This window comes from Phoxinus phoxinus (assembly GCF_949152265.1).
Source record: "Phoxinus phoxinus genome assembly, chromosome: 7".
NCBI classification, from domain to species: Eukaryota; Metazoa; Chordata; class Actinopteri; order Cypriniformes; family Leuciscidae; genus Phoxinus; species Phoxinus phoxinus.
The window spans coordinates 36405198-36530032 of NC_136882.1; the positions used below are offsets into that span (position 1 = coordinate 36405198).

At 37.9% G+C, this 124835-nt stretch overlaps 2 protein-coding genes across 3 annotated transcripts in view; one reads left to right on the forward strand and one right to left on the reverse strand.

Moving 5' to 3' along the window:
• xirp2b (xin actin binding repeat containing 2b) overlaps positions 1-10645 on the reverse strand; it is a 43469-nt gene extending 32824 nt beyond the window's left edge. Inside the window, exon 1 of the mRNA XM_079618358.1 lies at positions 10419-10645. The gene's annotated coding sequence lies outside the window, so the exon portion shown is untranslated. The remainder of the gene's footprint in view (positions 1-10418) is intronic.
• Positions 10646-68971: 58326 nt separating this feature from the next.
• csrnp3 (cysteine-serine-rich nuclear protein 3) lies at positions 68972-121595 on the forward strand. 2 transcript variants are annotated; one of them, XM_079618365.1, is made up of 6 exons: positions 68972-69154; positions 70433-70464; positions 107190-107407; positions 117376-117635; positions 117717-118013; positions 119342-121595. In XM_079618365.1, exons 1-6 carry the CDS (start codon positions 69152-69154, stop codon positions 120452-120454), a joined length of 1923 nt encoding a protein of 640 aa, XP_079474491.1. In that variant the 5' UTR covers positions 68972-69151; the 3' UTR covers positions 120455-121595. The 2 variants fall into 2 exon arrangements, with proteins under 2 accessions (XP_079474491.1, XP_079474492.1); XM_079618366.1 differs by lacking the exons at positions 68972-69154; positions 70433-70464 and adding an exon at positions 97230-97355.
• Positions 121596-124835: the final 3240 nt, after the last annotated feature.

Consider the following 124835-nt stretch of genomic DNA (forward strand, 5'->3'; position numbering starts at 1 on the left):
ATACATCTTATTCATAATAACCCCATTCATTACAATAATTAATACATTTAGAAATAACACTATTGTCCAGAGACACAAAATTAGACCAATTAACCTCAAAACGGCTTTGGTTGATTAAATCTCACAAAAGTTGATAAAATTCTGAATTCTGATAAAAGCGTAGCCATTCATCAAAAAAAAAGTGCTGAGATGAGATTTTGTGCCATCTATGGTCAGAGAAATAATTAAGGTGGGGGGGATCATCTTACCTCAAATTACCCTAATAAAAGCCAAACGACGAGAATCATATTAAAAAAAATTTGCACGGCCATTCAAAACCCAAGGGTTAACCATGTCACATTGTAATGCAATCGGCAAAAGAATAATTTTGGAAAGGGAATTAATATAAACACAGATATCCAGTACCAAGCGGATATGGTCAAAAGATCCGATCTGTGCATTAAGACTCGCAGTGACAACGGGGTTGACTAGGATGCTCTGGGTTATTGGCCCAGGACAAAAGCTGGCACAGAAACAGCTCTCAGACTGATTATAGAAATCATTCATGTCTGTAGCACAAAGTGTGAAGGATGAGCTACATGCAAAAGTCCAATACTTAGTGTTAGGTGTTTGTTCAAACCTGTAAATTTCAACAATACTAAAAGCGGTGCTTGACTTGGCAAACACTAGCAAATTAAACCAGGTCATTAATTCATAAAAGCAAGATTAACTGCAGGGCATATTGAAACAGAGATTGTTATACGATTTAATCCTTGATGAATATATAAATCTCCAGAGTTGTATTACTATTTGACATTTTAACCACAGATTTGTAGATCCACACTTTGTAAAAACAACCCTTAAATTAATTAATGCACCAGTTTTTTTAAGTCGAACGTGATTCTAAAAACTTCAATAAAGACTGATTACAGCAATCTGGGAGTCATACAGTGGCTTCATTAAGACTTTAATTGAGTTGCTCATTAAAAAAAAGGAGATGAATTGCTTTATCCACAACAAATGACAGTTCACTAATGACTCGACAATAAAATGACAACATTCTGCACTCGGCGAGCGGGCTAAATTGAATAATCAGGAATCCTGTTCAGTATTCAGCCAAGCGCCTTACAAGGAGTTCATATTCTCGGATGCAGAGCAGATACGTGCCTAATATCACATGTGCCCAGAGGTCATATTTGCAAAAGGTCAAATAGATGGTCCTACATTTAACTGCAAGAGTTTGCATATCTACACAGGACGCAATTCCAGCTAAGACAACAGACTATCCGTCATCGCTGTCTCAAAGGCCAGACACCTCCGAGTCGTTCTAGGATGAAGTCACGCTGTATTTCTAACAAGCCTAAACATAGCCGGAGGAGAGACCTTAATGGGAGACGTTGCGAGGTGGTGGAGAAACTTTCATAACCTAAGGCTGTCTCGCTTCCATCCAGGAGCATCACAGAGATCAATTACACCGCCAGCCCATCACCAACACAACTAAACGCTGTCGAATATGAAAATGTGGCTGCTGTAAAATCTCATTAAGGTAATGAGCTGTTGGCTTCTCGAACAGTTTACGCATCAGAACCGAGCTTCTAATCCCACCCTCTGTGTTAGCACATTTATATTGATGTATAGGCAAAGCAACATGCGCAAATGTGGGTGTACAACTACCCAATTCCTCTGAAGGACTCAAATTCGAACTGACTAAGGGGTGTATAATAGCCTGACACATGTGATTGAACTTGTTTCTGACATACAGCCCAGCTGATGCAGTTCTGCATTCGCTCTATCAGCTCTGTACCAACAAATATTCAGCATTTCTTTCTTTCTTATACAAATTCAGCCAGCATCATGTATCCTTACAGAAGATTATAATGCAGTGTGATGAGCTCGGGGAACAAAACAAGCAAAAAAAATCCACCAAAAATGTTGAGAGAACTGTCAATAATTAAAGGAACCGTATGTAAGAAATGTATTTCAATTAATCATAAAATGGCCCTGATGTGTCAGTAGATATTAAGAAATCATGTTAATTTCAGATACTTATCACTGACAACAGTAGTCAAGATATTGTCATTTAAAAGTGAAGTTGCAGCCCTCAACTGATGTTGATGTTGTCATGTTGTGTTTTGGCCTGATGCGCCACCCTCCACCTATCTACCAATCACGAAGTCAGTAGTGTTTCGGCATCCGGGTTGCCAGCTCTACTCTAGTCTTGCCATTAGAAGCTCCTTGTAGCAGTCTACGTTCCTGCTGGATCCTGCAGCCTATCTGGCAACCTCGAGTCGGGGGGGATACACCGCTCTACAGTCATTTGAAAGTGATTGCAGTACCAGTTTTGGCCACAATCTTACATATGGTTCCTTTAAATTAGTACAAAATTAATTGCCACATAGTAATTATTTAATTATTTTAGCAAATATTATTATCTATTTGGAAAATTGAAATACTCAGTATTTGTGTGTGCATTTTTGTGTGGCAGTTTTGGAACAGAGCCTATATTAGTTTAAAGGGCTTTGGTGTTTGGCACACTCTCAAATAGAACACTTAAAAAGAAGAAAGATATTTTTTCTGAAGATAGCAATTAAAATGAATGCGCTCTGGATGTGTTAGCAAATGCATGAATATGAGATGCGATGCGGTATGACTTTTATTTGTGTTTCGTTATTAGGAAAACTATTCACAGCACTGACAGCAGCATTGTGGGAAATGCTTTGGTGTCTTCATTAGAGTGACAGTCTAAGCTGGGAATCTGATGACATGCCAGTGAATGAAATATGTTCAGGATGAGGATGAGTGCAAGAATCTGTAGCTTGTTTATGCTGGTGAACTATTCATATCAAACACAACACACACAATATATATATATATATATATATATATATATATGATAGATAGATAGATAGATAGATAGATAGATAGATAGATAGATAGATAGATAGATAGATAGATAGATAGATAGATAGATAGATAGATAGATAGATAGATAGATAGATAGATAGATAGATAGATATAGATATAGATATAGATATATTAAGTGAACACACCCATGCTAAAGTTGACTAAAAAGAGGAATAAGAAATCATCTTTTGGAAATTGATCTTAATTCCTTAATTTAAAAAATGAGGAAAACTCTAACCTTTAAGGACACCAATTTTCTTCGTGAATTAATAATGTATCGTAAATAAATAAATGTTCTTCCTTAAAATACAGGGTCCATAAGTCAGGACAGCCCATGTTAAATTCCCATAGAGACAGGCAGATTTTTATTTTTAAAGGCCAGTTATTTAATGGATCCAGGAGACTATGCATTCTGATAAAGTTCCCTTGGCCTCTGGAATTAAAATAGCCGTACATCCTTACACTGATTCTTCACCATACCTAGAGATTGCCATGGTTTTATTTCAGTTCGCCTAATAGTTGGTTTGATTTGCATTGAGAGATGATCTTATGGAAAGTACCCCATGCCAAGTATGGTGATAAGGCTGATGGGTCCTTAACGCAACTAATATTATTTGCATTGTTGACTACATGGCACAAGCTGATTGGTTCATGTTCATTGGTAATTTTATTTGTGCTGAAGTAGTATGTCTTACATGCTCACAGCAGTGTATCTGTGTATTTATTGAGTAATTGGCGACAATCAACAGCGTCAACGTGGCGGATCTATTCCGCCAAGACCAAACACATTAACATGGTCATATCCATCACCGTGCTAAACTCTCAAAGAGTTGTCATGAAATAAATATATATTGCAATAGTTCTTTTGCATGACTGTTAAGAGACCTGGGGAATAAAATATGCTAAATAATAAATCTTATTTTATCCTACTTAAAACTAAGCTTCAATTTCTTTCTGCAAAACATAATGTCTCATTTTATTTCTTTTGATTTTGGACTGAAAAATAACCAAGTTATTTTCTTGACAGGTTTTGTGAGATTCCCCCAGTTATAATCTTACAACATCCATTATAGAGAGCACTAATGGCCGGGACTGTCTGCAGTTGCAGTAAAAGCAGCGGGGCCGATCATACCATAAAATGCTGTACTGCCGCACGATCAGCAAAACGGACTCTTCATTAACTTTTAACGATTTCGTTCCATTTAAAGACTTATTTATGGCACTGAAGCATTTATTAAATAGGTACATGGAGATGAATAAAACGCTTGTGTCAGGTGGCGTGTTTTGGGTTCACTTCTGTATAAACGTGCTGGCAGCCCAGCTTTTTTAATGGTCTAAAAATGAAATATACGCTTTAATGGCTCTGAATACTGAGATACAGTATTTGGTCAGGCATACGTGTTCCTATAAGTTATTCCAGTGTCACATTTAGTCATTTCATTTACTTACTTAATTATTTGTCATGCTGCAGAAGCTTTTATCTAAAGCTTAAAGCACACTTATTATCTCCCAAGAGCAACCTGGGGTTAAGTCCTTTGCTCAAGGGCACTGAGGAGATTCATGCATCATCTCGTGTGGGTTTTGAGTCTACAACCTAGCAGTTTCCAGCCTGATTCTTTGGTATAATGCTATACACAACCTCTTTTTGCTTCAGTTTTGTGGTATATTTCTATGAAACAGGATTTTCAACAAGTAAAAATGGAAGGTACTTGATCTTATCTTTCGGGAATTTATGGGATAATGAAAAGTGGGCATTACATACCAGAATGGAGTCACGTGGTTAGAGGAGAAGCTGACAGTGATTAAATCTCTGGAGAACTCCAATATCTGCACTCGTCCCACAGTCACCGCATCCTTCTGCTGCTTATTTGATTACTACGAAGATAATCTGCAGGGCTCAACGCTAAGAATTTTTTCTTCTGGCCTGGTCGGGCCAGTGGTTCAAATTTGTACTTGCCCCACCACTAAAAAAGTAATAAATAAATAAATAAAAAATAGGCCTAGTTATTGTTTTAGTTGTTTTTGATCCATGTAACCTCCAAAAATAAGGTTATGACACCAAAAACTACTAGCCAAATGTCAAATATTGTAATAAAATAAGAAGAAATAATCAAATTACGAGCAAGTACAAATAAATACAGCAGAACATACAAATACAAATGAAATAAACAGTTTTTTTATGTAGGTCTAAACTAGATTTTCAGGTACAGAAAGAGGAATCAAATGTAAAATATGACTGCATTGTCTTCACTATGTAAATTTAGATTAGCCATTATTACAGTCAAGAGCAGTGAGCGATTTTTTTCTCGTTTATTTATTAACAAAAACAGACAGCAGGAATATTAGGCTGCTGTCACTTTAAGAGCTGCACAGATCTAATATACTGATACACGTGCATTTTAGCTCTCACGTGTTTACGTTTATTTAAGACATAACCAACTATGTTTAAGATGATACTCGACAAGATGGGCATTTGACATAATAATATCTCCGTTCAAGCTCAGGAAGACATGAAAGAGTATTCGCACGCTGTGAGACGCAGTGTTCTGTCCAGCGCTTTGGATGTGTGTTGCTGCGCACACAAAACTTTTCAGTCTGGTTTGGTTTCTGTTCTGTGTCGGGGTTCGGACGTTCATGTTCTGCATGTTTGTCTTCTGTTGTGAGCGGGCGGTTTGGAGTCTCCTTTGGAGTGTTTGGAGACACTCCTCTGTATATATATATATATATATATATATATATATATATATATTCCATTTTATTATATAAATGCCTAAATATTGTACTGATTCAAGAACTGAAAACATAAATAAATAAATAAAAATTAGCTATATCACCCAGTCCTATATATAAAATATCCCCAAAAAGGTAAAACGTTTCAAAGTATCAAAATAGCAGTAATCGTCCAGCCCTGAAGCCAGAAGACATTTCTAAAATGCACGGCAGTCACATGATGCATGATCATGGGTGGTGGTACATAACATCACCGGGTTAAGAGTAGTCTATTTTAGCTGTGCTGGCGTGGGGGGTATGTTGGTGTAAACCCATCAACCTGTCAAGAAGGATGAGCAACCACAGACATCCACCACCCAAAATAAGCCTGGTTACAGCTACTCTTGCTCTTCAAAGCATTTCAAATGCGGCTCTGTGTTAGAGAAGATGATGGAACATCCTTGTTCTTCATATTTAGGACAGCGCTCTATATGGCACGCTTAGCTTACTATCAAGCTTGTGCTGGTTGAAAGCTTTCACCCCGAGATCGCACGGATCCGCACGCTTTAAAAGTGTCAACAATCCGGGGCTATCTTGTAATGAGTTATGTACAGTCCACAGCTCACATGACAGGAAAGTGAAGTAATCTAGGCGCCAAGTAGCCGCAAAAATAAATCTAACTTATTTTAAACCAGGGTGACTGGGGTCGGGTTTCTGAGGGAGAGCTGAAGATCCACAATGTGATGTACTGAGCGTTGATTTAACTCAAATGGAAGGGTTTTATGAAAGTGCAACAATACAGTGTTTATATACTAATGAACCAGTGCTGAAGATACTACCCTGCTTAAACTTAAAAAGTAAGTAAACTGCAATCAAGCTAAATGTTTGGGGGAAAAAAATCACTACACTATATTTATCTGCCACAAAACCAACAAGGATCTCAGTTAAGGTGACAACATTAAACAGTATTTGAACATAAAGAATGAACATTTAAAAACTGAAACGTTTTTCCTTTCATGGATCTGTGAAAATGACTAAAAACGCTGTATTATTCAAGCCAGGCCAGTAGTTGAGTTGGCGATGTCACTTTGTAAAGAAAAACTACAAGCCTATAGACTGAACACGTGATACGCATTACATCACTGTTTTTTTGTTTTTGTTTTAAAAATGTGCGTTTTTTTTTTTTTACATGAATACAATAAAGGTATGCTTTACAAAAACTTGTAATTTGAAACCCGTTTTCAAGTTTGCGTTTTCAGGCCCTCAAAATGCTGCTGTCGTGTAAATGAACAGCCAAAGCACATAAAAAGTTTTCATAAACGGCCCCTTGAATTAAATACAACTAATAAAACCAACAAAAAATGTAACCGAGCCAAAAACACAGATTTAACTACTGTAAATGTTTTGCTATGAAAAACTGTAAAATTCAGTTTCAACAACTAAATGAGTGAATCTTCTGTTGTTCTTCTATTGTTGATTTCTTAAACGTTTAATTTATAGTAGATGAGCTCTCTAAATAAACCAATTCACCAAAATGAATCATACATCTCAATGCATCTTATGAGAGACAGGACATTTTAAGAGAGCGCATTTTATTATTATCTCGGTTATAAAAATGAATATGCAATGCTGACAAATAACAGCTATTCAGCGTTTAGTGCTACACTAGTACAAAAAAAGAAGAAGAAAAAAGTAGCATTAAATCAAAATTAACCAAATAAACTTATATAACCACATATTTTTCTTATAGGTTGAATTGGTGCACCTTTTTTAGTTAAATAAAAAGTCTTTGCAATCCTCCTACATTTCTGAAACAACTTTCCTTCATGGTTGACGTCACAAATCCCGTATACTTTCAAATCTGGCCCTTAATGTGTACAGTAACATCACAAAGTGTTACTGTGATATGTTAATGCCTCTAAGTATAAAGAACATCACTCATTGAACAACTCAAAATGCCTTCTCATAAAAAAGCAATCCCTATTTCAATGTTTGTCACGTTGAAAAAACTTTTGAGAGTGAGTGAAATTAAATCTGTAAAGTCAATTTTGTTATTTGTTGCAGAAAGAGTGAGGTTAAAAGAGAGAGAAAACAAATTTACAGGCAATTTCAAGACAGTGACAGAATTGATCAGGTGAAAAAGAGACAAACAACTTCTTAATGAGAACCTTGTGTTTTCGGTCATTAAGACAGAGCCTAGAGTCTGACATCAGTCTGGAGGAAGATTGCTGGCGGTTCAAGCAAAGCGGGTTTATGACCAATTCAATAAACAGCTCAATATGGAATTTCACAGCAAAATGAAAAAGCTTTTATTCCCAAACACTGTAGAAACTGCATCTGCCCGAGCAAAACTGACTGCCACGGTGCTACTGCGTGGTCGTCAGGGTGTTGCCAAGGGGTGTTTACTCTCAAGGCTATGGGGCCAGTGTCATCAACATATAGGGCCCTATCTTGCACACAATTGACTTTGTACACAGTATCATGTATCATTGATGTACTATGTATCATTCCTATTTTGCACCCGCGCACAGCGGACTTTTCCCTCCACAGACGCACGTCGGTAAATTAGGGAATGAACTTGCGCTCGCGCGGGCGGTTCAGCGAAAAGAGGAGACGTATTCCGGCGCAAACGTTCCCTGCTGCTATTTTCCAGTTTCAGAAAACAATTCCGCCACTGACCAGGAAAAACCTAGTCTAAAGTCACTGGTGAGTTGCGCGTTAGTCATATGGTATTTTAAGGGCGCGTGCTTGGCCATTATGTAGCGTGTGAACAACGCGCATACACTTTGATTCTCTAATCTAAACAGACGCAGCAGTTTTCATTTTTGCAAATCATACATTATTACAAGGAAACATATTAACACACGAGGGAAATCATTGTTGTGTCCGTGAAGATGTGAAAAAAATCGGCATAAATCTAGATTACACATTTACCCAAATTATTATACGCCTGTTTAACCGAAGCTAATTTGAGTGGGTTTCTCTCATCCCCAATGTCACTTCTCTGTGTTTTACGGCGCTGACGAGAGCGTCGGTCTCCTCGGCTGTGAATCGCTCCTGGCGTGCGCTGGCAAATCTGCCGTTATAATAGCAATCCGCCATCGAACAAGCGCGCCTGCTCTTAAAGGGAATGTGAGAGGACGCTCTGATTGGTTTATTTCACGTTACGCCCAAACCACACCTATGAATAATGAATCTACTTCAGACCAACCCCTTTTAGATTTGCGTCGCCGTCGTGCACAAGAGTCATTTATCCCGCCGGTATAATAGCGCCGGGATCCGCCCACAAAGTTACTTGCGTTTCGCGTTTGATACTTGCGTTTCAGATCGTTAAAATAGGGCCTGTAGCGTTTATGTTAAGACTGTGTCTTAAAGGGACAGTTCACAGAAAAAGTATTTTCTCTCTCAATATTATGGAAGTCAATGGGGTCCCTCAACTGTTTGGTTACCCACATTCTTCAAAATATCTTCTTTACTGTTCAGCAGAAGAAAGAAATTCATACAGCTTTGGAACAACTTGATGGTTGTTGATAAATGGACTGCATTTATATAGCATTATGTTGATGATTGTTATTTTTGGGTCAACTATCCCTTTAAGAACTAGTATGATCAACTACAGTAGCAGTTAGCCAAGGGGCAAACAGTATTACTTTTCAGAATATCAACTTAAGACGCATCTAAGTTTTTATGTAACTGGCTCAAAGGTATGAGCAGTCTTAAAGGAAAATTGATGACTAACTTGTAAGACTAGGCTAAGCAGTTTATGGCCGCTGCGGGTCAGTAGTTATGGCTCAATGCAAGTCTGTGGGGCTTTGTCATCTATTTTATCATCCACTAGGTGAAAATCAGATTATTGTAAAAGAAACAGCTCAGCTCTCCTCAACAAACCACACGATTACAATGCCCAGGACACACACAAGCTAGAAGACAAATCCGTCTAAATGTAATATTTATGCTTAGGGGGTTAATTAGCAAATACCACTAATGACTTCAAACAAACTTATTTGAATATATGCAATAAAAAAAAAAACCTGCTGTTTATTAGCAAAAAGCAGAAAAACAACTTTTTCCTTTAATAGTTCATCAATGTCTGACAACTGGTATAACAATACTATTAATAATAGAAATTAAAATGATATAAAAAATATGCATTAAAATATAATAATAATAATAATAATAATATTACATATAAATTATAATATATAAAAAGTAGATATGAATACTATAACGATAATAAATAATATTAAATAAATAGTAACACTAGCAGTAATAATGATAACAATAATAATCATGATGATAATGAATAATATATAAAAATAAATAAGAATAGTAATAATAGCAATAATGATGATCATATTAATTATTAAATTACATACACATACAATATAAATTAATTACAATATATACAAAAAACACAACCAAAAATTATATAATTAGGACCAATTACTCAGAGGAGGCTCTTTTTCAAGTTCTTAAACAATCATGCACAGAATCTCTCTATCTCATCTCCGTACAGCGAACACCTGCAAATCTTCTACTTCTAATCACAAAGCAAGCACTATTTACCAGAGTAATGTCTCTTCCAATCACTAACAATGACTACAAAACTCCTTGTAAAGTCATTATTTCAACCATATTTCCTTTAAAATGCCATTAGAAGTCAAGTCACCTTTATTTATGGCACTTTCTACACTACAGATTGTTTCAAAGCTAGCTTTACAGTGATAACAGGAAAACTAATGCATTGCTGTACAGCAGCTGTAACAAGCTGAACCTTATTATCCATTTCACACAAACCAAGCAGAACCGAGCAGCGTCACACTCACCAGCTGTGTGTGGGTCAGGAGGGTTAGAGATCCACAGATTGGGCCTGTAGTTTCTTGCCTGTCCTGCAGGTCGACAGACTCGCCAGCAGTCTGGCTTTGCTTAGTTCTCCTGAGGCTGGTGGAGACCAGCTCCAGCGGCACCCATAAATGTAACGTGTATCCAGTGAGCCTTCAGGAACAGCTGCTTTTATTTCAGACCATCTTCTTCTCTCCCCTCCCCTCGGTTCAATCCTGCGCACTCCCACCAGGGCTTTTTTTGGAGGCCTTCATGCCTTTCGTGTCATGCTGGGAAGCAACAGTCTGTGTTTCTTTCTCGACCGACCTATAGGTTAAATGTGACTCTGGTCAACAAAACCAGTCACATGGGTTCATTTAGTCACAGTGACGTCATCCAAAAGCTGAATAAATACGCTTTCCATTGATGTATGTTTTGTTAGGATAGGACAATATTTGGCCGAGATACAACTATTGAAAAATCGAAACATTGAGACAATCTCCTTTAAAGTTGTCCATTTATGTTCACGATTGTGCTGCATTCACTTTTATTTATTTATATATTTACGGTAGGAAATTTACAAAATATCTTCATGGAACATGATCTTTACTTAATATCCTAATGATTATTGGCATAAAAGAAAAATCAATAATTTTGACCCATACAATGTATTGTTGGCTATTGACACAAATATACCCGTGCGACTCGTGACTGGTTTTATGATCCAGGGTCACATATAATTATTTTTGTGTTTTGTCATTCAAATCAACAACCTGCATTATGAGATTATTACATCTGCATGTGATCTGATGCTGTTTTCCATTGGTTCCTTTGGCTCACGTAAAGCTGGCGTCCACTGACTGTCCTCTGTCTGCCACACTCACGATTAAATATGGAACGGAGGCGAGAGACTAAACGACCATTGACACCGACACTCACGAAGACTAACAGCCTACATTCCTCAGAACTGAGCAAGTTCCCAAGATCAAGATTTCATAACCTTCTATGACTTTTCCAGGCCTGAAAATAATTTTGAAATCCCTGTTATTTACAGGATGTTGTTGTTTTTACAGGATAATGGGAACCTATTTGGGCAGGACATCAATGGGAAGCTCATCTAAATCTCAGGAGGACCACATAACCGTAAACATTTGCAATATAATGGATTCACTTCAATAATACCCTCAATAATTACAAACAGTTCTGCCTCCACTTTCTTGTTCCATTAGTCACTTAAGTGCAGGTGGGAAAATGCTTATGCATAACAATTAGTGTGTGTGATACGTGGCTTTGTGCTTGCTGAGGAAAATTGGTTTGGATCAGATTCGAGCAGGACTGCCGCTTGCCAGTTCTTCAGAGAAAAATCTCATTGGTCACTGCCAAAGCAAAGAGAATCCACTGCACCAATATCACTGAATACACTTGATGTTGTTGAGATTTGGTAGGGCCAACATTTTCAAATTTGGCAGACGATTTTATCCTAGGCGACTGGAAATCAAACCTATGACCTTGGCGTTGCTAGCACCATGCTCCACCATCTGAGCTATAGGAACTCAATGAACTGCCAGGCTTTCCTCTGAACCCTCAGATTAAAAGTCTGAAGCTCTAGTCTAGTTCAAAAATGGGAAAAGGCATATTTTGTGTATCTTGACTGTGACTCAAATATTAAAGATCTTAATATCCTTTAAAATTCTGGTTCTTAAACTTTCCTTTTGATATCTTTATTTGTAAAGCCCTATATTTCAATCCCAGAAAATTGGGGAACTTAAAGTCCATGATATCGAAATTGGAGTTTATTGCCTTTTAGTATGAATACGTTCAAAACAATGACAAAATTCATATTTAGAAGATATAAGCATTCAAAACTTACAGTCTCTCACTTCCACCAATATGGATCAATGTTTTTGATGCCATCACTCTCCACTTCCGCTTCTCATCACATTTTCTGTCCAATCAAATGCTCTGTAGAATCTAAAGTGTCCCGCCCCCTACATTATAAATAGACGCTGTAGTTGCTCACACATTGACTATTTTCTGCCTGGTGAGTGGCACATAGTGCACTATATAGGGGATAGGGAATGATTTAGACAAATACTGTATGCTTTCCATCGGGGCGAATGAAGTCTGGTTTCACGTTAGTGTCACGCGAACCTCCACAGAGCGCACACAGTCTACTCCAGTCCAGAGACACGATAGCACACAGCGGATCATATGCGCGAGTCAACCCATACCCATCGAACCAATTTGAATTCACCTTTGGCTAAGCCCCGCCCCCTTAGTTACTGTTGCTACGTCCGACAACTTCATCTGGGCTCTGGTTTGGTATCAACATGGCTTATAATGTGACAACAATATCAAGGAGCAACACTGTTCATGCAAAGCTGGGTAGGTCTCTATTCACACTTCTATAATCATTATTACAAAGCAAACGGACTACGCGAGTATAACGTTGTATTTATTAGCAGCGTGTGCTAGCGTATCAACAATTAGGGTAGAGAACCGAAATCATAACCTAAAACTGTCTAACTAGTATAACTTCACAGTAAGGTTAAAAGCAAAATGTATCTTAGAGCACACAAAAGTGTGTTGTTGATCTTGAGGGGTTTCGCTGACTGAGGACGTCCACACAGTTTAATCCAAAAACGACACTTGGCAGGATTTGACTTCGGTTTTGGGAAGGGAAAAAAAACGGACACCGCCCTCCAACCTCTCTGGGAAACGCGTATCTGTGTTACAAATGCCCCAGGCACAACGTTTAACCATATTTTTGATAAAACTACGACGGTAATAGCCTGCCGAGACCAAAAATATGAGACGCCTGTGTCAATGGAGCGCTGTGAAAAAGTGTCGGACCTCTGTGGGAGCTCGTTCTTGGCTGCGCTGTTATTGGTCAATCTACATTCTAGGGTGTGGCTTAGCCAAAGGCGAATTCTGCACAGAATGTTATATTTAAAGTGACATGGAGGAGATTAGGAGGAAACTTCGGTGGCTTTACCGAGCTCAATGGCTCTGGCCGAGCTGTGATATAAATGAAACGCTATTGGCTGTTTAAAAAATATGGAGGGGCTGTTCGATATGCCCCGCCCCGTTTTCCAGTTTCAGTGGAAATTATGTCAACACATTGAATAATGCTGCAGGTTTCACAGCACTTTACAGTGGGCCATGTGTACTGTAAATCTTCTAAACTTTGGTTGACATGGATTTGACATGGAATGACATGCTTGATGTTGTTGAGATTTGGTGGAGCCAAAGTTATCGAATTCGGCAGACAAATTTATCCTAAGTGACTGGAAATCAAACCTATGGCCCTGTCATAGCTAGCGCCATGCTCCACCATCTGAGCTATAAGAACTCAATGAACTGCCAGGCTTTCATCTGAACCCTCAGATTAAATAATGCCCTACCGACTGAGATGAGAGATGCACTAAACCCTGGCTAAAAAAAAATTTGAGAATGAGATGCTCTCCTACAAGTCAATAATATGAAACAAAGACTAGGTAAAAGCAGCCCAAAGGATCGTGCACACAGTGAAGTGTCCAGCATGAAACAGGGCTCTGCGGGTCAAGGTTCTGAAGGGGCTGCAGATGAGGGGTGAGATTTCTCCAAACCAGGTCAGTGATGTAATAGAGAGGCTCCAGGAGACACCGGAGACACACAGAGACAGATGTGGGGGCAGATATATGAGAGACCCTGTCTCTCCGCTCCCAGCAGGGCGCCAGGTCTCCTGAACCGCCCTCCCAAGCCAAAAGAAACGAGAATGATCCAGTGCTGGGGAGAAACTAATTAAAATTAGCGATGCAACTAACTTCAGTATGATTTCCAGAAGTGTGACAGTGTTTCCAGGAACACGCTACCCCACAAGTAATATACAAATGAGTTAAATTTAACGTTGAAATAACAGTCCAGTGTCGTCTTCTTTTTTTCAACTCAACTGGCAAAAACATAAAGAAAAGCATTTGGCAAAAAGACAAAAAAAAAAAAAAAAGTATATGGGTCATTCCGTGTCAACTTAATCAGAGGTCAACAGCTACAATATTCTGGCCAAAAACCCTTTGAAACATTGGTTGTTCTGACATGGAATGACCCAATGTGCAAATGCTTTATAAAATGTTATTTTAATTCTGCATTTTAAATTTAATTATTTATTTTTCTGATTAACAGTTTTTATTGATTCTCAGTAACTTTTCAGAATACAACACAACACATCTGCACAGAGAATCAACATGTTTACCCCGATAGCAACCCCCCACAACATTTATGTCAATGAAATCGTTGATAATTATTTTAATTTTAATTTTTAGGAGACATTCCTAGTCCTCTATACTCCAGAGCTTCTATTCTTCTGTGAGCAAAAGGCAAAAGGTGTATGTTCAATATAAAATAAATACTGACGTCCTCCAAGGCCATTTAACTACAGGTAATAGCTTTGAGTTGCAAGATGGTACCTATTTAATAATTCGTGGTATAAAAATATAGAGCATGCAGAGTGATAGGAGAGACAAGAAAGTAGCATTGGCATATTCCTATAGCCACGTCTGATCAATCAGATTCAGAGAGCATTGTGATAAAATCTGATGAATATATTTAAATATTTAATTAAATATTTTTTTATATATATTGAAGCAATTTTTAGAACAAACTTGTATTTTAATATTTTTTTAAGTAGTTGCTTGACTCCTAGTTACATTAACATTATCAGTAGCTTGTAGTTTGGGCAACTATAGTTTCTTCACCAGCACTGGACAATAAATCTCCTGAATCTACACAAATCTGTCAGCAGTGTGACTGGGTTGTCCGGTTCACCATCAGGGGGAAATGACACCTCAGCCTCCTGTCACCTGTCTGCAGGAATGTGTTGGCGATATCCCCTCTCCACATCTACAGACATACCAAGAAGTCCACGGAGAAAGACGATCCCAGAGCCTCAGAATACCATCATACGCCACTCCGTCATGCCCAGCGCAGTCACAGCAGGATGGAGAGACATGGAGGTTGACAGCAGACAGACCATGAGAGACAGTGGAAAACCACAGCACACTGGTTACAGCCGTGAAGAATTCAATAGCTTTAAATAAGGTCCCCACGGAACGCCAATGATCAAGTGTCACAACAACAATAACGTCATTCAGGGAGATTGACAGAAAGATTCAACCATTTCAAACATGGCGGGTATATATAGGCTTGACCGTATGGAAACAAATTATATTTTGGGGTGATAATGAATTGTCAACTTATTAGGATGAGCTGGTTGTCAACACTAAACTTATTCATGTAAACAAGTTCAGTTATTGTGCTTCTATCTATCTATCTATCTATCTATCTATCTATCTATCTATCTATCTATCTATCTATCTATCTCTATCTATCTATCTATCTATCTATCTATCTATCTATCTATCTATCTATTTATCTATCTATCTATCTATCTATCTTTCTGTCTGTCTGTCTGTCTGTCCGTCCATTTCTGGCTTTCTGTCCTTCCATTCATTCATCCATCCATCCATCCATCCATCCATCCATCCATCCATCCATCCATCCATCCATGAAACATTTCTTATTATTATCAATGTTGAAAAAAAGTTGTGCTGATTAATATTTCTGTGGAAACTCTTGATCATTTTTTTTTCAGGATTCTCAAAATTTAAAATAGAAATCTTTTGTAACAATATATAGTCTTTACTGTCACATTTGGTCAATTTAATGTGTAGCAGAACAAAAGCATTACTTCCTTTTTTTTAATATTCAAAATCTTATTGACAAACTTTTGAACAGTAGTACTCTATCAATCCATCGAACCCTATATTCCTCTAATAATCCATCTGTGAATGTGATTGGTCAAGCGTCATTGGCTCTGTTAAAGTGACACACACATTGTTGTACAACAGTTTTAAATCTGCTATGGTCAAGGCAGACTGATCAGTAATCATATCTCCTCCTGCGGGGGAATGTTTTGCTGGCTTTTTAATTATTTTAATCGGTTTAACATTTATTTTCCCACACTCCCTTCCTCTGCATTACAACACCGCTCACTCTCTCTCACTCTTTCTTACTTTCCCTCGACACTGACAGCAGATAATCACATTTGAAACAATCTTTTCAATCTGATACATCTCACTGCACACATGACAAAACAGAAGAGAAACGGAAAGGACTAATCCTCTGATGACTAAACTGGAATTGCCCGAAACTTTTCATTAGTAATGTCAAGTCGAAGATGAGTAAACTTCTATAGTGGTGAATAGAAAGTACAAAAAATATTATTTTTGCGTTCCCATTAGCTCTAATAGTAAAAGAAAAAAATCCATGATAGCCAATGACTATATTAATATTAAGAGCTTGATTACATTGGTTAGAAGAGAGAAATATATCAAATTTGCCATAACTCCCTGAGCCGTTGTAGAAACAGGTATAGTGTTATAAATGAACACAATAAAATATATATATATATATAAAACACACTGTAAAAAAAAATATATTGTTGGTTTAACTTAAAAAAGAAAGTTACCTGGTTGCCTTGAAAATTTGAGTTCATTGAAATTAAACAATTGAGTTAATGCAATGAAGGAGATTGGTTTAATCAATAGAAACTCAAAATATTATGTTATCTGAACTACATTAATCATCTAAGTTGATTTGACAAAAGATAAAAAGTTGTGATTACAAATACTGAAAAAAAAAATTCACATTGCACGTAATGGAGAACTATAGAAACTATAGTTATATTCACATGTAACTATATTCACATGTATATTCACATGTACTTATAGAAAAACTATAGTGTTAGTAACTAACACTAAACCAAACCCTAACCGTAACTCTATAGTAAGTACTCTACATGTAGTTAATTAATATTACTCAGTATTTATTTGAGTAAGTACACAATGTAACTACGTCACCTTAAAATCAAGTGTGACCAAAAAACTTTGCTAGGTGTACAATGTTAAAAAGTGTGGAAAGTACAGTCTGTAAAAAGGCTCCGTAGAGACGTTAGGAACAGTTCTGTTCACTTACACTAAAGTGATTTGCTGTAATCGCTTTCAAATGAGGTGTCTCTCTTTTCAGCGACAGTGAGAAGCACTTGATTTGATTCTGATTTACAGTCTCTGCAGGTTTCAATCACGCTACAGAGCAATTTAACTATTTCTTTAAAGAAAAATGACTGATAGAGATGCTTTGCAATATCTCAATTCACTGTAGCTAACATTAAAATAATATGCAATCGATTTTACCTCTTTATAAGCATATTGAAAATACGAAGTACTGAAAATCATGCTGTTAAAAGAAATTGCCAGTTCATTCTTATATCATTAACCCAAAGAAATTGACAGAGAGAGAAGTGAAAGCAAAAAGCCAGCACATAATATGTTTACTGTTCTTTAAAACCTTGCAGTTAGCAAAGAAGACAACGGTATACACACACACACGCACTACATTCAGAGTGTGTCCTCTGAGTCAAAGCACTTGAACCCATCACAGCGAATGAACACGGGACACTTTGCTATCACTGCTGTTGTGTAGTGCGTAATTCACTCTCACAGCATTATGATACATATATGCAAACATGCTGCGTCCGAGGCAGAGTGATTGATGGGAGGTGTCACCAACATAATATCTCGTCTTATTTTAAGCACCGTGTGATCTGTGACAGTCATTGTAAATACTTGCTGAAAGAATAAGTGGCACCTCGGACTCGGAAGAAAGGCAGACATGACAAACGTGAGTCTGCTGAGGTAGTTCACTGTGTAGGTGTAATACTCTAAAAAATGCTGGGTTGTTTTAACTCAAATTTGGGTCAAATATGGACAAACCCAACCGTCGGGTTAACATTTTTAATTAAAAAAATTTAACCCAACGGCTGGGTTTGTCCATATTTGACCCAAATTTGGGTTGAAACAACCCTGCATTTTTTAGAGTGGGTGTGTAACCATGGGGATGCAAGAAATGTCAATGTACTGTATCTTATTTAAGGCCTTGTTTACACCTGGTATTAATCGGATCACAAGTGGATGACACTAAATACTGGTGTAAACTGGGTCTAAAACATTTTGAACTTGTCCACTTGTCCAGCTTGTCCACTTCAGACCAAATACCCAGAGATAGTCGAAAACGCATTCGACCAGATTGCTTTCGTAGTGTAATTCGACCACAATAATGTCAACATTCGACCACATGAGCGTTCATGTGGTCGAATGTGTTCAAACAGCCACAAAAGACCATCTACTCTCCGTCTACTGACTGACTTCGGTTTGCGTACCTACCCCGAAGTGATAAAATAAACTTAAATTCTGTATCAAAATTTAGGCAAGACAAGTAGTTTGTTAAGGCTTGGTTTGTAGGGAATTACAAACCTGCGCACATATATTCAAACGCACATAACTAAAGAATTAATTCTTAATGCGCACGTGAGCGCCATCAGCGTTTCTCACAGGTTCACGTTTAAAGTGTGTTTAGAGAGAACGGTGTCGTCTTAGCGGTCTCTAATTTAATAACTAATGACCCTTTCGATGGAAGTGAATCAATCAAAACTAACTTTAGCTGGAAAATATCTTTATTCAAGAACCGCTATAAAGCCAAAACAATCTCTGTTACCTTAAATTATACGTTTATCTCTGTAAAGCTGCTTTGAAACAATCTACATTGTTAAAAGCGCTATATAAATGAAGATGACTTGACTTGACTGACTTAAACTTTGTCGGCTGGAGACCCAAGTTTGGTTTGAAGACAAAACACGTACCAAGCACAATGTTCTCTCACCATTCCTGATTTCTAACACACACTCACAGCGTTCGGCTGGTCTTGCGGCTGTCAGAGCAGAAACTAAAGTTTTTCCGTGTCTCCTTTCGCGTTCATATATAAATTGAGCGAGCTTATTTTGTCCATTCGATCGAAAGATCTGAAAAAGCCCATACATTTACTGTACCAACCCCATAGACCCTTCACGCGAAGAAATCAGGGCAGAAGTGGATGAAAGTGAACAAAAGAGACGGATTAAAACACCAGATGTAAACGGGAATGTGTCTCCCTCGTCTACTTGTGATCTGATCAAAACACATCTTAATACCAGGTGTAAACAGGGCCTAAGGCATTTTGTGTTACAGTATTTTAAAGCTGCTAGTAGATACTATATTTATGAAATACACAGCTTCTGCTGTGCTAAAAATATGACATGATAGGGATTATAGGTAGGTTACACTCAAGGATTATAATGTTTTTCATTTTGTTTCTTTCTGAACAGAAACACATTTTTATTCTCTAGGTTCATGCATTGTGAGGTCTCCTTTCCAAATGGCAACCGGGCATAACTTAATAAGAAATCAAATAATATATATTATAATTTAATGGGTTTTAAAGGCTATTAATGGGTTTTTAAGCGAGAAAATTTCTACAAAATAATCAGAATTGTGTTGATTTTTTCACACTTAAAAAAAAACATTAATTGTGTAAAAAATATAGTTTTTCCTGGAAGCTGCATTCATTCAAAATCTGTTTGAATGGACATGACACTTCTGCGTATATGAATCGAAACCATCTTCACAACAGCCCATAATATTTTGGTTAGGCATTGCAATGGTCACAATGACAATACCAGTGTCATGATATAACACCTGTAATGAGGTGTAGTGTCGCTGTCGAGAAGAGATATACAGCTATTTGCACACATGGCGAAACATCATTACCAGGTGTTCGTGCTAACAAAATGTCTCTGTAATATCAAACACAATTCACAACGGGTGTCAAATTCACAGCGGGCGGCAGCTCTGAATGGCGTGTCATAAAACCCATGTCTTTTCCTGAAAGTGTCTATAACCCATGCCACAAAAGTCATTTAAAATCCACACAAACATTTTTGAAATGTGCGTTATGAGAACAAATAGAAGACGAGAAGCATTTCCCAGGGAAAGTGCACGTGGCAGCATTTCTCCATGTTTGCAATGGCTTTAATGACTGCTCGCTCCATAATTGGATCTGGGCTAATAACATCGCATTTGTCTGTTTAATATACATGAATAAATGTTTGCTGCTTTGTATTCAAAGTTAATGTTCTCCTGGAATCCAAATTACCCTTAATGTTTTTTCCTCAATATTATGGTAATGATTGTACTGTTGTTTATCATAGTACAATCCAACAGGTTGCATCTATTGTTAATTCATAACTTGAAACTGAGACACTGCACGCACATATTTCACCGCTAATGACTTTGTGTCATGGTTCCTCTGCTAATAGCAGTTAGATAACAACCCTAGGCCTTTTTCAATTGATTTGCAACAAATTAATTTGGAATGAAATGACAATTTGATCATTGATGCACCTAATCCTAGCCAACATCTTCGTAGATTTCCATCATTTCTCGACTGCATGCTCCTAAACAGCAATGGTCAAATCAAGTGAGTAATCTCAGATGTGTTTCCTAGATTTTCACAAATATCTCTACAATAACACAAACTGCGCTCAGATCAGCCAAGATAATCTCTAGAGTTTCAGAGCTCCTAAATGCCTCAAACTGTGCTCAAATTTGCCAAAATTCTGAAATCTACTATCAAATGTTTGCGATTTCATTATGAATTCAAATATATCTCATCAAATTATTACATTAGCAAAAGATCTGCTGCAATCCACATTAGTTTCACATCTCTACACAAATGGTAGGCTATAGCAACAACTGTTGTCTATTTTTATTTATACGCAATTTTAGGATAAATATCTGAGAGTTATTATTTTGAGCAATACATTTTTCTTTTAAATCTAAATCTTTATTTTGCATCATAACTCAAATGCCTCAAAAAGGAAAATGGCAGCACTTTTGAATCCATGTGACAAAGAATAACATACCATTTTTGAGTAATTTTAATCATTTTACTGCTGCCTTCAGGCACATTAGATCACTAAAACAATTTTAAAGAAGCTTTCAATAGTTCATTGTGATTTTGGAAGGTAAAGGTCAGGAATGTGATGAGAGTTTTAGGTAAAGCCCGGGTCTAAACCTGACTTTGAAATCAGTCAAGCTTTCCACAAGCCTAAAGATTCCCAATACGTGACACTTAACAAACGAGGTGCTTCGGGCATATGCTTTAATTCCTCTGATGCCTCCAGCTAGGCCTTTCACATCACTCTTTACGGCACTTCAGTGTCCAGGCTTGGCCATTTTCCCAGATGCAATTGGCTATTAAGAGATCGTACTTTATCACCATGGGACTATGGGAATTGAGAACTGATTCTTAGTCAGAACCGGATCCATTTGATAAGAAACACTGGATACGAATGATTTTCATAACATTTCATTTTGTTAACGGGTTCTTAAACCTTCTCCACATTTAAACACTGCACTATTAAATAACTTCACATGACTCATGACTCAATGTAGTCCAAAAACCAAATGTCTTACTACTCATCATAAACCCCATCTTATAGCCAAAACAACCAAACCAAACAAGACAACACCGTTGCAGAGCGTTTTCTTCATCTGAATAGCCAATTATCAAACAAACAAATTTTGATTAATGTACCAGAGCAATGACAGCAGAATTTCTCTCAAATCTTAATGGAAATAAACATCTGCATGCAAGAACAATCCCATAATCAAAACACAAAGCACAAAGATTTACCTTGTGATTCTTACCCATCCATATCCATTATATAGACACAGCCTAACATGTACTAATACTTTTGGCATGCAAGACCAATTTTATTTATAATAAACATTGTCTAAAAACAAGCGGATGAGCCCACTGGCCTATAATCTAAATGCAAAGCTCAAAGTTTTACATTAAACTTGTTTCCCACAGAAACTCAATAGGCTATGAAGAAAAGTCTATGTGATTATGCCTTTATCCTATATCGCCTGTAGACAGACTTTACAATCTGTACGTTTTAAAAGATTTTGTGTTTGGGTTGTTGCTTCGGTACATTAAGCAATGTTAGGCTGTTTCCTATATGGGGTAGAAAACTTAAAAAAACATTGTCTTTTCTGTGGATTGTGGCTTTTTTTTTGGTAGATAATGTGCATTACAAGTAAGAAATCTGATTTCCTTGAAGCGTTTTTCACATTAAGCATTCCCCTTTAAAAAAACGTTCTTTACCAGCAGAAAGCACAGCATCAGAGCCAAGCCGGCTCTAAATCTACAAACTGATGGGAAAATAAAGTTTTAGCTGAGTGTTAAGTTTGCAATGTGAATGGAAATTGACAAGAAAGCATGACTGGATGCTACAAACGAATACAAAAAAACAATAAATCTTTCTTTCATACAGCTCTGATTCACAACAAGAGACTTCTACAAGATGGTTATTTTTAATGAATCATTCCTAAACTCAAAAGTTGCTTTAATGATTCACTCACTCACTGAATCAGTCAAAGCAGTTCTTAAATACAAAGTTCTGTCATGAAACTCTAGATGGCGCAGGTCCTTAACTCAATCTGATTGTAATCCCATCGTTCTCTATAGGACACAGCTGATTGGTTCCTGCTGGATCAGTAGCCAATGAGCTCGCTGCTCAACCTTCAAATACTTGGTCAGCATTTTCTGTAGCAGTCCAGCGCACTTTCAGAAACCTTCCACCTTCCCCAGCTCCACCTGTATAGATCTGCTGGCCTGTCGTGTATGTATTGGCAGTAGCAAGTCCCGTACTTACTTACATTATCTATTCCGCCAAGACCCAACTAGAGCTACACGATTAATCGCAATGTCCATGTAATCACACTTAAACCGTTTTGGCTTATAGCGATTATGAAAACGCAAAGGCTGCCATTGTTTTTTACACGCAGCTTGTCATTGATGTGCGTCTCTGTAAACGCTGCTCACTCTGAAACACTGTGAGTTTGAGTCACTTATAACGTGCATTTGAAAAAGCACCACGTGTCAAACATCTTTCCAAACATGAGAAGCATTTATGAACCTCTTGTCCAACAAAAGACAACATTTAATAACATGCGTTTACTCCAAACACACTTCATAAACACAGTTGAGCATCCTTCTGTGAGATGATGCCCGGAAGCCTCCTTACTCCTCGATCCTCGCGGTGCAATAAAAGAATTGAGATGTCCTTCAAGATGGCTGAGCTCGATCGGTTTCCGGGTCATAGGATGGAGGACGGAGGAGCGAGGAGACGAGGAGGGAAATTGAAGCACGCCTGGGCTGCGTTCCAGTCCAAAATTGTCATGCCCTTCACTTGCTAACTTCCCTCTGTCTCGTTCACTCGGATATATGTCATTGCTTACATTGCATGAGGGCCCACTACAGGCGGACACTGCAATGGGATGAACTGGAACGCCCCAAGCCCTTGATCACTTGGAATCAGCTATGGAGTTGATTTATTATTTTAAAAATTGTCCCCTGTAAGAATTTGTTTAATGCAGCATCCAAATGTATAGGTGTGTTTGGGTTGTTTTAAATTTAAAAAATTATAATTAATATATCATAGAGTTGTTTGTTGTGGTGGTGATTAGACGAAATCTGTGGTGACGTCACAATCGTACTGCATTGTGGGACATATAGGTGCCTGAAGTGTACATATGAAGTAGACTCGCTTCCTCTGTCAAAATCGAGGGAACGACGGTCTGTCCATATAAACTTCCCTCGTCCACTTCACGAAGTGGAACGCACTTCAAAATGGCGGCAGGGATTCCCCCTTAGGGAAGTTCGCAAGTGCGTGTCTAAAAGTGGACTGGAACGCAGCCCTGGAATGATGTGCGTTATCTACTTCTGCGGCGGGGCAGATTTAGCGTGTCTGCGTGAGAGCGCCCTCTGGTGTTCAGATGGAGCAGCATTTACTACCGATCAGCCGCACCGCACTGACAAGCTGCGCATAAAAATCGCAGCCTTTGCCAAATCGCATATGGTTTCTTTGGGATTAATTGGGCAGCCCTAGACCAAACATATTAACATGGTCATATCCATTACCATGCACTCCATGCAAAAAAACTAACTGAATGCAAATCATAACTCAAAATGAAGAGAACATATTTTTATTGTCACAGTGAATTAATTTAAAATGAAATTAAATAGTTCATGTTTTCCTTTATTTGTTAATAAGAGACTGTGTAGAAGTCGTTATAGCAACATAAAACCAAACATGGTGATCAGGACTACGACCGAATCGATCTTAAACAGTCGCGAGTGAGTGAGCTAAAAGCTTCAGCGGGAATGAACACGGCTGCCACTGTATTTACTAAATAAAAAAGCACCTTGTATGCTAAACAGCAGATGAGCTGCAGGGAAACCCTTGATGACTAACCCACATTCGGTTAGATGACAGCGCAGGCTTTCTAAAACAAGTCTCAGTCAGGTCGTCCTGTGCTCTCCATCTAGGCGTCGAGCCAAACCCCTCCATCTTCTTCCTCATAAAATCTCCATCACAACGCGGTTTCTGTCTGAGACGCAGAGTTATACTCCGTCATCTGTCAGCCCTGACAATCTAACAATACATGATGATACTTCGCCAAGCAAATGCAGGTTCATTTATAACGGATTTTATTTATATCATTCTATGTCATTTATGTAAACCTAGGTTAAGGCTGTTTTAAAATGTGCTTATGTGGCGTCTAAGTATATTGTCACTTCATCTAAAAGTCTCTGAGCCTTTCGAAATGTATTTTGATCAAGGTAGGAGCCTTTTTGTAGAATAGTTTAGAAATAAAGCAGTATAAAATTTGATTCAATAATAATTATACGTGAACTATAATTTTATGGAAATGGTGAAACACTTAATTTTCTTAATCTTCATGTATTTAAAAGAAAAACATACACAGGGACAATGTGACAGAGACGCTTAGAGTGAGAAAGAGCTGTTTATTTTTTAGTTTGTCTCTCGCCCATGAGAGTATTGCATCAGCAATGGAGTGCAGATACATATGTTAATGTGTGTGTGTGTGTGTGGTGTGTGTTTGTGTGCTTGTGCATGTACAGTGTGGCGTATTTAAACAATTATGTCAATGCATTGCACACATGCCTGCTATTCCTACAAAACAAACAAAACAGCTGAAAGGAACATTTTGATTATAAACCTCTTCTGAATGAAATATTCAGCCCTGTTTCCGACCAAAAAATAAAAAGCTGTACAATGGGAGTATGCACTCATGCATATTCATTAGGAAACATCAATACAAGAATCTGTTGCCATTCATATTTCATCAAAGACTTCCAAGGCAAGAATTACTTTGAGCTTTCCTGACACATTTCTGTGGAAGTCAAAGTCTGAGCGGCAGACGCTGATTTCCCCGGATTAGCTATAAAATGAGTGTAAACAAGAACAACAAAAGAACAAACAAAAACACGCATCCAATGTCACCAACAGAAAAGGAAAAAAAATATTGGCTTATCTTTCATTGCTTTTTATAACACATTTCTTTACAGATCACAATCTAAATATGCATCTAATGGAGATCTAAATTAGTAATGCACTGCAGCAGTTATTCTACCTTTGGGGAATAATTTACTCAAAAAATATTTTTTTAATCACTTAATCACTCTGAAATCTGTATTTTCTTTCGTCCTAGCTTTTATTTTCCATATAATAAAAGTTTAAAGAGATTTATTATCAAAAGCACCATAAAAGTAGCCTAAATGCAATCCATATGACTCAAGAACTATATTCTGAGTCATATAGCAGCTTAAACAGACCAACATTTAAGCAGTTTTTCACTGACATTCTTCAATTCTCTAAAAACGTATTTGTGCTCAAGTTAAATAAAAAAGATAATAATAAAAAACTAAGGGAAGGATAATCAGTGACTGATACAGGGCAGAATGTCATAAAATATGACAGTTTAATTTTTTAACTATTCCTATGATTTTTGCTACAATATTATTGTTGGAGACAAAGTTCAGGGATGGGAGATTATTTGCCTTTGCAATCCATCTGAGCAACATGTTTCGGTCAATCTGAAGTGTGACTGCTCCTACGAAAGCCGACTAATGAAGAACCGATACGAGCACAGCAATTAAACAGTAAATGTAGTAAAATAGTATTTGAAAAATAATTTAATAAGCAAAGATGCATTAAATTGATCAAAATTGACAGTAAAAACTTTTGCATACAAAATATTTTTATTTTTCAAATAAATGCTGTTATTTTGAACTTTCTTTTTCATTAAAGAATACTGAAAAACATATAATAATCAGAAATGTTTTTTGAGCAGCAAATCAGCATATTATAATGATTTCTGAAGGATCATGTGACACTGAAGACTGGAGTTCAGCTTTGCATCACATTCATAAATTGCATTTTAACATATATTTAAATAGAAAACAGGTATTTTAAATTGTGAATATATATATTTTTTTAAATTCGAATTTTTTACCAAGACTTCTTTCAAAAACAACATAAAACCAGACCAAAGTATTGAACGATAGTGTATGTATATTAATGCTAGCTAATATGATACAGTATGTAATATAATATCATATTGTGATTCTAACCGTTTGTGAAGTTGTGTAAATATTCATATTATAAAAAATTAATTACACTGTTATCCATGACGTGATCAAAATATGCAAGATGTAATATTGAGTAATATAAGACGGTCAATGTTGTACATGAATGTTTCTCACCCTCCATTCTTCTTACATGTGCTGGTTTTGTCGTCTGATCCGGGAGAATGTCTATGGCCGCGATCCCCACACACACGCACACACACACACACACACACACACACACACACACACACACACACACACACACACACACACACACACACACACACAGAAGAACTTCTCACTTCCTATGAGTCAGGAGAAAAAAGCAAGCATGTGTAAGACAGGCCTGACTCTCATCAGTTAAAGCACTTCAGAACTTAATTTCATGGCACAATAGATCATTTATTCACCTCATCTCACCTCCCAGACCACAAAAGAACAAACCATGGCTTCTTTTCGTCTTTTCTGACGTTTCATACATGGATTCTGTGATGGAAAATACCATATATAAGACAGCAATGAGAGGTTATCTGGACAAAATGTGCCTGTGTGAATCACCGTAATGGCACCAGCTTTAATGCACAATAATAGCACTAAATTTTGAGAGTTTTATCTGGAAACATCACAACGGATGCAGCAATGTTGCTGTGGCAACCACAGGAAGCCACATCGCTAATGGAAATTGTCTGCCTTTGCCTTTCATCTTTGGGAAAAAGCTAAAAAGCCGAGGAGCCATTTCACTGAGCCGCTGCTGCTTTTCAGGGCCTTCTAAATAAAAATAATAATAAAAAAACATGACAAAATTTTCCACTTTTGTCTTATCAAAACTATTTGCAAATCAAATGTGATCCCGTTGATGCCTCTCCATAGGATCCTCAGAGGGACTGAAGCTCTTCTAATCACCAGCACAGGAACACACAAACTCTGCTGAGCTTTGTTTGCCGAATTATCACACATAAGAAGTCCCGCTTTGACGTAAAGGAGGAACACAGCAAAAAAAAATTCAGTAATAATCTCTCCCCGGATCAAATTATCATCCTTTCCTGACTTTGTATGCCTCTATTCCTGTAATGCATGCACTTTTTAATGCATGCTCATGTACTCTTCTGACAGATCATTCTCTGCAATGAACAGACTTGCACAGATTGGTCTCGATTAGGTCCAAAGCTAATAGACTGTAGAGCTGCACGATTAACTGTTTCCAACAGAGATCACAATTCTCTCACGATTCTGAGCAGACTGTGAGACTAACAAAATAACGTTATTTACTAGAGGTTCTGACAAAATGTTTAATGTTCTATGAATATGCAAATGAGCCCCGCCTCCACTCACTCACTCACAGCAGCTCAGAGATCCACTGGTTGACGATCACACGTTGAAGTGATTTGTTATAAGGTCGTTTGTGGCGTCAGAAACACCAGCGATATCAAACCGTGTTTTTGAGTCCGTCTTTGGTTCACTGCAGTTTTAAGGAAAAAAAATACTCAGCAATGGTGTTGACTTATGAATTTGCACATGGTTAGTTTTAAATCATATTAAAAAACACCACATAGACAAATAAACAACATTAAAAACTTGATTTTCACCACAAACTTTAATGTTAATCTGAACTATTTAAAAAATGTGTTCGAATGAATGAATACATAAATACTTAATTTCACTAGTTTCATTACTGGATGAATCAGCGTTCTTGAAAGAATTTCTTGAGTGAATGATTCAATGACAAATATTTTTTTTTAACAGTCACTTGTCGCCACCTACTGGTGTAGCGATGTAATGATACAATTGACCTATGGCTAAGCCACGCCCCCAAACGTGATGAGCCAATCACAGTGCGCATAGCTAACCCAATACACTCGGACATTCTTTGCTTCCACGTCCATTGAAATGCATTGCAGTTAGTCAGTTTTCATTCGTTTTTATATGTGTTTTCTTGTCATTTTACGTTTAAAATGGTCAAACGGTGTGCATGGGGTACATGCAACTCCGACACTAGGTATCCCAAGAGGCCAACCCGATCTCACGGCAATTCGTACGAATTTTACGAGGTGGCTAATTCGTACCAATTCATACGACCTCACTCGTACGAATTTGTACGTTTTTTGCTAAATCGTACATATTTTACGATTTGCCAAAATCGTATGAATTCATACGAATGACCTACCCCTGACCCCGCTCCTAAACCTACCCATCACGTGGGTTTAGACAAATCGTACAAAGGTCGTGAGGTCGTACAAATTCATACGAATTAGCCACCTTTTAATCACTCGTACAAATTCGTACGAATTGGTCGTGAGATAGCGTTGCTCTGGGCGACGGTGTGTATTTTTTACCCTTTCCCAAGCCACATCTCAACCGAGATAAGTGTCTGCTCTGGATTAAGTTATGCGGTAGACCACAACACCAACTAAACGTGGATAAATTAAACAAGGATGTCTACATCTGTTCTAAGGAAAGTCAACAACGTATTTGAACGTTATCTTTAACATCTCTAAACGTTAACGTTAGCTTCTAGCTGCGTTGTACATCATGTCACTTAGCTTCATTAACGTATCTGTAAATAACCGAGATAACAAATCTTAGCAATGTTGTGCTGAATGATTCATGTAAATACTGTAGCACCAAACTAACGGAGAGGTAACGTTAGGCTACTCTTGGTAAAGATGGTAAAAAGGCTTAGCCTGGCTAACGCCAGACCCAATTCTCGTTGAGACTTGGGTCTGGGAACCACATGTGCATTTTCTCGTATTTGAGGCGTGGTTTACGAATGCGCCGGCGCCGTTTATTGGGGGCTAAGAATGTCTATCAAATGCGCCTGTACGTAGCTCATAGCCAATCGTTTCCATTATACCAGATGACGTATGTAGAGAAATGGTTTAACGCCAAACGCTGCTCTTTTTCTAAATAAAATTGCGATCTAAACTACTTAGAACAATATCTAAGGCTGCATCAAAAGGTAGCTTCGCGTCTGCTGCCATGTTGACTCCATAGATGTAAACAAACTGCTTAGTTGTGTCGCAAAGATGTCGTCATCGTCTTGCTGCTCCCTCCCCGTTCTGTGATTGGTTCCCTAAACGAGGCGAAAATCAGGTCCATGGTTTCCAGACTGCCTTTCAGCGAGAATAAAATCGCGCTGCGCAAAGGCAGTCTGGGGAAACCCAGGCTAAAAAAGGCTTGTACTGGAAACGTATGCAACTTAGACCTGTACATATTTAATTTGCTCATGAACCATTAATTACATATTGAAGCACAACATTTTAGACAACTTTCTACCAAAACAACTGGGAAACTTTGTGGGGGTTTTTTTTGTTTTTTTTGCGGTTTATCACGTTTACACTGACCTGTAAATTTTTGCCTGGAGCTGAAGCTTTTCATCGACCTTCTCAACAATAAAATTATTAATATAACCCTCTAATGCATAGTTAAAGGCCTTTTTGGTGACTTCAAGATGATATATAATCTTTCTGTCTCCAGAAATCATCAATTGCCTCCTGTGAAATATCTCCTACTGTGACAGCTGCCAGAGCGCCCGTCACCGAATATTGACTGTGTGTCCGAGTGAGTGGAGGGGGCGTGGCTTAGACATAGGTCAATTGTTATTTGAAGCGCCAAGTTACTTTCAAAAGGTGATTTTGATTTGCTCTATTTCCATCACTATCGTAGACTTCAGCGTTTATATCCGAACTATAAACTTTTAGCCCAGTACTTCTGTGATAATATGAATATTTGTAACACAGCGGTCAGCGGCAGCACGAACACAGATCTGATTGTTCCGGTGTGATTTTGTCAAAGCTTCAATAGACACAAGAGAAACGTCGTCATTTAGATCGCGATCTTTTTAACAATAAATCGTGCACCTCTACTAGCAACAAATCAGAACGACACCAGAACATCCTAGCAACAACTGAGAACACCCTAGCAACCTCTCCTGAAACTGCCAAAACTACATAAGCCCTAAACAACCTTCAGAATTCAGACAAGATTTTGTCAAGCTCCTCTGGTTCAGACCTGCAATCATCTGAAACGCTTGACTTACAACTGCTATTAGGAGACACACTATAAATTCCCTCACTCTCTTTCACTCTCAGTTTGTGTACCATATTTCAGGCACGGCCTGATCCATGGGTTATCCGGCTGGGTTTTGGATTCAATCTCTGTATGTGAGCAGGATAAATTTAGTGGTTGGTCACCGGCTCCTACAGAAAGGGGCTTTCCATCAGAGAGCTGTAAAAAGGATCAGGCTGCCGTTAAGCAACATAAACCTCCAACAAACCCACAGACCTCTTTCTTTATCTCAACACACCTACAGTAGTGTGTGCTCGTACACAAACTGACACTACAGATTCCATATAAACTCATAATTCAAGCTCACACTCCATATATAGGATTTATGTCCCAGATATTTACCACAGATTTCAACTTATACTTTTAAAACATTCTTTTTTTCTTTCTTTTTTTACCATGCCTTCATTTATTTTGCCAATGACTTTTAATATATATATATTCAAAAGCACTGTCTAATGCTTGGAATGTTATGAACAGCAGCTGTGCTAATTATTTTCCATTTGCTTTTCTGCTAATTTAGACGGCTAATGGGGTTTAAAAAACATTCCCGCTAAGCTATTCTAAATTAACTGGACGTTCTGATGATATATATCATTACCATTGTATAAAATGTCTATCGTTATTAAATATACAAATATATATGTAAATATATAGCACTATTGACACTTCAGAGTGATGAAATGCATGAGAATATAAAGAGTGGGACATGCTTGATGTTAAGTTATAGGCCTAAGAGTTATAAGGAACTCACATTGCCAAAGTGTGCGCAAAGAAAGCTGCCTCTCTCAAAAATGCGATTGCGAAAAGGGTTATTAAGCACAAAAAGCTGAGAAAAAGAACTGTACACTAAAAAATGCTGGGTTGTTTTAACCCAATTTTGGGTCAAATATGGACAAACCGTTGGATCAAAAATGCAATTAATAAATTTAACCCAATGGCTGGGTTTGTCCATATTTGACCCAAAATTGGGTTAAAACAACCCAGCATTTTTTTAGAGTGGTGCACACGCTGACTGACGTTAATTAATAATGTGCTTAAATGGTCAAATACACACTCAAGGGCAATACTTGGCTGAGATACAACTACTGTATGTGAAAATCTGGAATCTGAGGGTGCAAAAAAATCTAAACATTGAGAAAATCGCCTTTAAAATTGTGCATTTATGTTTGAGCATTCACTCACAAAAATAAATGTTTTATATATTTACGGTAGGAAATTTACAAAATATCTTCATGGACCATGATCTTTACTTAATATCTTTATGATTTTTGGCATAAAATAAAAATCGTTAATTTTGACCCATACATTGTATTGTTGGCTATTGCCACAAATATAGGCCTACCTGTGCGACTCTTGACTGGTTTTGTGATCCAGGGTCACATATTGTATTTGTCCTACTGTTTGTAATTTGCTTTTTTTTTTTTTTTTTATACCAGAAATTAAAAACTTTATCATGATTAATATCGTTATTGTGAAATTAAATTTGTCATATCGTGAAATAAGAATTTAGTCAGATCGCTCGTCGGTGTTGAAACGGTGTCACTCGCCACTCGCCAGTAACAATTTTTTTAATACTAAAAATGCAAAGTTGTGACAACATGAACATGAACAACGCTCGGTAGAGTTGATGGTTCAGTGCTGCATCATCACGAAAGTTTCAGCCTTTCCAATGTAAATATTCAAGTGCGGGAACATACGAAAGGAAATTAGTTACTCATGCGCTGTGTAGGAAGTTTAACATCCAATATTGAAGGATATGAAGACTATGCAGAGTTATTTATTTGATTAGCCTTAATTAAATTTCGGTACCTGAAATCTATTAGACCAGCTTGAAGAGCACTGTTATTTATTTGGTATGTATTGTATTTATTTGTGCTTTTGCTTTAAATTTGATTGTTTGCTCTTATTTATTATTGACTGTTTACTTGTCTTTAAAAATGTAGGGTATTAAATTCATATTACTTAAGCTATAGTTTCAGCTGTGGCATTGAAATTGCAATAGAAGACTGTGAGTTTTCACAAGCATCTAAAATTTTGGTGTCATAACTGCCTGCTTTTGTGTCATGGCTGGTTAAAAATTATTTTGGTCGGTTAAGTTTCTGTCAGGACCACTATCGTCAAATATGATTGACAATTAGCATACAGTTTGGATTGGCGGTATGGTTCTGTTCTGGGTGAGAACTCCCGGCGCATCCATGCAGCCTAGCATAGATAAGAGCAGCAATAACCCTTGGGGTAAACAGACCAGAACCAACATCAATGTATGCTAATATAATTAATTCAAGATTTTAAAGTAAAACATAATCGAGAATTTATTCTGATTCAAGGGGAATCAGAATGCCAAATCCTGACTGACGAGAGGTGGAGCTGGGGAGGGAGGAGGGTAATTCGCTCTTGAGAAACACGATAACTACTGATAATACTGAAGGAGTTATACATGTATACAGTGATAGGCGTCGCATTCCTATAGATGTGGATCAGCTGATGCGATGATGCGAAAACCAAGTGCAGCGATACAAAACGTCCTCTTACACAAAGGTCGGTGTGAAGAACAGCCGCATGATAGTCCACAGAATGACAGACGGGGTGTCTGATTGGCTGTGGGCAGCGGTCAGACCGCTGTGCGATGGTGATTATGTTGTAGCCACAGATTTGATGGCTCAGATAAAGCAGATGTGAGATGGAGATGGAGGCGACCAGCGAGCGCTTTAAGGGGGGTAAAAAAAAAAAATCAAGGGGATTTAGGCATGAAGCTCTATCTCTAGCTCACAGCTTTTCCAGGGTGGCCTGTGGGTGGAGAAAGAGATAGAGAGATGCCGAGAGCTGACGGGAGAAGTCGCCTGTGTGTAAATCTTCATTTGGAGGAAGTGTTGGATTTAAATGGCAGGCGTTTTTGTCCTAAGGCTCATCATTTAACATATCACAGTCCCACAGGGATGGACGGTGAGACTCGGCTTTAGTCTTGTCACTCTTACTTATAGAAAAGTAAGCGTGGCTTTCAATGAACTGCCCAGAGCTTCTGGATGAGGCAACAGTTTCATATTTAATGATGACTGATGACTGGATAGACAAAAATATTTTAACATAGCATAATGCCACAATAAAATATGCAAATGTATACACTACCTCCTAAAAGTTTGGAGTCAGTAAGATTTGATTAAAAATAAAGGATGCGTTAAATTGATCAAATGACATTAAAGACATTTATAATGTTACAAAAGATTTCTACTGCAAATAAATTATGTCTTCGGAGCTTCATTCATCAAAAATGTTTCACGGTTTCCACAAAAATATGAACAAAAGCACAACAGTTTTCAACATTGATAATAATAAGGAATGTTTATGGGCAGCAAATTAGAATGATTTCTGGAGGATCAATGATGCTGAGGATCAGCTTTGCATCACAGGAATGAATTACATTTTACAACTTGTTTTTATGCAAAAAATATACAGCAGCCTTTATATTTTTAGAAGGATGTTTCAAAAAGTTTTCCTTGGCATTTAAAAAGTTGTTTGCCAGTCTGTGCTAGACAAAAAAAACATTTTTTTTTCCAAAAATCAGCAAATCTCAGAAATCTTCACAAAATCGATATTCTCCTTCACCTGTGCCATCCACCCCATCGATTTGACCTCCTTTCGCTCGAACCGCTGCAATGTTGTCAGCCAGCGCGGTCTACACTCTCTCTCTATCCTGTGGCTCTCTATTTGTCATGAGATGAGAGTAGTGTGTTCGTCTGACACAATCTTTCTTCATTACAAGAAGCGATAATGTGTGTCAGGCCCACACAGACAACCTTCCACAGGAACTCTCCAGATGCTTTGATGCACACAGGTCAGAACTCTCCGGAGCCGGTCGAGAGCGGCCCACGCGGATGCTTCATTGCTGTTAGCGGTCTATTGAACACAGGTTGTGCACGGCTCCCTGATCTCTGGAACGGTTCAGACTCTGATCTGCAGGAGAAGAGGCGGTGGGCCACAGGCAAGAGTTTCTGGCACTTTCACCTTCTCCTTTCTGCCCGAGGCCACGTTTGTTATGGTAATTAGCCGGATGCACGGGTCCAGCTCAAAGTGGTGCTTGATGTGTGATTAAATGTGTTCTGTGTTTTGATTCATGCAAGGGACTGAAGGAGAGTGAATCAAAGGAGAGTGAATCAGTATAAGCCAGCACTTTTAAAAATAAAGGTTTCACAAAGGGGGGTTTGCAGCGATTTCATAAAATAACCATTTTAGCTAGCTTCAAAAATAACCTTTCCGTGAACAAAAACATTTTTGGTAACACTTTATTTCGATAGTCCACTTTAGACATTCTACTAACTATGCAGCTAAATGTCAACTAACTGTCATTAGAGTATTACTGTACGGTTAATATCTGCTAACACTTTATTTTGTTGGTCCCCTAACAGACATTCTACTGACTATAAGTAACTTGGGCTGCATCCCAATTCGCCTACTTATACTACGCCCTAAAAGTATGTACTCTTTTTGTGAAGAAAAAGTACATACTTTTGAGTGTGTAGCAAAAGAGTAGGCAAGCTTTGGGACATAATACTTCCTCATCTTTAAAGCTAGGGTAGGTAATCCTATTCAGAAAAAAAAAATTTCTACTGGGTGAAATGGCCCTTTCATTCTGATAGTAGTCAATACATTATGTGTTCAGAAAAAGGAATGAAAAAAATCTGACCTCTGTAGCAGCTGTAGGACAGTAAAAACTCTGACCAATCACTGCCATTCGGTGCGAATGTAAAGAACCAATCGGATGCCTTCATGTCTCGTGCCCGAGCACCACTGCGTGCACAGCAGTGATGCGCGGGTCAATGTATAAACAACCCGCACCCGACCAATGTTTTCAACTAACCCGCCCGCAACTCGGACCACAAAAAAAAAGAAAGAAAATATTGTACCCGACCCGCTTCCTGACCCGCGTTTTTTAAAGTAGCTATAGTAAATGCTCATCGCGTCATGGGCCATAGATGGAGGAACTAGGGGTGCGCATTTTTCAGAATGCTGTATGATATAGCCTAGTGTTTTGTAATAAAGGCTTGATTTATTCATTTATTTCGTTTCATTTTCTTAACAATTAAGATGCTGCATGTGTTTACCCAGTCTAACCGAAGTGTGCGTCTCTCCCCTGACTTTCCCAACAAAACTCCCGCCCCCTCTCAAAAAAATCCCAATGCTAACAGTAGCTTCTCTGTCGGTGTAAGCTAGTTGCGTTACAGGTCGTAGGTACATGCAGCTGACTCCAAATGTGGATGCGCATTCATGTTTGTGGGGGGGTGTAGCTTTGGACGGAGCACTGACAGGAGGGGGCGGAGCTTAGAAGAGGTGCCACTTTCAAATCTGGCTAGCTCTCCAACATTACCTACCCTAGCTTTAACGGACAGATCTGTCGCGTGCATCCTGTCAGTAAACTGCCCTGTAAATCATCTTGTCACAGTTAAAATCCTCCATTCAATCTTATTTAATTTCCTACCGTTTCGGAGAGAAATGTAGTAGAGAGAGAGATTTATTTATCCTTTCGGAAAATTGTTCTGTGCCATACAGCACGTTCATCTGCCAGTCGCGGGGCTTTCATGCGGAGACACCACATGTGTTTGCAATTTAAATGCAATGATGCATTTAAAAGTTAATGGCTAAACGTGTCTTTACAAAAGTCCACAATGCTGCTGCAGATGCAATATAATGTAGACAACATTGAATAAATACATTTTCGTCAGGTTAGATACTGATAATTAATCACTCAAACCCCTTATCTAAACCTCTCTACAGAACCGCTGGACTCGCGCATCCTCCATGTCTGTTTTTATTTATTTTAGTTAAATAAAACTACCTTGTTTGTAGTTCTAACCGAATCCTCGTTTAACGCGCGATGGGTTGTGGGCAATATCAGCCGTGTGCGTGCGCATCGATCTGCACTTCAGATTCTGACTGGAAATAGTAGACCATCCGAGTATCTTAGGAACACTCATTTCAACATACTACGATTTGGGACGTACTAATTCTACTTTCGAATACTATTTAGGACGGATAGTATGCGAATTAGGACGCAGCTTTGGATACTACAAGTCAACTTATTCTCTTAACCCGAACCCTAACACCTAACCTTACCAGTCTACTGACTGTCTACTACATAATCTGAAGAACCTTTCACACGAAGGTTATTCGGTTCTTCGTGGAACCATCGATGCCGATAAAGTGTTTTTAAGAGTGAACGAAATGTTCCTTCACATGCAGCCTGGTTGCACTAAAATGCTATTTGACTGTACAACTTTTTTTTTTTTCTCTCTCGAATTTATGCAAAAATAACATCCGACAAGAAAATGAAATCAAGTATACAAATCAAATGAAGTTAAACATAAAAAATTATAATAATTAACAATAGTTACAGCCAAATACTTTTTTTTACCATTGTCAATGTCCATTGCATATTCGAAAAGGAGTGGGAAGAAGAAGAAAAAAAACTAACAATCATACATATACATACACGTACAACAATCATACATTGTAGGAAGAAGTGCAAAACAGCCAAATACTTTAAAGCAGGAACATGCATATCAGAGTAATGAACAAGAAAAATTACGTATAAGTATTATAAGTATCTTGACCAAAATGTGATGCACCTCTTGATGTAAATAAATGTTGTGATGTTATTTCATCAAGTGCATCAACTTTTTGGTCAAGACAATGCAAGAGTCCAGCACTCTGTAAAGTCTCCTCCAGCACATCCCACAGACTTTCAGTGAATTTAAACTCGGGATTCATGAGTGAAAATGATTCTTCATGCTCCTCACAACCATTCTTTCACAGTTTGATCCTGATGAATCTGGACATTGTCATCCTGGAATACAGCCATGATGTGTTTTCTACATGGTTGTTAAAGAAATGAATAGCTACACACTCCATCAATTAAGGTTAGAAGAACTGTTGCCAAACATATAACATTCTAGAAACATAATAATCACTGCAATAATGATTTAATAGACTCTTCAGCATTTGCCTATTAATTGTTTTTGGGCCGGGCTGTGTTTAATATGCTCAATACATGCGTGCTTTTTTTTTTCTTTTCTTTTTTTGTGGCTCAAACTCAAACAATCTATTCATCCTTGACCACAGAAACCACAGGTATAGTAATTCCAATGCTCTTTCAATCTCTGTCTCACACACACATTAGTTTAGCCACTGTTGAAGATTCATCAAGGCCAATATCCACAGAAAAAGCCTTTAAATCCAGCCCTCATTTCTTCCCTCACCTTCATATGGCTCAAGCTTAATGAATGCAAATCTTCCCTCCACTACCTTCATCAGATGCCAGACACAGCTTATACCTCCCGAAAAAAAATCCAAACACTTTTCCCCCTCCTCCCTCCTCCCCATATGCAGAGAATGGCTCCGTTCCAAAGCCTATGGAGCCGCCTCAGTGTATGCAGCCTACATAGGCAGCTGCCTTCTTTAGCAGCACCCTAATGCACAAAGTATATTTCATATTTTATGCATTAACTAGCATATGTGTACAGCCAAATGCATATAGCCTTTCAAAGCATACTCCATTTGATAGCGTGCACAAACATGCGCTCTAGTAAGTTTCATCTTTGCCCAGTGTCTGTGCTATTTTTTCATTTCGATAAAAATGTTTTTGTACTGGTGTGCTTTGTTAGGTCCCCACTTGATTTCTAATTTAACACCTGGGTCTTGAAACAAAACCAGTTAAAGGAACACGCCGACTTTAGCTTATTCACCGTATCCCCCAGAGTTAGATAAGTCCACACATACCCTTTTCATCTCCGTGCGTGCCGTAACTCTGTCTGACGCAACCACCGCTAGCCTAGCTTAGCACAAAGACTGGAGGTAAATGGCTCCAGCTAGCATACTGCTCCCAATGAGTGACAAAATAACACCAACATTTTCCTATTTACATGTTGTGATTTGTATAGTCACAGCGTGTACAAATAACAAGGTCGCAAGAGACACAGACATCTTCTAACCGTATACATACTGGGAACTATATTCTCAGAAGGCGAAGCACTGCTACTTGGGCGAGTGATTATCGCAACGCTCTGAGCGAACTCTCTGCTCCTCACCACGGGGCTTCTCAGGCGCTGCGAGCAAATCACTTCGCAGAAGTAGCAGTGCTTCGGCTAGCGGTGGGTGTGTCAGGCACGCACGGAGATGAAAAGGGTATGTATGGACTTATCTAACTCTGGGGGATACGGTGACTGAGCCAAAGTCCCAAAAAGTTGGCGTGTTTCTTTAAGAACCAATGTCTAAGAAGAAAGCATGATCAATCGACGTATATATTTTGGATCATCTGTGTGTGTGTGTGTGTGTGTGTGTGTGTGTGTGTGTGTGTGTGTGTGTGTGTGTGTGTGTGTGTGTGTGTGTGTGTGTGTGTGTGTTTAACTCCTGTGAGGACATAAGCATTATTTCAAACACCCACCGGTTCAGTACAAGGGTCAAAGATGACTCAGTTCTTCCGCTGGTGAAGAGGTGCTAAGTGGCAACCAGGTTCACAGGGCCAATGTCATTTCCCATGCAGGTATTCAGAGAGAGACAGAGTGAGGAAGACTTGAAGTCTAATTATGCTGCTCTCTTGTTCCACTGTTAATATTTCACTGAGGCACAAAGATGATATGACCTTCACAATTCATTTCACATTGAAGCATTTATGCTTTCTTTCTCTCGTCTCGATCTCTCCTTCACAGCTTTTTCACGTTTGCCTCTAAATCCAGTTTGCCATGGCAACTGGGCTCAATTTATGAAAAGTCCTTGCTTTCACCCTGCTTTGTTCATTATGGCTGCTTTTCACACCTTTACACGAGGATTCAAAACAGAAGCTTGATATGATGACAAAGATTGATCCAACTTAAAGCCCGTAAACAAGGCTGAATCATCTTGAGACTGAATCCTTGGAGAGTTTGATTAAACGTTCTTGACTCTAAATAACTCATATGAAGTTATAATTCATCTTGTGACGTGCTTTTCGATTGATCCGAGTTCATTCTGCGGCCAAAACCTTGAACGATGTGCTATGCTGCTGTGGTTGAAGCTCTAATTAGATGCAAGGATGAAGAATGGTTATTTAGAAATACTGTGCTGGATTGTGCTAGACAATAGTGATGTTCAGAGGCTATAAACAAACGTCATGCAAACGCTTGGTCGACATGCTAACATGCATTTTGCATTGCTCTGGAAGAAACAAACCTGAGGGGGACGATAGAGCTACCTTCAAAACCCTGTGCAATTATTCCAGTATGTTCCTGCACAACCGGAGGCTGCAGTTTCAGGACCACAGTTCCAGGACCCTAGTTTTTTGTGAGAGCGCCACCTACCGAACTGTATGATATAGCGGCGGCTGCACTTTCAGGACCCAGGTGTTTAGTTTGTAAGATCCACCTATTATCTTAAGTCTTGTTAGAAAAAAAAAGAAAAAGAAAAAAAATGATTGGGACCTTGTTTTAATTCTTTTAACAAATAAGATTATATAGAAAAGCTCCTGCAGCAGGGGGATTAGAGCAACACGTAGGGTCAAGCTACATGACACAATTTAAAAGATTAATATTACACTTTTACTTAAAGCTCACTTTAAATCACCATTGAGTATTTGTATGATATTCCGGTCGTGGTTTAAAATGGTTTTAATAATAAAAATAATGAAATATGAAAATTCCCCAAATCACACGAAAATCACACACGAACCACATACTCGAAAATCGTGCATTTATTAGCTTCAGATTAAGCGATGTGTCTTTAGAATGAGGATGTGTACACAAGTCAGGACACAATGTATAAATGTGAATAGAAATACCAAAAAAAAAATGTATTTGTGGCAATCGAGTAAAGATTTTTACTGTATTATTTATAATTTTATTATAATTTAGATTTATAATTTAGATTATATTTATTGAAGTCAGATGGGCAAAATGTGGCTGCGCAGCACACCAAAAATCTTTTTAATTGTTAAATGCAGCTGTTCATCATTATTTTATGATTATTTAATTATAATTTATGAATTATACATTTTGGTATTTTTAGTTTTAATGGCTTTATTCAGTGCAAATATATCCATTTAAGTTATCCTTATTTAGATCTTCACTGTCAAATAAACTTCTTGATTACAAAATTAAATAATATTATCTTATAGCCTAGTTAGTCATAGCTATTTAGAAAGAATCATTATTTATTCTTTAGAAATAAAGAATAGCTTCAGTGTAGTTTGCTTACCTTTTGTTAGCAACTTTTATCATCGCATATTGTAGTTTGGATGCTGTTTCAAAACACACACACATTTGGCTTCCTACTGAAGAGTCAGATTAAAAATTTTAATTTGCAGAAGGCTTTGTGCCGGCGGTGAACATTTGTCTCAGACTGGAGAGAAGCAGATGAGGTCATGTCGGGTTGACGAATGACCAGTGATGACTGCAAGAGACACTCTGATTGATAGAAGTGGGAATCCTACGTAAGCTCTCTCTCTCTCTCTCTCTCTCTCTCTCTCTCTCTCTCTCTAATACGCACAGAGATTTTGAGATGAAGGCAAAGAGGACAGAGCAAGCTTAAGGTGACAGGTGAGGTTTCCTGCTTTCTCTTACTTCTCATTTCTAGCCTTTCTCGGAGATGATCCTATGGCACAGATGCTCCTTAATTACATCTTCTGCCAATTCAGAAATGGATTTTACAACATTAAAATTTTAAATAAGGGGGAATCTGTTCGCCACACCCACTCAGAGTGATTAAAATGACACATTCAATAGGACTCAGGGACCATCTGTAGTCTGTAATGCTGCTTTCACACTGGAGCTTTCTGGCTGGGACCCGAGTCTGTTTGACATCTGAGTTTGATTGGTGTGAAAGTGGTTTTCCAAACTCGGTTCTGCTTGAGAAAGCGGGGTTCGTGTGGTTCATGTGAACTGTGATACGGTTCACAATCGATTTAATCATTTAGCAGACGTTTTTTTCCGAAGCGACTTACAAATGAGAAGAGCAATAAAAGCAATCAAACCAACAATAGGGTAACAAAATGCAAGTGCTCTGACTAATCCCAGTTAGTCTAACACAGAACACATTTTATAGATATATAAAATAGTAAGTGTTAGTATTAATGGGTCAAATGTTAATGAAGATGTGTCTTCAGCCATTTCTTGAAAATGGCTCGGGTTGAGTTAGACAGGTCATTCCACCAGCTTGAATCATCATCCGAAAGCTGAATATATATGCTTTCCATTGATGTATTGTTTGTTAGGATAGGACAATATTTGGCCGAGATACAACTATTAGAAAATCTGGAATCCGAGGGAGCAAAAAAATCGAAACATTGAGAAAATCTCCTTTAAAGTCCCTGTAAAGTCAAAATTAAGTATGTGTTCTGAGTTTGTCATACCACAGAAAAAGGTGTTATTAGCCACCCAGTCAAATTTGAATGATAAAAAAAGCTAGCAAGTACATAAAATAAGCTATCAAAATCTTGAAAAAATGAGCAGTATTCTTTGCTCGCAAACGCTGGGGGCGTGTCCGCTGGCTGCGCTGAAACCACGCCCACTCGCGGGAAAGCTGCAGTCGCCACACTCAACTGTGAAGTTACTGTGGACTACCTACTATAATTATAACATAAGCACACAAGGCAACTTACACTCATTGTTGGGCACGCACTGCCCTTTGATGGCACAGTTGTCGGCGTGACGGGAGGATGAAGGCCGAGGCGGGAGATAGTCGGTTCGGCGCTCAGCAGTAACAGCGGATTGTCAGTACATCCCAGTTGTCTCCGACGAAAGTTTATAAATCTATCCCGTGTAAAATGATCACTACAGAGGTGGGTTTTGGCGGCGATCCTCAGCTCAGCTCTTCACAAAATGATCGTTTTTCGCAAATTTAAATAAGGACGCCGATCTGTTTTGTACGTGATCGCATCCAGGTAGTACACATTTCCGTAACGAAGGCATAGCTAACTGATGTGAATGTGCTCTATTGTTAGGGGAGGGGCCAGCATCAGTGGCTCCAGTGCGTCATCAAGTAGGGACGTGTCCAGGAGCTCAGTGGCTCCAGTGCGTCATCAAGTAGGGGCGTGTCCAGGAGCTCAGTGGCTCCAGTGCGTCATCAAGTAGGGGCGTGTCCAGGAGCTCAGTGGCTCCAGTGCGTCATCAAGTAGGGGCGTGTCCAGGAGCTCAGTGGCTCCAGTGCGTCATCAAGTAGGGGCGTGTCCAGGAGCTCAGTGGCTCCAGTGCGTCATCGAGCCCCTGTTTTAGCCCCGCCCAATAAATCCGGAACACAGCAATGGTTAAAAACTGTTTAACGGTCTAACTCCACAATTCAGTACTTCACACTACACAGTCTTTGTAATATGTTTTAACAATACATTTCTAACATTTATAATGTGTTTAGATTTTTTTTTTTAGAATTGCCTTTACAGGGACTTTAAAGTTGTGCATTTATGTTCGCGATTGTGCTGCATTCACTCACAAAAATAAATGTTTTATATATTTACGGTAGGAAATTTACAAAATATCTTCATGGAACATAATCTTTACTTAATATCCTAATGACTTTTGGCATAAACGAAAAATCGATCATTTAGCCCCATACAATGCATTGTTGGCTATTGCCACAAATATACCCTTGTGACTCGTGACTGGTTTTGTGATCTAGGGTCACATATGTCTGTGAAAGTGATTTTGTGTCTCTTTGGGATGGCATCACAAGGCACCGTTCACTTGCTTCTGGAGGGCACAGATATAATAAAGCAATAAGCCATCAGAGGCCGTGCATCACTGAATCAATAAATGTAATCATTCTTCTACCAAGTAATATAGTTCATTAGTGTCACTGTATGATGTTTACTTATGTTTAACAAACAACTCATTTGCATGTGCAACAAAAAATGTAATAACACTCTAATAAAAATACTTTAATAAAATGAAATTGGTGTCTCTTCTCGAGTTGTTACCTAGTAGTTATAACCAGCTGCCACTCATGGTGGTGGACTTTTGGATCTAAACTGCAGTATATTTGTGTCACAAATGATTCACATTTCTTACACAAACATGACATTGTTTAGATCCAAAAGTGAGTCAGATTAAGTGAATCTGCTTCAATGTGGTAACCCAGAAATCACTTTATTTTGCATATATTTGTGTTACACAGCACTGTCAAGCTCACTGCGCATATGCTGTCAGTTATCTCGCGCTGCTAGCGCTTACGGTGTGAAACAGACACACACTGTATAGCATAACAGACTCCACTGCGCTCTGTGCTGTAAACTCCAACAACGCGGATTTGAAATACACTAATTTCACAGGACAGGAGGACGCGATAGAGAGCTGCACAAATTACTGCGGAAAACAGCTTCACACACCTTCGCGTTTGGAGGACTTACGTCAGCTTCATTACAGCTGGATGTCTCACACATTTAGCCTGACGGCTGGATGTCATGAGTTTGGCTGCCCACACACACACACACACACACACACACACACACACACACACACACACACACACACACACACACACACGTGTCTACCTGCACTCACAGCTCAAGCAAGATAACAATCTGCCATCTTCTGGAACATTCTCTGGAAAATCCTGCAGTTTTTGAGGGCCGTCACACATAATGGCAAAAGACATCGATTTGAAACCGGTGAATTACGACATAAGTTCTTTGTGGCACAAAACTATGGAAGGAACAAATGGAAAATAGCAGCTTTAAACAGATCAGTCTGTGGTAGGGGTGAGCGATACTGAGCTGAAACATTAAACTGACAGAAATTTAGGCATGCAAGTTATATCGGCCACCATATCGGTATCGGCCGATATATGTTCATTGTCAGTGATCGTTATCGGCCCTATAAGAAAATTTGGCCGATATATTAAATCCAATAAATAATGGATTGTGTCCTAAAGCTGAGACACTTCAGATGCGCTCTGTTTGCCGTGATGGTTTTAAATTGCTTGAAATATGATTGGCATCACTTCAAAAGGGAAAATACTGTGAAGTGCAACATGTGCAAATCTGTCATATAGGCTACATAAAATTATAATGAGAACATTATAATTATGTGCTTGGGAAATGGCTTTTAATGGTGAGCCTTTTTTTTTTTATCAGGCTCTCAAAACTTACATAAAAAATTTGATTAAATTTATCTGCAAATATATGGGTTATAGGCTTTCAATTATAAAGAATTATTGGTTATCAGTTATTGGTATCGGCCAAAATTTCCAAAAATCGGCCAAAATCAACAATGCATCCCTACAACTTTATTTTTTTTAAGCCATATTAATCATATAAGCTTCAGAATCAATGTGCTTCTAGCTACTTATCTATACAAGAATGCATGCTATGCATGTTAAGTAGAGAAGTACATTAGCTTTAATAATCTAGACAACATTAAAGATGGAAAATCAAAGATGATTTAAATTTTTGTCAACAATTCCCATATTTTATAAATACTCTTAATAAAGACTGAAGAGGTGTGTCCAACATTTTACCAGTAGGCTATATACAGTAGCAATATATACTGAGTCTGATATATACTGTACTAACATTACACATTTAATCAAAGGCCCATTCATAGTTTTAGATCAATTTTCATTGAGATGATATTCATCCTGATAAATCGCTCCCACAAGTGTGCACCTACCCTTAAAACAATGCAAATATAGTGTTAGCACAATCTAATAGGTAGCATTATTCGGCAGAACACCGGTTCTGTATATCACAAGTGTCGATTACTACTCAGAGATCCCAGAATACCTCATGCAAGAATATAAACCAACATTCATGGAAACAGAATGTATATTTAGCCTCGGCGGGTCGTATCCGACCATCAGTCCTGACACCCAATCTCAGCCCTAAAAATCTCCAAAAGAGAAGCTAAATATAACAGTCAAGTGATGAAAGAGTCACGACAAGGACCGAGACATGACCTACATACGTTCTTCACATGAGGCCACACCACCGCCACAATGTGGAGCAGTTCCTCACCTTCTTTTCCTTTTCTGATTATTGAAATGACAGAGAATATTTTGAACTACATCAGAGAGTCTAAAAGGAGCCGACGACGCAGATCCGAGAGAAAGTGTGACGGAGAACATGAGACGGTTCTTATCAAAGCTCTGAGATGACAGACGCGGACAGAAACAAGACACCGGATATCGCTCTCTGGCATCAGGGAATGTGCGGGCTTGAACGTAATAAGCGGATCTTGCAAAAAGTCATTTGTTTACGTCCCTCGTTCATTTGCTTCGTTCGTTTCATTTAACACCAAATTACTTAATGAGTTTGTTAGAGGCTAATCAGTCTGATTTGATTGTTTACTAAAATATGCATAACGCTTCTTCCTTACAATACTGTTGGATTCCTGAAAATGCATCGAGTATCTTCTAATACACTAAGATGTGTTACAATGTGACCATAATGTGGTTCATAAAAGTCAACATTTAAGTCCCAACCCATTTTACTTCCATAATCTGATGGTTTCCCAAGTGAAACAGGTTATTCAGAGAAAAAAAAGTATGACAGGACTTGATTTTATCCATTGTGGATTGAAAGGATTGAGAATAGTGGGCGTTATAAACCAGAACAGACTCAGATGGTTGAAGAAAAGGAGTTGAATTTGTCAGTGGTTTCAAAGGCAGAGCAAGTTATTACATTTTGATTAAAGATAACAAAGATAAATCTTTGGAATAGCATGAATTGTGCACAATAAGACCAAGAGCATGTATTAACAAAGTAAATTGGATCAATTTTGATTTCATGTTGACTTTAAGATCTCAAGAGGCGGTATGAAGAGCCTGAAGGCAGAGTCACAACAAACTTTAACTAGATCATACATTTAAAATCAGTCAGTGCAAGATCCTGACACATGCTTTCCACCAGGGGATATTCTTAAAACCCCAAAATCTGTCAAAATAAAAGAACTGTGTGCCAACGACACTCACAAACATCACACTGACCCCATGTGGTTGAAGCTGGAAATGCATAGATATGCATGCAACATTTTAAACGCTTAGCCATACTCTAATAATAGTGAGGTCAAAAAGTCAAATGCCTTTATTTAACATTGAATTGAATTGAATTGTTCTTTAAAAACTGTATTATCAGAAAAAACTATAACTAAATTGAAACATGCTGAAGAAAACGCCAGCTCCAGTGCTGCTGTCATTAAAAGCTAATTATTTTGAAATATAATCAAAGAGCATATTAAGCTTCAATGGAAGAACATCTGACATCTGTACAGAATCACATGATAAATGTAGCCTAACTCATTTACTTATGTTTGATTAGCAAGACCAATAATTAGTTCAGGAAAGAAAACATGCAGAGCAGTAGTGTTATTGTTAACTAAAACTATTACAAATTATTTCCATTAGTTAAATCAGAAATAAAACAAAATATAAACATTACATGAAAAACTTGAGAATTGTTGCCTTAGCAAATAATTGACAATATGATCAAGTTTAAGAACTAAAACTTATAAAACTAATATATATTTGAAACTTTAAGCATAGCAAAATTACTAAAACTCAAAATTAAAAATAAAACTGAAAAAATTAACACGAAAGCTCATTTAAAATAATATAACTAACTTTATAGGATAAAATAACACTGATGCAGAGACGACTACAAATACGAAATTCATAGTTTGATTCCCACAAGAAGTGTAAACATTTATTACTTGTCAAATGTCTGTTTGGCCAACCAATGGCAGCCAGGAAGATATAGGAGAGTGTTCATGAAACACGTTTAAAAATGGTCATTACTTTGCAAAATCCAATTGACCGTTCACAAAGACCCGCCCACCTTAGTTACTGTCGCTATGTCCGACAAGCTACGCCGCTCTCACACACACACACCATGTTCTCACGCAGTGAAAAATACATCGCAGAGCAGAGAGGACACTGACAACACACTGACAGACAGGACAGACCAGGTTACTTTTGATATTAAACATATTAAACAAAGTCTCACCTTTCAAATTTGGTCATTTTTTAAAATAAATGTAAACAATAAGTACTGTTTTGTGGCTCTTTAATGTGTCGTGACAGATCGCTGTAGAGCCTCAGTTAAAGCTGCTCGTGAACCGATCATCTCTTCCTTCTAGTTCATTTATAGCATCAAATAAACACGAATGAACATCAGAAGGAATGTTGTTTTAACCGCGGAAAGTCGTCAGTTCACACCGCTTCTCAAGTTCAAATCCTCCCATGTTAATCTACTAACTCTCCTGACTGCTTTGTCGGACAAAATGGCGGATGGCGAAGTATGATTGGTCAGATCACCTGTCAATCAAGCTCCCTGGGAAGGGTCAATTGGCAACACTAGTGACAGAAATGACCCACTTCAGCTTTAAAGGTGTAGTTCACCCAAAATGATGTAATAATTTATTCACCATCAACTTGTTTCAAACCAAACTTGATCATGAGCCCTTATTGACTATATAGTCGACGGGGCCCATCAACTTTCACCAACTAATCTTCTTTTGTGTTCAGCAGAAGAAAGAAACTCATACAGGTTTGGAACAACTTGAGGGCGAGTAAATGATGAAGTCCATGTTTTCTCAGACGTTTGGACAAATAAGCATACACAAACCATTTCATTCTTTGAATCAAAGAAACATCCGGACTATTAAACAGCTCATCATCCGCCCCCCACTGCGACTGATTAACTATCACATGACCGTGGCACTACTTTCTAATCAGAAACGAGTTAAGGTCTTGCGCTCGAGGTGAACCTCTGATGAAAATGGTGTCGGTATTAGAGATCGCCGGTCCATCATTCACTTCCTAACGCGCCGGGATCCTTCACCGACCCCCATCAACCCCAACTGCTAATTTTTTTTTTAACAAGGTCTCTTTTATTTTCAAATATAACAAACAAAAGATATACAATTCACACATGAAATAGTCAAGTCTAGTTCCTGTCCATACAAACAGACAAAACAACTCCCCAGTGCCCCCCACCCACAGATACTGGACCCCCAGCAAATTTCCATATTCAAATATGAGTCTGCAGTTTCATACATATATAATTCAAATATATATAAAGGTAATGTAAATACATAAATGTAAATAAAGGAAAAAGACAGCATCAATAAAGATAAGTAAAAAAATAATAATAATAATAATAATAAAATAAAATAAAAAAAATAAAAAATATGCACACACAATTGGGTTACATAGATAAGTTAGTAGCGGCCATGCCTTCTACAAAGGAAATAAATAGCTGCCAAATGACATAGAATTTTCTAGTGGACCCTCTTACAGTATATCTAATTTTTTCTAAGTGAACATAACTCATGACCTCCCTAATCCATTGGCCATATGTTGGAGGGAGTGCGTCTTTCCATTTAAACAGGATAAGCCTCCTAGCCAACAAAGAGCAGAAGGCCATCATGCTTAGGTGGCACCCAGAAAAGGTGGCATCCACCGGAGCCACACCAAACAATGAAATCAGAGGAGATGGGTGTATTGTTCTTCCACATATACCAGAGAATGCCTCAAAGATGGACTGCCAAAAACTGTGTAGCTTAGGGCACAACCAAAACATGTGCAGCAGCGTGGCAGGAGCCTGCCTGCACCGATCACACGTAGGGTCAATATCCGTCTTGATTCTAGACAGTCTATCCTTAGTCCAATGGAGACGGTGCACTATTTTAAACTGAATCACATTGTGTCTGAGGCATATAGAGGAAGAATAGATTCGCTGTATAATTTTTTGCCATATTTCTTCTGAGATCGTTTCATCTAAGTCGGTTTCCCATTTGATTCTAAGGCTATCAAGACTATTCATGTTATGTGTATTCAGCAATGTATAGATTCTGCCTATTACTTGTTTTATGTTAACCTTACATTTTAAAATCGTTTCAAGCAGAGATTCAGAAGGGCTCGACGGGAAACAGTCAGAGTTAGAAGTCACAAAATCTCTAAGCTGTAGATACCTGAAGAAATGTGATTTATGAAGACCATATTTCTGTTGCAATTGTATAAAAGTGGCAAACCTATTTTCAATGTAGAGATCAGATAAAGTACCTATTCCATTTCTTGCCCAAACATTAAAAGCTTCATCCATTATTGATGGGACAAACATATGATTCTTTATCAATGGTGTAAGAAGTGAAAGGTCAGTGAGATTAAAGGTCCTTCTAAACTGGTTCCAGGTTTTAATTGAATGGATAACAACTGGATTAGTGGTGAAGGCTGAGATGGGCTGTTTGAAAGGTAATTTGGAACATAATAAAGCTGCTGGGGAGCTAGATCCAATGGAAGCCCTCTCTAACACCATCCATTCCGTACTATTGACATCCGCGCAATCATTTCTCAACCAATACAGCAGTGCTCTTATATTAGCAGCCCAATGGTAATACATAAAATTTGGAAGAGCCATACCTCCCATTGTACGAGGCCTCTGTAATATATTTTTATTAATCCTGGGCTGCTTTTTATGCCATATAAAGGATGAAATCTGACTATTTAAATTGGAAAAAAAAGATTTTGTTAGATAGATAGGAAGACATTGAAATAAATATAAAAACTTAGGGAGAATATTCATCTTAATCGTATTGATCCTCCCTCCTAAGGAGAGAGGCAGAAGGTCCCAGCGCTCAAGGTCTTTTTTAAGGTTACTTAAGAGGGGATGATAATTAGCCTTAAAAAGATCCTTGTGGTTACGTGTGACCCATATACCTAAATATTTTATTTTTTTAGGGCTAAATTTAAAAGGGATTGACCCAAGAAATGATCTGTCTACAGAGGAGATAGGCATAAGTTCACTTTTCTGAAGGTTAACTTTATAACCGGATATACTTCCGAACTTTGTGAGTAGACTCGATAATTCAGGAAGACTTGAGAGGGGGTCCGATATGAATAATAACATGTCATCTGCGTAAAGTGACACTTTATGCTCCGAACCCGCCCGGTGTATCCCCTTGATGGTGGGGCATTGCTTCAGGGCTAATGCAAGTGGCTCAAGTGCAACGGCAAACAAAAGTGGTGAAAGAGGACATCCCTGCCTCGTTCCCCGCTTCAGCTCAAAGTTGGTTGATAAGTTATTATTGGTGCGTACCGCAGCCACTGGGAGCGTGTATAGGAGTCTGATCCAGGAAATGAATTTAGGGCCGAAATTAAATGTTTCTAAAGTCTTGAAAAGGTAGTCCCACTCCACCCTATCAAATGCTTTTTCAGCGTCGAGTGCCAACATGACCTCGATATTCCCAGGATCTGGTGGAGTGGGACAATAAAGGATATTAAAAAGACGCCTAATATTGAAAAAAGAAAAACGATTTTTTATAAATCCTGTCTGGTCAGACGAAATAATAGAGGGGATAATGTTTTCAAGTCGACGTGCCAACATTTTAGCAAGAATCTTTGCATCTGTATTCAGCAATGAAACAGGGCGGTATGAACTGCAATTAAGGGGATTTTTATCCTTTTTAAGTAATAAAGAAATGACTGCTTGACGCATGGTTGGGGGCAGGGAATTGGTGACTAAAGATTCTTCAAATACTAACAATAATAGAGGAGATAACTGGTCAGAAAACTTTTTGAAAAATTCGGTTGAGAAGCCATCTGGCCCTGGAGATTTGCCACTTTGCATGGTACCGATTGCTGACACTATCTCCTTAACTGAGAAATCCCTTTCCAGTTCAGCCGAGAGTTCTACATCTACAGAAGGCATTTTCAGGGATTTAAAAAAGTCTTCTAAGACAGCAGGGTTAGTGGGCCCATCTGAAGTATATAATAGCTGGTAGAATTTCCTGAAACAGGAATTGATTTTCTCATTGTCAGTATATTTTTGACCACATTCATCACTAATTTCAGAAATGGTTTGATTAGCAGTTCTTTGGCGCAGCTGGTGAGCAAGTGCTCGGCCGGACTTTTCCCCATGTTCATAATGACCATGCCTTGATTTGGAAATAAGGTATTCAGCATGCCGGGTGGACAGGAGATCAAACTCTGTCTGTAATGACAAGCGTTTCTTAATTACATCTGCTGATGGGGAAAAGCTATGTAGCCTGTCTAACTCTAATATCTCATCTGCTAATTTTTTAATACGCTCAGTGTTAGCCCTTCTTTTACTTGCACCGTATGAAATAATTTGACCCCTCAAATACGCCTTTAGCGACTCCCAAACAGTAGTTGATGACATCCCTGGGGTTTGATTGATATCGAGAAACAATTTAATTTCAGACGATATGAACTTAGTAAACTCATCCTCTGACAGAAGCAGAGGGTTAAACCGCCATGAGCGATATGCAGATTGTGTATTAGGAATGTCCAATTTCATGATTAAGGGACCATGATCCGAGATGACCATAGCCCCGTAATCACATTCTTTCGTGAGATACAGAATTCTTTTATCCAGGAAAAAGTAATCAATACGGGAATATGTCTTATGCACCGGGGAAAAGAAAGAGTACGCCCTAGAGGTGGGGTTACGAAACCGCCACACATCCGCTACACCATAGGTCTTCAGGAAAAGCTGAATAGCGTAAGCTGACTTCGTCAGGGATGCCCTCTTAGAAATACTCCTATCTAAAAGAGGAGAAAGTGCACAGTTAATATCGCCGCCAAGTATAAGATGATGTGAAGTCAGGTCTGGTAAGCGAGAAAAAAAATTAGTGAAGAATGTAGAGTCATCCCAGTTCGGGGCATAAATACAGGCTAACATAACTGGGAGCGAGTATAATTTCCCTACCACAATGACATATCGCCCTGCAGAATCGGTTTGCACATGAGATGCCGTAAACTGTACATTTTTACTTATCATAATCGCTACACCCCTAGCCTTTGAGCAGAAATTGGATTGATACACCTGGCCAGCCCATCCCCTAACCAGGCGAGAACTATCACAAGAACGTATATGGGTCTCTTGTAAGAATGCAATATCTGCATTGAGCTGTTTTAGGTGTGAGAATACTTTTTTAAATTTCACAGGATGATTAAGTGATTTAACATTCCAGCTTATAAAATTAACAGGGCAACCATCATAACCTCTTGTATTATTTATATTGGCCATATTGTGTATACAGAGAAGTAAGCACCATATATGAAACCCAAAGACACAAAAACATAAAAAACAAACATAAACAAAAATAAGATAAAAGTCTGGCAGAGCAGCCTCAGTTCGTAGATAGGTCCAGTAATTGCCCACCCCCCATCACCCACATGAACAAGGTGATCACAACAGCCCTCAGAAAAAAATCCACACATTAAGTGCTTGTGATTGGGAACTATAAAGCTAAGCCCTCGGGCTCCCGTCGAACCTCTAACAAAAAGAAAATAAGGAATAGTAAAGTGTAGAGTAATACAATTCTAGGAACAATAGAATGCACAGTAAACTTTAGTTATAATTCTTGGTAGAGAATATATTAATCATGCTAAGTATAAAAAACTATACAGCATTAACTTCCTTAAATACCATGTGTACTTACACCAAGTGTAATGACTCTTTACAAATAGCAAACTATCTATGGCTGACCCAATTAACCCATAATAATAATCAGGAACTGAAACAGAGTGTCTTTCATTTTTGCTCGGGATATCTATTAAGCAAAAGCAGCAAACCAATACTAGTAGTAACACTAAGCTGGACATGAAATAGTATGTTTAGCCTGTGAGCACAATTCAAGCTGGACATTATTACCAATAAGAAACTGGGACAGTATAGAAAATGTAAACATTGTGTTATGAATTTGTACCTGATGACATCTGGCACAGTAATAAAAAACACACGTTCACCATACCCGTTGGTCGCAGAGGTAACGTTATTATGTTCAGTTGAAAAGATCAGTCTCATGTACATTCTGCGGCCTCCGCGGAAGGAAGAATATTCTTCTTGACATAGGTCATAGCTTTGTCCGGGTCAGTGAACTCCCTGTCCTCCCCTCTGTACGTGACCCGAAACCGCGCTGGAAACAAAATCCCGTACCGGACACCCTGTCGGTCGCGAAGCAGCTTCCTCACCTCTGTGAATGCAGCCCGAGCTTTAGCCACAGTTGCCGTGTAGTCCGGGAAGATGGTAATTTGTTCCCCGTTGAGACGGAGCGGACCCCGAGTGCGCGCGCGTTGTAGTATCTGGACACAATCTTGATAATAATGAAGCTTAGCAACGATGGCGCGAGGTTTCCCGCCCGGTTTCTTCGGCCCTAGGCTCCGGTGCGAGCGGTCGATCAACGGCTCTTTATCCAACTGTAGCACTTCAGTTAGCAACTTTGAAACAGAGGTTGTAGTACTGGAGTCAGGTGTTTCGGGGACTCCGATGATTCTTATATTACATCTCCTCATCCGCCCTTCCATATCCTCACCCTTCGTTTTCAGTTCTGCCATTTCTGCCTTCATCTCACTCACAGTTTTTTGTAAAGTAGCCACTTCATCTGACCATGCTGATAACCCCCCCTCTACCTCCTTGATGCTACCTTTCACCTGGTCGATCTCGGACTTCAGCGCCGCGGTGTTGTTTATTATCTCCGTTTTCACCGCCTTCATCTCATTCTTGAGCATTTCGAAGTCATCAGCGAGAGCATTTTTCAGCTCTGACTTTATCACCGCCGAAATGTCCGCTTTCAGAGAGAGAAGAATCTCTGCTTTCAAGCCTTCAACGTCCATCTCTCCCGAAGCAGGTGAGGACGGGGTCACTTTAGCTGGGCTCTTGGCAGTACTCTGGTCCGAAGAGGTGTTAGGCCTTGCTTTGGAGGATCCAGTATACTTAAATTTCTTCAGCCTCGTGTCCATCAGGGCCCCGCCGTGGATTTGTTCCACTATCCGATGGAGTTTAGAAATATTTTACTGTTTCATGAGAAGGATTACACCTTACGTTTTTTGGTTAAAATAGAGGTTTAACGGGAGCTCACGTCAAACACGGCTTACTCCATTGCGGCCAAGCCACGCCCCCCCCAACTGCTAATTTGTCTTCATTAGAACACGCTTAAAGATCTATTTCCCTCTGAACCCGTCAATCTGAGTCCCGCTCAGTCTCTCTGCCATGTCTCACAAATCAGAATTAATCCCGCATAATGCGCCGGCCAGACAAGAATGTGGATAAGAAAGACGGATTCATTTTCTTTGTAACACATTGTGTTGGAATTACTGCAGTCGAAAAGTCATGTTGACATGCAATCAATGCACACCATGAGAAATTACAGTTATCATCAAGATCCATTTCAGTTCGACGGAAAATGTAACGGCATATGTTTACTTGTGTCTATGTCGTTTGGTCCTGTGCAATTACCATCAGGATGTGTCTAGATTTTCATTCTTCTGCGACGACCTTGATGCAGAAAAAGTCACGGCAATCAACCGTCAGGGTTGGACGGAGGAAGATAGAGCCAGACTCATGGGGAAAGGAAAACCAAAAAGACAAGACAGATTGCTGCTCATTAAGATTTATGAATGAAGCAAATGAGCAGGTTTTGGGTCATAGAGCTGTATAATTGAAGCGAATAAGACCACACTCATTTTCTTATTGAAATAAATGAATGTACACTTCATAAGAGAGCCAGTGACTTCCTCTGACACTCAATAAAGACACTAATTCGCTTGTAAGAAGAAAATCTTTATAAAACGTTTCAAATTAAATTGCAAATTAAATGAGCAATTCAACCAAAAAATTTAAATTGTCATTTATTAATCGTCATATGGATGACTTCATGGGTTTTAAGAGATTCTGCAGCTTAATAGGCCATTATAAATCTATATTTATAATTTATTATGCTCTATATATAAAGTATATCCAACTTTATTTGCATAGAGTACACAATAAAGTATATCTCAATTGTATGATTCTTTATATCGCCACAAAATGTAAACTATATTAATCACCCAGCTCTAATCTGCTACACTCTAAAAAATGCTGGGTTGTTTCAACCCAATTTTGGGTCAAATATGGACAAACCCAGCCGTTGGGTTAAATTTTTAAATTACATTTTTAACCCAACGTTTGGGGTTTTTCCATATCAACCCAGCATTTTTTAGAGTGTACGGTATGAAGATATTAAGATATTATACCCATTAAAAATGTTTGTAAAGCTGCTTTGAAATTAAGCGTATTGTGAAAAGTAATATACCGATACAATATATTTTTGTATAAAAAAAAACCTTCATTAAAGATTCTTCAAAATTTCTTCTAGAAGAAAGTACGTCAGGAAAAAACATAACGGTGTGTAAATTATGACAATATATCGATTTTTTTGGATAAATGATTCCTTCAAGGTTTCCACATCAGATCCATCATATAATTGCAATAGACAGCAATAGAAGGTGTTTATATTAAAATCCTTACAGTGTGTGTTTATAGTCCTTTCCTATTCCCGCTGAGAACAGCTATGAACACATCTTTTCCTGTCCTGCTAAGTCCTCATTGGATGAATGACTTAAGAGGTGATAGATAAGGCTTTGTGGTGCAGAAAAACAGTTTGTTTATAATTAAGTTTGCTGTTAAATCCTTGTATAATCCTCCTTCATTCAAGGGTTCAACAGCAGAACAGCAGTGTAATCCTCCAACGGCAACCCAACCTCAGCAAACTGATCATTTAAGACCAGCGAGCTTAAAACTGACCACAGTATGTGTTTCAATTCACAACATGGTCCCTATGAAGTGTCCAATACACATTATAGGGAACATCAATACGAAGGTTTTGTAACAGAGCCGAAGATTACATTATTGGTTTTGTAAGAGAAACGTGTAGTACCACAAGACATTGACCATAAACTAATGAGTGCAATTGTTAAAAATCTCCAGAGCATACTTTTACATTTTTATTTGGAGTTGTTAAAGTCACTTAGGAGTAGAGATATGCTCTCTTATTGATCAGTTAGACCCTTTAATTGCACCATCCAGGCACCAGAGACATTTAAAGTAGTTTTAAAGCTCTACACTGAATGAATCTCCTGCTGTGACCGTGAATTATGATTCGACATGGCTCGTTTCAAGCCTCCTCTAATAAGATTTTACTTCACATACACAAGCCCCCAAACAAGAGCACAAAGAAATGACTAAATAACTTTAAAATGGCTTTAGTGGAAGAGAAGGCGCTCAGTTTCTGAAATGGATCAATAGACTTTCAAAAAAGTATACCCTGTCAAATAAAGTAAAACACAACCCATGCCTTTTGAACAGATATCCACTGAGTGGGGAGGCGTATCATAGGCACACTTCAACAAAAAGCATTTCATCCTGTACAGCTCCCATTTGGAAGAAAACAGCATCTCTTAGAGCAGTTCACATTTCTCAAACAAAAAAAAACTTGCTCAGACCGAATGCATAGCTTGGAATAGTTCATCCAAAGAATGAAAATTCAGACTTTCTCACGTCGTTTCAAACTTACGGGTTCATTTTATTTAGTGGAGCAAGCTTCTTACAAAGACAGTTCTCAATAAGGACATCTAACAAGCTCCAAAAGTGCCAATAAAAAGTACATATAATGTGCATAAAAGTAGTCCATATGACTTTTCTGAGTCTTCTGAACAGTGTTATATTTAATAGCTATGTTTCCATCCACCTATCTCATTTAAAAAAAAGTCTGGATGGAAACGGCAAGATGTGAATAATGTCACGGAGTGGCTGTAATAATCGATGGCACGATGACGAAGTCTCAACAAAAACAGTCCTTAATAAATCCAACTAAGTATCACGCAGGAGAATCACAAGGAGAAGTTTATAACACAACCACGTAAAACATAGACAACCCAGAACAAAGAACTGGGAGAACTGAGGGTTTAAATACACAGATAATCAACAGAACATGAAACCGGTGCGTAACTTAAAGATAGGTTATGGGATTTGCAAAACGGCCGGCAGATTTTGAAAATACACAACTCGAATGGTCCTACCTTCTTTCCTCCCACGCTGGCCCTGACTCCACCCATTCGAAGAACATGGACGTATGCGCACGAAGGGGTCACGCGCGCGAGCGGGAGAGGGGGATGGTACAACCGTTTGATTGACGAACTGTCCAATGATTCTAGGTGGTCTTTGAAATGATTGGCTGGAGTTTTTCGAGTCCTGCCCGTTCCACAGATGAATAAATTGCTTAATTTTCATTTCAGTGCTTCTAACTCAGTGGCTGTAAGTGGGTTAGGAATAGGATTTCAAGTGATTTTGAAAAAATGGACAAAAAAGAGAATCACATACCCCACCTTTAATCAGTATCCATAGAAACTAACAATGACCGGGAACAAAGGCACGAAGGAAAGGAACAAAACCAAACTAAGGCCCCGTTTACATACATGGTTATTTTAAAAAACTGAGACATTTCCCTTCGTTTGTGCCCTTTGTTTACACGCAAACAGAGAATTCGCCTCCGAAAAACGATTCTTTCTAAAAACTCCGGCCAGAGTGGAGATTTTGGAAAACTTTGTTTGCATGTAAACTGAGAAAACTGAGTTTTAGGCAGCCGACATCACAGTATGTGACTATTTTCGGGATTCTGATTGGCTAACGTGGGCTTGAGCTTCTCGTTACACTGCCACCTACAGGTTTGGCATGCTCTAGACGGCATATACACGGGTTCATGTAACGAACACTTTTCTGAAAATTGACAGGTGTGCTCGATGTTATTTTTGAAAACGGAGAGGGGTGAAATGTCCGTTTATGAAAATAGCCATCCACGTGTAAACATTGCCTAAAACCCCCCAAAAAACTGCACTTAACTCTGACACTTATATTCTAAAAATGCTCAATAAAAACGCATGTGCTCAATTGAGGTGGATAAATTTGTTTATTCGATAAGAAGACATGCGCATAAACTATGATGGAAACCCATTTACCAAATAAATCCATCAATGCGCAACAAAACAAACACATAGGATGTGATTGGATAACTGGACTATCCAATGGATTAATTTCATCGTACAGCATCTCAAAGGTTGGCTTGATCTTTCTGAAATGCCTGAGCCATCAGAATGATTTGGTATAATTCCCTCACAGAAGATTGCGTTCCCAAAAACCAGCATCCGAACGCAAGACAGCATAACTGTTTGTTGCGTTTGTCTTCACGCTCGTCTGCGTTCGTACATCATGAAATTATGCAAGTCATTTATGACGTAGGAAAAAAGAGACACAAAGGCTTCCCCGATTGCAGCGACTTCCATTTCTAATCACAGATATTTTTGCACCAATTATCTAGCAAGTGACAATTTTGTTCTCTTGAACACATGGGATGAAAACGCTGCTTTATTCAAAAATGTTTTATGTGATATTCCAAATTTGGATGGAAACATAGCTTTTCAGATACTATTTGTTTTTTTATTGACATTTTGAATTCGTTTTTTATTATGTCTATATGGTTTTTATTCATTTCTATTTCAGTTTTAGTTATTTTATCAAGTTAAACTAAATTAAAATGAAAAATGTTGCACTGGCAACAAGCTGAATTTTTTATTTATTATAAAATATTAAATTTTCATCTCAAACTTCAGTTTTTCCCTCACACAAAACAATCTGACTTGTAAGTTGTAATATAGTGCACTAACAGTATTTTGAACTGCTTTAACAGTGTTTTATAGGCTGTCCTTTCCCCACGTAACAGCATTCATGTTCGGAAGAATTTATGTGGACTTCTCCTTTAAAGTGAATGCAGGACTCTTATAGCTGTACAGAACCTGAATTAATAAACTCACCTCACTTCACTCTCAACCTTGACTTAAGAGTCTCAAATGAAGCATGAACAAGAGATATTGATGTTCCCCTTCAAAGTCTCGCTGAATGCCAAATCAAGGACACATGTCTTGACCTGAGCTTCTGTTCTCTATTCATCTTTCAAGTAACACTATTGTACATTCAACAGTGCTTTAATTTAAGCTTCCATTTGTTCAGACAACTCCATTTTGAGGAGCGACAAGGTCATGTCTTACCTCTGCCACAACACACACATCACTGTGCAATAATGAGGTTTTGGGGATTTTTTTTCTCCTTAGATTAAGAAGGGAATGATGAAAGTCTGAGGCGAATCTCTTTCTCTCTCTTCCTCGACAACCGAAGAACCTGAGCTGCATTTAAACTCTACATTTCCATAAACGTTTATGGAGTTTCGCTACAATGCACCGATATTAGAGCAACATCTCCCCCAGACTCTGCGACACTTTGCAATGAAATCCCTCGGGAGAGGACGTGAACCGTGCTCTGGCTTGCTTTAGTTACAGCATGGTTTTATAGTCTCTGTGCAATTGGACGTGTTCTAAAGGTCTAATCAACACACTTTCCCTCTCTCCATGAGAAACACGTTTAATTGGCAAATGGGGCGAGGCATTACAGCAATGCCAGATTTAATATTATCCTGTCAAACGTTACAACAGTCCAAGAATACTGATGAGAACTATGAACACACAAAAGCAGTCATGTGAATGAAAGGAAAGTGGGATAGATAGTTAATATCTTCATAAGCAGGTCCTGATAGGCAGATAGACACAAACATACTGACATGTGTGAAAGAGAGATAGAACAATAGAGCACATGATAGAACGATATGTGACCATGGACCACAAAACCAGTCACATGGGTAAAAATTTTTTTAAATTGAGATGTAAACATCACATGAAAGCTGATTAAGTTAGCTTTCCATTGATTTATGGTTTGTTAGAATAGGACAATATTTGGCCGAGATACAACTATTAGTAAATCTGGAATCTGAAGGTGCCAAAAAATCGAAACATTGAGAAAATCTCTTTTATAGTTGTGCATTTATGTTCGCGATTGTGCTGCATTCACTCACAAAAATAAATGTTTTGTATATTTATAGCAGGAAATTTACTAAATATCTTCATGGAACATGATCTTTACTTAATATCCCAATGATTATTGGCATAAAAAAAAATCGATAATTTTGACCCATATGGCTAGTGCCACAAATATACCCGTGCGACTCGAGACTGGTTTTGTGATCCAGGCTCACATATCTAGAATGTACGATATGATCGATGGAACACTAGCATGAACAATTTTACGATAGACCGATAGATGAATGATTGAACATTAGATAGAGAGATGGAAAGGTAGAATAGAACGAACGATAGATCGCTTGAATAATGGAACGAAGATGGATGGATGGATGGATGGATGGATGGATGGATGGATGGATGGATGGCCAATGTACATACCAATACCAATATATTTGTCATAAAGACACTGACATAGCAAGATACCGACATAAACACAGCAGTACACACACCTGTTGATGATGTGAAGTTTTCAGCAGTTAGTAGTTCTCAGTTTAGTGGTATATTCCCAATTCTCAGTCGGCCTTCCAGGCCTTCTCACTCTCTCCCATCACCTCTACAACGGCAGACTCAGAAAAAGACAAAGATTAAAAAAAGAAAGTGAGAAAGGGAGCGCGAGAGAGAGAGAGAGAGAGAGAGGAGGCTGAGGGATTGGAGCTCTGAAGCAATTAAAGCTCCTCCATTTTGTGATTGAGTTTCCATTGTTAGGAAACCAAATCGCTCTCTCACAGAACGCCGGTCACCTGCTGAATGTCAAGAGACATAAACACACAGAGAGAACGGGCGTTTTGCAAAAACTCCATCAATTGTTCAGTCCGAGGAGTGTGTTTTGCTGCCGACAGGAATAAATGAAGAGTTTGATAGACGGTTCTCACAAACAGAGATGATTGGAGTACACTAGAGAAGCTGGCTTTATCTAACGGTGATGATTTATTCAGTAAAGCCTGTGTAATATGAGCATGTAATCCAGGTCTCCATATGCTCTCAGGTTTCTGTATCCTATTCAGGAAACCCTAATGACACTCTCTCTCTCTCACACACTCCTACAAAAGATCCGCATAAAGCGCCATGCCCATCACTGCTATTCAAACTTAAGATGCTGACAGTGAAAGTGAATCATTCACTGCCTCCACAAAGACTTGATGGTTATGGTTATACATGCAATCAATAATTTATTTGGACATGCATGTAATGATTTGAATGCTGAGGTTTTATTTTATTGATGTTATGGAGTTATGCACCAGTCAATATGAAATTCAATAGCGCTCACTATATTGACCTCCAAAGCCTCAGGCCGTGGTGCTCATGGCTCCCAGGCTTCTCAGGTGGATACACTGAATAAAATAAATGCATGAACAGGGACACATGCATTGCATTTCATTTCAAGAAAATGCCATTAACAAACATGCATTTGAAATCCATTATCCAAAACTGCAGAGAACCAATGGGCTTGAAAAGCTGCCATTAATTAATCCTGACCTTCACTCCCACAATGAGCCGTCATAATCGCATGCTATTTTAATAAGCCCAGATTCCAATTAACACGTCACGTGATCTACAACCAACACAATCACCACATGTGCAAATTAAGCTGCTAAAATCATCTCACTCGTTAATGCATGCGGGAAAATCATATCATATATTCACATATTATGATTCTAAAATGCATAACCTACTAGTACACATTCTCATATTAAGATTCACAAATGCACATGTTTATGTTACCTGATGCACATTCACAAAATATGTTTCACAAATTCAAAACATGATTTACAAACACACATTTTTTAAAACTATTTTACATTTAGGAATTGATTGTTGATTCTGCATTTGGAAATCACCACATATATTTGTGGATTGCTTACGTTTGTGACTTTTCTTACAAGTTTTATAATCTTAAATATATCAAGAGTTTTGTTTTACAAAAAATGCACTCTTTAGTCATTAAATGAGACGTTTTCCAGTACAGCTGCATTCGACTCACGTTGTGTCAGGATCTCTCTCTACTGTGATGTGATGTCATTCATGCCGAACAACTCTGAGTCCTTTATGTCATTGGCATAATAAAAATTAACAACAAAATCAAACACGATACTCTCATGATGCCACTTTGCATTGTGATCAGCACAAATCTGGCTACGGTGAAAAGCAATATGCAATCATAAACATTTCACACACATTTTTTGCAACTCTGTTGTCACTAGGGTGGCAAAATACAAAAGTTGGAAACTTTCCATGAGAATATATATATACGATGGAAATTTGTAAGGCACTTAAATGTATTTGAAAAGAAAAAAAAAGCATATTTCAGCATAATCTTGGTTAAAACTAAACCAGATTGCAAATTCGGTTTAATTTTTAACCCACACTACTTACTGCAATTAGAGTTTTACAGCAGTTTTAATTGGATTTTCTGTTGTCCAAAAAGTTCTACTCGCATAAAAATCAAAGTGAAAATTAAAAAATGTTCATGTCTGCTTATGACCAGTTTCCAACAATATCTTCAAAATTCCCCATCTTAACTTCCCATGGAAAGTTTCTGGAAATTTACAGGGAATTTTCCACCCCTTTGCAACCCTAGTTTGTCACATGACCTCACTTACACATGTATGTTTGATTTCATGAGTTTTAACATTGCAATCCAATCTTATGTTTAAAAATGACAAAACAATCAAATAATAAAAGTCACAAATATTTAGCATTTGATATATTTGTCCCAGTTCGTTGGGAAACGTACAGTCTATGTAGTAGTCTATGTATAAAAATAAATTGCACACCGTGCACAATACACTAACCATATAGTAAGAGTAATATGGTGGTTCTCAATTCCAAACACAGCAATAATGCAGTGCAAGTTCACTGACCAGGAGGGGACACAACCAATCCTCCCCAGAGAATCACTGACAAAGCTTTAGTAAAGCCATAAAACTTGATATAGCTCACATTAAAATGTAGCTACACCGTAAAGCACTTACAGTTAAGCAACTGACATGTCCCATAAATTCAATAGAACAGTTAAGTTAAGATGTAGATATTTCAGAAACCAGAGTCTCATTGCTAGTGGTTCCAGCCAGGGACACGTGTGAGAGCTGGCAGCACTGTTGCTAGGCATTACCTGGCATGGCACAGGTGCAGTTTCGTACTGTAGGTATTATTTTTAGCCTCAGTGAAATCAAAGGAGAGACACTTTTTGCACACTCAAGGTCCTAAGCAGATTAAGCACGCCTGAATGTCAAATTTAAACAAAGGTAATTGGAGAATGGTGCAGTCAACCGTGACCATTCGCACAAGTCTGGCTTTATTGTTCTCTTCAGTTCAACAGATGGAACGTGAAATGAAAGGTTTGCTAACTTTGGTTAAAAACCTGGCTGTAAACACGGCACACGCTGGCACTGTAATTATGACGTGTCACACAGAATGTGAATTTCAATTTTAATGAGTCTGATTTGCATAAAATAATTGGAGACAGTGTCGACCAGTGTTTAATAAAAGTTATAGAACGGATAATTCACACTCTAAGCTCTGATTGGATGAGCCACATTTGAAGTCTGGCGATAAATGCACAGCTGCGTGTGAGCGCACGATCAATATTACTTAGCAAAGTTGCTTGGGAACTGTTAGCGGCCTTAAAGGATAATTCCGGTATTTAACACCTTGAGTCTATATTGTAGTTTGTTTTGGATGAACAAGAGTGGTGGACAACATTTTTTTGACAATGGTTCCTCTCTCGAGTTATTGACTATAAAAGAATTGGCCATGGACCCATTTAACATTGGAGTCAATGGGCATGTCCGAAAATGTCATTAAAACAGCCTTTAACATTATTTTTCAAAACTGTGCAACTCACCGAGTGATTAGTGATGTTAGTTGATGTTCCAGAAACAAAAAGTGTTGCGAAATACAGTTTCTGTCGTGTTTTATTCGTCATTTTGTAAAATCCCATTGTTGAAAAAATAGTTCCACTATAGCAAAATAAACGGATTGGAATCATATATTGCGACGATATATTGTTTATAATCATCAACGAACACCACTAATCACTCGGTGAGTTTAACAGTTTTGTAAACGAACATTATTGGCTGTTTTAATGACATTTTCGGACATTTTCAATTTTCCAGATTACTCATTATTATTTATAAAGCTTCATTTATTATTTAAAGTGGTCATGAATTGAGAAATCAAATTCTCCTTGATCTTTTGACATGTAAGACGTAATTGTGCTATAGAAACATCCTGTATGTCTCAGAATTCAAAAATTCCTGAAAGCTCTGAAAACGACTCATTACGGATTTTGTCACAATATGACGTAATAGTGCGAGGAAAGACCGCCTCAGCAGAATCAGATCAACGCCCACTTCCACATCATCACGTCTTTAGCCCCGCCCACTGGAGCGTTAGTGAGATGAGGAGAGAGATGCAGGATCACTGGACTAACAATAACATTACCTTCCAAAGGATCCGAATGCTGGGAAAGTGGTTCTTTGCTTTCAACTATGTTAACGTCTCAGAGCATTATTTGTTTGTTCGGTGCATTTCACTGTAGATTTTTTAGTAAATCAGTCGCAATTTCAGTGCAGGCTTTGCAAACAGTTCATTCAAATGCCTAATCTGTGATTTTATATAATAGTGATTTATAAGACATTCTTTGTAGGGCTGTAAACGATTAATCGCGATTAATCGAATCCAAGATATAATCGAATCCTGCATCTAGTTCCACTCACAGCTCCACACACATTTATACCCCACTCTCACTATTACCCTTTGTGAAGTCTTGTTTTGCCACGCTGCATGTTTCTTCGTGTTTCATAATGTTGAATGCTTTCTAGATTTTACAGTGCATTGTGGGACTTTTTAGAGAGCAAGTATTTCACTGCAAAAGTAACAACTTTCACAGTCCACGTCCAGTGCACTAAACTAAACTATGGAGCTGATTAAGACACACATTAGCAACAACCTAGCAACCACCTTAGCATAATAGCAATGACTTGTGATTATGCAGGACAATATTCTTCATTCACTGAAGAATCACGCCATATAAGGGTTTATCATTCAATGTAATAATTGAGCAGATGAGGAAACTGACAAAGTGAATGTCAATGTCTTGTCTTCAAAAACAATAATTGGATCCTATTTGCAATTTTTTTTCAGGAAGCCTTTTAAACTACCAACGCTTTTGCTTGAATTGAACATTTAAAGGCATGTCTGAAAGAAATGTCTCCTATACTCAAAGCATTCATGCTCAATCACTGGAATTTAAAGGACTAGACATAAAGAGCAATGCGTTGAAGTTCGGCTGATGTTTCGGCAATGTCAACAGGAGTGAATAAAAGGTTTAAAAGACCATCACCTCTAGAGTAAACTGAGAAACATCAGTAGGCCTACCTTGTGATGATGATCATTACAATACAATACCTTAATATAGAGCAACTGTGTTCTTATTGTGTTACAGCAACTTCAGCATGACCAAAAAAAAAAAAAAAGTTTTGACATCGATTTTTTTTTTAAATGTATAACTAAACTGATAACAGTAACTTACGTTTCGGAAGAAAATTTTCGGAAGAAACCAAAGCATCGGTCACACGCAACAAGACACCAAAAGAAACCCGGACTGGAATATAAATGGAGCGGAGAGCCTCTCCACTCATAGCGTTCTGTAATCACTCGACTCACAATCCACTCAGGATTTTCCATTTCCTTTATTTGCGAGAGAGAAACCCTCGCCGAGATATCGTAGGAGTTCGGAGAACGAACGAGAGAAAAAACAAACGTGCTTATTTAAAAAAGAAAAGAAAAAGAAACAAATTAACAAAAGGTAGGCTACAGCAGTACAGCTCCATCGTCCTTTAGCGAGGGAAAACCCCGACTCTCCTCATTTTAAATATCGCCACTGCGCACACGGTCAAAAAACGCCATATCAGGACAGGCGGAGTGATATAACAAAAGTGATCATGTTCGGAATAGTATAGCCTATGGCTATTCTGTTATCACATGGCCCGACTATGTTTGTCCACAGTTTATTTTATTTTTACAAATAATGAGCCAAATGCTTTAAAACTGGCACATTTTTGTAGTTTATGCCAGTTTGACAAATAAAAAACTCATAGTTGCCAGTGATTTTTTGAGACACTTATAGCTACAGCAAAATCAATATAGCAAATATAATCATCTTATTTTAACTCAGATTGGAGTTCCTAAGGAAATCTAAATCAATGTTGTTAATGCATTTTCACTTTGCCAGCACTTTTCCTGCTGTCAGTTCTCTGTGCATCCTCCCTGTTTATCGCCTCATATAGCCTACACTGCCTGGCCAAAGAAAATAAGTCGCCTTTTCAATGGGCACATATTCAATTATTGGATAATTATTGCTGGGATTATTATGTTTCTATCATGTTATGTGATAGAATCATGCAACCGTTCTTCTAACACTAATTGATGGAGTGTAGCTTTTCATTTCTTAAACAACCATGTATGAAAACACACATAATGGCCATAATCCAGGATGACAATGTCAAGATTCATCAGGCTCAGATTGTGAAAGAACGGTTGTGAGGAGCATGAAGAATCATTTTCACTCATGAATCGGCTCCTCTGAGTCCAGACCTTAAATTCATTGAAAGTCTGTGGGATGTGCAGGAGACTGTCAATTGTCAACAAGATCTTGACCAAAAGTGGATGCACCTCTTGATGGAAATAAATGTTGTGATGTTATTTCCATCAAGGTGCATCCATATATATATATATATATATATATATATATATATATATATATATATATATATATATATATATTTTTTTTTTTTTTTTTTTTTTTTTTTAAGCAACTTAGTGCAATTAGACCTGTTTTATGGCATCATTTCTCATTGGAACTCAGTCCAGGACATAATATGAGTTGCAAATGCCATGTGTCCGATCACTTTTTTTATTTATTAGAACCAGTGTGGATCAAGGTGCAATTAGGATCATTTACACCAAGATTGAATCCATTAGTGTATAACCTACAGTACAATAATCATCATAAAAGCTTCAGATTTAAAATTATGCCATTTCAAATCTTTTGCTGCTCTTTGAGTTTCACATATAGGCTACTTTGGAAATTTGAGTCAATTTGAGTATTGATTACAGATTAGTCATGGCACCTAAAAAGCAAACTAGTTTCCAGTATTTGGCAGTTTTTCTTGAATCAGTTCATGAGAAGGAGAATCAGATAAAACATAAATGCCAAAAGCCGAAAAGACGGGGGTCTTATAAAGTGATGAGAATATCATAGAGACTTGGTCTTGGTCTTTTAAACCAAAAAAAATGGTGTATTGAAAGCAGAGGTGTAACGCCCAGGTCCAGAAATTAAAAGTCCTCCTCCGTATTTTGTTCCTTTCAATCACCTGGATTTGCTAATTAGCACAGATTTTCAGCCAGGAGATTCATGGAATAAACTTAAATGGCAGGACTTTTACTGTCTGACCCCTGGACTTTACACCTCTGATTGGAAGTTACTAGCACATTTCATGAGGGAAGTACACTTGTGCAATTCCTAAAATCTGCCACTAGATGCCGGTATTTAACAACTTGTGAAAATGATCACTAAAGTCGCACAGTGAGGATGGCACCTGATTCATATTGTGTCCGGTTAATCGAAATGTACACTGATATACAGAAATGTTCATGAATGATAATAAGACATCTCTTTTTCCCGAGTCACATTAAATTACATCGTTTTAATTACATATTTTTTTTACTGTCATTTTATTTTAATTATGCTTATGTTTTGCTTTTATTTATTAGATGTATTATTATTATTTTATAGGGAGGTCACCGTCGAGGCTATCATGAATCATCTTATTTATTTATTTAAATATATCAAGCTCGGTGGAAATGTTAGGCTATAGCCTATCCTCACATGATTCCAGTTTTTTTTTAAATCTATAAAAAAATGTTTTTATTTAATTACAAAATCTTGTTGAATGTATGAGTTTACCTCTAGGCGGGCAGATTTTGTAACAGCCCACACAATGGAGCTGTCATCAACATCCTGCACAATCCCATTTGAACAGCCTGCCACACACCCACGTGTTTTTATGAGGAACAATTAAATTGGCCGAAACCCAAGAGACAAAGCGGCCTGAGAAATCCCTGAATCCCCTCGGAAGACACTTGTATGGCTCTCTAGTGGCCGCTGGCTCACGCTCAATTCCCACTGCAGTCCGTTTACGAATCCTACCACGGGGAAGGCTTGCTTCTTAATATTCAAGAGCCCAGCCTTCGCCATTGGACGGTAACAACAGAACGTTCGCACTATCTAATTAATATTCATAAGCCAGGAGCTCTCCATTGGAACGTAGCGTACGAGCGTCAGCGAGAACTCATTAATATTCATGAGCGAAGCCTTGGCTGTAGTAGGGCGGCTAGTTTGTGCGCTCGCCTGCACCATTGTTTCTTCTGTCGGCTCTGTCAGAGGTGTATCTGCGGCAGATGCCGGTTCTGCACGAATCTAGCATTCAAATCTGCGTGACGAGTATGCTTTCCTCTCGCGTGTAGAGTATATGATGAAAGAGGCGGCAGTGATATATCAGTATGAATGGTAAGTCGCTTGTTTATTCTCTATTGTCAGGTTTGAATGGAAGCGATAACGGAGTGACGTGAACGGTGTCTGTTCCCATACGTTCATAAAGCGCGTTTAAAGGTGTGTTCTTCTCTCTTTCTGTTTCATCCATGGAATTAGATATCGATCGATATTATTTTTTTCCGAGTAGTTTTATGTTCGTGTTCCATAACCAATATGCATTACCTATTTTTATTTATTGTTTTATTTCTTATTTTTTAAACACAATATAAAGTAAATATTTATGGGCATTTATAATGGACAATTATATACACATTGAAAATATAATAATAATATTATTATTATTATCATCATCAATTAGACTTTTTCACACGTTTAAATAACAAATACTGTTATTTTTGTGCAGGTCTATAAAGTTAGCTATTTCGAAGAAAAAAAAATGCAATGCATACAAAATGACTTGAATACACATTTTCTGTGGCGAACATGTTTTAGTTTTCTTTATGTTTTTATTATTATTATTATTATTAAAGAATAAACTGTCGTGGTAGAAATGTCCACCAATAATAAAAAAATGCTATCAAAATAAATAAATAAATAATATATGTTTAAATTCTGTTATTTATCAGTAGGCCAGGAATTAAAAAAGATAACAAATTAAGATTGTGTGTGTGTGTGTGTGTGTGTGTGTGTGTGTGTGTGTGTGTGTGTGTGTGTGTGTGTGTGTGTGTGTGTGTGTGTGTGCGACTGTGCGTGTGCATATATATATATATATATATATATATATATACACACACTCACACAAACACACACACACATAGTGCAAAGTCATAGTACATGCACACACAATGTATATATATGTGTGTGTGCATGCTTGAGGGAGCTGTATGCCAATAATGTGTGTGACCCTCTCACAACCCTGTTCTCCTGCCACTGAAAGTCAGTGAACCAGAGCGGCAGAGAGGAGGCAGGCTGCCATCGCATCTCTCCCTGAGAATGTGCAGCTGTGTCAGGCAGTGTTCTGCTTTCCCCCTCCCCTGGGAACACTCCCTCCTCCAGTAATGAGGCAGCGTTCATAAAGGGTCTGCATCATCAGCCCACTCTCCTGCCAGAGCTCTTACCCATTATTGGAGGGAGAAAAAAAATAATAAGCAGAATGTTGGTTTTCCCAAAAAAATTATACATTGAATACGGGCTGCGGTCATGCTGAACTCTTGTTTTCCCTGTACAATCATAACATTATTAAAGGTTTAAATGGAAAATTCAGAATTTTAATTTATTTATTTTTTCCTGCAGAAAATTAAACCCGGTTCCATTCTGCATTTAAGGTAAGAGAATGGATTTTTTTTTTTTGTCTGTTTGTTTTGTGAAATGGCTCTCAAAGTGGTGTGTGATTATTACCTGTGTATTATTTGCTTGGTTAAAAATCAGCTGTGACAGTCATGCATCAATATAAGCTCATGCACATTTTGCAGAATCTTTCATCCAAAGCAATTTAGCCCTATACATTGAACTGTTTTCCCTGGGAATCAAACACATGACCTTGGCATCACAAGCACTACATGCTTTATCAACTGAGAACACAAAATCTCCTGCATTGCTCTTCATTCCTGCAAATAGGATGTCAATACAAAGACAATGTTGCTTGATTCATGAAATCAACCAATCTAGATGTTTTGATGTCTCTATAACTCAAGATTGAGCGTGCATTCATTACATTCAGCAGATTTGATGCTTATAATGCATCTGCTCAGATTAATAATTGATGAGGGTCATCACCAGTCATTTGTGTTTCAGAAGAAATGCCCTCAAGTCAGCATGAAGTCACAGTTTGCAATCCATTTTTGCTCCATGATGTGACACGTTTTTAAGTGAAACAGAATACACTGGGGAAAAAATGGTGTGCACTGATTATTTTACGAGAAAATACTATTTCAGTCTATACCTCAAAATTTCACATTTAATTCAATGTGTTACTTGCTGTTTGCTTGTAATTAATTGTGCAATTTACTCGCAATTTCTAAGTGAAGATTGCTTCTATATACAAATTTGACAAATCTAGCGAGGTGCTATTTGATCCTGTGCATTGATTGGATTGTGAAAAGTTTGACTTTAAAGGCCGTTCTGATTCATCCTTCTGTCATGCATTGAATGAAATCCCGTCTGTTAGACTGATTGTTCGTCGTTCGTTCAGTAGAGTGAGTTTGTATCTGGCTTGTAGTCTGCAGGGACACGCATGGCGTAACTGTGTGACACTTTAACTAATTAAAGCAGTGCGAGGTGGAGAATGTGTGATTGGGAGAAGATTGGTCCGTAGAGGCCAAGCTACGGATATTAGAGAGAGAGAGAGAGAGAGAGAGAGAGAGAGAGAGAGAGAGAGAGAGAGAGAGAGAGAGAGAGAGAGAGAGAGAGAGAGAGAGAGAGACTTTGGGTCTAAATGTGCCACTGCAGCTTGTTATGAACCTTTGTTGCAAATCCACCAGCTTCTTTTGACATCAGGAAGAGACCAGCTGAGATTGGCAGCGCTGCACAGCATGCGCAAACAATTGTGTGTGTACGTCCTTGCAGAGGCCTCCGTCACATCTGTTGTTCTTAAAATAAACTAATTAGGGATTTGCTAAGGCAGGCATCATGATTACTATTGCTCATATTTCAATTATTTCAAGTAACTTCGAACCGTGCTTGTGGAGGAAAGGTGTGCCAGTACTTTTTCAAGTGATCAGATTTATGCATTTTGCTTGATGGATGATAGACTTGCATTAAAAGAGGGACACAGGCCTATAAAAACTTGCCCTAGAAACCACCCAGAACACCCTAGCAACGTGCTAAAAACGCAACTGCATGGCAATGCCTTGGCAACCACCCAGGACACATTAGCATTGCAGTAGAGAGTTTTGCACAGATTTTTATTCAGAAAATTTAGTTAGAGTTCCCATAGACTCACCTTATGTTATACTTTTGGCATTAAAAAAAGAAAAATCTAAATGGAGAAAAATTCATTAGGGTTTGTTATTCCTTTGGGGACATTTCCTGAAAACTGCCTAATCTGCCCACACAGTCTTACTATATATACAGGCTCACACAATGAAATGAAAAGAAGACACACATTCATCTTTAGGAATATATATCTAATAATAAAATTGTGCACACATCATACTTAATGAAATAGTTTCTCCCAAAATGAAAATGCTGTCATTACTCACATCTTGTCTTCCCGACCCCGTGTTATTTTCCGTGATGTTAGACAGAAAGTCCGAGCTGCTCTTTTCCATGCAACAAAAGTGGATGGTGATCTACTGCCAAACAGCAAAAACACACACAATAAGCACTATAATATCATAATAATAATAATAATAAAGATTGTTATGTTTTATATATCTAATTCATTCGTCTGAAGTCATATGATAGCTTTATACAAAACAACATAACAAAATTCAATATTCAAAGGACAATATTCACTGGTCTTACTCTTTTGTGGTCAAACCAATAGCAAACCGGGCCCCGTTTTTTCCCCGTTGTGTTTACAATTATTTATGAGACCAAACAATGCATTATAAGGTGCATTACAAGCCATAATCAATGCATTAAAATACTTTTATAATGCATTATATAAAGGCTTTAAGTAAAGTGTTAGCAAGATATAGTATGTGTGTAGAATGTAATCCGGACGTACTACATTTATAATTTTGTCATTATCATGTGACATACAAGCAACACTTCACCCTCATTCACAAATCCTCTCCCGTGGCCTCATGGGACAGTAAAGTGTCCATCATAAGCACACTTCAGAATCTCGCCAGAAGTAGTCGGTCATCCGGGGACTTTTTGCCAACTCTTTTATGAGTACTGTGAATTCAGACATACTTCTTTTGTCACATACTGTATTTTGCCTACTGGGAAGTATGCGATTCCAGACGCAGCCATAGCGTCTATTGATGTCTAGAAAATACTGATGACTTACATGTTGGTCTGGAGTTCAATCCAATACTGTATCTCTTTTTGTGTTTCAAAGGAAGATAGAAAATGATACAGGTCGCAATGACACGAGGCTGTGTAAACGTTGACGTTCCATGTTTTTGGGTGAACTATTGCTTTAATCACGACTCCAGCACAGAAACGACTGAGCATACGAGCCAGCTCTCTTGCCTACACACCTTTCCGATGTTTTCAGATCATGATCCAAGAGGCTCCGTGTTCACACCACTCTTGACTGCATCTGTTTATCCTTTCAAATCTTCCCCATGGGAACGTGATTTAATTACTCTATATGACACACTCAAAGGACACGGCAACATTTACAGAATGGATTTCCAGTCTGCTAGGAGGGGCTGATTAAGCCGGGTCATTTGAATAACTAAATCTTCCATGCCTGTCTCTAACCCGTGCGCAGATGGCAATGCTGCTAGAGCGCTGAATCCCGCACATTAAAGATTCACAGGAAAGGTGGCATGCCGTTTTCCCTGATAACAGCCCAGCGCTCTGTCTCTCTCCACATGACGTCTTCACACATGCATCAGCCAAATCAATTTGCTTCCCTTTTGTATAGGAATGGCTAAAATTTGCATGTGCATATAAATGTGACCGAGCAATCTATTCACATGGACTTGTAAAACACCTTGTAAAAGGTTGGGGAAACATCGAGCCTTGGTGGAAGAGGAAAACCGGCGGCTGGTGGACAGAGACAAGCATCGGTTTGATCGATGAACGTGCTCTGCTCTATAACATGCATGCATGCCTTCAGGAGAGAGAAAAAATGAAAAGAGAAGAAAAAACAGAAAGCAAAAGAAAGAACACCGTAATCTGTTTCTGATATACAGAGCAAACGCAATGAGGAGAAACAAAGCCGTCTCTAGCCTGCTGGATAGAGCAATATTGTGGTAGTGAAGCGAAACATACAGGGTGGTTACTACACCCTACACCCTCAGTTCTGGGCCGTATTTTTATAGGCACGGGTCCATGCTTACATTTCGGTCTCTAATACGTGAATTATTTCAGTTGCATGCTACACTCTGCCCCGCTAACTTTCATTACAAGCATTCAGGACTGGGCTTGTTTGCCCAGTAGGTCAGATTTGTACTGGCCCAGTAAATACAATCACGATTTAGAACAATCCTTAGGCCGGAAACTTATTCTGTGCAAGTATGTGAGTGAGCAGAAACACTTATAGCTACATGAACCTGAATATTCATTGTTATGCATGCGTCACCATATAGAGTGCATTAGCTTAAACTGTCTGTGTCAATGGACAATTTTCTCAGGTCAACTAACTAGTCATTGTGGAGCAACAGACAAAAAAAACTTAAATCTTAAACGTTTTTAGCTATAGCTATCTGAATAATAACATATACGTATTGGTGCATACATTTAAGTATATACAGTGCTGGTCCTATAGAATTCTGGGGGCCCTAAGCTAAACTTTTAGGGGCCCCTGTCAGTGCGTTCATGCAACAAAATGACCCCTTAATCTGTTCTTTCAGAGCAGTTTCACTGTCAACAAACAACACTGAATTACAAACAATAGGACAAAGAAAAAAGATACAAATTAAATAAACAATTTAGCCTAGTAAAAATAAAAGCCTAAACTGAATAAAGTAATCAAATGTATAAAAAAACGTATGAATCAAATATATGCTTCTAATTAAAGTTACTGAAGTTATTCAGTGAAGAGCAGTGAATGATTCTCTTGTTTTCTTTCGTAGTTTGATTAACATTAAATGACAGAGAGAGCAGCAGGTTTATTAGGCTGCTGTCCCTTTAAGACCAAATACACAGATATTATACTGACTAATTACTTAACTGAATGCATATAAGTGAAAACTCCCCAAGACTGTCATTGACATATTTTTTGTGTGTAGCCAAAAATAGCCTAGACTCGTCCATGTTTCGCTCCATCTTTGAGCGCGCACACAGAAAGCTGCTTTTGCAACTCAATATACGCTTTTAACTTGTTATCAATCAAGTCCGGCACGAGACTGTATATATGACAGTCACGTTACATGATTTGACTGATTTGGATGTTACGTAGGAAAGGCAACAGCGCACCACTTTGAATGCAGCATTGTGTTTTCATAATTGTTGGAAACCAAAATCAAAAACGAAACTAAAATGATATTAATCACACAGCCTTAGGCGTTAAATCATCTTTGAGAGCAATGGAGCCCCCTGGTGGTTCGGGGGCCCGAGCTTTACGCAACTTGCGTACTTTGCGTATAGGTAGGACTGGCTCTGGGCATATACCTCAACATGAACCTGATTTCACCAAGAGCAACATGTTCCTGGATCAACTTTCCAATCAACCAATCAGATTTAAGGGACAAGTGTACCGTTTATGTCAAGTTTAGTCTTACAACCAGGGTTAGGTGCTTCTACATCAGTGTTATTCACCTGCCATTTCCCTCTGATTTTAGGGATAACTAATGGGTAGGGTTAGGGATAGGGTTACTACATTTTCGGACAGGAATGCTGTTCCAGGATCAACAAAATATGTTCATCCAGGAACCACCTCAACACAACCGTATGTGCAACAGGACTACGTGTTCGCATTGCAGTGCCATTCTTGTTTTTGTACTTGTGTCGAGTATGTTCTCATTGTAAAAACGCTGTAAAGTACAACTCATGGCTTATTACTTTACTCATTCTGGATCTGCAGGTTAAGTGGGCCATTGAAAATAGTTCATTTCACTTTGTCATTGGCATGCGTATGTCATTCCTTTATACAGAGCGCACATTTAAATATACAAATAGAGTAGTCTGTCTTTATAAACTAGAAATTGCCCGTCTCAATTTATTTAATAGTGCCGTCAGTTGAACTGAGATGCTCATTCAGTCAGTAGTAGCTTTGTGTTGGTGACAGAAAGACTCTTAGAGATCAATTAGAGACGAGCAGTGTTTGATGCGTCTCATCAGTCGGACTCTCTCTCTCTCTCTCTCATACTCTGAGATTCAGCCATGACCGGTTGCCATGACGCCTGTATGAAATGTTCAGTCCGTGTCTTGCCTATTATGAGTCTAGAGGAAAGCGCATGGGCTTTTTTTCTAAGCGAGCATCGCACAATTACATGGCATATAGAGCAAACACGCACACAGACACAAATGAAATGATGGATAATATGTCGCCTTGACCTGCTGGTCTTCCATTTCCCATGCAGCAAATTATTTGATGCTTTCATATAGTGTGTTTGACTTCCGCGTGATGTAGCATGCCGGCTACTGTAGCCTTGTGCATTTCACTGTCCGCACACAGCCACATCAGCGCAGGTTTGCTATTGCTTATATTAAACTTCGGCACGCAACTTGTCTTGCATTGTTTGTGTTCCAGACATCTAAAAATAACGAGTGTACAACCGATGTACGGCTAGAGAATACCCATAATGCTCTGTGAGAGTCGCGCACCGAATGAATTCCCGCATCTGAACCATCCATACATACATTTTGTAATATCATACAGGTATAAATTAATTTTTACTAGATTAATAAGTACATAGCTTCCATGACAGAGTTCAAGATAAATATTTTCATCCTGCCAGTTTGCTAAGTTTCAAATAATTATTAAACAGCAAGCACAAATTATGCAAAAGCGAAAGCCCTTCCGGCGCATTTAAGTGTCCGAATTCACTCGTTTTCATTCACTCCTTCAAGTGGACTATATTAGTGGAGTAATGCACGGAATAGTGATCGAGGGTTTAAGGGGTGGTTTTGGACACAGATTTGAAGGCAGCATCACTTGCATCCTTAATGCATCCACAATTCCTTAATGCATTGCAACAAGGTCAGTAAAAAAATGTTTGCTGAAGCGAGAGAAAAAAGACAATTCTAGTTCATTGAATAACTTAAAGAACCAATATAAAATTGTTCAATCTAATTGAAATTAAAAATAAACATAAAACATCTATATTCGTGTGTGATTCTTGTTTTTATACTTTTTTTATTTTATTTGTATTTTACTACTTTTATTTTAGTGGCATTCATTTAGCAACATGCAACAGAACACTATTTGTGAATTATTGTCTATTGAAAATCAGCCAGATTTGCCTTAGAAATAAATAATGAATGAATAATAAATAAGCAAGAACTGAGAAGAATGTAAATGTGTACCTTGAAATAATAAAAGCGTCTGCCAAAATCCATAAATGTAAATTCAATATTAATAAAGTAAACAACAGGAGAACATAAGAAGGACAGAGAGACACATATCAAATAATGGGAATAATCAGATTAATAATCAAATGCATAAAACATAGAATGGTAAAAGAATCATTGACCTGGAGCAATTATAAGGAACATCCAGACCTAACAACCACCCAGAAACCTCATAGCAACACCCTGGCAACCATCCAGAACACCTTAGCATTGCCGTCTGAAGATGTGAAACTCTAGTTAATTATACTGCAGTGAGATCCTGCGGTAACAGAACTCAGGGTTTTATAAACAGGAAGTTAGAGAGTCTCGTCACCTCTCGATCTGCATAGAGTTAATTACAGCTCTCTAAATAACATCATTGAAATTCAATAGAGCAGCATTGAGGGCCATCATCATTAAAGGTGTGACATGTATCTCAACGTCTGGAAGGCCGTCCCAGGGGATGTCACAACACACGCTGCCTTTTGTATTCAAGCATAAAAGAGATGCATTAATAAATCTTATATGCTGCCTTTTAATTATCATACTTCTGATTTTTTAAAACCAGCCTGGTCAGGGTTTTATAGCACGTGTGTGTGTGTGTGTGTGTGTGTGTGTGTGTGTGTGTGTGTGTGTGTGTGTGTGTGTGTGTGTGTGTGTAGGCCTGTCATTTCTGTTGCTTTTAAAAAATGTATTTTTCCTTTTTTTCAGGAAGATTTACATATAGTAACTTGTTGAAAATATTAGAAATTGCACAAATATGAAAATAAAATGAAACTGTCTTCTCAAAGCACTTATTAGTCTTGCTGAGAGAAAACAGTGTGCTGTGAATTCTGTCAGGACCACTATCGTCAAGGATGATTGACAATTATGGCAATTATGACGGGTGTTAAATGCCATAATTTAATGGTTCTGTTCTGGGCAAAAACAAAAACCCTAGCATGAATAAGAGCAGGGAGAGCAGCGATAACCCTCCTTAGGGTAAACAGAACAGAACCAACAAACATGTATTGCAGATATCATTGTAAATATTTTAATGTACAACATAATTCGAGAAATTAATCTGATTCCAAGACTGGATGAGAGGAGGAGCTGGGGATGGAGGAGGGTAATTCACTCCTGAGAAACGCGATACTGCTGATAATACTGAAGGAGTTATATATGTACTGTATACAGTGATAGGCGTTGTGTTCCTATAGGTAGATGTGGATCAGCTGATGCGAGCTTGACTAACGTGACCTGCCAGAACTGCTTGATATACACGACACACTGCTTAATTAAATCACAGCCCTTTGTGGTTTAATAATCAATTATAATTGTGCCGTTCTAATGATCAGAATGTGAAGTTACTTTAGTGTGTCTTTATTTGTGTACTAACGCAATGCTACCCAACATACTGTACATGCTGGCTGTAAAAAGCAAAGAGTGAGAGAGAAATGGAAGAAGAGAGATGAAAAAGAGAGGATAATTGAAATAAATTGGTGAAATTTGGTGAAAATGCTTTGAAGTTTATGACATCGTCAATGTTATTTTCAAGGATGGATGGATGGATGGATCTCTTCCTTTAGTTCCTCTTAAAGAAGAATATATTCTCACCGGATAGAAGAATGATGTCTCCTCACTCAACCCTGATGCACAGACACAGATATAGACCGACAGGAACACCGGCAGTCTGGATCTGTCCTAAACATCAACGCTAAACCATAAACTGTGATGCAGTGAAGACAGTTGTAACAACTCTTTGCTAACAACTGATGGCTAATTATGATTTATAACAAATTATCTGCCAGTTTGAACATCACTGGCACATCAGTCCAGCTATGGCAGACAACGCCAATTAGCATTTTAGTCATTCATATCTGACGGACTGACTGTTGCAGCTTGGTTGTCACTAGCGCAGATATTACCATATGGCAACTGTCTTGCTGTACAGTTTTTCCACTCATATTAAAATTGGTTTCCATAGTGATTGGTGCAGGTTGGGGGCAGACCAAAAGCAATATTAAGCATAACTATATTGTGAGCAGTGCTAGACCGATATGTCGGTCAGAAATTATCTATCTATCTATCTATCTATCTATCTATCTATCTATCTATCTATCTATCTATCTATCTATCTATCTATCTATCTATCTATCTATCTATCTATCTATCTATCTATCTATCTATCTATCTATCTATCTATCCATCCATCTATCTATTTATCTCTGACCATCCGTATCTATCTATCCATCCATCCATCCATCCATCCATCTATCTATCTATCTATCTATCTGTCTGACCATCCGTATCTATCTATCTATCTATCTATCTATCTATCTATCTATCTATCTATCTATCTATCTATCTATCTATCTATCTATCTATCTATCTGTCTGACCATCTGTATCTATCTATCTATCTATCTATCTATCTATCTATCTATCTATCTATCTATCTATCTATCTATCTATCTATCTATCTATCTATCTGTCTGACCATCCGTATCTATCTATCTATCTATCTATCTATCTATCTATCTATCTATCTATCTATCTATCTGACTTTTTCCAAATTTTTAGTTCAAACAAGGCTTCCAAACCGAAGCATAAATGTATTTCCTTTAATTTCTATTTATTTTAGTTATATTCCCTTGGATTCAAATCCCACATCCTGTTTGCTACCTCAATTCAATTTCAATAGCCTACAACACAACACAAATAATGTAAGTTTTAAGTTCCCACAACAAGTAAGCAAACAAATAAATAAACAACAGTTTCAAAAGAAAATCCACAATTAAACGTCTGGAAAGCAATGCAACACCGTGCGTGTCTCTCGCGGGATCATCCGGTGAGGTAATGGCTTGAAATGGTTGTGATGTTTGACAGAATCGGGTTGCAGGCAGAAACTCATCCGCCACTAGAAAGGGAACGTCATTACGCTCATCACTCTACATGCCACATCTCTATTCACTCGGAGGGAGCCAGGCAACAGCGCGTCTGCCTAATATCCCAGCTAAGAAACTGCTGCCGTAACAGTTCTAATTAATATTGAGCAGTTCCCTCATGAGTAAATCTTCCTTTGAGCGCTTTTTTTGCGGTAAACAATGAAGCGGGCTTGTTGATGATCAGCTGTCCGGAAACTCTGACTGGTCGGGTTGTTCAGTTCTCTGGCATGAATGACGGTTTAGTCATCTTCGTGTGACACACGCTCACTGTCTCAACCCACACAGACACCCGTCTAATTTTAGACCGCGCGCGCGCTCTGTCTGTGAGGGAGCTGCCAATCAGTGAAGAAGCCTCCGTTGCAGCTCTTACAACACAGATGCGGAATAGTAATTGTGTGGCGTGTGGAATAACATGTGTGGTAGACTCGTGGGAGTTATTATCTTACCAGTGGAGTTTTCATCTTGCGAATCAAGTATTAGAACCGATTCACATTCACTTCTGCAGAGATGGACAGACAGGCTGCGTCTGAAATCGCATTCTTCGCTACTATATATGCGAAAAACAGTAGGCTATGTGACAAAATAAGTATGTCTGAATTCACAGTACTCATAGAAGAGTATAGGCAAAAACGTCCCCAGATGACTGACTACTTCTGGCGAGATTCTGAAGTGTGCTTATGATGGACACTTTATCCCATGAGGCCACGGGAGAGGATTTGTGAATGAAGGTGAAGTGACGCTGGTAGGTCACGTGATACTGACAACATGGCGAATGTAGTAGCCTAGTCCGGATTACATTCATATCATAGGCCCTGTCCCAAATGGCACACTCCGGACTTGTGGACTTCCTCAGAGTCCACACTTTGGGGACGTCATGTAGTGCAGACCTATAGGACTCATTAGAGGACACATTGAGAGGTATTTTTGGGACATACTCGATCGTCACGCTGGAAATAACAGACTGGTTGTTGTCGGACAGGAGAAATTACATTTTTGCGCTCCGACGTTTTATCTCCATGTCAACTACACAGCCTGCTTTTACATTTTGATATTCTGAATGCCACCTGGGCATTAGACAATAGATACATAATTATTTAAATGATGTATGTTGTACATAATTTTGAACTAAGATTTAAAACAATTTAACACATAATGAAACTAAAACAATTTTAACACATAATGAAAATGTGCATGAGTTTCGGATGAATTTACAGGTTTCCATATTCATACTACGTTTACATATGACTCAGTAAAGCCCTGACATTCGGTTCTATTTATTTAATGAATCATAATGCGACCGTATTATTCAACGCGCTATTATTATGTTTGAGACATCAACCACTGGTCGATGACCATAACGTTTGTATAAACCGTAGGTAACAACTGGTAAAATGTACACCTAGGTCATAAAAAACGTAATGTTTTCTTCTCAGCCATGTTAACAATTGTCCATGAGCGAAATCTCCTCCCATCCGTTGTCTGATTGGCCTTTCGCAAGGACTCCTGTGTAGGTAAAGTGTGTGGAGCCTACATCCATGCATCCCAAGGGGGCGCTGCTGAGCACACTTCAGAGCGTTAAAATGCTGAATGGGACGGCCTACGGACTCGTAGACTCAGGGAGCACGTGCAATTTAAGTCCACGAGACCGAAAGGCCACATGAAGTGCACCATTTGGGACAGGGCAATACTACACACACTCATAAACATACTTGTTTAGCGGTCGTGAGTTAATTACCTATTCAAAATAAGTACCTACTGAAAAGAGTATTCGATTTCAGACGCAGCCATAGCTATTGTTTTTGTGTCCGATAAAAGATATGCAGAGCCAAATATAGCTCTGCATATTGTCTTTTTGACAATAATAGCCTTAAACCACTAACTATTTAAATCACTCATGAGTCATTACTAACTATTTAAATCTGACTCATTACTAACTATTTAAACCACTCATGAGTCATCTCTAACCTGTGAAGGCAAACAACCTGCTTTATGAGACTAATATTGCATTGAGTTAAAAAAAAAACGATGAATTAATGCAAGCAACACATTCAGTTATTTAGTTACTTTTCTTTTGAACAACGTTGTTTCCTGTTACATTGTTGCGTTCTATTTTTAAAGACTAGATGGAGGCAAACTGGATATTTAACAACCAATAACCTTTGAAGTGGAAACATTGTGTATATCGGTCAATGTTAGAAAAGACTTAAAAGATGGAAGCTTATGGAAGCCGCCACATAAAAATAAATAAATAAGGTAATCGCTTTTTATCTCAGAATTGCAAGATATAAAGTTGCAATTGCGAGTTATAAAGTCAGAATTGCGAGATATAAAGTTGCAATTGCAAGTTATAAAGTCAGAATTCCAAGATATAAAGTTAGATATAAAATATCACACAATTCTGACTTTATATCACGCAATTGCAACTTTATATCTCGCAATTCTGACTTTATAACTCGCAATTGCAACTTTATATCTCGCAATTCTGACTTTATAACTCGCAATTGTGACTTTGTATCTCACAATTCAGAATTGTAATTTCAGTTAGCTTTTATTTAATTTGACTACTTCAACTTAATATAGTTTTAGTTTTAACAATAACAACACTGGTCTGAGGTGGTCAATGGCTGTTCAACTTCACACACACCAACAGAATATGTTTGTCAGTCCTAAATGTGCAAAATATAGTTACGAGAAAACCATGAGAGTGAAATAAAAAGAGTGAAAACCACATTCTATAATCAAACTAACTATATATATTGTGTCCTCGGCATTAAAAGGTTTGAATACACCTCTCTAATTTTGCTTGGGTTTTTCTTTTGAAGGGAGACTAAACAAAATGTTAGTGTTTCTGTGCGTCATGAATGAGAAAATGTCTTTTGTTGCACAGACATAAACAAGAGCAGCTTGATAGATCCTTCCAGACATCACACTGAAGCATTTTACATATGAAAATAGCAGAAGATCTATTCAAGAAAGTGAATGAATAATGAGACTGTGTGTGTGTGTGTGTGTGTGTGTGTGTGTGTGTGTGTGTGTGTGTGTGTGTGTGTGTGTGTGTGTGTGTGTGTGTGTGTGTGTGTGTGTGTGTGTGTGTGTGTGTGTGTGTGTGTGTGTGTGTGTGTAAACCCCCGACACCCTCAGCCTCCCAGCGCTTGTATTAAAGATGAAAGCATCGCTTGCTTGGCGAGGTTCTGTGCATCTCTGTCTGTCAGAGAGCTCAGCTTCCTCCAACTTTTTTCGGTGGCATGGGGGAAATACTGACATAAATAAAATATAGTTTAATGAATAATTCAGGTGTGCATTGTGATTGACATGAGGGTGAAAGTACCTGATTATGCCACAGACGTACGTGATTGGAATGAGCTCTCGAGCAGAGCAGATCAGCGGAGCTGCAAAGTTCAAACTCCTTCTCTGCATCTCTGTGAGATCGAGTTACAGCCCGAGTGAGGAAACCAGATCCGCCCTGAGTTTGTGTACTTTTACAATCAGTTCCTTCCTTTCGCTCTTCTGCCATTTTCAGCATGTGGAAAATGTGCTTATTGAATTTGGCCTGTCTAGACTAGTGGATCTCAACCTTTTGTAAGTACTGGACTCCCATCATCCTTCAGATCTTCAAGGATGAAGCTGCTTCAGTTCACTTCCCAGCACTGTCTGAAAAAAAAGAAAAAAAAAAGTATGAGTATAGATAACATGGTCATTATCAAAAATCAATCCTGACATAATAATATTAAATATTATTTATTAAATATTTAAAATTATGTATATATACAGGTGAAACTCGAAAAATTAGAATATCGTGCAAAAGTTCATTTATTTCAGTAATTCAACTTAAAAGGTGAAAGTAATATATTATATAGACTCATTACATGCAAAGTGAGATATTTCAAGCCTTTATTTGTTATAATTATTTTGATGATTATGGCTTACAGCTTATGAAAACCTTTTCACAGAATTTGGGGTTTTCATAAGCTGTAAGCCATAATCATCAAAATTATAACAAATAAAGGCTTGAAATATTTCACTTTGCATGTAATGAGTCTATATAATATATTCGTTTCACCTTTTAAGTATATATATATATATAAATATATATAATACACCCACACATTTTAAATCAATTTAATTTAACGTTACATACATTTGTGAATGAATTAAAGGCAGATTAAGTGTGGGGGCAGATTAAAGTTAGAGGTCATTGTGTGCATGTTTATCTTAGAAGTAAACAGAGGAATCATGGGAGTTTTAATAAATAGACACATATTTTGTTAAATTGTTAAATGTCTTATATTTTCAAGTTATGTTATCACTTCTGTGATATGGCACACTCCTGATTACTGCGAGAATAATACACAAGTTTATCAGGTAACTATGTATTTGGTGGACACGTTTTGTCAGTCAGGATTATCGCTTCACACTCGGGTCGGGTGTATTGATTTCATTTGCAGATCTCATTACTGTAAGCAAATGCAACAGTGAATCAGAACGGTTGGAGCCGATGTACAGAAGCAACGCACGCTTATTTCAGCATCAGTCTGGATGTTCAACCTAATCTGAATGTCTGAAATGGATCGCTTCATATATTTAAACCATTCGATTTCTTAAAAAAATACAGATCTTACCTCACAGTCTAATATCCAGTTATTTTGTCGATCTCTTAATGTTTTCATGAAATCAGAATTGGAGTTTTGAAGCTTGCAGTTCAGATCATCTGCTAACATTTTGCTAAAGGGTGACAAAACAAACTTATTAGCATGCAAAAATGCAAATCACACACATTTTTTTAACAAAATATTGAATGACATCATCTTGCACTCATGCAGGTTTTAGTCCAATCAAAACTTTCAAAATGTCCTGTAACCTCTTGCACTAAAAGAAATGTACATAATTTTTTTTTCACAAGTGTTGAACACAATGTTTAAAGTAAAAATAGTGTTAAGTGCAGATTTAATAGTGTTTAATGTTTTTATATTTTGGTTATGTGTGTGTGTGTGGGGTATGGTGATGTATGATTGAGAACAGGTATCAGTTATTTGCTCTAATTAGCTGTACTTATTCAGCAATTATACTTATAATATCAAACATTGTGTTATCAATTAGGAGCCATAGCCAAGTTTTCACTACTAAAAATATTTAAATTGAGATTACATGATAATTTTAAGTTAAATGTATAAATTAGCTTGCTTATTTTTCAAGTTAATAGCAATTAAAATGTACGAGTACAAAATAAAAATCTGCCAGTTCAGCTTACTTAAACTTTGAATTACTTAACTTAAAAAGGAATTACCTCAACAAATTAGTTTGAGTTTTGCCAACTTATTCGGGAGCCATCGATGCCAATAAAGATGTTTTTGCAGATTTTTGATAAAAATTTTTTTTACATGATGTTAAGAACCAAAAAAATGTACCTAACAAACCAATATAAACTTGCAGATATGAAATTAGTACATGTGCAAATCGCACAATACAGCAACATTGGAAATAAACCTGCACAATGCTATTTTACAGGCTCTTTAAAATGAGCACATTGGCTTATAGCAGCAGAATTTGAAGCACAGATCCTGGATCAGACTCCATATAATCGCCATTTCGGTTCACAGCCTCGGTTTGCACATGCAGACTGATGGAAGAACAGTGTGTTGTTCTGGGGAGGATGAGAAGATCAATGCGAGCTGCAGCAGTCTGCTCCGTGTGCGGGGTACTGAACACCAGCCAGATATATCTTCCTCCTTTCATGTGTGTGTGTGTGTGTGTGTGTGTGTGTGTCTGTGTCTGTGTGTGTGTGTGTGTGTGTGTGTGTGTGTGTGTGTGTGTGTGTGTGTGTGTGTGTGTGTGTGTGTGTGTGTGTGTGTGTGTGTGTGTGTGTGTGTGTGTGTGTGTGTGTGTGTGTGTGTGTGTGTGTGTGTGTCTACTGCCTCGGGCAACAGCAAGTTAACAAATGTACAAAGAGGGAATGAAGCCTCATTTCCATAAAGCACCAAATGAAGTAGAGCGTCTATTTAAATGGGCTCCTTTGTTTCTAATTGTGTTCTGCTTTCTTGCTTGTTGTGTTCTCCAAAAAAACTCTCAAGTCCACCACAAACGGAGACTCGCTTGTCTTTTCAAGAAAGCATCTGTGTTTTTACAGTTTAGTCAGTAAACTATCTTTTAATGGCAGCTGCTCAACCCAAAGGATCTTCACAACACAATAATCAAGACTTATTAGGCATCAGTGTGCATTATTTGGAAATGCACTATTGTAGGTCTCTGAATCACTGATTCTTCAGTGCAAATGGATCTAAAGACATAATAGCGTAATAGTCAGTGCGGTAAAATAGGGAAATAGACTGTAATTATCACAAGAGTGTACTTTATGTCCCATTATATTGCGTATCAAATGTGTTGTGTATGTAATTTTGCACCAAATGTACCGTACTATGTCTTAATGGCATATGTCTTCAATCTATGTGCATGACATTGAATTGATTTTGCCTCTAAAGCATCTCGCAATTAATCTTTTCCCTCCACGTTACTATAAGAGAGTGTGTCATGTTTGAACAAAGGTTAATAAATGCCAGTCACACCATATAATTCATCATGCAAAGTCTACTCGTTGCATTAGCTTCCGATAGGCCACGTCACTGCAGCTAAACTCGAGTTTCAATTCACCTTTTAGTGCGTGATCCTGTTCTTTACACACTGTTCAATCATTGACGTGAGTGATCACTGCCACCAAACACTGTTGTCGTGCAAATGAACGGCCAGAACGCATTAAAAGTTTTCTGTTTTCAGTTAAAAACGGTGGTGTGTAAGTGGCCCCTAAATTAATAACTAATGATTTTTACAACGGAAGTGAATCAATCAAAAAACGTACTTCAGCTGGACAATACCTTTATTCTAGCGCTGCTTTAAAACCAAAACAATTAATTTCCTGTTATCACTGTAAAGCTATACTTTGAAACAATCTGAATTGTTAAAAGCGCTATATAAATGAAGGTGACTTGACTTGACTTCAACAGCCGAATAAACTTCTGAAAAATGCAATATTGTGACTTGCACCTGCCTACTTTATTAAGTTAATAAAATAGATATATTTAGATCTAGTTAGAAAAGTGTCAGTCATCGCAATTTCAAAAGAGAGTTCTGTTCCGTACGAAAAAAACTATAATTTTTTATGGGATTCACATCCATATTTAAATATTGTCACTCCTGAAACTGTACAGTGTGTTCGTGGCCGTATTAATGTAATAATTCACTAGCAACTATGAGTGAATCTTACAAAAAAACATTTCCAGGTCACATTTTAACCAAAAACTGAAAAAAAAGAAAATATTAATATATATTTACTTATTTCTTTTATTTTTTATTTAAATATTGGTGCCTATTTAAGGAATATTAAGTGACGTGATGTGTGAAAGTGTAAGTGACGATATTAAGAATAGTTGCATTGTAACAAATAAACAAACACACAAACAAACAAATAATAAATAATTTAAATAAATAATGCTGGGTTGTTTTAACTAAATTTAACCCAATTTTGTCCATATTTGAACCAAAGTTGGGTTAAAACAACCCCATGATGTATAAATATGTTTGATATTAACATGGATTTTGGTTACAAGAATTGTATAAAAAATAATATCACAATCCAAAAATGTCTTAATGGTGTTAAAACATAACATTTTCTTAAACATAATATAATACTTTTAAAAGTGACAGTTAAGACAGTTATAATGTTACAAAATTATATTTCAACTACATTATGTTCTTTTGAACTTTCTATTCATCAAAGAATCCTGAAAAAAATGTTTATCTCATGATTACATTTGTACATTTATTAGAATATAAAACTTCTTTTAAATCGTAATAATGTTTTCACTGCATTGTTTTACCAAATAAATGCAGCTTCGGTGAGCAGAAGAAACTTCTTTCAAAAACATCTTACAGATTATGTATTAGAATATAATCCACAATACACACATGAAATACTAATTTTGTATTTCACCTCAAAAACAAATGAAAGATTATGTGTTTTTGAGGTGAAATATGACCCATACATGACAGGTTTTATAATCAGTAATGCCATTCCAAGTTTAGAGCATCGATTTGCATTTTATACAAAGTGTCTAATTCTGATTTATGTTTATTCAGTGTTTATAGTAAATGACAGTCTCTAAACACATTCCAAGAACACCTCTTTAATTTAAACAGATCTCTTTGCATGGACAACAAGGGTCCCTCGGGGACACCACGGTAAACATCCCTGTATAATCCACAGCGCCTCGAGTGCGTCTGCTTCATGAATGCTGCACGTGACCTTTTACAAACATATTCTTCTTCTTTTGGCATTTTCATGCTGTGACTCTTCCTAACATCAATGTGGAGTATGGAATATATCAAGCCTGCGTTTATGTTTACTTAGCCACACACATCGGCAGAATGACATCAGCTTCAGATATATAATTATTCCAGGCTACAGTTCCCGTCTGTGTGGCTGCAGATGAGCCGCTCTCAAGGTTGCTCTTTACGGCTCAGCGTCACACATGATTTATAAGGTTAAACACAACCTTTGCAGTGTTTTGGGGAAGCTTCTAGCTCTTCTCATAATTCACAGTTAAACTAACAGTCAAGATGCCCTTTTAATAAAAGGTAAACAGGAGCTGATCACATGAAACGTGAGGTGGGAATGTCACAATCACCAGTATTGAGGCACACAAACAATGAGGATGTCAATAATGTAATAGTATTAAACTAGAAAACATCCTGATTTTATATTACTGAGTCAGACACATAGTGGCAAAACCTATAGAGTTTAACTAAGTGTACATTTACACAACAACAATGCACTTTAGATGTAGAAAAAGTGTTTCCTTTGCGTTTTTCGTGTGATCCAAACCGATCCAAGTTCACACGGATCCGAGAAAACGACTAAAAACACTGTATTCTGGTGCCAGGCCAGTAGGTGGCGATGTTACTTTGCAAAGAAACACTACGCGCTTATTAGACCAATGTCAGAGAATGTCTAATAAGGGGAGAAGGTTCACTCTCGCTACACTTCCGGCTTCTGACTGGTTGCAGTTCCACTCTGATTCCATATGAGGGTGCTCACAGGACGAGTGCAGAATGAATGGAGGCCTATGGAGCTATACCCCTCAAAATCCACTTTTCTCAAGATATAATTTTTTGTCTAGTAATTTGAATGTTGTATTCGAAAGGAGATGCAAAGAAATTGCACATTGCTGGGTGTTAGATTTTTTAGAGTCACTTATTTGCTTTAAAAAGTCTTTCAAAATGTCAATGACGTCATACACATCGTACGACTAGAGATACTGCTTTACGGCAATCCTTCAGTCACTGTGGTGCTTTCGCGCTCTGCACTTTATTTTCTCTCGAGGCATCGCCAGCACAGCTGACACAGGTAAACACACGTGCTAGAAGAGTTTCTGCTAGAATACATTCTGTTCCCGCTTCGGATGCCATGATGCCATCAAGCGGTATCTCTGGCCGTAACCAGTCCTTCACTGACCAATCAGCGTTCATTAGCAGAATGCTAGTGTTATGGGCAACAACAACTCAACTTGTAAGAAATCGAAAGGACATAAGTACTCGTTCATTCAATTTTTGACCTATAACCCATGTTGAACTTGCCAAACCTACAATCAAATCTGAGATTTCTCAACGGCAATCGGCTGAAAGTGACAAATTTAGCCGTCTAGCCCCATAGACTCCCTTTCATTTTGCACTCGGGGGTGATCGCCCCCAGTGGAGCTCTGGTGGAACTACAACCAAAATTCGGTACAATAGGACTTAATAGGGAGTGAACAGGCTCTCCGTAGACGGGCTCTGCCAATGTTGTTTTCGTCAACGATGACGATAACGCAATTATTTCGTTGACGCACCTTTTTTTTATGACGATAACGTTACGATGACTAACTAAAAATGGCTCTAAGGTGACTAAAACATGACGAGACGTTTTCGAGTTTTCGTTGACGAGACGAAATGGAACGAAAATTATTATAAGTCTGACGTTCACAATGCATGTCATTTCTGCCTATTTTGCGTGAAATCGGTCTGTTTTGAGCTAAAAAAAAGATGTACACCCATAATGTACGATAATTTCAGAATTGCCCGCAAATTAGTTAAAATCTCCCAGAAACTAGATCAAGCGAGCAAGAGCGCGCATGTGTAGCGCACGCACAGCAGAGAAAGGGAGCGAGAGACCTTGCGTGTGTGTAGTGTGCGTGTGTGCCTCACGAAGCGCATGTAAGGACCCAACCAATCGAATTATTCAGAAAGTCTAGTTTATTATGCAAAGGTTTTAACTGTTGTTTTATGAATTGCAACACTTGCTGCAACCTGTCAAACCAGCCCATTTCCAATACTTTTTAACCTAAATTAATTTGTTAAAGACTACTTTTTTTTTTTTTTACTAAAATTGACTAAAACCTTTTTGCGTTTTCGTCGACTAAAACTTGACTAAAACTATCAAGTTTATAAGTGACTAAAATGTGACTAAAACTAAAAAGCATTTTCGTCAAAAAGACTAAGACTAAAACTAAAAGGGCTGCCAAAAACAACACTGTAGACGCATGATGTCTCCGTTTTCACAAATTCACAATTTTGTAGTAGTTTACACGGAGACGATAAGTGTGTTGTTTTCAAAAACTTGCACTTTGAAACAAAAGGTTTGAGTTTTCAGTGTTTCCCAAAACACTGTTGTCGTGTAAAAGGCATAAAACGTTTTCCGTTTTTAGTTTAAAACAGTGTTGTGTAAACGCCTCAAATATTAGTTATACCAAAAAGGATTTGACCTAAATTATACTATAATACCTAAGTTATACCTAAATGCAATGTTGTAGACCGAACGGAGTATGAATGTGAGGGATCAACTTATAAAGCAAACACAAATGAGGATAATTAATAGGACACGCTGAAACCAATGAACAGAGAGGAGCGGGAAAACTGAACTAAGGAACGCATGATGAGAATAAAACTAAAAGTCCATGATGAGGACACTAACAGAACATAATGGTGACAAGAACATTCACTGAAATTATTCAGACTCATCTTTGCAACAACAGAGAGACATTTTAGGAAAACATGTTTGATTATTGTCTCAGCTTGCTCGGTTATGCAGCACGTTCAATTTTACATCACATGACAACATTTTTTAAATAATATTGACATCAGATACAGGATTTCTATAGTCCACTTTAGACATTCTAACTTTGCGACTACATGTCAACTAACTAGACTTAGGTTAGGGTTGGTAGAATAAGTTTACATGTAGTTGCAAAATCACTTAGTAGAACGTCTAAAGTCGACTATCGAAAAAAGCGTCGCCCTTTTAAAACAGCAAAACTGAGAAAAAGGCTGTGGCATTCCAGTTTAATGCCCATAACCCACTTTTGATTTTGTCAATCTGATTGTCTATGGGTGGAAATACAAAAATGCAGAAGTTCTAGTTTTAATGAGCTTTTAAGCTGTCAAAAGTCCACTGATGATGCAAATGATGTATTTCATGTCAGGATGCAGGTAACTCCGAGAAGGAGAACACATCGTTCATTTACATATACAGTACTATCAACATTGCAACAATACAAAGCAAACGCTTTAAGTGCCATCTCACTATGTTTTGGAACAGAGCCTTTGTGCTCATTCTCTCTTCACTCTTCCTCCCTCCCCCCTCTCTGTCTCTCTCTCTCTGTCTCTCTCTCTCTCTCTCTCTGGCTCCAGTGAGACTGTGTGCTCACTGTACTTTGCGGTTGTCCTGGCTTTCCCTCTCGGCAGGCTGCAGTAAGAGAGAGAGAGAGAGAGAGAGAGAAAGAGAGAGAGAGAGAGAGAGAGAGAGAGAGAGAGAGTCACTCTGACTCGCCTGTCAAGCACTGATCTGACGCCTGCTTCTGTGTCCCGAAAACCCCTCAATGTCTAGCAGCAAAACACCACATTACTGCAACATAAGCAGTATTTGGTGTAATAAATTATCAAAGAATGAATTACTGTAATTAATTACAGTTACTTCTGATGTAATTGCATTCAATATGTGTAGAACTATAGAACAATTCAATATACAATCGTTGATTTAATGTCTAATAATGAGAGTTAGTTGACATGTCGTTGCAAAATTAGTTAGTAGAACTATCCAAATAAAGAGTTACAGTACATAGCGTTGATTTTGATGTCATGTTGACTTTGAACATATGTACATAATGCATTGTAAAAATGGAAACTTGAATTCACACCCTTTGTGTCCAATTATGGGTATGATTTACATTAGGACGTCTTCCAGCAGTTGTTAGTGTTAGTTAGCTGCAGGGTTGGGGATCATGTTGGACTGCATGTATGACTCAGTGTGCGTATTTTCCCAGGCTTAAGGGCAGGCAGAGGTTAGTGTTGTGCTAATGACAGGCCTCAGAACTACTAACATCCCATAAAACATTCAGAAGGGAAGCACGGATAGAGAATGAGGCGGGTGTAGAGATTCAAAAAGCCCAACATCCAAGAGAAACATTCAAAGGTTACATCCTCCACATCCTCGAGGCAGAGACGTGTTGCCTTTCTATCGGTCATTGTATGAAGACACTATTGTTTTGAGCTCCCTCCACAGACCTCTCAGTGACAGACTATCGGTTCAAACATTATTATAAAGCGCTCGTGAACTTTAATCACGGCAGCTGAGTCATTGCTATAGGCTCTGAACGATTCGTTGTTTGAGAATGACATATGATGTGTTTTTTTTCATCCTGTCAGTCAGGACTCGGTTTATTGTTCTTCCGTGGAAGTTTATCAGCAACACTTCCACCAGAAAATAGCGTGCTAAAAGCCATTCCAGTTATTACAAAGCGCATTTAAACTCCTCAGGCAGCAGAAATAATGACTTTTTTTGGCTCCGGTCTTCCACTTTTTTTTCATGCCGCCGTCACAGCCGATGATTTGATTTGGAACCAGACTCCTCATTTGCATATGGCCTGAATATAGTCAGAAAATGTATATGCATCAAAGCGCAATATATTGCAATTCTCTAGATTCTCATATGCACAAAATCACAGAAGAGGACATGAATATATCTGTTCAAGCAATACAGTCACGGCCTGTTACAAAACCTAGTGATCTGCCTACATGGCAGCAACATACAAATAACTATCCTTATGCAAAGTTTCTTTTTACAAAACAGGTCATATACAATTAAGGTTTTGACTTATAAAAAGCAGCAATAATAAATGCAGTTAGTTCTTGATCTCGAATCTGATTCGCTGAGAGCCTTTTCCAACAATGTGATATTCTGCTAACTCTAAAAAATGCTGGGTTGTTTCAACCCAAATTTGGCTCAAATATGGACAAACCCAGCTGTTGGGTTAATTTTTTTAATTAAAAATGTTAACCCGACGGTTGGGTTTGTCCATATTTGACCCATATTTGGGTTAAAACAACCCAGCAGAGTGTACAGAGAACCCGTTTCATAATTTGTATCACTCCGCTTGTTTCTGCCGGATCTATACTGGTACTGGAAACATTTCTCACAGTGAGCGTCAATGGCGGAGGAGAAAACCAACTATAATTTTACAAATACTACTGTTAGTTTTCAGTTAGCATTACTAAATGATAAATGCATTACTGACTTCACTGACTTCTGCACAAAGGATAGCCCACATGCTTAAGAAAGTATCTTAAAAGGCAACATAATCATGCTTTTCAGAACTACTTTCACGTTAAGAGCACTTAAGATGCAATCCACGTAGACAGCTCACTAGGTTTTGGAACAGAGCCTCAGTGTGCGCGCGCGTGTGTGTGTGTGTGTGTGTGTGTGTGTGTGTGTGTGTGTGGACTGCCAGTCATATGTTTTGCATCTTTACATAATGGAGCTCCTGGTATGATATCCCATAAGAAAGAGAGGGAATGCAAATTAGATATGACTGTTATACAATAGGCAGCATTCCAAGATGAAGAGGAAACGAGAGGAAATAATTCGATTTTTCTGGTCAAATCAAGTGCTGAGCCATTCATGACTGTCTGCTCTGCTCTCTAATGGGTCACAGACCCGCAAGGCCATAGATTCGAGTCGGGATAAACATTTTATACGGAAAGAAACGCATTGAGTAATTTTCAGTAGATAGGCAGCAAGCAATAGTGTGCTACTGTGATACTGCAAAATTCCCAATGTCACAAAGGCTTTTAATGTTTAGTTTTCCACAATTCAGATCATAACATAGAGGCTCTGTGCAGTCCCTCAAGACGTTTTCCAAAAGAAAACCTGGTCCAGGATAAATCCATCTGCGTCCAGAAACACAGCCAGAGCTCCGATTTAAACCTTTATTAAATCCAAAACACACATACAAGCATTTTCCTCCTGAAGCCAGCTGCCTTTCCACTAAAACTCTCATAAATGGTTTAAAGCACACTATGAAATCTGTTATAGGTGGGATTAAGCACTTTAAAATGAGCGATCACTGCTTAAATGTTTTTTATTTGAAGGATTTGTTGAAAAGGTCTATCCTTGTTTTAAGCAAATGGGAATACAGTATAATTGGCAGGAATTAGATGGGCTGAAAATTAATAATTAGAGAAGGAATTATCCTTTCGGTTGCAGAGAGGTATATTGACATATTATTTGCCACATTTTAATTGCTGGACTTTACTTATTAGTTGAGAGAGTCTAATAAGAAGAGATTGTGTCATAATTACAGGAGGTCCGAACGCCTCGGTGGGCATGCAGAGGACCGGTCTACTGCAGTGGCCGTCACACAACGCTGCAAGCAATAATCAAAGTGTTTTGACACCGCATTTATTCAGGCTCTAATAGCTGGAAGACCACACTCTCTGTTTGTTTTTCTGTGCCGTTTATGTGCCATCGAGTGGAAGGATTTCCTGAAGCAAGAACTGTAATGTTGACATTAATGATAACTCCACAGCTCGACTCCCAGGAGCTTTCAAGACTAATTTAAGAGCACTCTTAATCCAAATATCTGCTTTATTTACTGATCATGTGGAGGGCTGTATACTGCCATGTTTGGTGATGTTCAAGAAAATGATGTATCTGCAGAGATAACTAAAATTTTTCACTCAGAAAAACTTCAACCAAACAGCTATTGTTCTCATTCAAAATCATTAAAGTGTTGTAAAATACAATACAAATACTTGTTTTGCAATTAATGAACACAAGAAAGAATGATACTTATATGGACCGATGTAAATAAATGATAAAAAGTAAATAAATAGTATGAATATTTAATCATATCAATTAATAATGTTTAAAAAAAACATTTTAATATATGAAAAATGCCACACAAGGATGTCGGTGAACATTCTGTGATGACACAAATGAATCACTGAATCAGAGTTGGGAACCGATTCATTGAACCGATTCAGATAAATGAATCAAACATTCCTGCTCTAAAACGGTTTAAATCAGAGAGGCTATTAAAATTCTTTTTTAAAAGTTATCAGACAAGAAAGTTTCAGAGAGTTAGTCAAAACTTCATGGCTGAATAAAAAACATCATGATATCCTCAATATTGCATAATTTATGAGCACAAGAAAGAATGATATTTAAACATTTTCATCGATATGGATTTATATAAATAATTAAAAGTACATAAATAGTATGAATATTTATTATATAAATTAATAATGTTGCATATATTGTTTACTAATATATATATATATATATATATATATATATATATATATATATATATATATATATATATATATATATATATATGTGTGTGTGTGTGTGTGTGTGTATGTGTGATGTGTGTGTGTAAAATGCCACACGAACATTATGTGATGGCACAAATGAATCACTGAATCAGAGTTGGGAATCGATTCATTGAAATGATTCAGATAAATGAATCAAAAATACCAGCTCTAACACTGTTTTTGCTACTGATGTTTAAATCAGAGAAATCATTTATATTAAAAATAAATGTAAAAGTCATCGGAGAAGAAAGTTTCAGAGAGTTAGTCAAAACTTCATGGCTGAATAAAAAACATCATGATATCCTCAATATTACATCCTTGAAATCACCAGTAAAATCATCCCATTAACATTAGACATTTTTTGGTGTTTGTTTTTTCATTCCATGAATATTAGCCTAGACTTTGTGATTATTGTTTAATTTAATGAGCAAAATCTTATATGACTCCATGAGTTATGTTTTTTTGTCTGAAATTCTATGAAAAATTGTTTAAATATTATTCACGTAATTCACGTGGTGTGATGCCTGTTTGTGCATAATTGATCCAGTAAATCAATTAAAACCTACTTTATCTCATTTGATTATTCTAACAGATAGTTCCTATTCTAAGGTTTGATTGGATGAGCCACATTCAAAGCCACCCTTAAGAAAAATGCATCACGGTTTCCACAAATATATGAAGCAGCACAACATTTGTCTACATTGATAATAATAAGAAATGTTTCTTGAGCAGCAAATCAGCATATTCACATCATTTTAAACATTATTTATATATAAAAAAAAATAATCACATTGCATTGCATTCAGTTACCATCTGTAACGTTTAGTGTGAGATTGCGTGTGAGTCTCATCACCGCCTCGAACGGAGTATTTATGAAGCACAAGTGCAGCACAAGTTCATTAGCACAAATCCCACTGAGCCCAGGCGTGTGCGCTTGACTGTTTCTATTACTGTTTCTGGCTCATTTGTGGGTGCCCTCGCTCACCTCTACAGATTATGGTGCTGTGCCGGCTATCGACTGTCTCTCCGCTGTCTGTTTTCCCTCTCTCCCTCCCTCTCATGATGGTAAAAATATCTGCAGACAGCAGGAACACACAGGCACAGCGCTCTCTCTCTCTCTCTCTCTCTCTCTCTCTCTCTCTCTCTCTCTCTCTCTCTCTCTCTCTCTCTCTCTCTCTCTCTCTCTCTCTCTCTCTCTCTCTCTCTCCCACCCATGTGATCTCTCAGGCAGGCAGGCGTCGCTGTGCACAGTCTCCAGTCCTCAGCTAATGAGTCTTTGTGTGTTTGGAGCGAATGAGAGCGAGTGTTCGGTGTGCTTTAGACAGCAGTGGAGACCGGGAGTGCACCTCTCTTTACCTCTCTCTCCCCGGTCTCCTCTGTCGTGTCTCCGGGAGAAATGGAGGGCCATCATTCAGCACATCTCATCTGACTCTGAAAGGCTCCTCTGAGAGAAGTGTCGTGGTGAGAGGGAGGAGGAGAGTAACGCGCCGGCGTACACAGGTTGGTGCATTTCGAAGCGAAAGCATGACTCGTGTCTCGTGGTGCCCTGTTTCTGTTCTGATGTGTCACGCCTGGCCTGATGGGAAATCTGAGGTCAGATTGAGCGCTCGCCTCTTTGACCTGCAGTTTATCTGGGGAAGCGCTGGGTGAGACGCCGTAGAAATGTGTCAACTGGTAGAGATTTTGCATTTATAACCAGGTAGATTTGATTGAGTCCCAAACTAGTCGAGGTGAGGAACTTGTTGTCAAGTTAACTGTTTACTGTTGCTAAGCAACATTGCAACTTGCTGCATTAATAAAAAATCGATTGATGCGCTTCACAGGTGTAGCAGAACTGTTTTATCAAATTTATATAATAAAAAATATAGAAACACACACACACACACATATATATATATAATGTTTATATATAATAATAAAAACCTATATATATATATAAAATGTTTATATATAATAATAAAAAAACTATATATATATATATATATATATATATAAAGCTTTTTATATAATATAGAAACCTTTTTTATATATTAATTAATTAATTAAATGTAATATCCGTTTTCCCAAAAACATGTATTACCACATGATTGTATTAATATATTTTAAAATATAGATTAATTAAATACATATTATCGCACAATAGTTATTACCACGTAATTGTATAAATACACACATATTTTTATAGATTAACTAAATATAGATTATTCCAAAATATGTTTTACCAAAATATATGAGCTTTTTTATAGATTAAATAAATATACTAAATATAGATTTCCCAAAATATTATTAATGTATTAATATATATACATTTTATGTATTAATTCAATATATGAAATAGAAATTATCCTAAAATATACATCACCACAAAATTATGTAAATATATAAAACCCTTTTTTATAGATTAATTAAATATATATTATCCCAAAATATGTTTTACCAAAAGTATATTACCTTTTATATAGATTAAATAAATATACTAAATATAGATTTTCTCAAAATATGTTTTATTGTATTAATATATAAACATTTCTAAGTACTAAATAAATATATAAATGATAAATGATCCCAAAATCTGTATGACCACACGATTGTATTAATATATAAAAAAAACTTTTTTATAGATTAATTTAATGTAGATTATCCCAAACATTTGACCAAAAGTACATATTACCTTTTTTATAGATTAATTAAATATGCTAAATATAATGTTTTCCAAAATATGTATTATTGTATGAATATATAAACTTTGTAGGTATTAATCAAATATATGAAATATGAATTATCCCAAAACATGCATCACCACTTGATTGGATTAATATATGAATAAAATATATGAATATAAATAGATAAATTAAATATTTTAAATAGAGATTATCCCAAAATGTAAGTATTACCACGTACATGTATTAATACGTTATTAATATTTATTCATATGTGAATCTTTTTTTTCTATAAAACATTTACATATAGATTATCCTGAAATAGGTAGGCCTATTACCACAAGATTTTATTAATAATATATAATAAAATCCATTTTCCAATGAGTGAGCAGCAAAAAGAACTATTGTGATATACAGTTAGCGTGATATAAAATTAAAAATGGTGATATAAGATTGTGGTCGTGCTGCCCAACGCTCCTCGTAGTGCTCAGCCTCCGCTGCCAAGAAGTATTGATCTCTATAGGTTGTCAGTGCTGCATTGGCAATGCTAAAGTATGTATATTTGTACATGTGTGTGTCCGTGTTGAACAGAGCTCGTCCGGGGAGTGGCTGTTTTGTGTCTTCTGGTTTTCTGCTGCAGGATTTTCACTTGTAACATACTGCAAGGGTTCTGTGGAAAACTACAGCAGCTAAGAGAAGACAAAGGGAGAGAGAGAGAGAGAGAGAGAGAGAGAGAGAGAGGCAGAGCTAGAGATGTAGTAGAGGAGAAATAACTAGCTGTGTGTGAGAGTCCGTCTCTCTAGTACAGAGTCAGCTCCAGTTACCTCGGGTTAGCTGGAGATGTCATGCCCACTCATTGTGTCAAGAAATGGGAAAAGTTGCTCCTCTCGCTGTAGTCGCAGGATCTTCAACATCCACCGTTTTAAAGCTGCAAGTCGCATCTTCTGCAAGAAAACAGAATAATAACGTCATGAAATTTTGCAGCGAAAGTGCTCACCCGAATGATTTTCTTTCACAGTTATTTCATCAATGAATTCCCTCTGATTACAGATGAGGCGTTGCATGAGCATTTATTTTCAGATCTTGAGGGTGTGTGTGTGTGTGTGTGTGTTGTAGATGAAATGAAAAAGAAAAAAAAAAACCCAGAACAGACCGACTCTCAAATGTGAAATTCACTATTTGTGCAAGTGTATTAGCATCTCCATGGTAACCGTTTTGGGGTATTGCAGAGCAGCGCGGCATCCACTGAGGATGGAAAATGCGAATGGATTTTCAACAAGGGGAACTAATTATGATGATTACGAGAAAATTGACTTACATTGTGTCTCCAAAACTAGAGAAGCCATTTCCAATTATTGCGAGCCTCTTGCATCTGGCCGGACCGCTGCGGGAAACAGCGGGATTCAAACAGATCCGGGGCTCAGATCAAGGGAATTTTTTGGTGCTTTCAGAAACGATCCAGATCTTGAAAGCGGGGAAATCTGTAATACCTGGAGAAAGATAACAGTTAGCATTCGTATTCGTCTCAAAGGTGGCGAACGCGCGTGCAACCTGCCATTTTTATCGCCCTCCAGACAAAAATGCTAAATCGTATTGACTAAGAGTGTGTTCACACTTGGCATGTTTTGTTGGATTAAACCGAACCCTGGTGCGATTGCTCTGTTAGTGCGGTTCATTTTGTGAACGCTGCTATCCGAACCCTGGTGCGCACCAAACTGAAAAGATGGTCTCGCTCCGCTTCCAAACGGACTCAGATCCGGTTTGACTGATATATGAACGCAGCGCGGTCCAAAGACACGTAAACGAATCAAAAACAGGACATGATGTCACAAGATGAGACCCTAAACAGGACAGAATGCTCAAGCGTACCTGTTTTTTCTCGATGTTGCCCATCACAGTTCAGTTCAGGCATCAGAACCACGTCTCCTCACAGCAGATCTTGGTTTGTTTGTGTGAATTAGGGATTCTTGTCGCTGTTTTGACTCCTTTATAAGCTCTTCACGAGTTCACAGCTGGTCAAAATAACATCATATGTAGATTACACGCATACAACGAGTGCATTTATCCCAGAACACAGCATTGGTTTGGATGTTCGGAAAGTTCCGTCACGAAATATACATTGTAAAAGCCGACCAATCAGGTTGTGTGACCATATCCCTATGCCTTTAGATTCAGTGTTAAAATGCCAATGTGAACGCTAAGTGGACCAAGCGAATCGAAATGGGAACACACTCTAAAAAAAGTAATTACACATCTTTTCAGGGGCGACGAACTAGGCGTAATAGTGGAACTGAATAAAAGTATCGTTCATGTCTGTTTCACAAATGATGTGCGACGAATTATGCACTAAAGTTGAATATGGTACATTGGTTTAGTTGAGCATTAGCACACATGCATTTCACTTTACAGTTGTGCAATAATAAATTACTTAAATTCATTCAAATTTGGTACCTGTTATACAAATGGACATCAGACCAGATGATTTCTTAAAAAGTCTTATAGCCATCACAAATTACTAGAAAGGTCATGAAAAGGTCATGATTGGTCAAAAAGTGTGGGAAGGGAACCAGTGTTATTTTAGTATCATTGAGATACTGTTATTGTTTTATTAATATTTTGAATGTTTTTATTTTTAAATTTTCAGTTTACGTTTTTAGTCATTTTGTTTAGTGTTTTTGTCATTTAAAAAAATGTATATTATTTATATATATATATTTATTTATATACAGTTTTATTTTAGTTTTAGTTTTATATATTTTAGTACATCAAGTTAAACTAAATAAAAGAAGAGAAATGTTTATTTGGCAACTAGTTTTTTTATTTTTTATTTAACATTTATTGTATTTCAACTAACACATTTTTTTTATGGTTTTAGTAAATAATAACCCTGCTGGGAACATTGCCTATCAGAATAAAATAGTTTCAAGAGGACTACTGAGATGCTGCTTTATGCCCGGTACACACTGTATGATTTGGGGCTGCTATTGCTACTATGATCTACATCTACTGACTAGCCAATTAAAAAGGCAACATGAAACGGTGTATTGATCAACGCGACATGATGGCACTAAAACTTAAAACTACTTTCCTCAAGCTCCATTTACCAAATTGACATGCCAAGTTGTCCTCTTTTCCCTAGCCATGACCACGTCCATATTCTCCTCTTTCACTTCCTCGTTTTTTTCAGCGCATATAAAAACCTCAATTGCCAAAGTGCGATTCCTCTTGCTCTATTTGTTTACCAGCGCATGCTGATGAAGTTTTATTCATCTATACTAACTTGAGTCGTAGCCTATGATCAATAGTAGGGCTGGGCAAAAAAATTTTTTTTTCTATTAATCTATTTTTAAAATGTGGTCGATTCAAAATCGATTCTCATAGGCCAAAAAACTATTTTTTTCCATAATTATTTATCTATCACCCAAAAGACAGTATTAGTTTTCCTACAGTTCATAGGCTTGCAGCCTCCATGTTACAGCTAATGCTGTGAGATTATATGTTAGTTTTCTCATAAAATAACCTGATCCGGTTTGATCAAGGCATGCGACTATTCTGACTTGTCCAATTTTCAGCATTTTTTCATCTTGCATCAAAATCCTGTCTATTCATTGTATGCATTTGAAGTTGGGTTTTAATGTACCCAAGTGTACCTAAAATGAAAAGAGTTTAATATACAGGTTTATAGCTCTTAATTTCTTTTTATTAATTAACCACTTATAGTAAACTTATGTTCACCGTTTTTTTTTTATAAATATAGGATTTGTATTAAATCTATATTCATTGAGTCGAATCAGGAATCGAATTTAGAATCGAGAATCGAAAATCGAATCGAATTGGAACATCTGAATCGATACCCAGCACTAATAGGTGTCATTATCGTACAGTCTACATGCATGTCGTACCCAAGTTTATTAGATCCATGTTTTACAGTGTGATTTGTAATGATCTTATAGGATTGCTGAAATCGCTCAGTCTGTAGCAGGCATTAACCTAGCATGTAGCTTTGTAGTACATACTGAGTTTTCAGTGGATTCGGTTGCTCCAGAGGTAGGTCTGTGGAGAACAGAGCTGTGTTCTGTCCTTATGGGAGGGAGACACATTCCGCAGCGCTGCTGTGGTTTGGAGGCCCTCCAGCTGCTGTCTTGCCCACACACACACACACAGAGGAACAATAGGCCTCAGCTGAGACCCATGGAGCCCACGGGCCGAGGCTGGTCTTGCCCAGGGGTTAAACTGGAACAGCGTTCCGGTGTCATGCAAGATTACGACCCTTTCTGAACCCAAAGAAATTTTATTGGGTTTTCTATTCAGTACTGGATTAGAAATACAGCACATTTGCTTTGTAATGTGGAAATATGTTATAGATTGTCTAAACACCGCTTTTAACCCCATTTCACACTTGTAATTTAGATGCGGGGTTAACACCGCTTTTTACCCGGGGTTATGAAACCCTGCTCCACTTTTGCACTGTTAACCCCGTATTGCTGTGCCAAACTTGAACAGTGTGAAATGATGCAGTGTTGTTCATGCTTTGAGAAATGCTAGACGCAGGCAGTGGAATAGGGAAAAACCGCAAGATCTCAAGACGCGTATTTTAAAAACGTAACTTATTTTAACTTGAGCGCCACGTTTTTGGAAAGGCGTGTCATGCGCAAGACGCTGCAAAAGACGCAAGTGCAACGGTGAAGCACATTATGTTTAGAGCCTTTGTGTAAACATATTATGTGCAGCGTTCGTCCAATCAGTGACACTGACACCTCAAATATGCAAATAAGGACATTAGGATTTAGGAATATACAGTGTGAAAGGACAGTTAATGAATATCAAGGATTAAGTGTTAACCTTGTGTAAATTATGAGCAGTGTTAAGCGTGAATCAAGATTACCCAGGATTCGGTTTACCCGGGGTTTAGAATAACCCAACGGTTAACTATTTGAAGTGTGAAAAGCCCTTGTTAAAGGGGTCATGAACTGGCTTTCAAAAAATATATATATTGTTGTCTGAGGTCAACTTATGACGTTCGCTTGGTTTTTACATTCAAAAACATCAAAATGAATAAGTAATAGATTATTTTCTACCCTGGATTTGAGCCTAGGTCCTGAAACGCTCGGTTTTTATGGGCGTGCCGCATTGAAGACTTGGAAGTAAACGCCCACTGCTATGATTGGATAACAGTTTTGCATATTATAATGAGTTTCATGTAATGCATGAATCGGTGGGCGGGGCTAAACCAGCGGTGTTGAAGTAGGCGTCGATCTTCTTCTGTGGAGGCGGGGTTTGGTACCCTGTGACGTTATAGATCCCCACCCCACCTGTCGTTCGCTGTGCCTGGTGTCGATAAAAGCTTTTATTAGACTAACAAGGAAGTTTTCAGTTCTGAAATTTACAGGATATTCTTATAGAATGATGACCTCTTAAATGTCAAAAGAAAATTTTTATTTTTCAGTTTTGTTTTGGCATTGAAAAGGTTCCATAATGCCAATAAAAATTTTTTTTTAATATTACTAAATATTTCTATGTCAAATAAATGCTGTTCTTTTTAACTTTCTATTAAAATAAATGGGCCTAAATATTATTTTTTACAAAAATATTAAGCAGCACAACTGTTTGATTATAATAGTTTGATAATAATCAAACACACAATATTGATAATACTAAGATTTTTTTTTTTTTCTTGAGCAGCAAATCAGCATATTAGAATGATTTCTGTAAGATCATGTGACACTGAAGACTGGAGTAATGATGCTGAAAAATCAGCTTTGATCACAGAAATACATTTCAGTTATTTAAAATGTTAATAATATTTCACAATATTAGGATTAGAGACTTTCAAAAACACAACTTTAGTATATGATATTGGAGTTATTTTGACATTTACCCACATTTAATACTTCCTTAAGCTGACTGTTATAGGTTATTGTATTTGTGTATGTTTATATATTTTCTCCAACAGCCTAAGCGTACAGGCCTATGGTGAATAAAACAAATTGATAAGGAAAAAAACTGTACATAATAAATCATTTTTTCATTCTGCAGGATTATGGCGTTTCATTTAAACACATCACATTTAAACACAAACACAACACTCGTGCAACATAAGCAGTGACATACAACCGAGTGAACGAGACGGAGGGAAGTTAGCGAGGGAAGGGCATAAAACACAGCCCAGATTTGAGTATTCCTGTACCTCTGAAATCCTAGTTCATCAGCCGCTCTGGTGGGGCTTCAGACACACGGTGGCTCTGTGAGACTTGCAGTGTGAAACAACACATCCCCTCCTTCAGTAATGAGGCTGCCAGCCAGTCGTCCTCTCTCTTCTGCGTCCGGTGTGTGTGTGCGTGTGTGTGCGTGTGTGTGTGTGTGTGTGCGTGTGTGCGTGTGTGTGTGTGTGTGTGTGTGTGTGTGTGTGTGTGTGTGTGTGTGTGTGTGTGTGTGTGTGTGTGTGTGTGTGTGTGTGTGTGTGTGTGTGTGTGTGTGTGTGTGCGTGTGTGTGCGTGTGTGTGTGTGTGTGTGTGTGTGTGTGTGTGTGTGTGTGTGTGTGTGAGACTCTTCTCATTTCTGGCTCGATTGTAGCTACAGAAACAAGCAGGAGACGAGAGGGAGAAGATACTGTCAGGATGTGCTGCTGCTGCTACTGCAGGTTTAGGAAATCTGTGAGAAATCTGTCCAATCCAACAGGTTAAACAAGAACAGGTTTATTACAGGCAAGAAATCTACAGTACATTTTCTGGAGAAAGTGAAACTGGTACTTGCCGTACCTGTGCAAAACTCACCATCACCCCAGCGTGTTGGGTTTGGTTCCCAGGGCTTTGCTACAGTATACATGGTTGCGATTGTGTTTCACAAGATCACATCTAAACACACATATTAATGAATAGAATATGCACATTCTATATTAATGCATCATGTCGCTTGGCAACCATAAACATCCTTCAGGCAAATTTTAAGTGGAATAATTCATTTTATGGGTACTTCACTTCATTGTAAAAACGAGTGATTTTTGTAAAAAAAAAAAAAATCTAAAGATCCAACTTTTTTTTTACAGCCGTCTACCGAACATGTCTTTCCAAGCCGCTTTGAGTCTCATTTCTTTTCATTTTCAGTCATGCTGTGTCCTTGGACTGTGATTAATGAATTCCTGAAGCTGGTTTTATGAGTGTAATTCTGAAAACTCATCTCAAGTTTCCAGTTTGTTTTCTTTCCTGAAGACACTCTATCAAACACAGACAAAAGTGACTTCCTGGACGGTTGAGGTAGAATTCAATTAGTATTTTTTTTTTTCTCTGCTTCCATCTGTGGTCCTGTGAGGCCCGGTGATCAATGGCAGCGAGGAGGAGAGGAGGATGTGTGTTCTACCGCTTATCACTAATTGAGTGCTTTGAGGATCAGAGCGAATGGAGGCTTGATATAGAGCAACAGCAGCTGACCACTTTTCCACTGGCCTGGGTTTTGAGACGAATTACATTTTAAAGTTTATAAGTTTTGTTTAAAAAAAGAGTTTGAAAGCAGGAAAAAGTCTTTGATGAGGGAATGCTCATCCTGTGAAGCATATAGCGAATGATGGAATTGAGTCAGAAATGATGATACAATATTTAAAGAAAACAATTACTTATGCCATTCATTAAACTAAAATAATACATGCATATGCAGTGATTTTGCTTTGCATAAAATATTCAGCTAAATGCATAATTATAATAATATAGTAAATACAGCAGCCATATCACCCTGTAGCCCAAGACTGGTCACCCACTGAAGCTAAGCAGGGCTGAGCCTGGTCAGTATCTGGATGGGAGACTCCTGGTTGAAAAACCAGGTTGCTGCTGGAAGAGGTGTTAGTGTGGCCAGCAAGGGGCGCTCACCCTGTGGTCTGTGTGGGTCCTAGCGCCCCAGTGTTGTGACGGGGACACTATACTGTCAAAGAGTGCCGTCCTTCGGATGAGACGTTAAACCGAGGTCTTGACTCTGTGGTCATTAGTAACCCCGGCATCCTGGCCTGCCCAGTGGCCTCTGTCCATCATGGCCTCCTAATCATCCCCATATATATATATATACTAACTGGTCTCCTCTCCACCAGTAAGCTGGTGTGTGGTGGGCGTTCGGGCGCACTATGGCTGCCATTGCATCATCCATGTGATGCTGCACATTGGTGGGGGTTGAGGAGATCCCCCCTTCTGTAAAAGCGCTTTGTGTGTGTGTGTGTGTGTGTGTGTGTGTGTGTGTGTGTGTGTGTGTGTGTGTGTGTGATACATACACACACAGACACATATATATATATATATATATATATATATATATATATATACATACATACACACATACATAAATGCATACGTACATATATATATATACACAAACATATGTATTTTAAAATTATGTTAGATTCAATTTATTCCGATTAATCAATTTGACAGCACTGATGCATATATAATATAGAATAAAATATAAAAATAGGGGAGAATTTGCAATGTTTTATGGGAGTGGACATTCATTTACATGGTTTTCTTGAAGTGTAGTTGAAATCACATTGAATTGTTGCTTCTCAAGGAGCATGCATCATTAAAATGCAGTTATCACTAAAATAACACAATATATAATTGAAATGTTAAAAATCAATTTTCCTATGGAGAAAATAAATGTGATTTTTACTTGAGGAACTCTCTCTTGTCTCGTGCAGCCTGACGGCAGCCATGAGTGGGATTCTGAAGAGGAAGTTTGAGGAGGTGGAGGGAGCGTCGCCCTGCTCTTCACTGAGGGAGTCGGAGGAGGAGGAGATATCCAGCACTGAGAGCGGAGACAGCAGCGACAGCGTCAACCCATCGGCCTCGCACTTCACACACTCTTCATCAGCAGCAGCAGCATCCTCATCATCAACACACATGCTGCAGCGGACAGGTGAGACAGAACAAAAACATTGCTGTAGGATTTCTTTTGAAACTATTTTCACTGTTAAATTGATAGTAAGTTTGTAGTGACAGTATGCTGACAAATGATCATAACATTATTACTGATTGAATATTTAAAAGAATGAGAGAAAAGTAGCCTACAGGTGAAACTCAAAAATTTGAATATGGTGCAAAAGTTCATTTATTTCAGTAATTCAACTTAAAAGGTGAAACTAATATATTATATAGACTCATTACATGCAATGTGAGATATTTCAAGCCTTTATTTGTTATAATTTTGATGATTATGGCTTACAGCTAATAAAAACCCCAAATTCAAAATTAGAATATTGTGAAAAGGTTTTCATAAGCTGTAAACCATAATCATCAAAATTATAACCAATAAAGGCTTAAAATATCTCACTTTGCATGTAATGAGTCTATATAATATATTAGTTTCACATTTTAAAGGATCAGTTCACTTTCAAAAAACAATTTCCTGATAATTTACTCACCCCGATGTCATCAAAGATATCCATGTTTCTTTCTTCAGTCGAGAAGAAATTAAGGGTTTTGAGGAAAACATTTCTACACAGATTTTTCTACACAGAATGGACTTCAATGGCAACCATCCAATGTTCAAAGAAGGTTCATATGTCCGTCTCAATGCAGCTTCAAAGTCTCGACACAATCCCAGTCGAGAAATAAGGGTCTTATCCAGCGAAACCATCACATTGGAAAGGTCACGTTCACGTCATCTATCCAAGTTATTTGTCTGTGTACTCCGGTTCAAAAAGGTAGGGAAGGGCGAAAAACTCCATCTCATTTTCTCCTCCAACTTCAAAATCGTCCGACATCTTTGTTTTAATTTATTTGAATAAAATTTGTAAAAAAAAAAAATTTTGACCTTTCCAACGTGATAACGTAATACGTGGCACATCTCAGAGATGGTACAAGACGGGCATTTGTGATTAAAAAGTATATATATATATATATATATATATATATATATATATATATTTTTTTTTTAGAAAATGACAGATAGTTTCGCTGGATAAGACCCTTATTTCTCGACTGGGATCGTGTAGAGACTTTAAAGCTGCATTAAGACAGACTTATGAACCTTCTTTGAACATTGGGATAGATGGTTGCCATTGAAGTCCATTCTGTGTAGAAAAATCCTGGAATGTTTTCCTCAAAAACCTTAATTTCTTCTCGCCTGAAGAAAGAAAGACATGGATATCTTGGATGACATCGGAGTGAGTAAATTATCAGCAAAAATCTTTTTGAAAGTGAACTAATTCTTTAAGTTGAATTACTGAAATAAATTAACTTTTGCACAATATTCAAATTTTTCGATTTTCACCTGTACTTTTAAAAAGAGAAAGGTTGCCAGGCCATAAAACTACAAAAAGGGCTAGTTATTCCTTTTTCCCCAAAAAGTCGTTCCAAAACTGTACTGTTATTTATTTTTCAGTGGACCACAAAAGCAAACATTTTGAACAATCAAACAACATTTCATAGTGACCACATAAACAATAAGCATAACATCATCATAAAAATGACTCCATATGACTAATTATTATTTTATTTTTTTGGTGAAATATTCCTTTAAAACTAATGACAATTGGCACAAAACATGGTCTCATTCCATTAAAGCACTGAATTGTGGGTATACGAGAAGGAAGATGGGAAATGCTGTTTCCAAGAGAATGTCCCCAGGGAAAAAGCGAGCTCGAAATTGGTTGCAGAAAATAGAAAATGGTCCTTTGAAAGGAACATTCATCACTGAGATTTGATATCGATCGTCATCATGCTGTCTGAAGGGGGCTTGAGAAAATATCCATCATCGCAATAAACGTAAAACATCTGGCCCAATGCCGCTAACCATTAACAAGCTGAGGCGCGCATGAGTCGGCATTTAACTTTATAATAAGACATTCAAGAGCAGTTCACCTGAAAAGCATCAGTCATCATTTCTAGAAAGAGGCATTTCTGACACATCCAGTGTTTGGGAAGCTGCTGCCAAACTACCTAAAAAGCATAAAAAAATTATCATCACTAATATCAATAATAAGCCACAAAGAGTAACAAGTTAAAGTAGTGTACTTTAAAGAATACCATTGTATTATCATAGTACACTCTTGTGTTTCTGAGCGAATTTCACAAAACCTGTCAAGAACATGTCCGGGTCATATTTATTTTTGTAATCTGAAATTATATTTTGCATAGAAATGGTATCCTACTTTCAGACTTTTTTGCATTGTTTTCATAATATTACCTAATTACAATAATGAGAATGTGACCTGGAGGTATTTTTTTATTTTGTGTTGAGATTCACCTTTCCAAAGTACAAAAACGTCCTTGTATGGGGACTCTCATGTAAAATTTAAATTGCTTTTCAGGTCATTTTTTCCAACCAATCACACACAACTAATTATTTTTCATCACTGAGAAACATCTAGGTTACTAATGCAACCACCATTCCCTAAAGGAGGGAACATTACGTCGGACTGACGTCATGGGGTCTCGTCTGGGAGCCCAATCACCTCCAAGTGGTAAAAAACCGAGCCAGGGGTGGGGGGTGTAACGTCTCTGTTCCCTCCTTTAGGCAACGGGGGTTACATTAGAAACCTAGACATTCCCATTCAGTCAGTCAGTTCAACGTTACGTCGGACTGACGTCATGGGGACCCTATGGAAAACGGCAAAGCCACTGAACTGTGTTACGAGTGTTGGGCTGACTACTCTCACAATGTCGTAACCTACCCAGCTCCCCAAGTGAGCCTGAGGGGAAGTCCTCCATAGCAAATTGGATGGAAGGGACAGGAATTACTGTGTGGACGGTCGTAGCTGCCGTTCTTTATCGTGATATTTCATGGGGAAGAGTGCTTCATTTACATTTACATTTATTCATTTAAAAGACGCTTTTATCCAAAGCGACTTACAAATGAGAAACAATAGAAGCAATTAAACTAGTAGTAGGACAACAGTATGTAAGTGCTATGACCCTTCACAGTACAATCCAACGCAATTATTTATTTATTTTTTTAATAGATAAGAAAGTGTTAGTAGTACTGGATCAAGTGCTCAAGTGCTGCCGAAAAAGATACGTCTTCAGCAGTTTCTTAAACATGGCTACAGACTCAGCAGCTCTGGCTGAGTTAGGCAGATCATTCCATCTCGGATCTCAATTCCCATTGTTTTCCAGCCATGACCAGTGTTGTTAACACTGGGGAAGCGTGTCCCTCTGCTAAAAGGATGCTGGAGGAACTCGACTCAGGATTCACCAAGTGGGGAATGCTTGTATCTCTCTGTTAGAGGGGAATGGCCATCTCACATCTCTGCAAGGTTTAGCCAGAGATGGCGTTCCCGGACCACCAAGGTGAACACAGAGAGCTCACGCTGTGATTTCCATCGCCCAGACGGCGAGGTCAGTCACTGTGCACATGTCCTGCATCAACCCCGGCTCAGAACTACACTTGTGCATTGAGCGCTTTGGTCTGCAGGATGGCCATTGTATCCAAGGCGGAGATGGTCTTTCCAGCGGCACTGTGCCAGAGCTCCAGGTGGCGACACTTTGCAGGCATAAATGCACCGCAATGCCTGGTGAATCCCAACAAACCCCCTGACCGCCCCACAGTTGAGGGTAGTGAGAGAGGAAAAACTTGTACCTCCATACTACCAAAGCTCTTCATGCACTTCCAGGAAGAAAGGCACAGGGGTGTGGCGAGGTGATCTTAGCGTCGCGCTCCCGAGTCCCGAAACCAATCATCCAGTCCGTGGGGGGTTTTCCCGCCCCGGAAAGCTCTCGCTGTAACCCTCAGTCTCCCAAAGTGTTGAGCAGACCCGCGGCTGTGCTTTTACACACAAGCAGCGGCTGGGCAACAACAAAAGGGACTCAAGCCTTTACGAGAAAGAGTCACGCATGCAGACGTGTTCATGTTGCCATGCGAGAACATGAACCACCCATGAATGGCGAGTGAGACAGCGCATGTGTCCGTCAGATAGGGCTGTCCTTTTACGTTCGAAAATCGATTGCACAATCGATCAGACCAACCAACCCAAGATTCGAAAATGGTAATCGATTTTAAAGGCCTTTTTTTTTTTTTACCAAAAAAGTTGTTTTAGGTGGACAAATCAATACAATACACAGAACATGTAGGATGTTGGAAAATAACAGTGTATTTTCTGTTAACCAAATGCTTTTTAATATTCGCTATTACGTCAATGCAAGTGAGCAAGCGCACCGTTGTTTGTTGCTTAGTGACGTGTGTGTTCAAGTAAGCCAGAAATGCGCAGATTCTGCGCAATATGCTGTATTTAATATATCATGATGACTCACGAGTTGCATATTTGCGCTAAATCCGCACAGATTTGGCTACACGAACTTCCCCAGCAAAGTGAGTAAACATATAAATACGCCAAATTGGCTCGTGATTTGACAGCGTTACCAACCAAAGTTCATTTTTACCCGCATTTGGCGGATTGGCGGGTGTTAATTTCAATCCCTGAATGTTGCACTCCTGTTTGTCATTGTGCACGAAACTTCACGGCAATAAATCAGCATAAATATTGCTGACTTGTGCGCATCTCAAGCGCCCTCTTTACGCTCGTCCTAATGCCTGTTAGTTGTCCGTGGATTTGCCTATATTTGGTTGGAAAATGGAAACGTCTTTAGACATGGAAAATCGATTTTACAATCGATTCAATGAACACTTATGTCTCAAAAATCGAACAGGATTTTTTCACAAAAGTGACAGCCCTACCGTCAGATGAGTACAGGAACCGTCTGCATCCAGGAATGCACGGACGGAGAGGCTAATGATCTAACATGAAGAGGCGTGTTTGCTCTTTTAGGAAATCTGCTCTTATGCGCCAAAGCACAGAGGGGTAAAATGCTGCACTTATCTGTGCACAGCCCTTTTTAGGATGCGAATCACCACGGTATGCGCCCTCACACTGGCAGGAGAGATCTCCTCAGAAAAAAGCTCTTTTTAGCAATTAAAATGGCTGTTTCTCTGCACGAGAATCCACTTCACTGGAATGACTGGAATGAGCGATCGCTATTCACAACGGCTCGGCTCCGAAGCAAAATATGAATGAAGTGAGTAATCATATTTATACCCGTAGGTGTATACAGGTACTGTAGGTGTGGCTCGGCATGCAAATCTCACTGGCCAATGTCCATTGGCTCGTTTTGTTACCACTTGGAGGTGATTTAGCTTCCAGGAAAATCACCCCCATGACGTGACGTCGAACGTGACTGACTGAATGGGAACCATTGTTTGCAGTAAAGTGCTCTGCTTCAGTTCTGAATTTCCTGAGTCAGACAAGGTAACTTTTTGTAAAACAAACAATAAGCAAAAAAAGAGTGACCAGTTCTAAAATAAATACGGATTAATTCAGGCCAAATAAACCGAGCTGTTCTGTGAGAACTTGTTTTAGGAAGCCAGTTTTGTCAATCATTCCTGATGCTCTTCAGCTTTTTGCCCCTGTTAAATTCAAGCTCTCCATCACCTCTCTGTGGTCTTTAATGTTTTGTGACGCTCCTCCACTTTGATTCCGTCATTAAAAATAATTAGAAGTTTATGTGCACCAGATGTCTGCGGATGACCCACAGTGCAGCGAGTCCCAGAGGACGTCTGTTTCCTCCTTTAGAAAGTGTTGCTCTTTCAGCACAGCTTCAGAGAGAGGTTACGTCTACATTAAGATGTGAAATGTAGCTCATAATCGTAAATTACTGATGTTCAATCCAACCTGCTGAGCTAGATTCCTGGAACTATTTTCAGCAAAGGAAACATGATGAAAAGCCAGTGTCTGTTAGATGCAAACCCTTTGGTGGCATGAAAGGATAATACACATGGTACTAAAATGATTGCCATATTCATTTACCTTGGTATGCACATGATACGGCTACTTTTCAAATACTTGGGGTCGGTAAGATATTATAATATTTTAAAAAAGAAGTACATTTTGCTCACCAACACCAAGGCTAAAAAATACAGTAAGAACAGTAATATTGTGAAATATTATTACAATTTAAAATACCTTGATTTCTATGTAAATATATTTTAAAATGTAATTAATTTCTGTGATCAAAGCTGCATTTTTAGCATCATTACTCCAGTCTTCAGTGTCACATGATCCTTCAGAAATCATTTGAATATGATGATTTGCTGCTCAAGAAACAGTTCTTATTATTGTTATCAATGTTGAAACCAGTTTGCTTAATATTTTTGTGGAAACTGTTATACATTTTTTTCAGGATTTTTTGAATAATAGAAAGTTTAAAAGAACAGCATTTAAAATATTGTGTAACATTATAAATGTTGTTACTGTCACTTTTGATCAATTAAATGCATCCTTGCTGAATAAAAGAATAATAATCTTACACCAAACAATTGAACGGTATAGTGTACTTGAAAGAATATCATGTTATTACCGTAGTACATGTCCAACTGTAGCCTGTTTTAGGACTTTTTTTTTTTTTAAGAAATTTCAAAAGTTAAACATTCAGACGTGTTACAGTGTTACAGAGATGAGAATTTGAGTGGAAAATTTTGTACTTACTTGCCAGGAAAATAATGTCATAGTTTCTAAATCAGGAATTTCTTTATGCACAATATATTTTATTAAGGTTTAAAGTTATACTTAAAGTTATTATTTAAGTTATAACCTGGAAGTGTATGTTTTGTTTGTTTGTTTGTTTGTTTGTTTTTGAGAGTCACCTATCCATAGTATTGTACGTCTGAAGAAAAAAAGACTTCTATCAGGACTTTTATGTAAAAAAAATAATAATAATCAAGTAATTTTCTCAACCAATCAGCCTCTGCCTAATTCTTCTTCAACACTTAGCCCCTGCTCTCAGTTTGCTTAGTTCTGCTGGAGTTCCCGAGTCAGACTAGGTTAAGCGCAGTGCACACATTCATGTGAGTGTGTAATGTATTCTGCTGGTGTTTCTGGGCGGGGGACCGGCAGCAGCAGATGGTTCTTATTTGTCCTGTTTGTGTCAGACATGAAGGGAGCTGTGGGAGAGAGTATCAGGGAAACTCCACTCTTGTGGAGGCCAAAACTGGGGATATTTATACAGGCTATATTTACCATCCCCCTATAAATGGCCAAACAATAGGAGCCAGAGGCGTGCAGAGGACTGTGGGACCACTAGAGGAGCAGAGGAGCATTTATTACGAATGCAGCTGTGATATACTCCTTTACAAAAGTTTCATAAATATACACTTCTAAAAGTTGATAGTATAATGTAACAAATAATTTTTCAGTCAAAAATGCTGTTCTTTTGAAACTTCTATCAAAGATGCAGTATGAAGCAGCACAACGGTTTTCAACGTTGATAATAGTCATAAATGTTTCTTGAGCAGCAAATAAGCATATTAGAAAGATTTCTGAAGGATCATGTGACACTGGAGACTGATTCTGATCACAGGAATAAAGTATATATAAAATATATATTCAAATGGAACACCGTTGTTTTAAATTGTAACAATATTTCACAATATTAGTGTTTTTATTTTATTTTATTTTTTCAGCTGAGCCAGGCAGAGAGATAAGCTTAAACCAGCAAAATTCTTACTAAATGAAAATGCCACTAAATGAACAGATTAATGCAATTTATTAATTTTCATTCTTATGCACCAATAACATAAAAAAAGCAATATCCTTTATATATATATATATATATATATATATATATATATATATATATATATATATATATATATATATATATATATATATATATATATATTTAATATTTTAAAACAAGCGGTGATGGGTGTAATGGATTACAAGTAACATGAGTTAAGTAATCAGATTACTTTTTTCAAGTAACTATTAAAGTAATGCATTACTTTTTCAAATAAATAACGAAAGTTACTTTGACTGACAGCTCTCCTGTGCCCATGTTGAGAGAAATCGTGAGTAAGTGCAGAGGCGTTGGCCCTGTCCCACATGGCACCCTTCATGTGCACTTGCAGACTTATAATGGCCTCCTCAACGTGTGTCTGTTTAGTCTGTTTAATTTGCATTTCCTTCAGCCTGAGGCTTATTCATTTCACTTTTAGTGTGAAAGGGCTTTTACATTTGCCAAAAATGTTATTATTCAAAAAACAAAACAAGCAAAGCAGGCAAGGTAAGAAAAAGTAACACAAAAGTAACGTAACGCATTACTTTCCCTTAAAAGTAAACTTTTAGGGAGTAAAGCAATTTTGTAATGCATTCATTTTAAAAGTAACTTTCCCTAACACTGAAAGTGCCAAGTAAAGTGCCATGCAGAGACAATGCAAGTTAATTGTTAAATCAGAATAACTTTAAATAAATTAATTTTAATGGATAGGTCGAAAGCACTGATTTGTGCAAATGAATCAGACTTTTGAACAATCTTAGTTAGGTTTAAATACATTTTAAAAAAGCCGCTAAGTACTGAATATATATAACCCGGCCAAAAAAAAACAAGTTGCTGTTTGGATTTAAATAAGCAAATGCTTAAGATTCTATGATCAGATCATGATTGCAGTGATTATTATGTTTCTAGCATGTTATATTTTTGACAAGAGTTCTTCTAACCCTAATTTATTCCTGTAGCTCTAAGAGTAGAGCACTGTGCCAGCAACAGCAAGGTCATGGGTTTGATTCCCAGGTCATGCATGAACTTATAATGTATACCTTGAATGCAAGTCGCTTTGGATAAAAGCATCTGCCAAATGCATACATTTTAAGCTACACTAGCTATGTTTCCATCCACACGTTTTTATCCGAATTAGGTGATATCGAATGAAAAATGCCTTATGAAAACAGTAAAATTCGATTGAATTTCATGAATATCGACTCACATGAAATGCGTTCGGTCTCATCGGATTTTTATCTTGATCGATATACTACTTATGCGATAAACGCTGATGGAAACGTTATTTGCAGAATAAATAATGAATTGAATTTTGTCTAGCAAAACTTTGTTTGCAAATGTTGGCTTGAATGTTGTGCGATTCAGTGCGAAAATGAATGGAAACACCTTAAAATGTCTCAAATCAATTCGATATACCAATTTGATCGCAAAACAGCATGTGACGTCATTACGCACAGTTTTTTATTCACTTTAAAGCCGTTGGATGGAAACACACTTTCACCAGCTTTATTCCCATGAGTTTTTTTACCGAAATTCGATTGACAAGTGGATGGAAACTTAGCTAGTGTGTCATTTTTTAAGTTGATTCTTAGCAAAAAACACTTTGTTCTTTCAAAATTATATGTGCTCATTAATGTATAATTACGGTACTATACGGTTATCCGGACCACACGTGTGTCATAGTACATATAATCATCCCTGATTGGTCTTAACCCCAGTGACGGGTAGGTTTAGGGGTAGGCCATCGTGTGGTCCGGATAACCGTATAGTACCATAATTACTTCTACCAACTAATCAAGTATTCTCGTAAGCGTAGAATCTGCCATCCAGAATACATACGGGTGAGCTACTCAAATGGCGGAAGCCATGTTGCGCCTCCATCTTGAAAATACATTAGCCAAAGAGGGACATACCTGAAGCTTCCAGCTTCGCCTTACGTGTTTTTACACACAGTGGCACCATGACGAATGCGAGCGGGAGATTACTCGCGACTGCCGGCAGATTTGAAATAATACGGCCACCGTAGGAGATAAAACGCCCTCAGAATTGGAGGGGCTAGAAAGAAATATTCAGTTGGTAGTCATACAATTTCACTGCTAGATGGGAGTAATTCCTACACAGTGTAGCTTTAATATAAATAAATCAGTGTGAAATTCTGAATATTGGAAATTTGATATCGTCGACAAAATCAAATATTGTAAATATTTAATCCATCACTCAGCCCTATATCCTAGTCCTCAAATCACTGAGCTGTCACATGAAAGATGCATATTAGTGTCTTTCAAATTGATAAAGCAAACTGTAATTTTACTTACCTTTAATCGAATGTGTTTTTAGCATCCTCGATACTGAAGCGAGAGAAGCGGATGAGGACGAGGAGGGTGCACTTTGAGAAGGTGACGGTGTATTACTTCAGCCGGCGGCAGGGGTTCACCAGCGTGCCCAGTCAGGGTGGTAGTACACTGGGCATGTCCAGCAGGCACAGCTGCGTGCGCCAGTACACACTGGGAGAGTTCGCCATGGAGCAAGAGAGGATCCACAGAGACATGCTCCGAGACCACTTAAAAGAGGAGAAACTCAACTCCATCCGGCTGCGGGTACGCAAAAAGAAAACATACGTTTGCCATCGGATAAATTGCTGTGTGAATGTCTTCATGAAATTTGACCTTTCTCCTCAGTTGACGAAGAACGGCGCGGTGGAGTCCGACGAGGCCAACGCTCTCACGCTGGACGACATCTCTGACGACGACCTGGACATTGATAACACAGAGGTGGACGAATACTTCTTCCTTCAGCCTCTGACCACTAAGAAGCGGCGCGCTCTTCTGCGCTCATCCGGCGTCAAGAAGCTGGACGTGGAGGAGAAACACGAGCTTCGAGCCATCAGGGTGTCCAGGGAAGACTGCGGCTGTGACTGCAGACTCTTCTGTGACCCCGAGACCTGTACATGCAGCCTCGCCGGCATCAAGTGTCAGGTATGATGAGCAGACACACACACACATCTGTTAAACACATGTTATCACCGCTGACGAATTCTAGTTCTAGTTCATTCATTAATCATTGAATAAATGGTTGCACTTTATTTTACAGTATACGTGCACTTAGTGTACTTACCTAGGAAAGTACTGGTTAATATAAGGGAACTATGGGCTAAGGTTAGGTTCAAGGTTAGTATCTATTTATTACCCAGTTATTGATATTACTATAATAAGTATAGTATGTACATGGGGAATAGTACTGTAAAATAAAGTGCTTCCGAATAAATTAATATTTCAAGTTAATCAAACAAAAATCTCACACAGTCACACACTAAAAATGATTAATTAAATAAAGTATGTCTATTGATTTAAGAAAATTGCATTGTGACATTTACATTTTACAATGTAAATAGTATATAATGTTTATGTGTGTACTATTAACATTCAAAAAGCATTATTATTATTATTTTTAAATAAATACATTTCTTTAAACCATTAAGAGTTTTTTGCAATTACTGTAATAATCCATACATTTTGCTTTTGATTTTCAGTGATGATTCTAATTAGATTCTCATTAATGTACTACTCATGTTTTTACAGTATATCCATTTTGCAATACGTTTTGTTTAATTAGTACAGACAAATACGACCATGATGTATAAACATTTTGCAATGTAAATATTCTAAATTATATATTTTTTATATTTACTAATAACTATAAAAAAAAAGATATATATTTTTTTAACATTTTTAAAATTATACATTTTAATATTCTTTTTTTATTATTCTTTTTTTGACAAATTGATCATTTTTATAATTTAAGGTATTAAGGTAATAATTAATAATAATAATTTTCACAGAACGGTAATTACAAAAAAAAAGAGGTAAAACGTGCTTAATTGTAATCAAAATAATACAAAAGAACCTTTAATTGTCATTAAAATAGGCTTCATTATGCTTTTTTTATTTTAAAGTGAACTATGACCCCAACATGTTCCTGAGACTCATTCTGTTGCTAGAACCACATCAGGTTTTGATTTATACCTCCTTCCCTATACTCTGTAGTAAAGCAAAGCCTATGAAAGAAATCTAGCATAGCAGACTAACAAGCAAAAATGATTAAGATGTCTAAAGTTTAATGGAGGTACGCCCTGTTAAAACTGATTAGGATGTTAGACAGCAGACGTAGATACAGCTGGTTACATTTTACTCGGTACGTCGAGTCTTCAGAGGAGAGAGAGGAGCTTTATTTAGATCATTCCTGCTGTGTGTAAATCAAGCCATCCTAAACTGGCCTGTGCTCAAGTGTTCTTGGATGTCCACAGGTGGACCGCATGTCATTCCCGTGTGGCTGCACAAAAGAGGGCTGCAGCAACGCAGCCGGCAGGATCGAGTTTAACCCCATCCGAGTGCGGACTCACTTTCTACACACCATCATGAAGCTGGAACTGGAGAAGAGTCGTGAGCAGCAGCAAAATCCCGGATCCGCCTCGACGGTCGGCAACGGCTTCCACGGCGACCCAAGCGGTCACTGCAGCCCGATGGCGACGGGCCAGCATTCACTGGAATACGCGATCCCGGATACAGTCCCGCAGACCACCATCATGCATCTGCAGGCTGGCGACGACATAGACGAGGCCTTGGAAGACGAGGAGGAGGAGGAGGAAGACGAGGATGACGAAGAGGAGGATGAAGAAGATGATGAAGATGAGGAGAACGAAGATGACGAGGATGAGAGCAGCAGTCTGTGCAGTCTGTCTGACTCCAGCACACAGAGCTTGGCCAATAGCGACTCTGAGGAGGAAGACGAGGACGAAGACGAAGACAAGACGGAGGAGTTTGACGCGGGATTGGCCAATAGCGAGGTGGCTCCGCCCACTTCCGTGATGTGTTACTCAGAGAACACGGTCGCGTCGGACAACCAAACAAACGGCAACTCCTACTTCATCAACTCCACCGCGGAGTACTACCCGATGGAAAACGCTAGTCCATCCGTACTTTTAGCCTCTGCCAACCAATCTAATGAGCCCTACATAGGCGACACGGCCTCCTATCAAGACAGAGTCAACGACTCCAGTAGGGTCATGTCTCAGGGTCCCTTCAATGTGACCGCTGACCAATACACAGACTTCTCCCAGCAGCCCGAGCAGCCATACGCCAATCACCACTTGGCCGTGATTGGCCGTTGCGCCCCAGAGCCGGATAAAAGCGTCCAATCCAAAGGGACCTTTCTCAGCCAATCAGGAGAGCTGAACCAGATGGAATTCCAAAACTATCTGAACAACAATACGCAGGATACAGGCTACAACGCCAACGGGAACTGTTACGTCGCTGAACAGCCAAAGGAGACGTCTCGCAATCTGCCCGACGTTTCGCTAGCGGACAACACGAAAGGACCTACTTTACTGGATGCTTTCCCCGAACCCACTCCGGTTTAGATTAAGAAAGCGGCAAGAGTATAAAAGCAGCCTTCGATGTTTCATTCTGACAAATTTCCTGTTTGAAGTTTGGGGGGGGGGTCCAAAAATACGTATTTTTACTGAACTTTGCAAAGAACAAAAACTATTTAAACGGCAAAATCAGAGTATACAACAAGCGTTAGGTTTGAAACATTCTCTACGTAAGTACGCAAACGCTTCTAGATTTCAGTAACACACTGGGTCTCATTCACTAAAATTTGCATGGATTATTTCGTTTTTGTATGCACAGAATATTTTCACAAAATGTATGCCTAATTCAACGCATCAATTTGATCTCAACCTCATTGTAATGTTAATGAATTTGGAGAATTCTAGACGAGCAACTATGGCCCTGTTTACACCTGGTGTTAAGATGCGTTTTGGTCAATCGGATTACAAGTAGACGAGGGAGACACATTCCTGTTTACACCTGGTGTTTTAATCCGTCTCTTTTAGAAAACAGGAATGCTGAGAGAACATTGTGCTTGGTATGTTTTTCATCTTCAAACCAAACTTGGGTCTCCAGCCGACAAAGTTTAAATCCCGTCTGACTAACGCACTTCCCATAATGTTTATGTGTTAGATGCGTAGACGGAGAGTAACTGGTATTTTACGGCTGTTCAAACACATTTGACAACATGAACGTTTACATTGGTTTTCAACTACTTCTGGAAATGGTCGAAAGTGGACAAGCTCAAAACGTTTAGACCCGTTTACACCAGTATTTACTGTCGTCCACTTGACCAAAACGGATCATAATATCAGGTGTAAACAAGGCCTTTGTGTTAGTCATTTGCATAAAACAGGCCCAGAGCCCGTCTACGGAGAGCCTGTTCACTCCCTATTAAGTCCTATTGTACCGAATTTTAGTTGTAGTTCCACCAGAGCTCCACTGGGGGCGATCGCCCGAGTGCAAAATGAATGGGAGTCTATGGAGCTAGACGGCTAAATTTGTCTCTTTCACACGATTGCCGTTGAGAAATCTCAGATTTGATTGTAGGTTTTGCAAGTTCAACATGGGTTATAGGTCGAATGTTGAATGAACGAGTACTTATGTCCTTTCCATTTCTTACAGGTTGTTCTTACATGTAGTTTCACACTGCAAAAAAATGCTTTTCTTACTTAGTATTTTTGTCTTGTTTCCAGTCCAAATATCAAAAATGTCTTAAATCAAGATGCATTTACTAAAGTAGTAAAATTACATAAGATATTAAGTCTTGTTTTCTGGGGAGATAAATAAAAATTAAGTGGGTTTTTGCGTTTCTGTTTGAATTTTTCTTACCCCATTAGCAGATAATTGCGCTTTTTTTAAGCAAAAACTCACTAAATTTGTATTAATTCCCGGACATAATATCTTATGACATTTTATTAATCTAGTAAATGCATCTTGATTTAAGAATTTTTTGATATTTGGACTGGAAACAATACAAAAATACTAAGTAAGAAAAACATTATTTGCTCAGATGTTCATTTTCTTGTGAATTTAGAATTTTAGTACGGAAATTCATGATTGTTCATGAAAACAACAAATGTGCGCACACACACGTTTAGTGAAGGAGACCCATCGTTTTTACTGCAACAGAAGTTATTCTAGCGCCACCTTGAGTTGTGTTACCTCCTGAACGAGAACTTAAAGGGATAGTTCACCCAAAAATGTACATTTGGTTTGGATTTACTCACCTTCATTTCATTGCAAACCTGTTTGACTTTCACTCTTCTGTGGAGAACAAAAAACATTTTGAAAATGTTACTTCACAATATCTTCTTTTGTGTTCTGCAGAGGAAAGTCATGCAAGTTTGGAATGACGTGTGAATAAATAATGAAAGAGTCTTAAAGGGTTAGTTCACTCTTCCGCCGGAGCTCGACTTGCGTACGGTCGTTACCGGAAGCCATGATTAGAGTTTATGAAGTTATAAATATGGATATTTTTCTTACAAAAACCAACGCTTCTCTTCAGAAGGCTTTATTAACCCACTGGAGCCGTATGGATTACTTTTATGATGTGCTTTTTTGGGCTTCAAAATCTCAGGCTCTATTCACTCTCATTATAAAGCTTGGAAGAGCCAGGATATTTTTTTTATATATAACTAATAACTGATTGTGTTCGGTTGAAAGAAGAAAGTCATATACACCTAGGATGGCTTGAGGGTGAGTAAATCATGGGGTCATTTTCATTTTTGGGTGAACTGACCCTTTAATTTGTGGGTGAACTATGAGTCAGTGCTTGCAAAATGTTGGCCCAAAAAATTGCGTTTACATACTAGCGTGAAGTATATTCCCGATCTTAGTCTCCTGCAAGGTTTCTTGTCATTTCAAAAGTTCTAGTTTTGAGCAGAAATGTGGACAGAACTTTTCTATGTATCTGTGTTCGTGGTGCAAAAAAAGAAAAACTGAAAAAAGATTGTTGCTGTTAGTGTTCTGAAGTAAGTGTATATCTAAATGTTTGATAAAAGCATGTTTTTTTTTTAGCTTTCATCGCTGGTTTATGGTTTTGTAAGAGTTCAATGTACTGTAAAAGAGAAAATAATACTGTTGCGTTTTCGTACACATACTTCATGCTTTTAAAGAGTTGGTGAAAGCATGGAAACGGCTCTTAAAATGTGTGCTGTTCATTTGCCTTTGCTTACAAAACCAAAACCATGATATTTAAGTTGTGAACACAATACATTTCCTCAACATAATTGCACTTTTCCATTGGCTGATGTTACACAGAACCGTAACCAATCGTTACCTGAGCACTGAAGGGGGCGTGGCTATCCATGTCTATGGCTGTGTTCCCAATGGAATACTTGCTTACTACTTACTGAATATTGCGTAGTATATACTAGCTACTTTTTTAAAAGGTGCATTTACATATTTTCATGTCTTAACATATATGAACACAATGTTTTAACATTTGGTGAGTCAAGAAAGACTAAATTGTCCTCATATACACTGCATACATACAGTAGTAGTGTGTTAGCATGCTATTCTGAACACAGCCTTAGATAATGTTTTTACAACATATCTCCAAGTTTTTAGTGGAGACATAACGGATGTTTTTTCCATGACACTAACAAAAAAATGATATATCATATCTATCTGCATTTGCTTTAAAAAGACAGATAGAAGACATAAAGTAGTTAGATAACAGATTTAACTTTTTAAACCAGATTAAGATGATGAAAATGGTCAAACTCTTTGTTTTAGGGAACTCTGAGATACTAAAGTCTTACATTATCTTTGGGATTATGCAGGGATTTCTGATGAAATGCACTTTGAAATGCATCAAGTTACTGCGAGCGAAGCTTTCCGTTTCCGTCAGGCGAAGATGATTAAAACATTAAAAAAACTAATATTAGGTTTGTACGATAAAATACTTAAAATTTATTGCATAATTGAAAGTATTGAATGGATGGAGGTCAGGAAGGTGAACAGATCTTTCTCAATTTATAGAAAATATTTTATGGCATGATGTGAAAATATTCTCTCAATAACATGTGCTTAAGATTTTGAGAATAATTCTTGTTACGGTTATTTCATTTAAAAATAAGCTATGACTGAACAAATCATTCTGAAGAGTTGTTTGTGAAGTGCAATAGTTTACAGTGTGATAATGCCACACATTAAAGCTAATGTTTATTCAAAGGAGTGAATTCATTTGGCATCAGATTTCCTACTGTGTTAAACTCGCATTATTTACTCACTCCATGTCGTTCCAAACCTGTATGCCGTTCTTTGTTTTCCCTGAAAAGAGAATTTTTTGAAAAATCTTCATACTATAAAACAACAGATATATATTTAAAATGACACGAGGGTGTTTAAATGATCACTTAATGTTAGTTTTCGTGTGAATTATTTCCTTAAAGCACTGACGAGTTTAGATTTAAAGCCGTTTCTAACGCACAAACATGATGCCTCTGTCAGTTTGTTTATCCTCTTGATGAAAAGAGAGTCATTGTCCAGTGGAGAACGTCTCTCAATAAGCTCAAGTCAGGACAATCAAATGCCTTTTATGCCATCAACATTGTAGCATGACGTCGTGGGGCGGTAATGACATGATCAGATCCTTAAAGGTGAAATGTGTCCTTTAAAATCTTAATATTGCAGAGACAACTATAAGTAAGACCTTTTCCCTCATGTATTAATCCAGAGAGCAACGCTTTATGCTAAAGACATGAATTATACCTCAAAACATTTGGCCTGGAGAGGTGTATGATTACTTTCCCTATGGAGAGCCATTTCCAACGCATAATAAATGTCATAAATAAGTCATATTTATTACATACTCAGTCATAATTATGAGATAAAGGTCAAAATTGACAGCTATAAATTATATAGAAAATCAAAATTATGAAATAGTCAAAATTATGGTAAAAT

Excerpts from the sequence above, each read along its gene's own strand:
- csrnp3 (XM_079618365.1), top strand. Across the intron at positions 70,465-107,189 it reads GGTTCCATTCTGCATTTAAG|CCTGACGGCAGCCATGAGTG; the intron begins GTAAGAGAATGG and ends TGTCTCGTGCAG. Across the intron at positions 107,408-117,375 it reads ACACATGCTGCAGCGGACAG|CATCCTCGATACTGAAGCGA; the intron begins GTGAGACAGAAC and ends ATGTGTTTTTAG.